This window comes from Cryptomeria japonica, chromosome 11 (genome assembly GCF_030272615.1).
Source record: "Cryptomeria japonica chromosome 11, Sugi_1.0, whole genome shotgun sequence".
Lineage (NCBI taxonomy): Eukaryota > Viridiplantae > Streptophyta > Pinopsida > Cupressales > Cupressaceae > Cryptomeria > Cryptomeria japonica.
This window is the reverse complement of record NC_081415.1, coordinates 630,595,757-630,739,935: the sequence shown is the minus strand read 5'-3', so window position 1 is coordinate 630,739,935 and position 144,179 is coordinate 630,595,757. Positions and strand designations below refer to the sequence as shown.

The 144,179-nt window shown below is 37.2% G+C and overlaps 1 protein-coding gene across 1 annotated transcript; it reads left to right on the top strand.

Annotated features, from left to right (window-relative positions):
* The first annotated feature begins 69,913 nt into the window (after window positions 1-69,913).
* On the top strand, window positions 69,914-130,177 carry LOC131063152 (uncharacterized). Its single transcript, XM_057996924.2, has 8 exons — window positions 69,914-70,090; window positions 70,684-70,786; window positions 126,596-126,679; window positions 126,799-126,838; window positions 129,170-129,238; window positions 129,407-129,481; window positions 129,658-129,692; window positions 129,773-130,177. Exons 1-8 carry the CDS (start codon window positions 70,072-70,074, stop codon window positions 129,906-129,908), a joined length of 561 nt encoding a protein of 186 aa, XP_057852907.2. The 5' UTR covers window positions 69,914-70,071; the 3' UTR covers window positions 129,909-130,177.
* The last annotated feature ends 14,002 nt before the right edge of the window (window positions 130,178-144,179 follow it).

Genomic DNA, 144,179 nt, shown 5'->3' with positions numbered 1-144,179 from the left:
GCTCAGGTCATCATGGTTTAATTATACCATTGATGTTTTCACTCACTTCCACATTTCAAAAGTTCAATGATGACAAAAATGCAATAATCCAGTGACTGGTCCGCTCGTAGCTTTGCATTTTAGCTTGCATTTCATTCTTCAATGGGATCCCATATGCTCCTTTTATCCAAGGTTAAATCTATCGTAGGAATCATCAAAGTATCATCAGAAGTGTATACGCAATCAAATGAATGACTCATATCTCTTCAGATATTGTTGACCCAGCAAAAATCTTATGATATCACTCTCACAGAATCAACATTAGCATATCCAAATATTTCTGCTACTTGATATCAACAAATTGTCAATTCTTTATCTATCAACCTTATCAAATCAAACCAATCATTCAAACCCAATCGCTCTATCATGTCTTATACGGAATGTATCCTTTCTGAAACTAGATGATCTGATTCATGTCTTATACAGGATGTATCCTTCCTGAAACCAGAAGTTCTGATCATATCTTATATAGGATGAATCCTTCCTGAAACCAGACGCTTTGATCATCTTTGTCTTATATAGGAGGTGTCATTCCTAAAACCAGAATGAATATCGATCTTATCAATCTAATCAATCAAGATTTATCAATCTTATAAATCTAATCAATCAAGCTAATAGAAGAACTCACTTTTTCATCAAACACAATTGCAGAAATCAAATCAAATCTATCAGGATATAAATTTCGCAAAACTCAAAAGATAAATTATCTCAATTGATCTCCCGAGGGGGCATCATCATACCAGAATTTAGCAATCAAGAGTTGGGGCATCCTATCAAACCGATATCATCATCAAAATGAGACTATTCTTTGAATCAACGCGTCATCACACCTCGCTTCAAAGAGGGGCAAGATGTATACACCTAAAAATGGTCTAAAGATAATTAATTGAATAAGCAATTATTTAATTAATCCCTCTCCCCAATTTAATTGAATTTGTTGTTCTCAAATTCTTATTCCCCTCTTATCCCTTGTAAAAAAAATAATAACTATGTCCGCAAATGAAGAGATTAAGGAAAAAAGAACCTTAGAGCATCATATGACAAGGTTTCAAGAACCTTCTACACTTTGAACTTATCCAAAGTTCAGGCGGGTATACCTTCTGTGAATAATTTCACACTTTTAAAATGAGATCCACAGTAAACCAGTGTCCAAAAACCAGTGGATCTTATCGCCTCAACAAAAACTGAAATAATAAAGGAAAGCTTATGCTCATTTTCAGTATTGATCCTCAAGAGATGTAGAAAGAAAACTACAACTGATACCAGTGGCTTATCCAGCCTACAGAGTCTTCTAAATCAAGCAAGGATTTCACAATTAAACATCCCCATACATCTCATCACTTCAGCTTCTATCAACCCCATACATGCCTGACATATATAAGAGTTCTTTTTGTTAAACTAAACAATGTTTATCAAATTCAAAGTTTCCAACAAAATAACCTACTGAAAGAGATATTTCATGCGTATTTAATTCCTCTCCTAAAGAGAAAAGCTAAGAAACATATCCATAAAGATTGCATTACAGTCCATGTTCAATTGAATAAACCTGGATTACTCAAATGAAACCAGTTGATTATTAAAAGCACACCAAAAGACAACACAAATTTTAGGCTCGAAAGTTCATGATCTGTATATTGATATTCATTTTGAAAAGTCTTACAAAACTCAAAATATTCTCTGTAATAACTAGAAAACCCAGATATATTTATGCAGAGTTTCTTTAAAAAATTCTTGTGATCCCTCTCTAACTAGTCCTGGTATCCATTTATAATAGTATGGATGCATACAAGCTTCAGACCTTTTCCAAAAAAAGTTTGTTACAACAATCTTCTTGTTTCAGCAAGAAGTTACAAGTCTTTTTCATTTTCTAAAGACCCCTTTTTGCACTTTGTCACTCTGTAGCTTCTTCTTGAACCTTTGCATCCAGCACCGCATACTTTCTTGTCCACTCTTCATACACGTCATTAGTAGGCCATGAGAAGTTATAACTTTCCCTCTTATCTTGGCCAATCTATTCCAGGAGTTTCTTATTTTATTAACTTCTGAGTTTAGGAAGCCATAGTGTGACTTTATTTTCTCTATCTCCTCAATTGTTCTAACAAATAGGGAAGTATCATCTATGTTAATGATTCCCTTTACCCTTAATGATAGGTTGGCTCCTAATTCATTAAGCCATACTTGTTTGTCCTTCAATTGAGTTAGACTGCCGAAACCCCTAGGAAATAATTCAAATTTATGTTTAGTGTATTCTTTTTTATACAAATTGATCTTCCTTTTTGCATTATCTCTCCCTTCTGCTAGTTTTGTCAGATCCTTTGTCAAGTCATAAGTGGATTTGATAATGGGGTCAGCCCCTGCTTCATCATAGGATACACATATGTCCTAGGTCCACCTCCCTAGGCATCCACTTGTCCAAAATGAGCATTAGAATAGCCCTGTCTTCACTTAGCTCATTCCAAATATCCAAAATTTTATTCATGTTGTTATACACTAATGAGGATCCTATAGTGTTAGCAAAACTCAAAATTGTGGCCCTCACTCTCTCTTCATACTTATTTGCAAATAGGGTTTAAGCCTGTTTTAGCTTTTCCAACTCTTGTTGAGTGATCTCAGCTGATTGGGAACTAGAAGGTGTAGGAAAAGGTGGGAATTCAATGATAGGGCTAGTAGGTGGAGGCTGTGCAGGAGAAGAAGTGATCATTAAGGTTGAGGACTCACCTTGATGGTATTGTCCTGCCAATTGGCCTTTCAATTTATCAATAATGCTATCTTGGCTAACTATCTCTCCTTTGGCATCATTGTAAGCTTTTAAGACTGTCTCTAACTTAGCTTGGAGATCTGCCCTTTCCTTTGCTTCTTTCTCTGCCACTGCAACATTGAATTTTGTAGTTTCCAAGACTGTGCTAGCAGCCTCTACCACTCTAGTATTTTGTACCCTCTTTACTATCATACCTCCAAGGTAACTGGACTCTGGGGTATCCTTTCTCCTTTTATTTTCATCTCTTTTCAGAGACCACATGACCAAGGCAGCATTATCCTTACTGAAGGTTACTCCTTCCATAGGCTTGGTCTCTTTTTTAACTGCCTCTAAAACCAAGGCATCTGCTATATCCCATTCAGGGAGGATGAGAACACCACCCTTTGCTACCATTTCCCTTCCTTGCTCAAGAGTGATGGTCCTAAATTCAGTGACCATTTCTTGTTTTATTTCTTCCTCTACCATAGTTGCATCCTTGTGGGGCTTCTCATTCTTCCTCTTCTCACATCTGGCATTAAACTTATCAATATTCTGCTTCCACACAAATTGCATGAAAGCTCCTGAGGTAATAAAGTTTCTATTAGCCAAGAATTCCTCACTGGCTTGTTTAATAGCAGGATCCAATTCCTGGCCTTTGAACTCATTGGTGGTTATGTTCATCTCAGCATCTTCTAACTCCTTTGGCATTCCATCCTCTATTTCATCATATGTATAGGCTATCTCCCTGAGACTCCCTAACTGCAACAATTGTTCAGCTACTGCCTGCTCATCTCCTATATGAATGAGGGAATGAGATGGGGAATACAGGGGCTCATTAATTTGCACTTCTTTTCCCACGCTTTTCTTCTTTGGGGAATCCTGAATGTCAACGACATCTTGTATTTTCCTCTTCCCTCTTGAAGTAGAAGGCTCCCCTGTTGTTGGCACCAACACACTGTACTTGGATTTTCTATGTAGTACATAATCACCAAGAGGGATTGCTTTAGTAGATGCAAACCTAGCTAGAATTAGTCTTTTCTTCTTGGGGTTGTTTTTAATCACTGCTTCCCTCTTCTCCTTTAATGTCTGTATTACATCCTCAAAGCAAAAGAATTAGGAATTTTGCCTTTTCCTAAAAGGGGTGAAAACTAGATAAAGGGTCATAGCTGCTATTGAATTGGTATACAAAATCAAGAGCCTTCTTGTAGGCAACCCATTTCTCTTTCCTCAGCTCCTGCTCATCCAAATCAAACTCATTTCTGATAAGGTCTTCAATTGGAATTGGTGAGGTCTGCCTTTGCATACTACCCTTTTCCTAAACATACCATTAAAGAAATCTTCAGGGTCAGAAAACCTTGACACTGCAGTGGACAACTGGTACGGTTGAAAGAACTCCTCAAAGCATTTCCACCCACCCTTAGTAATTACAAATTGATGTGCTATTGTTACTGTGGGGAAAATGGTCCCTTTTCCTCTATTAGATAGCTCCACCTCTTGTACACCCCCAATCTGCCTGAGGACCTCTCCAATTCCTATTTTCAATGGGACCTGATAAGGTAACAAAAATGGAGTGCCTCTGAAACCGTACACTCTGAAAACTGTGGAAACAAGGTACAAGTATATGTCACCCCAATTGTGGACAATTTTGATTTCTCCAGCGAATTCCTTAGGCCTAAGAAACTCCAAAAGAGCTTTAGGGATCCTTGGATTCTCTGAGCATAAGAGAATTCTAATTTTAGATGCAAAGCATTTATCAAACTTTAGGTAGCTAGCATCTTCCCTGTCCCATGACAACACTGTGCTCCATAGTTGAACTGGCATTTTCTCCCCATCCTTTTCCTTCACTAGATCCATTTCATTGGCAAAGTAGTCACCACCCTTGAATAGAAAAAGATGCATGAGAAGGGAGTACCATCCAAAAGGCCTATCCACCTTACCATTATTTATTCCTATCAAGCCTTCATGGATTGCATCAGTAATGAAGGGGGCATAATCAAATGTTACTACTAGAGAGGGATTTAAAATTTGTGCTATCATTAACATGTAATGGGTTGGCATGTTCACTTCAGCATCTTCTTCAAAAATATGGCAGAGTGACCAATATAATCCTTTGGCTCTAATAGTGAACCAATTTACGGAGAAAGGCTCCAAGGTATTAGGTCCTACAACAGTCTATCCTCCCATTTTGATAAAAAAATTATTTAAGAGGCCCATTTCTAAGATGATTCCTTTGTGCACTATAGACTTGAGCAAATGGTTCAAAATTAATGGGCTCCAAATAGTTGGACACCTCATTGAGCCCAAATGCATTTTTGAATTCATCATCGTTGACTCAAATGAGGGTTTTTCCATTTACATCCCTAACACTTTTGGTGATAGGGTCATAGTTGTGTGCAATCTGAGTTAGGAGATCCACATCCATGAAAACTCTAGGGACCACCAATTTACCTATATCCAACTCGCAAATACTGTTCATTAGGGCAGGGGAGTGTCTTATACCAAAACCAACCTTGAATAGACCTAAACCAGACAACCCTATCTGTGGATCTCTCAACCAATTTTCCTTGTCATATAATCCTTCTGCTATTTTCAAACAAGGAGCCTTGGGCACTAATTCCTTAACTTTAGCTGCTACATTTGTGGACATAGACAATTGTTCCAGGAAGTCATCACAAATTACCCTCTCCTCGTAATTAACCTTCCCTGTGAAATCCCTTCTAGGTGTTATCTCAATGATATACAAGTATTTCAATTACTAATCAAAGCAATTCTTTAATGGAATAAAACCACAGTTCATCAATTTTTCAAGTAATTAGTAAGCAAAACACAAGAAAACCTGTTTTGACCTGAAGAACTCTGCTCTGCACCAGCTTTTCTGCAACAACTCTTCAAAATGATACCTACATTCAATTGATGTGAGCGTATATATAGCAATTGAGCTCTTAACTTTGACATTAACACTGCATGCTTCGGCCATAACTTCAGAATTGAATTCATAAATGAATTTGAAATTTTGGCTCCAATGGATCATAAAATGTCTGAGTGTTTGTATCAGTTTGTTGTTTCGCCATTTCTTGAAGCCTAAAATCCGTGCACCTTCATCAAGCGAAAACACGCCAACCGTCTGATCAAGCGGAACTTGCACGGCCTTTACTTTGTTATTGCTCTTCATTTGGCGACGGGCTCGGATCTCTTTCACTATTTCGTGAAAGCTAAACATCGTGCATGTTCATCCAGCGAAACCGCATGAGCCGTTCGATAAAAAAGAACTTGATCGGTCTTTATCTTATGCAGTGACTGGTGGTTTACCCCACTAACCGTGCACCAAGCGTTTAAGGCTAGCGGTTTTCACTATTTCGCGAGCAGTAATTACCTTGCATCTTCGGCCTGCGAAATGGCGCCCACCATCGGATCCTCCTTGAGATATTCGCCTTTTAACAAACCTAACTTGGCGGAAGTGGGCCCTTTGACCAGCACTATCCAACCTGGAAATCAACTGGTAAAGGAAACCGATGTGTCAATCACTTATTTGTCAAAAAACTTCCACGGGATCCACTTCAAGACTGCCACGTGCATCTGACAAGTCGCCTTTTCATCAGTAGTCTGATCCATCCATTCTGCCACGACACCAACCAAGTGGCTACCATGTCACTTCGCTACTTCATGAAGGTTAACTCTCGGTCACCTTAGGGTCGTGAAATAGCACTGACCGTCCAATCAAAAAGAACTTGATTGGCCTTTACCTTCAATCCTTACTACCTCGTGGATCAAGTTTCCTCTTCACCATTTCACGAAACCTAAAACCCGTGCATCTTTATCTCATGAAATATCGCGAGCCTTCTGATCAAAAGGAACCTGAACGATCTTTACCTTAGTTAAAACCTGGATGTCGGACCCACTTTTGCCTTTCACCATTTCGTGAACGGTAACTCACGGGTGTCTTTGAACTGCGAATTCACGCATGCCGTTAGATTAAAAAGAACCTGCGCGATGGTTAGGAAGCCCGATTAAAATTTAAGAACTTTAGGAAAGGCTTAGAGAAAATAAAGCGCTGCTAGACCCACCTAGGGAGAAAAAAGAAGGGGGGGACACTTTTCACGACAGACCGACCCCTTTTTTCAAGTGATAAAAAGTAATGCGGATTTAGAACATGAGGGTTTTTCTCAAAAACTGGAAGGGTTAGAATTCAAACCTTAAACCCTCTTCTAACCTAAGACAATCAGAGGCAACAAGACCATGACATACTCAATTTTTAATAGACTTTTAGCCAATCATGGAACAAGAATATCCATTTTTTAAACAGTGATAACAACGGCTCTGACTAGGGATGGTTGATCACAAGATCAACACAAGAATTTAGAAACTCTTTGGAGAAACAGACCAAACACAAGCCCAAAAGACAACAACAAAAGAAAACCTAAATATGTACGGACAAGGACCTATTGTGCATGGACATTAAGAGAAGTAATGTTTCAAGAATTTTCCATGCACTGGAAATTCCTGTACTTCACCATTCATATTCTACAAAAAATATGAATCCTTTCCATTAAGATCATAAACAACAGAGGGGCCTATCCATAATGACTCAAATTTTTTATGTTTCCCTTTGTCTTGCCCTCTTGCATTCCATTGAAGGACCATATCACCCATCTGAAACTTCCTCAATGTGATCCTTTTATCAAACAAATATTTGGACTGCAATTGAATCTTCAAATTCCTCTTGTGAGACAAAGTTCTAATCTCTTCTACCTCCACCATTTGAATCATTCTATCTTCCATAGGCTCAGAAAACTGCATGTCTTCAACTTGCAAGAACTTGTATACAAGAAGCAAGTTATTAACTGGCACCCTGGACTGTGTGCCATAAACTAATTCAAAAGGTGAAACCCCAATTGCTTTCTTGACAGTAACTCTGTCAGCCCATAAAGCTAATTTTAACTTTTGGTCCCAAGACCTTTTATTCTCCTCAAGGATTTTCTTAATAATGTTTGAGAGGCTCGTTACTTGATTAAGCTTTCCCATTACCCTAAGGATGGTATTGCGAAGAATATGACATAATTATCCCATGACTGGTGCAAAATTTAATGAACTCTTCTGATCTAAAACTCATGGCATTATCCATCACTAATTTCACAGTAACACCAAACCTGGTTATGACATTATCCATCAAGAAGTCAATAACAACCTTACTTGAGGCTCTTCTAGTGGGTATAGCTTCAATCCACTTGGTAAAATAATCAGTGGCTACTATAATCCACCTATGGCCTCTTCCTGATTTCTCAACAATTTCTCCAATAAAATCAATGCCCCATTGGACAAAAGGGGCTTCCATTGTGACTGGGTTGAGGGGTAAAGCTCCCTCATACTTCAACTTTGATGAAAACTTCTGGCATGGGTCACACCTTCAGACATGTTCATGGGCATCTTTAAACAAAGTAGGCCAATAATACCCAGCCTGAACCATCTTACTAGCAGTTGTCTTAGCAGAGTAATGACCTCCACACACTCCATCATGCATTTCAGTTAGCACTCTCTTAGCCTGGGATTCATCCAAACACATTAGCAATGGCCCATCTCTATTTCTCCAAAACAGATCACCCTGAATGAGTACATATTTCTGTGACTTCAACTTCAGAGTTCTTCTCTAGTTATGGGTCATTCCTTTTGAAAATGTTGCATCTCTTAAGAAATGTACTATCTATGAATACTAGGGCTGAACCTCAATACTGGTGACCAGGATGTTTTCAACTTCAACATTATTTATTTCAACATCAAGAAGGTTTGACTCAACCATAAGCTTAGCAAGGCCCAAACCTCTCACCAATTTAGTGATCTTTATCTCCAAATCAAACTCCTGGATTCTGTTTATCCATCTGCATCTCTTACCTGTGACCTCAAACTGGGATAAAATATCTTTGACAGTAGCATGTGGGACATAGGCAACTACTTGTGCATTTACAAGATATGGCCTGAAAGCTTTAACAACCTTGACCAAAGCATATGCTTGCTTCTCCATGATTTCATATTTTAATTCTGCAACTTGCAAGGATTTGCTATAAAAAGCTATGGGATGTTCATATCCTTCATTATCCTTTTGTAAAAGAACTGCAGCCACTGTGTGGTATGAAGCAAAAGAAAACAAAGAGAAAGGCTTACTGTAGTCAGGGGACTTCAACATTGGTGCCTCTTGAATAGCCCTTTTTATCTCAACAAAAGCCTTTGAAGCTTCTTCATTCTAGCAGAACTTTGTATCCTTCTTAAGTAGTTTAACGATGGGCTTGACTATCTCTGCAAAATTTGCAATAAAGCTTCTAACAAAATTTACTTTGCCCAGAAAAGATTGGATACCTTTAACATTCTTCGGCTCAGGCACATTGTTTATAGCCTCAATTCTTTCAGGGTCTATTCTTACCCCTTCTTTGGAGATGATATGCCCTAGCATCTTCCCTTCAGTAACAACAAAATGACACTTCTTTGGATTTAAGGAAACACCATATTCAAGAGCTTTACTGAAAACCTATTCTAAGTGTCCACAGTGGTCATCCACCCTTTTGGAAAAGCATGTCAAATCATCTTGATATACTACCATGATAATATTGACGAATTCTTTGAAAGCTACATCCATTGCCCTTTGAAATGTAGCTCCAGCATTCTTCAAACCAAAAGGCATTTTGACATACACATATGTTCCCCAAGGGGTGGTGAAAGCAGTTTTGAATTGTTCAGATTCCTTTACTAACACCTGGTTATACCCTGAGAACCCATCCATCATAGACAATAGGTCACAACCTATTACTCTTTGCAACATCACCTCCATATTAGGAGAAGAGTAATTATCTTTCAAGGAAGCAACATTTAGGTTCCTAAAGTCCACACAGAGTCTAATGTCCCCATTCTTCTTTCTAACCGGGACCAAATTTGAGACCCATGATGAATGTCTTATAGGCTTAATAATTCCCCCTTCCCTTAACTTGGTCGGTTCTTGTTGCATTTTAGATTCTAACAGGGGGTTAATAGGTCTTTATTTTTGTCTGAAAGGCTTAGCATCTAGAAGTAGAGGGACTTCATGCTGAAAAAGATCCTGTCTATACGCCTTCAAATCCTCATAAGACCAAGCAAAGACATGCTTATACTTCTTTAATAAATTAATAAGATTTATTCTGACATGAAGAGGCAATTTTTTTCCAATATATACCAACTTAGGGGATGATTATGTCCCCAAGTTTACCTCCTCTAGTTCCTCTAACTTAGTGGTTGATTGTTGGTGCAGATGACTGTCACTATAACTAAACATACCTTCCAGTTCTACCAACCCTTTAGGTATTTCATTAGTGTCTAACTGAACTAAGTCGTTTCCAAATACAGTTTCTCTATTTTCAACCACTTTCACTAAGGCATTGCAATCAATTTTTTGCCCATCATAGTCATCAATGCACTGTATAAACCTGAGAATATCTTCATCATCAGTAAACACTTGCCAATTTTATACATTGTCAGGAATGGAAGGCCTAGCTTTTACTTCAACTGTGGATATACCAGTTAGTGTTGCATCATCATTCTTTAATGCAACATTTGCTAAGAAGTCTGCCATGGTATTTTTAGATCTTTCTATCCAATTTATAGAGAATGCACTAAAATGCTCAATGACATCCCATACTACATGCTTGTATCTTTTCAATCTATCATTCTTAGATGCATACTTAGCCCTAACTTGAGAAACAACCAATTCTGAGTCTCCTAACACTTTTAACAATTGAATCTCGTGCCTTTTTGCAACTTCAAGACCCAATAGCAAGGCTTCATATTCAGCAGTATTATTTGTACATTGAAAGGCTAACAAGAAGGAATACTTGAAAGTTATACCTGATGGGGATACAAAGAGAACTCCTACTCCAGATCCTTCTTTTGAACAAGCACCATCAAAATACATGTGCCACAAATCATGTTGTTGGGATTCCAATTCAGTCACAATAGAATCAATATTCTTCAATTGAGGCAAGATTGGTTGTATTCTAAAATTGTTTAGATCCACATCAATCATACAATTCAGCATACTAGGGTCTACTTTCTCAATCACCCTAGGGGCACATGGTTCTCTATACAATTTAACATGGCTTCCATTAATAGGGATAGTAGCATATGAAAGATCTAACTGAACATTTCCACCCACTGCTGCAGCCCACTGCCTAGACAACAACATGCCATAGTGAGGTTTAGTGTCAGTTACAATGACATCCATCTTGAATGTTGCTTCAGGGAAGGCTGCTATTTTTACTTCAACATCTTTCATTGTACCTATCACTGGCACTTCTCTATTATCCATAGCATAACATTTCCCGTACACTGTACTCACTGACAATCCTAATTCTTTCATGACACCGTAGGGCATTACATTTGCAACTGCACCAAAGTCTATCATACAATTTTTGATTAACCAATTATTTACTAATAAAGTAACATAGAAAGGATCTACTTGTGAGGGTTCTTGGGTAATATTTGTTCCAACATATACCTCTGGGGTCTGCAGCTCCTGATCCTTTTCATCCTTAATTGAACCAGAAGGTAAAGATGTGTTACTGTCAGGTATCTTAGAAAACAAAGATAGAGCAACCTCTCTATATTCCTTTATTTTCAATAACTCTATCAATGGGACAGTAACCTTCATCTGAGTGAGAGCTTGAGTCATATCAAATGTGGAATTATTAGTCAACTCAGTAGTAGCTTTAGCTTTCTCTATTTTAGGCTGACTTGCCTTTTTGTTTGCAGCAATTCCTTGTATATCACCAACAGCCTTATCATCCATAGTTTTAGCTGTATCCTTTAATTTGTCATTTCCCTTTTTACTGTCTTGGGGCAATGTATCTTTACTTGCTGATTTCTTTTGAGATATCTCCTTTATAAACATTGAACCGGGTTCACCTTGGTCGATGTCTCTCTTAGTACTCCTCAAATTGTAATTGTGCTTGGCTTTGGCTATGGCAACTTTAGTGATATTTTTTACTTCTTCATCACTAGGCCTCCTGAGATGAACTTCTTCATCTTCAATTGTTACCACATTCAAAGTGGGATGCCAATCAAGTGTTAGTTGTCCTTGGTAATAACTTTTACTATCCAGCACATCACATTCATTAAATTCACTTTGTACATACTCATCATCACTTTCTATGATAGTTTCAAACATATTTATATCAGGCTCAACCTCTTGTATCATGGATTCTTCAAGGGCTTGAGCTACATCACATTGATGAGGAGAATGTGGCCCATCACAAGCCATACACCAAGGAGTATTCTCTATGTTATGAACATTTTTTCCTTTTAAAGGATCAGGGGTATCTTGGCTCTGAGTATTTTTTGGCTTCCTATTTTGAGGCTTACCATCCTTCCAAGTGGTGTTGTAAGGCATGTCATGCAACCTAAGAAGTCTATCTTGCCAGTTGTAATGAGGTTTATCATTTTTACTTACCTTGGTAGTCAGATCCTTCATGGCAGTCACTAATTTTTCTATCATGTCTTCTTCTTTAGCAACTTTATTAGGTTGTTGTTTTGACTCTTGCCACAGCCTACCATCAGTTCTTCTCCCTAATTTCCCAGATGCTTTTCTATTTCTCTCTACATTGATGGCAATTCTAAATTCATCTCTCAGGCTATGCGGATTTTTATAAATCAGAATATAGGCCATTTTAGAGTCAAGGGCATTGTAATAAGTATTCAGGCACATATTGTCATCTAACCTCATTACTTGATATAGTCTATGCATTGCTTTCTGAAATATGGCATTAAAATATGTGACAATTTCATTGTCAGACTTTTTGATATTGTTGAACTCATTGAGCATGAAGCTCACATTTGTCTTGTCACCATACCGTTCCTGAAAACAATTTTTAAAATCTTCCCAAGACCCAATGCTATTCACAGGAAGACCTCTATACCAGTCCCTTGCATCATCTACTAAGGACTGTACATATAATTTCATGATGACATCTTCATTTACAATTTCATAATCATTTAACAGGTCACCAAAAGACTTCAAGTTCTCTTCTGCACTGATTGCATTATTCCCAGCAAATTTGTGAAGTCTATCTCTCAATTCAGTAGGAACATGGTTGGGGTATCCTGGGATTCCATAAAAAAAAAGCTGCCTATAAAGCTCTAGGTTAATAGGTCTTCTTTGGAATTGGTTGGTAGCATGGTTATTTCCCATGTTCATTCTGACATTGGGGCTTTGAGTCAGAGAGATCTGGTTAGCTTGGTTAGTAATAGGGGCTTGATTGGCTGTGGTAGTGCTAATAGGCAGAGTTGGCTGAATTTTAACACGAGGGGATGAAGCTTGCTGAGGAGCAGGTTTATTTTGATCTACTGAGGGAAATATGATAGGAGGTGCTTTCAGATAGCTAATCTTTCTTTTAACGTCTTGGTTAGCTGCTTCTAATTCAGCCTTTTCTAACTCCATTTACAAATCTTCCTTCTCTTTCCTGATTCTTTCCATCTCTCTTTCATGTGTTGATAGCTTGTGAGAGATCTCCACTATAGTCTTAGATCCAGACCCACCTTCCATGCATTTCTGCTTTCCTTTGTCAACATCATTTCTGACAGGTTGTGGGTCACTAAGAACCTCCCTACTTGGTTGCACTACTGACTTGTATGCTGGTTTGGTCTTGGGAACTAAAATTTCCCTAATCACAGGACCTTCATCCTCACTCTTGGCCTTTTCTTAGGCAAGTAACTCAAGGTCAACAATTTGTCTCAGGAGCCTATCTCTCTCCATCAATTTTGCCTTTACTTCTCTCTCTTTATCTGCTTCCTTTCATGCTCTTAAGGAAATTAAATGACGAACTCTTCTATTCAGGTCCTCTATTTCTTGGGATACTTTTTCTTCATCAGGGAAGATTTCTTCAGAGTCCGATATATTGACTTGGTCAATATCAATCAAACTGATGTTTCCATCAATTGTCCTAGGTACAAAATCTCTTACTATGTTTGAACTACTTCTATCTTTCCCAGAAAAACTAGCATGGGATATCCCTTGATTTGAAAAATGGACATCTTCTACATTCCCAAATAAACTAGAATGGAAACCTAAAACATCATGCTCAAATTCGCGAGAAGAAGAATTTGAATTTGCATAGACAGGTTTCTCAGATCTCTTACTCGTATTGGTTCTTTTCTGCACCCAAGCAACATTAGATGGCTCATGTACCATTGATCTTTTCTGACCTCTACATGACTGTTCAAGTAGTCCGTCCTGCAATGTCTCATGAGGATGCTTCTTCATGAAAGACCTGGTGTTCTTTCCTCCCCGCATTACACTTGTTTTCTTAAAGAATTTCACTTATTTCAAAAGGACTGGTTATGATTGTCAAAGTCGCCACCCAAAAATATTGTGGGAAATATGAAAAAAAGCTTTGAACAAAATATTTGCCGATTTTAAAACCAAAATCACGAAGATTTTTTTTTTAGAGAGAGAGAGGAACAATACAACTCAAAGGTCAAGCATATTTTTTCAACACAGATATCCAAACAACATTCCGAGCTACTTCAAGCGCCAATCTGCAACACGGATACACACTATGACTCGTTCCCCAAAAAAGTTGCCACTTTTTTTGTTCTCAAATTCTTATTCCCCTCTTATCCCTTGTAAGAAAAATAATAACTATGTCTGCAAATGAAGAGATTAAGGAAAAAATAACCTTAAAGCAACATATGACAAGGTTTCAAGAACCTTCTACACTTTGAACTTATCCAAAGTTCAGGTGGGTATACCTTCTGATAATAATTTCACACTTTTAAAATGAGATCCACAGTAAACCAGTGTCCAAAAACCAGTGGATCTTATCGCCTCAACATAAACTGAAATAATAAAGGAAAGCTTATGCTCATTTTCAATATTGATCCTCAAGAGATGTAGAAAGAAAACTACAACTGATACCAGTGCCTTATCCAGGCTACAGAGTCATCTAAATCAAGCAAGGATTTCATAGTTAAACATCCCCATACATCTCATCACTTCAGCTTATATCAACCCCATACATGCCTGACATATATAAGAGTTCTTTTTTGTTAAACTAAACAATGTTTATCAAATTCAAAGTTTCCAACAAAATAACCTACTGAAAGAGATATTTCATGCGTATTTAATTCCTCTCCTAAAGAGAAAAGCTAAGAAACATATCCATAAAGATTGCATTACAATCCATGTTCGATTGAATAACCCTAGATTACTCAAATGAAACCAGTAAATTATTGAAAGCACACCAGAAGACAACACAAATTTAAGGCTTGAAAGTTCATGATCTGTATATTGATATTCATTTTGAAAAGTCTTACAAAACTCAAAATATTCTCTGTAATACTAGAAAACCTAGATATATTTTTGCAGAGTTTCTTTACAAAATTCTTGTGATCCCTCTCTAACTAATCCTAGTATCCATTTATAATAGTATGGATGCATACAAGCTATAGACCTTTTCCAAAAAAAGTTTGTTACAACAATCTTCTTTTTTCAGCAAAGAAGTTACAAGTCTTTTTCATTTTCTAACGGCCCCTTTTTGCACTTTGTCACTCTGCAGCTTCTTCTTGAACCTTTGCATCCAGCACCACATACTTTCTTGTCCACTCTTCGTACACATCATCAGCAGACCATGAGAAGTTAATAACTTTCCCTCTTATCTTGGCCAATCTATTCCAAGAGTTTCTTATTTTATTAACTTCTGAGTTTAGTAAGTCATAGTGTGACTTTATTTTCTCTATCTCCTCAATTGTTCTAACAAATAGGGAAGTATCATCTGTGTTAATGATTCCATTTACCCTTAATGATAGGTTGGCTCCTAATTCATTAAGCAATACTTGTTTGTCCTTCAATTGAGTTAGACAGGCAAAACCCCTGGGAAATAATTCAAAATTATGTTCAGTGTATTCTTTTTTATACAAATTGATCTTCCTTTTTGCATTATCTCTCCCTTCTGCTAGTTTTGTCAGATCCTTTGTCAATTCACAAGTGGATTTGATAATGGGGTCAGCCCCTGCCTCATCATAGGATAGACATATAAGTCCTAAGTCCACCTCCCTAGGCATCCACTTGTCCAAAACAGGCATTAGAATAGCCTTGTCTTCATTTGGCTCATTCCACATATCCAAAATTTTATTCATGTTGTTATACACTAATGAGGATCCTATAGTGTCAGCAAAACTCAAAATTGTGGCCCTCACTCTCTCTTCATACTTATTTGCAAATAGGGTTTAAGCCTGTTTTAGCTTTTCCAACTCCTGTTGAGTGATCTCAGCTGATTGGGAACTAGAAGGTGTAGGAAAAGGTGGGAATTCAATGATAGGGCTAGTAGGTGGAGGTTGTGCAGGAGAAGAAGTGATCATTAAGGTTGAGGACTCACCTTGATGGTATTGTCCTGCCAATTGGCCTTTCAATTTATCAATAATGCTATCTTGGCTAACTATCTCTCCTTTGGCATCATTGTAAGCTTTTAAGACTGTCTCTAACTTAGCTTGGAGATCTGCCCTTTCCTTTGCTTCTTTCTCTGCCACTGCAACATTGAATTTTGTAGTTTCCAAGACTATGCTAGCAGCCTCTACCACTCTAGTATTTTGTACCCTCTTTACTGTCATACCTCCAAGGTAACTGGACTCTGGGGTATCCTTTCTCCTTTTATTTTAATCTCTTTTTAGAGACCACATGACCAGGGCATCATTATCCTTACTGAAGGTTACTCCTTCCATAGGCTTGGTCTCTTTTCTGACTGCCTCTAAAACCAAGGCATCTGCTATATCCCATTTAGGGAGGATGAGAACACCACCCTTTCCTACCATTTCCCTTCCTTGCTCAGGAGTGATGGTCTTAAATTCAGTGACCATTTCTTGTTTTATTTCTTCCTCTACCACAGCTGCATCCTTGTGGGTCTGCTCATTCTTCCTCTTCTCACATCTGGCATTGAACTTATCAATCTTCTGCTTCCACACAAATTGCATGAAAGCTCCTAAGGTAACAAAGTTGCTATTAGCCAAGAATTCCTCACTAGCTTGTTTAATAGCAGGATTCAGTTCCTGGCCTTTGAACTCATTGGTGGTTATGTTCATCTCAGCATCTTCTAACTCCTTTGGCATTCCATCCTCTATTTCATCATATGTATAGGCGATCTCCCCAAGACTCCCTAACTACAACAATTGTTCAGCTACTGCCTGCTCATCTCCTATATGAATGAGGGAATGAGATGGGGAATACAGGGGCTCATTAATTTGCACTTCTTTTCCCATGCTTTGCTTCTTTGGGGAATCCTGAATGTCAACGACATCTTGTATTTTCCTCTTCCCTCTTGAAGTAGAAGGCTCCCCTGTTGTTGGCACCAACACACTGTACTTGGATTTTCTATGTAGTACATAATCACCAGGAGGGATTGCTTTAGTAGATGCAGACCTAGCTAGAACTAGTCTTGCCTTCTCAAGGTTGTTTTTAATCACTGCTTCCCTCTTCTCCTTTAATGTTTGTATTACATCCTCAAAGCAAAGAATTAGGAATTTTGCCTTTTCCTAAAAGGGGTGAAAACTAGATAAAGGGTCATAGCTGCTATTGAATTGGTGTACAAAATCAAGAGCCTTCTTGTAGGCAACCCATTTATCTTTCCTCAGCTCCTGCTCATCCAAATCAAACTCATTTCTGATAAGGTCTTCAGGGAATTGGAATTGGTGAGGTCTGCCTTTGCATACTGCCCTTTTCCTAAACATACCATTAAAGAATTTTTCAGGGTCAGAAAACCTTGACACTACAGTGGACAACTGGTATGGTTGAAAGAACTCCTCAAAGCATTTCCACCCACCCTTAGTAATTACAAATTGATGTGCTATTGTTACTATTGGGAAAATGGTCCCTTTTCCTCTATTGGATAGCTCTGCCTCTTGTACACCCCCAATCTGCCTAAGAACCTCTCCAATTCCTATTTTCAATGGGACCTGATAAGGTAAGAAAAATGGAGTGCCTTTGAAACCGTACACTCTGAAAACTGTGGAAACAAGGTACAAGTATATGTCACCCCAATTGTGGACAATTTTGATTTCTTTAGCGAACTCCTTAGGCCTAGGAAACTCCAAAAGAGCTTTAGGGATCCTTGGATTCTTTGAGCATAAGAGAATTCTAATTTTAGATGCAAAGCATTTATCAAACTTTAGGTAGCTAGCATTTTCCCTACCCCCTGACAACACTGTGCTCCATAGTTGAACTGGCATTTTCTCCCCATCCTTTTCCTTCACTAGATCCATTTCATTGGCAAAGTAGTCACCACCCTTGAATAGAAAAAGATGCATGAGAAGGGAGTACCATCCAAAAGGTCTATCCACCTTACCATTCCTTATCCCTATCAAGCCTTCATGGATTGCATCAGTAATGTAGGGGGCATAATCAAATGTTACTGCTAGAGAGGGATTTAAAATTTGTGCTATCATTAACATGTAATGGGTTGGCATGTTCACTTCAGCATCTTCTCCAAAAATCTGGCAGAGTGACCAATATAATCCTTTGGCTCTAAGAGTGAACCAATTTAGGGAGAAAGGCTCCATGGTATTAGGTCCTACAACAGTTAATCCTCCTATTTTGACAAAAAATTCTTTAAGAGGCCCATTTCTAAGATGATTCCTCTGTGCACTGTAGACTTGAGCAAATGATTCAAAATTAATGGGCTCCAAATAATTGGACACCTCACTAAGCCCAGATGCATTTCTAAATTCATCATTGTTGAATTCAATGAGGGTTTTTCCATTTACATCCCTAACACTTTTGGTGATAGGGTCATAGTTGTGTGCAATCTGAGTTAGGAGATCCACATCCATGTAAACTCCAAGGACCACCAATTTACCTACATCCAAATCCCGAATAATGTTCGTTGGGGTAGGGGAGTGTCTCATACCAAAACCAACCTTGAATAGACCTAAACCAGACAACCCTATCTGTGGATCTCTCAGCCAATTGCCCTTGTCATATAATCCTTCTCCTATTTTCAAATGAGGAGCCTTGGGCACTAATTCCTTAACTTTAGCTGCTACATTTGTGGACATAGACTATTTTTTGAGGAAGTCATCACAAATTGCCCTCTCCTGGTAATTAACCTTCCCTGTGAAATCCCTTCTAGTTTCCATCTCAATGATATACAAGTATTTCAATTACTAATCAAAGCAATTCTTTAACAGAATAAAACCACAATTCATCAATTTTTCAAGTAATTGGTAAGCAAAACACAAGAAAACCTATTTTTGACTTGAAGAACTCTACTCTGCACCATCTTTTCTGCAACAACTCTTCGAAATGATACCTACATTCAATTGATGTGAGCGTATATACAGCAATCAGGCTGTTAACTTTGACATTAACACCGCATGCTTCAATCCTCACTTCAGAATTGAATTCACAAAGGAATTCAAAATTTTGGCTCCAACAGATCATAAAATGTCTGAGTGTTTCTATCACTTTGTTTTTTCACCATTTTGTGAAGCCTAAAATCCGTGCACCTTCATCAGGCGAAAACATCCCAACCATCAACTCAAGTGGAACTTGCAGGACCTTTACTTTGTTATCTGCTCTTCATTTGGTGACGGGCTCAAATCTCTTTCGCTATTTCGCAAAAGCTAAACATCGTGCATGTTCATCCAATGAAACTGCACTAGCCATCCGATCAAAAAGAACTTTATCGGTCTTTATCATGTCCAGTGACTGGCGGTTTACCCCACTAACCATGCACCAAGTGTTTAAGGCTAGCGGTTTTCGCTATTTCGCGAACGGTAATTACCTTGCATCTTTGGCCTGCGAAATGGCGCCCACCATCGGATCCTCCTTGAGATACTCACCTTTTAACAAACCTAACCTAATGGAAGTGGGCCCTTTGACCAGCACTATCCAACCTGGCAATCGACTGGTAAAGGAAACTGACATGTCAATCACTTATTTGTCAAAAAACTTCCACGAGATCCACTTCAAGATTGCCACGTGCATCTGACAAGTCACCTTTTTGTCAGCAGCCTAATCCATCTATTCTGTCACGACACCGACCAAGTAGTTGCCATGTCACTTCATTACTTTGCAAAGGTTAACTCTCGATCACCTTAGGGTCGCGAAATAGCACCGACCGTCCGATCAAAAAGAACTTGATCGACTTTTACCTTCAATCCTTACTACCTCGTGGATCAAGTTTCCTCTTCACCATTTCGCGAAACCTAAAACCCGTGCATCTTTATCTCGCGAAATATCGTGAGCCGTCCGATCAAAAGGAACCTGATCGATCTTTACCTTAGTTAAAACTTGGATGCCAGACCCACTTCCAACTTTTGCCATTTCGCGAACAATAACTCACGGGTGTCTTTGAACTGCGAATTCACGCATGCCGTTAGATTAAAAAGAACCTGCGCGATGGTTAGGAAGCCCGATTAAAATTTAAGAACTTTAGGAAAGGCTTAGAGAAAATAAAGCACTGCTAGACCCACCTAGGGAGAAAAAAGAAGGGGGGGACACTTTTCACGACAGACCGACCCCTTTTTTTTAAGTGATAAAAAGTAATGCGGATTTAGAACATGAGGGTTTTTCTCAAAAACTGGAAGGGTTAGAATTCAAACCTTAAACCCTCTTCTAACCTAAGATGATCAAAGGCAATGAGGCCATAGCATACTCAATTTTTAATAGACTTTTAGCCAATCATGGAGCAAGAATATCCATTTTTTAAACAGTGATAACAGAATTCGTCAACAATTTGATTAAATTCCCCCTTTCATCTACTTATTAATAAATATAAGGATTTATTTAATAGGTTCATTTCATAATCCCTTTTAATTAATTAATTCCCCCCATCAAATTCATCATCAAATTCATTTCTTCTAAATCTCTTAATTAATTAAAACAAATCAAATTCATGAGTTGTTGAAATTAATTACCTTTTTCCTATTATTTGAATTTTTAAATTCAAATTCTCCTAACTCCTAACCACCATGTACCCTTTCCTTGAACACTTTGCCCTCTCATGAGCAAAGCTTTGTGACACTTGTCACTAAGTGTTCCCTTTAATCTAACCTCTTCTAGAAGCTTCTTGACACTTGTCACCATGGAGATGACAATGTTCCCTTTCATCCAACCCCTTCTCCTACCTACCACCAATTGTCCTCTTTCATCCAACCTCTTCTCAACCCGCCTCCAATTTAACCATTGATATCTTCAGATCAAATCTCGATCATTGATTCATGTCACCTCACCCCTAGCCTTGGAAAATCCTATAAATAGACCTCATTTTGGAGCTCAAAGGATCATATTCAACCCATCTCATTTTGCATTCAAGCATTGTTACTATAGGCATATAGTTCTTAGCAAATCATTCTTAGCATTGTTATCATGTTCAATTTTAGCTTAATTGCATCTTCATTCTAGCTTATTTTCTAGAATAATCATGAAATCATGTAGCTTAATCATGCTATCATTGCTAGCTTATGCATCTTCATCATTTAAATCCTCCATTTAAGTGTAGTCAAGTCATTGGAATTTGCATAACCAGATCTGAGAGCAAAATTCATACTCACATTTACTAGGAGGCAATAGATCGATTAGCTATGGTTTTATCTTTCGTTGATTAATTTTTTAACCATTGCTTGTAATGATTTATTCAGTGTTTTGTGTTGCAACTACAGGTATAATAGGTACACTTCACATATACGACACCTAGTATTTTTGAGGGGGGAGAATGTAGTACCCCTTTCTCGATCAGACTTTTAGACTCGTGTTTGACTTTTGTTGACTTTTTTAGTGGATACATTATTGTGATATTTTACTTAGACATTATGTAGTATGGAGATATGCTTTAATTTGATTTACAGTATATGTTTTTCATGCAGTATTTCGTTATTGATGTTAAATGGGATTTTTATTGGATTACTGACATGGACTGACACATTTACTTTATATATGCAATGTGTTATATTCATGTTTCGTATTTGTAAGTGTATGAGGTGCGAGGGGATGATTTTTCGTCACTCACTCCGATGAGACAGATAACGTCATGATTCTCCTTCATCGATGTGTGTGTCATTTCTTTTATATATGTCTATATGCATGTGTGGTTCTTTGATGCAGGACATTATAGGTACAAGTACCAGGTAGGTTAAATTTTTCATATATTTACCTGAGAGTTCACGGGAAGAGAGGGGAGGAAATTTTTGAAGCCAAGTTTTGAAACAAAAATTGGAGGTTGGATTTTAGATTGAAGATTTTTGTGTGCAGGTTGAGGCTCATACCAAATTTTTTTCCAGGAGTGCATTTACAGGTTGGATAGATTTTATCTTTCTTTTTGTTTAAAAAAAATTTTAATGGTTTGTAAACTTCTTGTGTTTGTTTGGAATTCATGAAATTTTTATTGGAAGCTTTAAATTTAGTTTTAGTTGTGGGAATGGAGTGATTTATATTTGAGTTAATCTCTTCCCAAATTTGATTTGTTAATGTTGAAGAAATTGAATTTTAGAACCATAAATTTAGTTCTTTGTGTGTGTTTTTGAAGTTGAGTAATTTGTTGTAAATCTTTTCATTTCTAGTTTGGGAGTAAGAGATTTATTTTATTTTGTATGGAGATTTTCAGATTGTTTGAAAACAAGGGTTATGCTAGCCAATTTTTTACAATTTGACCTCCCTCTGTGTGTTCATGATTTTCCATTTGTGTAAGAACAAAGGAAATTTGAATTAAATCCCCTCTATTTTGTTTAAATTTCTCATGGTTTTTTCCCAAAATTATTTGATTTGGGTCTTTTATGTATCAGTTTGTATACATAAATTTTAATCAAGAATTTTCCTTCAAAAAAAAAAAACTATGTATACTCTGTTTTACAGAGTTATATTTTTGTGAAGAAAAAGTTTAAAAAATAAAAAAAATAAAAAAATTATATATATATATATAACCCACGTGGCAGGGGACCCACCTCCCCCCACCACGTGGGATGGTAGCTGCTCTACCATAGGGTAGCAGCGCGCTACCATATGGTAGGCGCTACTACCATATGGTAGTAGTGCTACCATTGGTAGTTGCTACTACCATATTGTAGCAATGCTACTACCATATGGTAGTAGTGCTACCATTGGTAGTCGCTACTATCATATGGTAGCAGCGCTACCATGTGGTAGCAGTGCTACCAAAAATAAATAGTAGTCCGCATTTTTATATGATCCCGCTTGTTAATTATTTCATTATTTCCTTTTCGCAACATTTAAAAAAAGATAATGATTTCGCCAGTAATTTTGATATGCGGATTTTTATAATATATTTATATGTGTACACACACACACACATATATTTGTGTGTGTGTGTGTTATTATAAATGTATATTATTTCTTTATGATTGTTGTTAGTAAATTAGCTTTATCCACGAATTAAGTTAATTTTTAGATATGGTATATATACATAATATGATATGTGTATATAAGTATATATTCTATGAATATGTAATTATATACATATATTTATATTATTATATATATTTAATGTGATTTTTATTATTTTTAGAAATTATATTATTTGGGATATTAAATAAAATGATGCTTATGTGAAAAATGTATTATTTCGTTAAGTATCATGATTTTTTTTACTTGTTAAAAAAAAAAGGGTAAATTGGTTATTTGAGGTTAGTTTAAATTCTAGCCTTATTAGATTAATGACGGCTTCGAATTTCCTTAAAAAAGAGTGGTTGTGTTTTCTCAATTCTTCAATATTGAATTGAAAGTATATAATGATTTTATTATTTTCAAAAGATTGTTTGAATTATGATCTTTAGTGAATTTGGTATTTCTTAGCAAAGAGCTTGATTTCGTTGCAATTCTTGTAAATATTTAGTCGTCATGTTGTAGTGGTTGTTGTACCCTCTTGATTAGGTGTTGTCTTTATAACCTTGTTGATGTAAACCATGTTGTGTTATGATCCATATGGTTAACCAAGGGTTAGTAAGATTGTGTTTTCATCACCTGTGTTTTGTAGTGGTTATATGGTTGTCAGTATCGCCATAGGATTCTCATAGAGAGACCGTGATTTTATAGTGTCCTATGGGAGAGTGGCCTTCGAGTGGGGCCCACACCCTAAGTGGATGGCTGGATAACCCCTCGAAAGTGAGTTAATAAGTGATAACCTAATAATTTATTAGGGGGTGGGTAGTTCTAAACATTAAGCAAGATGTTGTACCCCGTGCATGGTTGAGTGCTCATATAGACTCAAGATGTAGTGGGAAGACCTGGAATGGAAAACTGACCACCTTGTCTTCACAAAGGGTTGGTAGGGTCCGCATGAGTCTTGGATGGAATCGGGGGTTCAGGAAAGGTTACCAGGATAACCCAAGTTGGGGATCGGGACCTATGGAGGCCTACCTAGGGTAACCATCACAAGTAATGCGATGACACTCTCTCTTTAGGGTCACTAGTCTATTGTGATGTTGAGTTCACCTGGAGTATTGTGGAGTCACACTTGTATTGTCAACCATGTTTTTCTTGTGCTTGCTTGAGGGTCTTCTGCTATCTCCTAGCATAGTGGGGTGGTTCCATTTGGGGATCACATAGTTGGGTGGTAGTGCCACTTCCCATCGAATTTTTATGTTTGTGCCTTCATGCAAGGATTGGCTTCGCAGATATTCTCGTGGTTCGTGATTCTTGGTTCATCTCATGTTGGAGAGTTTTGTACCTTTGAGACCTATGTGGTCATTTGTATCAGTGGATTATGTTACCTTAGCATTTGGTAAAAATATAATTTCATATGTATTATTGGAAGCCATGTAATAGTTGATTAATGTAATCTTTGTTCATTTAGATGTTTATTATATCAGTTATCTTGATTTGGTGTGCAAATGCTTTCTTGAAAATAAATAAATTGTATTACTTTCAATTTTCCAATTATGAAATCTGTTGTATGAATATGATTTATTTGTGTTCAATAGGTAATGATGGATAATTGGATTAACCTTTCGAATTATTCTTCATTGGTAACTCTTTAAGAATTCTTTGTGTTAGACTTTCGCTTATGTAATAAACATGCAATGTAGTAATTAAATCACTTTATGTGGATTAAAATTTAAAAAATAAAATTATTTCACCCCTAATTGGTTAGTTTGTGTGGTTTTTCTTTTAGGGTTCCTGGCGGGGCATTACGGGATAAACATCATTCTTCAAAGATTCATCTTTAGGAGGGAGATCTTTGAAAGAAATGCTCATAACCTTTTCTTGCACCAATGTGCCCTCATTGGAAGGACAAAATTTGGGAGAGGGTAAATCAATGTCCATCAACACTTTTTCTTTAGGAGATATACGATATATGGAAGGTAAAGTGACATTAAGAAAGGTGTTTATGATATCATCCTCTTGCTCTAAGGTATTCTTATAGAAAAGGCACTTTTTAGGAGAAAGATCAACATCAATTTTCAAAACTTCATCCTTAAGAGGAAGAGTTGTAAAAGGAGTATTAATAATCTTTTCTTTCACCAAAGCATCCTCATGAACAAGAGAAGATTTAGGAGAGGAATTATCATGGTTAATTAGGGTATCATCTCTAAAAGGTAAAGCTTGATAAAGAGGATTGTTCAACACATCAACTTCTTTTATCACAAAAGCTTCTTCATAAATAGGATTGATAGAAGGTAAAGGTTCATAAAGTGGATTGTCATGCATGACAATATCCTTGCGAATTGTTGAAGATTTAAATGATGATTGAGAGGGAAGGATGAAGTCATCAAGAGTTTCATCCATCACATCACTACTAAGTGGATTACGCATTATGTTGATTAACCTTTGGCAAAAGGATGGTTTAGAAGGCTTAGGATAAAGGAAACCCTCAAGAGCCTCCTCAAGTTCCTCTCTACTATATACTTCTTCAAAAGGATAATTATTATAAGCAAATGGATTGTCAAAGGCACGATAATCTTGCAAAGAGTAATTTGACATTTTGAAAAGAAATGCTAACTATTGCATTGAAATAAACTAAAGCATGCAAACATACAAAATGCATAATAAAAGATTTTTTTTTTTGTATTTTTCTCATTTTTAAAAAAATAAATATTTTTTATTTTTTTAATTTTTTTAATTTTGAAAAATATGAAATGAAATTTGAAATTTGAAAGTGGAAAGTTGAAAGTTGAAATTTGGAACTTGCAAAATAATTGAATAATGTAAAATTTTAGAAAAATGATTATTCAATTTAGTGGGCCAATTGATGAGAGAACAATTGTGAAAAACTATGCAACCTCTTAGGAAATTGAAATCTGAAATTAGGATTATGTAAGAATGACCTCTTAATTTTAAAGTAAATTTATCCAAAAGAGGTTGAATTTTAAAATTAGGGTCTTGTGAAAATAACTTCTTAATTTTAAAATTGAAAATTGAAATGTTGGAATTTGAGAATTAATTTAAATTTAAAAATTTGGGCTCTCTTAATTAACCACTTAATTTTAAAATTTAAATTTGAAATTGTCCACAAGATATTTAAATTTAAAATTAGGGCCTTTCTAAAAAGAACCACTTAAATTTAAAATAGAAAATTGAAATGTTGGAAATTGAGAAATTAATTTAAATTTAAAAATTTGGGCTCTCTTAATTAACTACTTAATTTTAAAATTTAAATTTGAAATTGTCCACAAGAGATTTAAATTTAAAATTAGGGCCTTTGTAAAAAGAACCGCTTAATTTTAAAATTAAAATTAGATCTAAGATTAAGATTTGGAAACTAGAAAATTGGAAAATGTACAAAATTAATCTAAATTTTCAATTTAGGGTTTGTTTAACTAACCACTTAATTTTAAAATTAAAATTAGATCAAAGATTAAGATTTGGAAATTGGGAAATGCACAAAATTAGTTTAAATTTAAAAATTAGGGTTAGTTTAATTAACCACTTAATTTTAAAATTTAAATTTGAAATCAAAATTTGGTCTAAGATTGCAGTTTTGAATTTGAATTGAAATTAGCAACCAAATTTAAAGGGGGAAATTCAAAATTTAAACAATTCACTAGCCCAACTTTTTAAAATTTTAAAAATTAGGGGATTTTAAATTAACCACTTAATTTTAAAAATTAATTGTGAAATTTGTCTTGTGGGTGAAATTTTAAATTTTGAGATTGAAGAACACTCAGATCTGAAATAATTAACCCAAATTAAGCAATTCACGGGCTCAATTTTGAAATTAAAAAATAGAGTTTTAATGAAAATAACCTTTGAATTTTTAAAATTTGCAAGGAAATCAAACTTGTAAATGAAAATTGGAATTTTAAATTGCATACACTCAGATCTGAAGACAAAAATTAGAATTAAAGGTGTTAGGAGTCGGGTTCACCAAAATCCAAAGTGGAAAATTTGAACTTAAAGCAAATTCACCACATGGAAGGGAGAAATTACTAAGGCAATTTTCACTTGGAGGTTTTTACATTCAAAAGAGGAGATGAATCCACTAGATCGAATCCTAAATGAGACAAGGAATGGATACTGAACAAATTGGATTGATTTGGGTTTTCCTCTTTTGTAAGTTGAATTGTTAAAATCAGTAGAATGTTGAAATTGGAGACAAAATATGCAGAAATAGCGAGCTATAAGTTCGAGATTTCGTCATGCACATGGATCTAAGTAATATGAGCTGATTCAGAGCTTCCCCACGAAAACTGCCAAAAATAGTCGGGATCGTGTGCAAAGACCAAGACACCCCCTCTTGGTCCTCTGAAATTTCCAATCGTCGAAAAGGGTTTTTTTGTCTCTGTATCTAAAGCTTATTTCCAGGAGTACAGTTGTGCACCTATTTCCTACACACAAAAAAAAAAGGGAAATGTGTTGGGAATAGGGGCTTGCCTTTGGTCAAACCCCAGTTTGGAATCGATCTTGAATGAAATATTGCAAATACTGAAGTAAATAATGGAAAGGTATACGTTAGGTCTACAATGACTGATAATGATGCTTTTCTTCTTGAATGTAATCACATATGTTGTATGAAATGGCACGAACATGACAAAACCCTAATCACACACACATGCTTGCAAATGAATGATGTAATGTTGCTCCAATGGATAAATGAAGAATATACAACCTTAAAGAATGCTTGAATGCTTGAATGCTTGAATGCTTGAATGCTTGAATGCTTGAATGTAGTCTCCTTGCCTTATGACCATCTCCACCTCATTGCTTTTTTCCCAAATGAGAGGGGAATACCTCCTTATATACTTGCCTGTTGTCAAACATATTAATTTTCCAACATAGGCTAACATGGGCAAAATTTTCCAGCTCAAATTTGAGATAGGGCCAAGGGTTCAAATTAGGGCTCAATTGAGGAGGACTAGGGCGCCACGCCCTGGTCCTACCCCAATTTAGGGCAGGGACAAGGGGTCCCAACAAGGTAAAGTCTGAAAATATGATTTTTATTGCATGGGGGAGGCATAAATAGGTCCCGATCAAGCATGAAGATGAAAACACTTAGGTGAGGGGCCCAAAATGCGGTCAAAACTGCAAGGGGTGCAATTTTAGGTTGCTACAGTTAGGTATGTCCTCTATAGGGATTGAGGATTCACCCAAGTTCCCATGGAATAGGTTATTCAACACAAAGTCACACCCCTTGGTATTTAAACTTTGAGAAGCCATAAGTCTATCACTTCTTCTCATCAAGATGTTGCATGTAGGTGAAAGGGTAGTTAAACTTGTCCACAAAGAAGGAAACATTGGATGGATAGATTAAATAATGCTTAAATAATGTAATTTATGTATAAAATGATTGATTAACCAATGAATTATACAAATATATGCTTCTAAATCTAAAAATAACATGCGATGCAAATAAGATTTGAGCAAGCAAACCATAAATTATGCAACCCACAAGTAAATTTTTGATAAAATATCTAGGGTTTTTGTGAATTGAACCTCTAAATTTTAGTGCATGAATGATGTATATTTGTAAATGTGAATTGATTAAATGCATACAAATCAGATCTGGAAATGAAAATTACAAGTAAAGAAAAAACTATGTTAGGTTCACCAAAATGTAATGGTGGAAAATAGAGAGTTTCACAAGTTAAGTTATGTAAACTAGGAAATCCACTTATTTTCACATCTAACATTAAAAGGTGAAATTCATTTGATTGATCCAATCTACACTTCAAGTATGAAATGGATTGAATGCAGATCACATTCACCTCCCCTTTTGGAATTGAGGTTAAATGTGTATTATTAAATGTAAATGCTAGATCTACGAAAAATGATATAATATTGGCATAAAATAACATGAACTAGATCTAAGAAGAATGAACAAAGAGGCACCTATGTCAAAAAAATTGGCACAAAAGTACAAGACCAAGATGCTTGGGGTGATTCGGTCCTCCAACCATCAGATGTGGACAAACAGGAAATTTTCAAAATCAAAATGTCACTCAAGAGTCTTTTCCCAAAAGTTCGTCAAAAAATTGTCATACTGATATGCTTGGGGCGATGTGATCCTACACTTTTTGCCCCCTACAAAAGTTGAATATAATCGTCATTGTATTTTCTATCAAAATATTCATTTGTAACTTTTGGATCTATCACCTACACACAAAAATAAGGGAAATGATGTTGCCCATTGGGGTTTGTCTAGATAAAACCCTGGGTTTAGAATTAACCCTTGAATTGAGATTGAACTTGTAATGGAATTGACTGAATTAGAAATCTTGCCTTTTGAGGACAAGGTTAGATCTGAATTAAAATGCTCGAATTGGAACTTGATAACTTGATACCTTGATGAATATTGCCTTGAATTCTTCATGCAAAGGTTAATGATATCATGTCTTCATAGTGTCTTGATCAAGGATGCCATCGTGAATGCTTGAACTTTAAATTTGACCTCTCCTTCACTGCCTTGATGATGCTTGATTGCTTTCTCACTTGTATTTGCTTGATAAGGATTGAATTTTAAAATGAGAGATATATCAAAGATCCTAAAATGAGAGGGTTAGGATTTCTTTTATAATCTGCACAAAGGATAGTGCAAAAACATGCAAATTGGGCTTTTAAAACCGATTTGCACTTAAGACTAGATAATACATGCAAGTCAGGTTTTGAAACCCGATTTGCATATAGGATGGACTCATGGTGCAAAACATGTTCATCGGGTTTCAAAACTCAATGAACACTTCACATGCAATGTTTTGGAAGGTTTCACATCAGGTATTAAAACCCGATGTGTATGTGTAATGCAAAGGTGCACATCAAATTTTTAAACCACATGTACATGTGACAAGTGCAAAGTGATGTAAATCAAGTTTTAAAACTTGATTTACATGTGTGAGGAAATGTAGGGAAAGTGCACATCAGGTTTTAAAACCCAATGTGCATGTGGGATAAGAGAGAAATATGCAAATTGGGTTTTAAAACCCGATTCACACTTTGTGCAACATGGATGACCTATAGTTTGAGTTTTAAAACCTGAACTACATATGAAGACATTTCTCTAACTCCCAGAAAATAATGACTTGCTAAAAATGACAAGACAAGAAGGGGATTCAATCGAAAGGACTTTTTGAGGGATCGAACTACGTGCGAGGATAGTTGAAAAGGGCCTCGATATGTGTACTCAAAGGACATGGGCTACAAAATAAATAAATTTTGTAGAGGTTATCCCACAATTGAGCAAGCTAAAATTGGGGATAACAATCCCCAAACTAGACCTAATTGAATCCTAATCATAATCGAATCTTACCATAATTGAAACCTAACCATAATCTAATCCTTTAGTTATCTATAACCCTACAATTAAGCCCTAATTACAACTTAAACCCTAACCCTAATGTAATTGAATATTAACCCTATTTGAACTTTAATCCTAACCCTAACTATAATTAAATTGTTACCATAATTAAAGCCTAATCATAATTGAACCCTAAATCTAATTATTTAAAACCTTGACCCTTAACCCTAATCCCTCTAATTTAACTCCAACCCTAACCTAACCATAAAATTAACTCTAACCATACAATTGAACCCTACCTACAACACGAACCTTAATCTAACCCTAATTGAATCCTAAGCCTAATATGAACCCTAACCCTAATTAAACCTTAATCCTAACTAAATCTAGCCCAAACCCTAACCCTAATTAAACTTCAATCATAATTTAACACTAACCCTAATATAATTGAATTTTAACCCTAATTGAATTCTAATACTAAACTTAATTATAATTAAAACCTTACCATAATCAAAACCCTAATCTTGACAATATCCCTAATCTATACCTAATTGAAGCTAGCCTTAATTAAACCTCAATATAACCATAATTAAACCCTAACCATAATCAAACCCTAACCCTAACCATAATCATAATCAAACCCTATTCTAACCATAATTATTACCTATAATTTAACCCTACCACCAACTTGAACCCTAATCCAACCCTAATTAAACCTTAAACCCAACCCTAACCTAATATTAACCCCAACCTTGATTGTTCTTGAACCATGATGCTAATTAATCTATAACATGAACCTGATATGAATCCTAACTATAATTTAACCCTATATATAAATTAAATAATTAAGGTCAAAATAGAGTTAGGGTTATAATAATAATAATAATTTTTTATTATTATTATTATACTATTCTTTATTCTAAAATAATATTGTTACCATAATCTAACACAATTAATACAATTATAATATTATTAAATATAAATTATAATGTACCTGAATATTATACAAATAATTAATATCATTTTGATATTATATTATATTAATATGATTATAAATATTGAAAATAATTATAATATAGTAATCTTTCTTGTTTTTTGATTGGTAAGTACCAAGCTTGCAAGCATAGCGGCCCAACAGAGTTTTGAACCTTGGTGGCTATTTCACCAAGCAAGTGTTTTAATTGTTGAATTACATGGGTCACCCCAATTATAATATAATAATATTATTATATATTATAGTATATAATAAGAGCTCTTAAATTAAATATTTAATTTTTCATTATATTACTCTCTCTATATATAAATAGAAATCAATAAAACGTTTAGTAGATTTTATTTCAAATTAAAGTATATAAAATAAAATAAATAAAAAATTAAATTAAATAACTTAAATTAAAATAAATTGTATTTGTAATATGGTAACAAGTTAGAATTAGTTTAATATTTAGTTTTATTCAACTATATATATCTAATATGTAATTCATGGAACTACCAGCTATAATACGACCTCTCCATGCACTCAAATACATAAATTCATTCTATATTTAGAACAGTTTGTTTATACTTTGTTTAAAACAACAAAGTTTGTTTATTTACCTTCCATTGCAAAAAAAAAGAAGTTGCATGGGTTTGCTAGTCTTTCACAATAATTTTTCAAGTTCAAGCTTCTTCACTACAACAATGCTCCAAGATTAACATAATTACTTTATGACCAATATATTTTTCTTATAGCTATGGTACGACCATGTTTGAATTTGGAATCAAAGGAGCAAATAATACAATATCAAAGAGAATATCAAAGAGAGTATCAAAAAGAATATCAAAGACAACATGAACAAATGTAAAAAATTCAAAGGGAAGAACAAAGAATATGAGATAACTAAGCTCAACAAATAAGAGATGTTAGAATAAGGGCAAAAGTAACAGTACAAGAACTAGAAAATAAAAATAGAAAAGATAAAAATATGATTAGAATAATCATTAACAAACATTTGAAGAGATCTCTCATTATGAAAGAGAAGAAGGACATCAACTTGATCTGCAATCAAGTGGCATGTACAATCAACAATGTAATGCAAATATTGAATTGAATCCTCTAAATGAAAATTCAAGTTCAATAGAAAATGTACTAGAAACACCTAAGCATGCAACTCCAATGGGAATCAATTTAATTGTACAACAAAATTTCAAATATATACAAAACCCAAATGGAAATTTTGAAGTTGATTTCAAAAGATTCTAATTATAACTTCAACATCAATCGGATAACCTTAGATTTCCAAACATGTGTCTTATTAGTCAAAAATTCTATCAAGGAATCAAAAAATATCACACTACTCAAGGTATTGTATGTACTAGATGTCAACAAGAGAGAGGTATTCACATATTTTCAGCTTCAAATAATATGGATCTCGGGCCACAACTAGAGGAGCTTGCGAAATTGACTCAAGTAGAAGAAATGTTGATTGCACATGTCAACCCAATACCTCAAGTTACACATGCAATAGGTGGTCAATATAGATACAAAGGACACATGATAAGTTTTCCGCAAAATGTTGAACATGTTTCACAAATTTTGCTACATACAATAGATCATTTGCCAATCATTATTGTTCGAAGAAGGGATCAACATGGCACCAATTATAACTTCACAATCAATAGGGATCGTGTGTATAAAGCGCTTAAGTACAAAGTAGAGCATGACAAGTTTTACTCTGATGGTAGAATTGATGAAAACGTTCTCAACAATCTATCAAGAAATTATGACAAAAATATTTTCAACAAATTGAAGACAATTCACATGGAATTTGATTTTGATGCAAATGAAATCATATTTGTGGGTCCATTGATTGAGACAAATGAAGGTAATATAATTGAGTACACAACATCAATGGCTTCAAAACCTCTTACTATTCATAGAGAGATGGGATTGATCCATGCATGGGCTAATAACCTCGATGCAAATCCAACAATATTAATTGATTGACCAAGAATTGGTACATCTCCTATCAATGAGTATGTCATGTTAGGATCACTTGATATGACATTCCCAACATTGTTCCTTGATGGAAGATGTGATTGGTTAGAACTTTGAATGAAGTGAGTGTATTTGCATGAATTTTTGAAACATCTATTGAGGTATAAGGATCATCATTTTGGTCAACATCCAAGATTCAGATATTTTATGATGAATATGATAATGAGACACTATGCACAAAATCAATCTACAATATTTGTGAAAAGAAGTTTTCAAGAAATGCCAATCACCATTAATGAGTTGCATCAACATATGGAAAATATACCACACTCTCATCTAGCTGATAGACTAATGTGTTTTGGAACCAAATTAAGGGGTACAAGGGCATATTGGGCTCAATGTCGTGCAAAATTGATAGATATGCTTCATCAAATTGGCACTCCTACAATATTATTTACATTGAGTATTGCAGACATGTATTGACCTGATTTGCATGCATTAATGTCAGGATCACCACCATCTACTCCACGTGAAACTCAAAATTGGTAAAAAAAAATAATTTATAGATTATTCCCATATTGTCATGCACTACATGCACTTAAGACATTCAATATTCAGAAAATAAATTATACAAAAAGGAATGAATGTTAAAGATTACTAGACCAGATATGAGTGGAAACATAGGGGGTCACCACATGTGCATGAGTTCATCTGGATGCATGGAGCACCAAATATGGACAACATTGATTGGTCAAATGACGAGAAAAAGAAAAATGTTGAGAGTTATTTTCATTCTATTGTCCATGTGCATGCAATCCTAGACAAGATCCACATCAACAAAATATATAGGCATGTACATAAATATTTTGACATATATATCTAATACATCACATGAACTACTTATAGCCAATCATATAACTAATATATTCATTTTTGTTTACAATTATAGGCATTCCAGAATTTTCACCAACATCTATAATTAAAAAATACAACATAGCTTGCAAAGATAGATGTTGAATGTGACTATGAAGAGATACTAATCTTTGTAGAACAACACATAGTGTGTAGGGAAGGTGCATGCCTACGAAAAAAAGGAGGAAGGATGGTTTGTACGTGACTATTTAATTAGTCAAAACATTTTTAGCATGTTTACATATATAAAATTTATGCCAATTAATAAAATATATGAGTTCATATGCTTCTAAGTATAAAGCCCCTTGGCCATTGAATTTGGGAGGATCCAAATTATATGAAGACATAGAGATAGGAGACAAAAAAATTGAACCAAGGAATGATGAAAGAGTGAATTCGCGTAATCACCACATATTACAATTGTGGAGAGCAAATATAGATTGACAGCCTATTCTTTCCAAGCATGTTGTAATCAAATATATTGAAAAGTATGCATCAAAAGTATAAAAAAAGCTTAGAAACAATATAACCAGATGTTGATACATCTTTCGAACATTGAAAACCCTGATGATTTAGCTGCACGAGCATATAGAAGGCTTATAATTGAGATAGTTATAGAAAGAGACATTGGAGCTCAAGAAACATGTCACATGCTATTATAGCTTCCATCAGTAGAGAGAAGTAGAAGATTTGTTAATGTAAATGTTTCACGTGAGGTTTTTCAAACCTGTAGTTGTACATACTGAAGAGAACAATGAAGATCAAACAATATCTCTCATTGATGGATATAAAACAAGGCCTCCTTCTATGGAAGGTGTCTCATTGCTTGATGCAGTCAGATCATGGATATATAATCCTAAATGAAGAAGAGACAACAAATGGGAGCCAAGGAAAAGCGCATCTATCGTCAAAGTTATTCCTAGGTTTGTATATATTCCTCCATGTGACTTAGATGAATGGATCAACTTTTTTTTCTCAGAGTCATTATTGTAAAAACCATTTCATGACATAGAAAGAGATATTTGTCATGATAATGACTACATAATAGCAAAAAGGGAGTCACTCAACTAGAATCCTAGGCATGTGGAATGAACAACAACAATAAAAAATGTTGAAAATGTTGGATATTGTTGCTGCTAGGATATGTTGTTGTCATTGTTGTCAACATATTCCTGTGTTTTAGTGTTGCAGTAAATTGTTGTGGTGATCCGGTGTTTGCAATGAGTTGATCTAGCTGGTTTATTTGCTTGGGATGTTGAATCAACTAGAGATACTTCATTCTTTATTGATTCCATGATGCTATATGATGAGTTGACTGAGATGAGGATTCTAGTATGGAGATTGGTTTTTATTGTTGCAGTGTTCTGGTGTTTGATCCGTTGTGCTCCGGTATGATCATATCTTGTGTTGCGGATTTGGAAGAGTGTTTTGGATGTTAGTGTGTATCTTCATTTCAGATGGTCCATGATTTGATGCTCCGCAAGCTATCTTTCTTATCCAAGTTGCTGCTGATAACTGTTCTTGAGTGTTAGCATGTTGATCGATGAAGATTTGAATAAGTGGTGTTGGTGCAGCTATTGTGGATGGTTCTAACGTGCTTGTTGGTGTTTACTAATCATTTTCTATTTGTTTTGGTGGTTCACATTGATCCTTGTGCGAGTTATTGAAGATCTTTTGGGTCTAGTGATATTCTTCATGTTATACGATATTTTCAGTGGTGTAACGTGTTGTGGTTGATCTTGGCAAGATTTTTTGTGGTGTTGTGTGTTTGGAGAGTTGATTTAGGTACATTCTATGTTGTCTATGGCATTGTATTGGTCTAGTAGATTATTTATGTATCGTGTGATGTATTTGGTAATTAGGTGTTGAGGGTTTGGCCGACCTCGTTGTTGTCAGGTAATTAAGCATTAAGGTAAATTGTGTTAGCATTGGCAGTTAACCTATCAGTTGTCGGTAGTTGGCACCGGGTAACTGACCAGACTCCTTTATATTGTATCTATTTCTAGTCTTTGGACATACTATTGTAGTCGAACATATTGCTATCATTGTTTGTACTGGCTTAATATGAATCAATAAAACACTTGTGAGTTCCATATATTCTGTGTACTTCTATCATTTATGCAATGTCTTAACCTGAGACCCTATGGGGAAAACATTTGGCATCGCTGCCTAAGTAAAAACCTGGGAGCAACGGGGAAAAGCATGTATTACATGGCACACGAATAATGGGACAACCATTACCAGAAGGAACGAGTGACCTTGACAGAGAACCTGAAGAATTGTTCGAGGGGGAAAAGACACTCACGAAGGATTTCTCCTGCATCCTATAGTTGGCAATCAAAACACACATACAGAGGGAAGCCACCACCAAAGATGTCCTAGAAGATGCTGTGTGGAGTTCGCTCAAAGTAAGCCCCGGTGTGAATCGGTTGATGAGCGAACTGCCTAACCTTTTGGCACAAGGATTTTTGTCTCTCCAGAACCGAAGGGAAGACATCTACCGAGAGAACCAATGGCAACAAATTCTACGGGAATTTAGGGAGCGCCAAGAAGATGAGTGCAATACATGAACTCTGACGGTCAGAGAGAATAAATAAGAACACCCCCATTGTAATGAGTATGTCAGTGACATACATTATGTACGAGGGATGAAGTAATAAAAGTTTTTTTTGGTTGTGTACATGGTATGTGCTTGTTGTGTACAGAAGTGATTTATGCCCAATATACTAAATAAAGACAAAAATAAAAAGATACAAAGTGACGAATGGGAAGTGGCACAAAGAGCGTTGAATCTTAGACAACAGAACGGAGGCGTAGGCTAAGGCAGCTTGCCAACGAACGACCGACCGAGGGGTTGCTTGAAGGGAACCCAGGAGGTGTCACAGAGGTTGTAGAGGTAGAGATAGATGGAGAGAATTACACTCTCTACACTGTTGTAGGGTTGCCCAAAGGGAACCTAGAAGAAGTCACAGAGGGTGCCGAAGGAGAACTCTACAGTTCGCCAGAATACCACTATAGGATAAGAAGTCGCGAAGAGTTGGTGGAAAAAACAAGGCAAAATCTAAACTTGATCAACGCTACCAGAGACCTACTAAAGAACTTGTCCATTTTAGAGGACAACTAGAGGGAGATGACTGAAGGTGACGGTATGGTCAAAGGTACCGAGGGAACACAAGGGTATCGTACGGGAGGCAATTTGTTTGGTTTGGGGTCAGCAACCTTCTCCAGAGGACCCATGAGTGGAGGGTCAGGTGCAGGAGGCAGAGGCAGAGGATCACCAGGCACAAGCACACAAGGCATCAGAGGAGTGAGACCCAGCGATGGGATGGCAAGTAAACAGAAATTGCCAAAGTTCATAGGGGACAACAAGAAAGACCTCGTATGGCACTATCGTACATATGAAACTATTTGGTCCGCCAACGGAGCGACGAACCAGGATGAGTGGGTACAGCAGTTCCCAGCCACATTACGTGGAGTTGCCATAGATTGGTACTCTGATGTTGACAAGCAAAAAGTGGCCACATGGGCCAATCTACAGAAGGAATTCAAGGAGGAGTTTTGGTTGCTCCGTGATGACAATGAAATCATAGCCGAGATATAAAGTACCAAACAAGGTCCCAAGGAGACAGTATGGGCATATAGCCAGAGGTTGAAGGAATTACTGGGTAAAATGGAAAGCCAACCCACAGATGGGTTGAAGAAATGATGGTTCGTTGAAGGCTTGAAATCCTCCCTACGGAAGAAGATGAAAATTGTACCCCCGACATCATATGACAATGCCTATAATAGGGCAATGGACCTCAAGAGCGAACACAAAATGTCAAAGAAGAAGAAAAGTAATAAATCCTCATCCGACAATGATGAAGACTCTAACGAGGAAAGCAACAGCGGTGGTGAATCAAGTAAAAAGGTGCACACGCTCCAAAAGGATATGGAACGAATGCTGAAAGAATTCAAAGCCATGAAGGGGAGTACAAGTAAGACAGAAGAAAACAACATGTGGTGTACGGACTGTAGGAGTGACAGACACACCAAGGGGTCCTGCCCCAAGAAGGATTTCTATGACATTTGTCAGATTGTCGGACATTTGACAAAGGAATGTCCCTACAATATGAAAACTAGGAGCTAACAAGTTCTCTTCACATGAGCAGTTGGCCACCGGAACTTCGCAAACCGCCAACCATAATGCATCATCTGGAGGATACCGAAACAACCCGCAAGGGGGGAAGACCAATAATAACAATAATAATAGGAGCCGGATCCAATATGATGCAAAAGGATGACCAATGATCCAGTGTCGAGCCTACAATCAATGGGGCCACTTTGCCAGGGAATGCACCGCAGAAGAAACTCCACAAAAACTATGCAAATGGTGTGGGCTTGGAGACCGCGATGATGGAACTTGCCCAAAGTCTGGAGTGAACCTTCTCAACATTGACAAGATGGAGGAACGGGTATTGGCAATCACACAGTCACAGGCAAAGAAGGCCACATACCCAGACCCTCGCATGGAGAAGCAGCGGGCACTAGAGGGGAAGGCTGAAGTGGCGAAGGAAATGTTGGCACAAGGGAACACTCAGAAAGTGGCAAGTACTTCCCGCTCTGAGGCTGAGGAAAATATCCTGAATCAAATGTTGCAGATTGAAGTACCTGTGAAGATGAAGGACCTCTTGGAAATGATGCCACAATTATGTATGACACTCCTACATATGGTGCAAGTAACTCCACAGAGTTAGGTGACCCGGAATACAGATGTTCTTGGCGGAACACCAACATACCCATTGGTCCTGACACTATACAGTGGTCGGCACCCGACGGTGGTAGAAATGAGAATACTTGGCACCATTTTGACTGACACCATTGTCGACGACGGGTCAGGAGTGAATGTGCTTCCAAAAGAAACCTAGAAGAAGCTTGGCAAGCCGACACTGTGGCCATCAACCTTCAACTTACTGAGAGCGGATCAACATGGTATCAAACCTCTTGGAATTCTTATGGCGCAACAAGTGACCATTGGGACACAACCATTTATCCTCAACTTCGTGGTGATTCCGCTCGCGAAGAAAGGATACAACGCCATTCTTGGAAGAGGGTGGTTGGTGACAGCTAGAGCGAATCACAACTGGAAGCGTAACATGTTGTCCATGGAGAAAGTCAGGTGAAAATTTATTATCGACCTAAAAACACAACTCGTGAGTGAAGAACTTGCGTTAGAATCAGAATCAGACGACGAGGATGGAGTTGATGAAGGAAAGTATGGAAGGGAACCGGATGAGGAAGGCGTCCTGGGAATCCAAGGATATTTGGAAGATGAGACCGATTTCCTTAATGGGCTCTTCCACTCACAAATGGAAGACTATGAGCTGCTGTATGGGTGCAACATGTTGCAGGTTAACGAGGAGCCAGATGAAAAATGAATTTCCGCCAGCGTACAAGGAATACATGGAAGGGGATGCTCCTATCAATGAGACACCATCTCATAGGTTTGATATGATGAAACCAATCCGGTACGAAGAGTTCGTAAAACCTACAAACCTTAGCACAAAAGTAGAGTCAAGGAACATCCTGGTTGGTGACGACTGGAATCTAGTCCTGAAAGTCATCGCGTTTAAAATTCATGGAATACAAGGATGTATTCGCATGGATGTACAAGGACCTCAAAGGGGTATTGCTAGAATTGTGCGTACACCAAATTTCACTCATACCTAGGGTCATACCTATACAGAAGAGGCCATACAGAATGAATAAAAACTATGTTGTGAGAGTGAATGATGAAATCGAACATATGCTCGAAGCCAGGATTATTTTTAAAGTGCAGACCAGCGAGTGGGTGTCGCCCATAGTGATATCCCTTAAAAAGGAGGCAAACCATATCCGAATCTGCGTGGATTTCAGATGCCTTAATGCGGTCACCATAAAGGACCTATTTCCAACACCATTTACGGATAGCATCTTGGAGGAAGTGGCTGGTCATGAAATTTATTCATTTATGGATGGATTTTCTGGGTATAACTAGATATCCATTGCCAAAGAGGACAAATTAAAAATGACCTTCGTAGTGGAAGATGGCGTGTACGTGTATAACCAAATGTCATTCGGGTTATGCAATGCGCCAACGATATTCGAGCGGATAATCCTGCACATATTTGACAAGATGTCAGTAGGGAACTTCAGGGTGTTCCTTGACGACTAGTCCATCTACAGTAACCAAGATGCACATCTGGCCACACTTGGTGAATGCATGGAGAGATGCAGGCGAGCTCTCCTAGCACTCAATCCCAAAAAATGCAAATTCATGGTGCCTCAAGGGAAGCTGTTAGGACACATAGTGTGTAAGGTTGGACTCAAGACTGACCCAGACAAGATTCGGGTGATAGTGGAAATGGAGGCACCGACAGATGTCACGGGAGTCAAATCCTTCCTAGGACACATAGGGTATTATAGGTGGTTTATCAAAAAAATTGCTCAAGTATCCTGCCCTCTGTACAAGCTGACGAGGAGAGGTGAATGGTACGCATGGGGGATGACTCAAGAAGAAGCCTTCCAAGAAGTAAAGTCACAGTTGGTAGGTGCGCCAATCCTGACATATCCAAATTGGGACAAAGAGTTCCATGTACACGTCGACACATCAAATTTTGCCATAGGGGCCACACTGGCGCGGGTTGGCGATCACGGGCTAGATCACCCGGTGTACTTTGCGAGTAGACTCCTATCAAAGGCAGAAAAAAACTATAGCATGATAGAGAGGGAAGCCCTGGGGATGATGTACTCCATCCAAAAGTTTAGACATTACTTACTGGCCATGCCGTTCACATTCTATGTGGACCACCAGGCGTTAATGTACCTGGTGAATAAGCTAATCATTTAGGGGTGAATCAGCCAATGGCTACTGCTACTGCAAGAGTTTACATTCAACATTATTGTACGACCTGGAAAAAGCCATGTGATAGCCAACCAGCTATCTAGAATCAAGTCAGGGGAACCGATGGAAGGAGTAAATGAAGACTTCCCGGATGCCCACTTATTCTGCATTGCCGTTCTTCCTGCCTGGTACACAAGCATCGGGGAATATCTGTCAACATCACAATTCCCTAAAGAGATGCCACCAGGGGAGTGAAGGAAGCTCATACTAAGGAGTAAGACGTTTCAACTCATTAATGGCCTTTTGTATAAAATGGGACCTCACCGGGTCCTACAGCGATGTGTCCTGGAGGAAGAAATTCAAGGTGTTTTACAAGAAGCACATGAAGGTTCGGTAGGAGGGCACATGGGGCTTGACACCACGACCAGGAAATTTCTATTGGTAGGGCTATGGTGGCCGACACTACACAATGATGCCCAGGAGTGGGTGACAAGTTGTGACATGTGCCAACGGGCGGAGAGGCCGCTGAAGAGGGATTTTATGCCCGTCAACCCATCCAATGCCCAATAACTGTTTGAATGATGGGGGATGGATTTCATTGGACCTTTGAAGGAAAGTCAAGCCTGATGGTGCAAATACATCATGGTGGCCACGTAATACTTGACCAAGTGGGTCGAGGCATGAGCTCTGCCAGACAATTCGGTCGTCGGTACGGCAAGGTTTATCTACGAGCAAATCATTACACGGTACAGGATTCCAATCCAATTGACGAGTGACCGAGGAGGACATTTTGTCAATCATATAATCTAGTTGGTCATGACAGAGTTCAAGATATTCCACTCCTTATCAAGCCCCTACTATCCTTGGGCGAACAGGCAAGCCGAGGTGACAAACAAAATAATTGTCTGTGATTTACAAGTCTTGCAGAGTGGAGAAGGAAGACTGGGAGGAATGCTTACTGTCGGTACTGTGGGCATACCGGATGACGTATAAGGTCACCACAGGATAGACCCCCTTCCAGCTAATGTTCGAGTAGGAAGCACTAGTTCCAATGGAATCCATGGTGTCGAGTCTTCGGATCACCATTGACAACATACTAGGTGACATGGAGAGTCTCCGAGAGCGGTTGTATGCCTTGAGCAAGCTGGACAAAAAAAGAATGATGGCACAATGGGCCACAGAGGCAGCCCAGCAAAGATGGAAGGTCTGGCACGACAAGCATCTTAGGCGAATGAAGTTTACTCCAGGGCAATTAGTGTTGAAATTCAATGGGAGGAACAAAATCAAACCCGAAAAATTTAAAGTACGATGACTAGGCCCCTTCAAGGTATGCGAGGTCAATGCCAATGGGGAGATTAAGTTGTGGATGCTCGATGGGAAGGAGATTCCAGACGCCATCAATGGGTCGAAATTAAAACATTACCACGAACAGAGACGGGCGACCGATCCCGAATCCTCCTCCTGAAGAAATAGTCATTAAAAATAAAATAAAAAATGTACGGTCATACGAGTCCATGCGACAGGTGACCATATAGCCCGAAAAAGGGAAAAAGTGCATCGTACGGTGGGGCCATGCATCCACCATGCGATGGAGCTCACGTGCCCACCGTGCGGTGGCACCACGTGGCCACCATGCGCTGAGGCAGGTGCCCCCGCACAAACCATATATACCCCACGATGCAAGTAAAAAAATAAATATAAATCGCAAACAGAAAGGAATCAGGGAAGGAGGACAGTACACCACACACCACCATACACCACACGCCATAGTACACCGCATGCCACATTCGTACACCATACATTGACATTTGGAAGGAAGGGCGTAACACATGCATGAAAGTTAAAGCTATAAAAGCAGATTAAGAGAATTAATCTGGAATCAATAGACGCAAACAAGAATAAGGCAGATTGGAGAAAATGGTTGCAGCTGTTAGAAGACAAGTTACAAGGAGGGTGAAGAACTTCAGAATCAAGTGCAGACATAGGCAAGCAAGTTTTGCCATTTGGTGTGCATATTACAGGCAGCCACGGGATGAGCAGTAGTCAAAAAAGCAGGAAGCATCGTCCAAAAACCCAGTCGACAAAGGACAAGTTATAGGGAGGGTGTAGAACTTCAGAATCAAGTGCAGACACAAGCAAGCGAGTTTTGCCATCTGGTGTGCGTATTGCAGGCAACCTCAGGATGAGCAACAGTCAGAAAAGAAGGAAGCATCGTCCAAAAACCCAGTCGACAAAGGACAAGGAAGAGGTAACAACGAACAATATTGTGTTCGAGGGTCTTAATGGAATAGACTACAGGAATTGGTGGGCGAAGACACCTCACGATGATCTGATAAAGAAAAATCTTTGTCAGGCACAAGTACATTGGGCTGTCCAAATGCCAGTTTTCTGCATAAAATATTTTGAGGTGGTTTTGCATGCCATGATTGGAAGCTATGATAGACACCGCCACCAGTCTGTATTTGACTATCAACACCAACATATAACTATTTCTTTCATGGCAAGCGAGTTCAGCAAGGTGTTTGGCATACCAGGGTTGAAAGGGAAAAAAATTGATACTTCACAGAAAATCACTCCAGAAAACTGTGCCACCTTGCTACAGTTGATGTTGCGGGATAACCTCACGTAGGGAGAAAAAGATAGCCTGAAAAGTGCATGTAAGAGTAGGGGGGTCAATAAAACATTTTTGGCTAAGGGAGTATGGTGATGCCTGTTGTCCATAGTAAAGAGTCACCTTACAAGTGCCAGTCGCGCATCTGACATAGCTATTGCTCAAATAGTGTTGATGAATGGGCTACACAATGGGGTGGTGTATGATTGGGCATCATTGCTGGCGGATAGGATGGACGAGTTCATGACTCTATGGTAAAAGAAATTTTACATGCCACATCATGCCATTGGGTTATTTCTCGATGCAGTCTGTACGTAGATCACCCCAGGTTCACAGCTATTGGAGCCACAAGGTGATGTTGCACCAGACCAACTACCTATATTCTACTGGTCGCACTTGGATGTCTTGGCACATGGCACAGAGGCACATCTGGGCACAAAAAGGAAGAAGCCTGCCATGTTAGAAACATAGCGACACAGAAGAGTCTGACGCAGAGGAGGATGCTAATAGCGGCAGGGAGGAATCCACAAACACCTCCGAGGTGAGTGGAGGGAGCTTTCGGTTGGCAGGTAGAGGGGGTAACCAGTTGCCTGAAGAGGAGGTAGTGGAATTGACAGGTACAGAAGGGTCAGTTCTAGCATCACACTAGGCTTGGGTCCACTTTACACCAGCACGCTTATCAGAGACTTGTCAATTGGCAGTGCCACGGTCATTCGAGAGAGTCAGCGTAGTCACCACGGTGCCAGTACCTAGCTTTGGGCAGCCTCGGGTGACGATAGCTATGACACCACCGAGGGTCAAGACCACATCAGGAATCGACTCTGGGGTGGCCTCAGTTCAACAAGATGGGCCAGGTATCTTGGCGAGTACAGGGGCTTCCATGGAGCAGGATGTGTTGGGTGTACCAGGTTATATGAAGGAGGTAATGATGGAAGCAGGCACTCTCCATTATGACCTCAGCCCCTGGTTGAGTTGTTACCAGCTCACACCCGTGGCACCTATAGGGGAGGCCACTCTTTCTCTAGGCAGGGAGATGCATTCCTTAGATATCATTGATCTCGAGGAAGGGAGTTCTCTGAGAAATAGGGTGCTTCAGAGGGCTGCATCACCCCCGGTGGATGTAGTAACCAGTCCTTACAGAGAGGAGGGGGTGCCTGTGGGAGTACAACAAGGTGCCGGAGAGTTTGAGCAGTTCATTGTCGAGATGAATTTAGGAGCATAGTGGCTTGTGACATCTGCGGGACTCCAAGAGGATGTCGCCATGGTCAAGGGGATGGAGAGGTTGTTGACCTTTGCCTGCACCAGATGCAGAGAAGAGTTTGGGAGGTGTTTTGAGTCTGTTGGGTGGCCTGAGACAAAGAACCTGGGGATGCTAGAGGCTTGGCTCCTCACTGAGGGGGTTGGCGAGACCCGGATGCAGTCCTTATTGAGAGAAGTGGAGTAGGACTTCCGCGAAGGCTATCTTGAGCTCTAGAGGAAACAACACATGGCATCCATAGCTGAGGCTTTGCGCGTAGCAGCAGTGATGGCTCGGGAGGAGCTAACTGCCAGGTTTCGGGAGGTTGAGGCTACCATGGCACAAACTCGGACAACGATGGACATTCTGGTAGCAAATAAGTTTGCCTTGGTTATGCAGCTGGAAGAGGAAAGGGCATCCAGAGTGCATTTGGAGACTCGATTGGTCAATGCACCGGAGAGCCTGGACAAGAAGGATAAGGAGGTGTTGGAGGCAACCTATATGGTAAAGACTGCAATGGAGTGACAGATGGTGGTAGAACAAGATCTGAAGAGGAGGACGGAGCAAGTGTACAAGTTGCGTGGGTGATTGGCGTCCACTGCTACACCACCACCGGTGCCTTCTTCATCAAGGATGGCCTCTGCACCCCCCTTAGTTTTTTATTTTGGGTTCTGTAGTAAGCAATGTATTCCCCATTTTGTTGTAAGTCGTCTGGAGACGACCTTCCCCAGTGATTTGTTGTTTTGGGTTTCAGTTTTGATTGTACATCATTCCCATTTTGGTTGTTTGTCGTCCGAAGATGACATTTCTTTTTGGGGGGGATGATGTTGTCGGGTAATTAAGCATTAAGGTAAATTGTGTTAGCATCGACAGTTAACTCGTCGGTTGTCGGCAGTTGGCACCGGGTAATTGACCAGACTCCTTTATATTGTATCTGTTTCTAGTCTTTGGACATGCTATTGTAGTCGAACATATTGCTATCATTGTATGTACTAGCTTATTATGAATCAATAAAACACTTGTGAGTTCCATATATTCTGTGGACTTTTGCCATTTATGCAATGTCTTAACTTGACACCCTACGGGGAAAACACTCGTAGTCAAGGTTGATGATTTGTATAAATAGGTGTAATATTCATGTAATTTGGGTGTTGTGGTTGTGTCTACATTATTAGAGAGTGGTGTATGTGTGAATAAGTGAATTCATCTTTCAGTGTGGTGTATTGAGCTGAGATTGTTGCAGGACAGAGAAATGTGCTTAATCGGAACTACCATCAGGCATTAGCAAATGCTATCTTTTCAGTTCATCTTAACCAGATTGTAGTCCGAATATCTTTGTAAGGTAGTTGTTGGTGTAATTAATTATTCATGATGGATATTATTACACCTTACTTAAGTTTACTTAAGATAATGCATTTCATAGTAGTTTGGGTATGAGACACTTGGGTGTTTGTGCCACTTTGGGATAGTGTGTGTAGGAGAATTTTCACCTTTTATGGTGTGATCTTGTTACTACTCTATCATATCCACTTATTGTGGAGTGATGATTCCACCTTTAGTGGGTGATCCACCTCATGTGGAATATTTTATTGTTTCTCCTACCTACCACACCTATTTCCTACCTACCCTTGTTTCTTATTGAGCCAAATGTCATGTTTGTGTGCTCACATATCCATATAGCCTTGCCTATATAAGCAGGCTCATCTACATTGTATAAAACAATACTTGATGATCCAGTTGATCAGTATTTTCATCTTGATAGAATACAGTTTATTCCTATCATCTATTTTGTTCTCTCTTATTTGTGCTTTCCATTGCCTCTAGATCTTGGCAAATTATCACATGGTATCAGAGCCATTGGAGTGCCTTTGATTTGCCAATTGAGAGAAATTTGGGGTTTTGCATTTTGGAGCTTTCTATTGTAGGTTATTATTGGAGCTTGTTGGGTCAAATCTGAGGTCACCATTGGATTGAGGAGGTTGATAAAGTCAAACTCGCCTTTTATTTCATCCAAATCCAACATCTGAGGCCAAATCTAGAGCCATTTGAAGGTGGAGGGTGGTGACTTGTCCCGGCAGCGATCTGCAATTTTGAAGCATTTTTGGCCAAATCCATCATTGCCATTGTGCTTAGAACGCCCAAAAACCTAAAGATCGACTGTCAATTTGTCGAAACCGGTTTCCGTCCCTCCGAGTTGAAAAAATTCCCCCTCCTGGCTTATCGTACGAACTTGTAGGTAAAGGTCTGAAAAAAAAATTTAAAGAAAAAAAATTATTTTCTATTTTTTTTTTTTTTTAGAATTTAAAAAAATTAATTAATTAAAAATCCAAAATTGTGGGGAGGGGGGTACATTTAAAAAAAAAAAAAAATCGAAATTTTTATTGGCAAATTTGTACAACCCTGCGGCCTCGCAGTGTACCTACGGGTAACTGCAGGGGCCTGCGACCACAGGTAACTCTGCGGGCCCGCACGACCTGCAGGTGTCCCTGCGGGAGGCCCTCACATTTTTTAAAAAGTTTTTTAATGTTTTTTTTAATTTGTTTTTTAAAAAAAAATTTTAAACAATTTTTTGTAATAATAAAAAATAGTTTTTTTCTTTCATAATTTTTTATTAAAGTTTTTTTAATATCAATTTTTTTTTTTTTTTAAATGACTTACACCTTTTTAAAAAAATTTCTTTATTATTTTAATAAAGTTTTTTTTAATGGGCATTTTAATAAATGTTTTTAAGGGATTTTTTAAAATCTTTTAAAAACAAAAATATCATGGAATAAGTCAAAATTGGGAACTAGTTTTTTCTTGTCTACCATACTATCTTGCAGCGCTTCCAACCGGCAGCCAAGGGGGGGCTATTGCTCCTATTTTTTTGCTTGGCAACATCCTAATCAGAGGCGTCTTCATCTGCAATATTCTACAGGGCTTCTTTGGTGGCATCATCTTCATGTTTCTAGATTTGCACTATATCATGTTCTATGCTCTTGCTTGAGAAATGTTGTACTCCCACTCTCATAAAGTGCCACACCTCTTTGTATCTTGTCATTAATGACATATTTGATGTAATCCTCTTGTACACGTAGATTAGGAATATCTTGTGAGACTTGGTGCATGGCTCCAGTTGAGACTTAGATTGTACACATTTGTGCATGGCTCTCATGAGACTTTGATTGTACCAGTATTTCTGCTATTTACGAGTATCCAGTTGATGCTCAAAGCAGGTTGTCTCCATGCTTGATCTTTATTTTGTTGCAACGAGTGATTCATCGTCATCGACTTGGTACCTGGTTTTGTCACACTTTGACATTATTGGTGCAACATTGTCTCTCTTTCTTCCTTATGGGGAGGTATTTTGGTCAACATCATTGGACCATATTTGTAAGAGATTTTACATTGAGGGGGGCTTCATGGTCTCCTCTTCTCTCTTATGGGGGGGGCACATATTTTGTTCTTCTCATACATCATTGAGAGCATTGTGTGCTTTCATCATCTCTCTTTTGGGGGGAAGTTTTTTCCCATGTGGTTTTTCTCTTTTTCTCCGTTTATGAGAGATTGCATTGGTTTGCATGCATTTGCATTTGTACATGGGTACCTAACATGGCCTTGCAGCCGGGACCCATCTTTCATTGCTTAGTTACATTGTAGACTTAAGTGCATTCCCCTAACTTGGACTTAAGGGGGGGTGTTGGTGTAATTAATTATTCATGTTTGATATTATTACACCTTACTTAAATTTACTTAGGATAATGCATTTCATAGTAGTTTGGGTACGAGACACTTGGGTGTTTGTGCCACTTTGGGATTGTGTGTGTAGGAGAATTTCCACCTTTTATGGTGTGATCTTGTTACTACTCTATCATATCCACTTATTGTGGAGTGATAATTCCACCTTTAGTGGGTGATCCATCTCATGTGGAATATTTTATTGTTTCTCCTACCTACCACACCTGTTTCCTACCTACCCTTGTTTCTTATTGATCCACATGTCATGTTTGTGTGCTCACGTATCCATATAGACTTGCCTATATAAGCAAGCTCATATTCATTATATGTAACAACAATCTTGATGATCCAGTTGATCACATTTTTCATCATTGATAGGAATACAGTTTATTCTTGTCACATTTTGTTCTCTCTTATTTGTGCTTTCATTGCCTCTAGATCTTGGCAAATTCTCACAGTAGTGAACCTTCCCTTAGGGTTGTAGCCTTCCGGTTCATTGTAATTTGAGCAGTGAGCTCTAGGTAGTGTGTCTGGATGCATGTGCATTCCCCATTGTAATATTTACACATACTACTGCAGAGTATCATCTTATTGTGGGTAGGTTCCCACCGTGGTTTTTCCCTTAACTGAATTTCCACATCAAAATATTGGTGTTATTGTGTTTATCTTTGTTCTTGTTGTAGTTGATTAGATCTGAGATTGTGTTTAATTTGTATAATTCGATGAAAACTGATTCAACCCCCCCCCCCCCCCCGCCCCCCCCCCCTCTCAGTTTTCCTTCCTTGTTATTGCCAACAGGAAAATACCAATGATTCTGAAATTGAAGACAATGAACCTATTCAAAGAAATACCATAGAGCATGAATTGAAAATTTTATTTATATTGCATCAAGGTCAAATATACATGTTTTTGAAATAGATATGTTGGACAGAAGAGATATTGATAGACATATAGATTGGTCTCATGAATATCAAGGTGAAGAGTACACAGTTCAAGCAATCAATTTCATAAGCAGTAGGAGCGATCATGGATGTCTCATACATGATTCATATACTACAATGCATCAACTACACAATCCTCAGTGGTAAACAAAGAAAGGCAATTGACATAATTATGGTACAATACTATACACATAAAAATGGAGAGCTTTTATTCATCATGTAGACACCTAAAAATGTCTCGTTCATCATGTACTAATTATTCCTCTAATTGATTAAATAATTATTTAATTTTTTAATTAATTTAATTAATCTTATTCTTCTCAATTCATATTTCTCCATCACCATATTTCTAATTATTTCAATTTCTATCTTCTAATCATCTAATCATTTAACCCTTTTCTTAATATTAATTAAATATTAATTATTTAATTAATCATGATTTAATTATTTTAATTTGAATAATCTTTATTATTTAATTAAATTCAATTTCTAAATAATTAAATAGTTTCTTAAAATTATTTAACTAACTAATTTATTCTTCAAATTCAAATTCCAAATCCCCGAATTCTAATTTCATTTAATTAATTCTTCTAATTTCATTAAGTCTTCAAATTCAAATTCAAATTCATATTCTTCCAATTTCTTCTAATTTCAAATACATGTGCATGATTTCAAAAATCAAATTGAAAATCAAAGTCAAGTTCTAAATATATTCAAATAACAAATTGAATTTAAAATAAATTCAATATTTGAATTAAATCTCATGCAAAGATTAAATTGAAAATCAAAGTCAAAGTGCAAGCACATGCTAAATTAATTAATTCAATTAATTAATTAATTAAATCACTATCTTTTCAATTCCTATTTTTATCTTCCACTTTGCTTTTTTCCAAAAAGCTTTCAATCAGTTAACTATTCAATCTATTTTAATTGACCATTTCAATTAATTGATCAATTACATCATTTCTTTAATTCTCTCCAATCATTCTATTTCTATCTTCCACTTAGCTTTTTCTAAATAGAGTTTTCTTTGTCATCAATCAATTATCCTCCAATCATTCTTTTTCATCTTTCAATCAGTTAACTCTTTTATCTATTTAGTTAACTCATTTAACAATTCAATCTATTCTATTCCACCTCCAAATCAACAGTTCAACTATCAATCACATTGTGAACTCACTTTTGTTCCACCTCTCAATCAATCTCACCCAAAAATCTATAAATTCAACATTCAATCTCCATTTTCAACAATCACAAACTTTGAATCTTTGTATCAATTGCAGGTTGCCAGCATAATATCTGAGAGCCATCATACCACGAAGAAGAGAAGATCAATGGAAGCCATGATGCACAATAGGGAGTTTTATATTGTTTAATTTGATTCTATTATGCATCTATTTCACTGGTTTATGTTTGAATTGCTAGGGATTCATGTTTTTCTTTATTATTTTCTAGTTAAGCAATGATGACTTTAAGCATACACACATCATAATATAAGGAGCAACAAGAACATGAAAGTCATATCTAATTGGTGCCATTAGTCAAGCTCTTGAAAATACCGCAATGCCATGTTGTTCTCCCCTTCTACTACTTGCACCAACAAGAGTTCCAACATTCAATATAGATGCCTCTACAATCCATTCAAAATTGAGAATCCCAATTTGAGATTTTGCTCAACTAGATTGTGAAAAGGTTGAGAAAATACAACTTCAGAGATCCCAAGAGCTAATGCAAGAAAAATACCTGTCACAAGAGAATATTGGAGACAAAAACACAATAATGGCTCTGAAGAAAAAAATTATCATTTAGAGAGGGAATAGAAAAGAAAAATATAATACAATCCTTATAAAAGGAGAATATGCAACCCTAAAGGGATAAAGTGTATTTAATAATTAGAATAATTATTAAATACTTACCATATTATTAAATGCCTAAGTTTAGCTTAAGCGTAGAGTATAATAGACTAATAATTAAATAAATAATTATTAGCTAATACAAGATAACTCTAACAGATTGAACATAACTTATAAGTTCAAAAATATATAGCACATATCAAATACATTTTGATTGATGAAATGAGCTTTATTGGTCAAAACATGTTAGAAAACATAGATTCTTAAATTTGATTGACATTCCCACAAAATGCACACATAAGTTTTGTAGGTAGACCTTTTATTATTACTAATGAAGATAACTATTTCATATTATATTTAATATAATTTATATCTCTATGACATTTATATAATATTACTCCACAATTTTAAAATACATTTTATCAATCATTGTTCAACTATATCTATGATTTTGGTGGGAGGTTTGTGCCAATTTCCTTCATTCAATTATAGACTGACATATGACAACAACCGATGAGCAAAGTTATTGTGGGATGAATTCAAAACTATGGTTACATTAGATAAAATATTCAAACAAAATGAAGAAAATAGCCAACAACAAGGATTTCATCAACTTGTGACAAATCTAGTAGATGCAAACCCAAAAATCAATGATTGTAGGTTGCTTATGACAAGAACCCCATGTAGCATAGATGTTGCAAGTAATGTTGAGTTTGAAACTACTGTCCATTTGTTCTCCACAAATGAAAATGTTCACAATCATAACAAAAAAATGTTATAATCATTGAAACATCTTATTGCATATAGTCTTGCAATAAAAGTAGGAAGCATGCATCAACTAGAAGATTTTTCTAATGATGAGCTTGATTTAGAGATTTTGATCAGTACAAATTCAAGAGTGATGTTGACTTCAAAGTTTTGGATACAAGTAGGACTTGTACATGGAGCTCTAGGATATATTCAAAAGATTATATATAAACTAGGAAGCTCTCCACCTAAACCACCAACATATGCCATGGTTGAAGTTGACAATTATTCAGGAACACCATTTGAAAATCATCATCCAAATACAATTTCAATAAAAATAATACAAACGGGCAACACACTTCAATTACCATTAAGATTGGCATGAGCATTAACAATACATAAATCTCAGGGGTTGACTCTATCAAAAGTCACAATTAATATAGGATCAAGAGAAATAATAGGATTAATGTTTGTGCCAGTGTCTCGTGTAAAGTCTCTGGAAGGCCTCAAAATAATGCTAACATTTACATTTGATTGTTATGAAAAAATGAAAAAATGTAGTGTTGTGATGTATTCACACATCACCCCATTGCAAATGGGGACCCCTGCTTTTTGCTTTCTAGGTTAGTTTTCTTTGCTTGGTTGTCTAGTCTTGGCTATTAATCTTTGCATTGGAGAATTGCCAGAGAGATCATTAGGATAGAAGGCCCTGCTTGAATTGAAGTGGGTCAATAGATGGTCCAGGTCAGGGTCTCTTTGAAAGCCTCCCCTTGGTTAGGTCTAGGTCTTGTTTCTAGGGTTGAGTCTTGATTGAGTTTAAGGAAGTCTTTGTGTCATGCTATGAGTCTTGCCTTTTGAGACCTATGTCATTGAGTTAAGTGAATGGAGATCTATGAGTATGTGTTCTCAAGGATTCTTCCCTTTGAGGGTTTGAGATTGGTCCAGTTAATGAATGATGAAGTTCTTATACTTCTAGGAATTGATTGATGTGAAACTGACCTATTTATCCTTAGAAAATGCCTAACGACCAAGCCTAGACTTATAAACTTGAGAGTTGAATGAGGAATTTGAGTGATAGTGTCAAATTCGCTCCTAGCCCTTCCAAAGGGATAGGAGAGAATTCTTCCTTAGCTCTCTTTGCCCTCCTATTTTGGACAAAACATTGCTTTCTAGTCATGATTGAGGAGAGGATGATCTATCTAGGCCTTGAGAATGAATTGAAACCTAGCCGAATGCACTTAGCCTTGGAAATATAAGAATTTGAGCTCAAGAAGAAAAATTCGCTCTAGACCCTCATAAAGGGTCCAAAGCGAATTTCCTTAGATCTCCTAACTTAGATAAAAAATGCTTGCTCCTACGCCTTGACTGAATGAGGAGTGACCTATCTATGCCTTATGAGAAATTTGGAATGAGATGGGACGAGGAAATTGAGCCTAAAACATCAATTTCACTCCAGACCCTTCCTCCAGAGCGAATTTCTCTAAGAGAACCTTCTTGCCCCTTATTTGGAACAAATTCACGATTCTATGCCTTGAGTGAGGGGGATTTGATTTGTACATTCCCTTGAAGTGAATTCAAACAAAGTAAAGTGATGAAATATGGAGAATTTATGCAAAATCATCAATTTCGCTCCTAACCCTTCCAAAGGGTCCAGAGTGAAATTCTTTGAGGTCATGTACCTTCCAAGGGTACACAAGCGAACTTGTCAATAGTTGCTCTTTGACTCCAAATTTGAGCAAGGAAAACTCTTAGGATGTCTTCCTAGCATGGACAAAGGTCAAAACAAAAGTAAAATGAAGGATGAATTGAGTGAAAATATGAATTTCGCTCCTGACCCTTCCAAAGGGTCCAAAGCGAAATCCTTAGAAAGGCCTAATTTGTTACCAAAAGCATTGAGTGGACATCACTTTCAAGGTAAATGGACTTTATTGAGATGAAGGAAGGACCCAAAAGACAAGTCTAAGAGCAAAGTTGAAGGAAATGATGAGAGTTTGAGTGCAAATAGCAATTTCGCTCCTGACCCTTCCAAAGGGTCCAGAGCGAATTCTTTTGAAACCTCCTTTTGCTCTCAATTTACATCAAGCATAACATTGGTTGAGGTTGATTGAACTTAGAGGCATCCTTAGACATGCATTTGAGTGAGTTATGGTCATAAAGTGTAAAGAATTTGTGCAAAAATGCAAAACTCGCTCCTAACCCTTCCAAAGGGTCCAGAGTGAATTTCACTTAAGCTCCTGACCCTTCCAAAGGGTCCAAAGCGAAATTCTTAAAAAGACTTCATTCCTCACCTAAGCCATTGAAATAATCTCATTTTGAATAATAATGGAAGAAAATTGACATGATTGAGGTGAAAGAAGGATTTGAAAGCCAAGTTTAAGGTGATTTGAAAGGAAAAGAAGTGTGAATTGAGCCTAAGGGAGCAAATTCGCTATGACCCTTCCAAAGGATCCAGAGCGAATTTCTTCAAGATACCTTGTACCTTGCTCAAACCCCTGAACCAACCTATTCCTAAGCATTTTTTAAAGCAAATGACTTGTCTATGCCTAGAGGGAACACAATTATGAAGTCTAATGCCTTCAAGAATGAGTTATGATAAGGGAATTAACTGAAATTGCTTAATTTGCTCATGTACCTTCCAAAGGGTCCAGAGCGAATTTTCCTAAACACCTATTTACTCCTTGTTTGGGGTCAAGATATTTGTTCCTATGGCATGGTTGAGAGAGGATTGATGTATACTTGCCTTGAGAAGTGAATTGAATCAAAGGAAATAATGAATTTGAGACTAAATGCAAAATTCACTCCTGACCCTTCCAAAGGGTCTAGAGAGAATTTCATTATAGGTCCTATCCTTGGAAAGGGTCCAAAGCGAATTTCATTATAGGTCCTGAACTTGCCTAGGGTTTGAAGCAAAACCCTTCTTTTAGGCCTTTTTGGGGGTCAAATAAATCTTGCCTTCGGGAGAGAGGGATTGAAAGGTCAAGTCTAAGATAAGGCTAAGTGAAAAGGAGTATGAATTGAGCCTAGAGGATCAAATTCGCTCCTGACCCTCTCCAAGGTACATGAGTGAATTCTTTCAAAATCTACATCTCACCTCCAGTTTGAGTAGAATCCTTGGTTCAATAATTTTGCATAAGGAAGAATGACCTCATCCAAGCCTTAAGGATCTATAATCATGGTTTGAGCTAGTAGAAATGAGTAAACCTGATGAATTTGAACACAAATGTAAAATTCGCTCCTGACCCTTTCTAAGGTACAGAAGTGAATTTCTTCTAAAAGTGTGTCTTTTCCTCCTAGCTTCAAGGTAAATCGACTCAAATATCTTCTTATTGGAGATTTAAGGTAAGAAATGCCATGTTAGAATGAATATATATCGTGTATTCTTATTCATCTTTTGTTTGTTTTGCAAATCAATAAAATCAAGTTGGAGGAAGATCAAGCCATAGCAAGGGCGACCTCTTGAAGTTTCATCATCATCAAGGACACTTCAAATGCATGAGAGAGGACTCAAAGTGCTTCCAAGTTGAAGGACTTCAAGTGTTCAAGGAGTTGCAAGCAATAGAGCAAGATATTCTCAAGGACCTCATTCTATCACATAGAGAAATCACAAAATGTCAAAGTAAGGATCTTACAAACATTTCAAGGTGATATGAGCTACTAGAGGAGGAGTGACTTGACCATGAGGAGGCTTCATCAAACACAAGAGAGTCAAGGAGGGGTACATCATTCATCAAGTATATCAAAAACAAAGGAGGATCAACTAAGGTTAGTGCAAGGGTACATTGAAGAAGCAGATAGTTTCAGAAGAGTTAATCAAAGTTAGCTTCTCATCATCATCACATTGAGTTTCATGAAATATTGCTCAATGTTCATTGACCAAGCAAACGCAAGACAAGGTGGCATCCTAGTCACTATTCCCCCAATCAGAATGCTCCACATTAGCATGTTCAGATTCGATGAACCATGCTTACACATGGAGACACAAACTCTGATGTACCTACCCCTGTTTCCTATTGGTTCTAAAACATTGAATGCAATTTTATCATTGGCTAGAGGAGTTTGTTATAATAAACCCTAATTAGGGTTTTCATTTTGAAATCCTAGTCATTGATTGTAAATCAATCATAGCCATTGAAATGTAAAGAGAATTCTATATAAGGCTCTGGCTCTTCATTTGTAAAGGTTAATAGTGGGTTAATAGTGAATAGTTTGTGAATATGATAGAACAATAGAAGCTTAGATAATAATTAGAGTAGATTATGAAGAGAAGGCAAGAAATTGTTGCCTTGATTGTAAATGAACTCCATTTTCATCGAAGTTATGATTAAGTGTGTTGTTTCTTTGCAATATGCATGGTTTCTTGTTGAATCTTCATTTTAGATGGTAAATTATTAGATTGAATGAAGGAAGTTACTGAATGCACTCGCGTGGAATTCGCCTAGTCCAAACCACTAGCCTCTTACTGATTGTAAGTGCGCCCTACGTGGTCAACTGGCATTGAATGAGCTTAATCTCAAATTGTTATGCATCTATTGTTCATGCATTAACTTGAATGGTGATTAGTGTCTGATGGTGTAACGATTTGAACATATTTGAAACATCCCTTAGAAGATTGCACTGAGCTAGTGTAGAATTGTTCAGTTTGATGGTAAGACCTAGCCCAGTAGGACTCCACCTAGTCACTCATCTATCTTCTTGCATTCTAGATCCTAGAATACTCTCTAAACCCTACACCTTTTGTTATTTCTTTGTTATGCTGGTTAGTAGGTAGGACTTAAGTTCCAACATATCAAAGCGTTTAGGCATTCGAATGTAAGTCCCCTTGTGAATCCAGCAAAATCACATCACACCAACATAGCTTATCCACACGTAGAGACCCTACATATAACAACCTTGGAGTTATTTCGATTGATCCTTAGGCAAATCTTCAACATTCAAATAACTTTGTTCAAGAGAGGATAAGATACTTATGGTATTTTATTCTGTGTTCGCATGTGCGTAAGAAACACGTCAACAAATTTGGCGCTAGAAGGAGGGCATGATCATGATGAACACCTAAGCAACTAAAATCCAGATTTTATCAAGTCATATTTAGAGGAGTTATCTAGGGCTTTTTTTTACCCTTCTCCCGCTCTCAATAGAATTGGCGCTAGAAGGAGGGCATGATCGTGATGAACACCTAAGCAACTAAAATCCAGATTTTATCAAGTCATAGTTAGAGGAGTTATCCAGGGCTTTTTTTAACCCTTCTCCCGCTCTCAACATAATCGATGCTAGAAGGAGGGCATGATCATGATGAACACCTAAGCAACTAAAATCCAGATCTTATCAAGTCATATTTAGAGGAGTTATCTAGGGCTTTTTTTTACCCTTCTCCTGCTCTCAACAGAATTGGTGCTAGAGGGAGGGCATGATCATGATGAACACCTAAGAAAATAAAATCCATTATCAAGTTATATTTAGAGGAGTTATCCATGGATTTTTTTACCCTACTCCCGCTCTCAACAAAATTGGCGCTAGAAGGAGGGAATGATCATGATGAACACCTAAGCAACTAAAATCCAAATTTTATCAAGTCATATTTAGAGGAGTTATCCAAGGCTTTTTTTACCCTTTTCCCGCTTTCAACAGAATTAGGAGGCCATGACAACGAATGCAAACTCTTGAACAGGTGAATCAAAGGAAGATCAGTAGAGAGTCATCTTCACACTCGACATAAATTAAACAGAAGGAATGCATGATTATGGATACATGAATAAAGCAGCTGATGTTGGAAGTCACCCTTTGGTGGACTTGCAAAGAAAGGAAGCAATTTTCACAGTTGGAACCAGTTGAGCTTTCAAGTTGAATCTGAGATATTCAAGATCTCTCTTATTCCAGAAAATCCAAAAAAATTAAAAAACAGAAAAACCAAAAAAAATCAAATAAAAAAAATCAAGATTTCTCAATGGAGCAACAACAATCTCATGATGAGCAACAAGTTGATTTTCTTCAACTATGGTGGAGATTGAATGCACAACTTTACCCATGTAGATTGTCCAAGTTTGCAAGGCCAGGGCAATGTCGAACCCATGAGACAAATGAACATGGTGAAATGCATTGCTTGAAATACTTATCAAGGATAGAATCGGCAGCGCAGGGAAAGATCTTCTTTTGGGATGTTCCTAGACCAAAAGCAAAAGAAGGCAATTTAAGTGTCCCAGAGAGAAAGGATCCTCTTACAAGATTTTGGTGGATGATCGAGAGTCAGCCTATTTTGAATGGTGAAATGCGTTTAGAAGGTATATTGCTACCATTATGTTGTAGGATTCACAATGTACCTCACTCCGGTTTACTTGCTCATTGTTTGAAATGGCCATCAACCAAGTCAGATATCAGTTTGGAATGCCAGTCTTATCTGAAGAATAGTGCATCGTGAACAAATCCTAGGGTGCACATCTCACAATGAATTCAGAAGAACATATGAACAAGATATCACTACACCACCTGATTGTGAAGGAATGCAGTTTCAAGTTGATGATACAAGTTCACCTGATGATCAATGTATTACAATGGACAACTCACTATGCCTTGCACCTGAAGAAGAATGTTGTGAAATGCAAGATGAAGAAGCAATTAAGAATGCTCAATTAGTAATAAGGGAAGATCAAAATGTCAATCAAACAATCAAAGGAGAAGATGAACCATTCCTTGAGGAATTTTCATTCATGCTACAAAAAGAGATTATTGAGAATGAATTGCAGGAAGTTTCAAGTAGCATCCTTGTAGAGGACAATCAAGTTGAGATATTGAACAAAGAGCTACAAATCATCATAAGTGAGCCCAGGTATGAAGAACAAATCGAGGGGGTGCTTAAAGATTTCATCACCATCATATTATTTGAGGGGGCACTGAAAGATCTCATGGAAGAAGTAAAAATAGAATCATCACCAAAAAAAATTCAAGACAAACAAGTTATGGTGAGTGATGTGATTCATCATTAGCTCTGGCCTCCCGAGACTATGCTTGAAGATAAAAGGCCACCAAAGATTGAATTTGATCAACTAGAGATGTTTGAAACTCAATCTATGAAGGAGTCCTTATTTTTTGAAGATATGCTCACAAAATTTCATGAGGATGCATGGTTTATGCAAGATGTCACTATGAAAGTAAAAAATGTTGAGCTATTCCAAGGGGCACTAAGCTTGTTTCAAGAGGAGCTTCCAAATCAAAATCAACATATTGTGAATGCTCGTGGAATGGTACATCACCAATGGCGACCTCCTAAAGCAGTTAGTGATCTTTATTCTTATGATGCGAAGGTGGAGGACACACAAGCATCTCCGTTCGAACCTGAAACATGTCAAGTTGTCTCTTTCCTTAATCCTAGTTTTGAAAGTTATTATGATTTTGATTATGGGGATTATGGGAAAATGACTTGTATTTGGATAAATCATGGACCCAACAAATTACCTCAATTGCTTATTTTGTGTGAGGAATTGCTTGAATATGAAAGATGCATGGTGAGAGATTTCTTTTTTGTATTCAAAGATGAATTAGCTCGACTGAGAACCACGACCTTTGCCACGCTCCTATTGCAAAAACTGAGAAATCATGTAAATTCATGTACATATGTTGTTTCTTTGAGTCATGTCGAGTCTAAGAGTCTTGTATATAGCTTTACAATAAGTTTTCCTTTTGTGTGCTTTAGTTTAGGGGTCTTTTGAGCCTTGTTCTTAATTTTCCTTGAGTCATTTGACTCATGATTCTTGAGTGGTTCAGGTAGTTAGTTGTTTGATTTTGGTTTTCTTTTAGTGTGCGCTTTAGCTTAGTTTGCTTTTGAGTCGGTCATTTGCTTAGTTTAGGTGTCCTGAGTGGGAGCCTCCATTTGTGAGAAAGGCGTCTATGTTGTTTCTCACACATTGGCGACATTTTGGATCTTATGTTATACTCATTTCTTAGATATCTACTCATGAAGTGCTTTGAAAATGAGGTTATTCCTCTTCAACTTTATCGTCTGGTTAGGACTTGTACTTGACTTGGAAGAGAATCACTTTTTGCGTCTTGTTACCGACATCTTTTGGTTACTATATCTTTACACATTAATAAACTCTGAGTCATTATGGTTTTCAGGCAAAGTTGTGATTAGTGAAAAATCTAAAATCTGGCTTCAACGCCACCACAATCCTCAAGCCTTAGTAAGCTTCACTACTTACAAGCCAAAGGAATGACAAAACGAAAAAGGAATATCAAAAGAGAAAAATGAGAAAATGAAAGAGAAAAATCAAAAGAAAATAAAATGAAACGAAATATCAAAACTGGCTAATGGGAACATGCGAATAACTCCATCAAGGCTATGGACGCCCGATTGGCAATGGAGCAATATTCGTGAGATTGCGGCGATAATCTCGTCGGGACTATAGATGTCTGACTGGTAGTGAGTCTCTATCCAAAATTCTTATGGAGTTTAAATATACTACGTAGCTAATCACAGGGGAACCTAAAGATCATAGTCGTCTTGTTGAGGGGAATAAACTCAATTGCACACACATGGGTAAACAACGACTAAGTATCTTGATTCGGGTTGAGATTCTCCTTCCACTTTGAGTGCATTTTCTAGTCTCTTGATAAGTTGGGTTGAATTGTCCGGAGGTTCTAAGTGTCGATTGAGTCTTTATCTTTCAAATGTTCAGGAACATTTATTCTAGGTGGTGCTAGATGTTGTGATGTATTCACACATCGCCCCATTGCAAATGGAGACCCCTGCTTTTTGCTTTCTAGGTTAGTTTTCTTTGCTTGGTTGTATAGTCTTGGCTATTAGTCTTTGCATTGGATAGTTGCCAGAGAGATCATTAGGATAGCAAGGTCTTCTTGAACTGAAGTGGGTTAGTAGATGGTCCAGGTCAGGGTCTCTTTGAAAGTCTCCCCTTGGTTAGGCCTGAGTCTTGTTCCTAGGCTCGAGTCCTGATTGAGTTTAAGGAAGTCTTTGTGTCATGCTAGGATTCTTGCCTTTTGAGACCTATGTCATTGAGTTAAGGAAGTGAATGGAGGTATGTGAGTATGTGTTCTCAAGGATTCTTCCTTTGAGGGTTTGAGATTGGTCCAGTTAATGAATGATGAAGTTCTTTTACTTCTAGGCATTGATTGATGTGAAATTGACCTATTTATCCTTACAAAATTCCTAACAACCAAGCCTAGACTTGAAAACTTGAGAGTTGAATGAGGAATTTGAGTGATAGTGTCAAATTCGCTCGTGACACTTCCAAAGGGACAAGAGCGAATACTTCCTTAGCTCTCTTTGCCCTCTTATTTTTGACAAAACCTTGCTTTCTAGTCATTATTGAGGAGAGGGTGATCTATCTAGGCCTTGAGAATGAATTGAAACCTAGCCGAATGCACTTAGCCTTGGAAAGATAAGAATTTGAGCTCAAGAAGAAAAATTCACTCCTGACCCTTCCAAAGGGTCCAGAGCGAATTTCCTTAGATCTCCTAACTTAGATTAAAAAAAGCGTGCTCCTACACCTTGACTGAATGAGGAATGACCTATCTATGCCTTGTGAGAAAGTTGGAACGAGATGGGATGAGGAAACTGAGCCTAAAACATCAATTTCACTCCTAACCCTTCGAAAGGATCTAGAGCGAATTTCTCTAAGAGCACCTTCTTGTCCCTTATTTGGAACAAATTCATGATTCTATGCCTTGAGTGAGGGGGATTTGATTTGTACATGCCCTTGAAGTGAATTCAAACAAAGTAAAGTGATGAAATATGGATAATTTATGCAAAAACATCAATTTCGCTCCTGACCCTTCCAAAGGGTCCAGAGTGAAATTCTTTGAGGTCATGTACCTTCCAAGGGTACACAAGTGAACTTGTCAATAGTTGCTCTTTGACTCCAAATTTGAGCAAGAAAAAATCTTGGGATGCCTTCCTAGCATGGACCAAGGTCAAAATGAAAGTAAAATGAAGGATGAATTGAGTGAAAATATGAATTTCTCTCTTGACCCTTCCAAAGGGTCCAAAGCGAATTTCATCTAAGCTCCTGAACCTTCCAAAGGGTCCATAGCGAAATCCTTAGAAAGGCCTAATTTGTTACCAAAAGCATTGAGTGGATATCACTTTGAAGGCAAATGGACTTGATTGAGATGAACGAAGGACCCAAAAGCAAAGAAAAGTTGAAGGAAAAGATGATAGTTTGAGTACAAATAACAATTTCGCTTCTAACCCTTCCAAAGGGTCCAGAGCGAATTCTTTTGAAACCTCCTTTTGCTCCCAATTTACATCAAGCATAACATTGGTTGAGGTTTATTGAACTTAAAGGCATCCTTAGACATGCATTTGAGTGAGTTGTGGTCATAAAGTGTGAATAATTTGTGCAAAAATACAAAATTCGCTCCTGACCCTTCCAAAGGGTCCAGAGTGAATTTCACCTAAGCTCCTGGCCCTTCCAAAGGGTCCAAAGCAAAATTCTTAAAAGGACTTCATTCCTCACCTAAGCCATTGAACTAATCTTATTTTGAACAATAATGGAAGCAAACTGACTTGATTGAGGTGAAAGAAGGATTTGAAAGTCAAGTTTAAGGTGATTTGAAAGGAAAAGAAGTGTGAATTGAGCCTAAGGGAGAAAATTTTCTCCTGACCCTTCCAAAGGGTCCATAGTGAATTTCTTCAAGATACCTTGTACCTTGCTCAAACCCTTGAACCAAACTATTCCTAAGCATTTTTGAAAGCAAATGACTTGTCTATGCCTAGAGGGAACACAATTATGAAGTCTAATGCCTTCAAGAATGAGTCATGATAAGGGAATTAAGTGAAATTGCTTAATTCGCTCATGTACCTTCCAAAGGGTCTGGAGTGAATTTTCCTAAACACCTATTTACTCCTTGTTTGGGGTCAAGATATTTGTTCCCATGGCGTGGTTGAGAGAGGATTGATGTATACTTGCCTTGAGAAGTGAATTGAAGCAAAGGAAATAATGAATTTGAGACTAAATGCAAAATTCGCTCCTGACCCTTCCAAAGGGTCTAGAGCAAATTTCATTATAGGTCCTGTCCTTGGAAAGGGTCCAGAGCGAATTTTATTATAGGTCCTGTCCTTGCCCAGGGTCTAAAGTGAAATCCTTCTTTTAGGCCTTTTTGGGGAGGGTCTAGAGTGAATTTCATTATAGGTCCTGTCCTTGCCAAGGGTCTAAAGCGAAATCCTTCTTTTAGGCCTTTTTGGGGGTCAAATAAATGATGTCTTTAGGAGAGAGGGATTGAAAGGTCAAGTCTAAGACAAGGCTAAGTTAAAATGAGTATGAATTGAGCCTAGAGGATCAAATTCACTCCTGACCCTCTTTAAGGTATAGGAGCAAATTCTTTCAAAATCTACATCTCACCTCTAGTTTGAGTAGAATCCTTGGTTCAAGAATTTTTCATAAGGAAGAATGACCTCATCCAAGCCTTAAGGATCTATAATTATGGTTTGAGCTAGTAGAAATGAGCAAACCTGATGAATTTGAACACAAATGTCAAATTCGCTCCTAACCCTCTCTAAGGTACATAAGCGAATTTCTTCTAAAAGTGTGTCTTTTCCTCCTAGCTTCAAGGAAAATCGACTCAAATATCTTCTTATTGGTGATTTAAGGTAAGAAATTCCATGTTAGAATGACTATATATCGTGTATTCCTAATCATCTTTTGTTTGTTTTGTAGATCAATAAAATCAAGTTGGAGGAAGATCATACCAAGACAAGGGCGACCTCTTCAAGTTTCATCATCATCAAGGACACTTCAAATGCGTGAGAGAGGACTCAAAGTGCTTCCAAGTTGAAGGAATTCAAGTGTTCAAGGAGTTGCAAACAATATAGCAAGATATTCTCAAGGATCTCATTCTATCACATAGAGAAATCACAAAATGTCAGAGGAAGGATCTTACAAACATTTCAAGGCGATATGAGCTACTAGAGGAGGAGTGATTTGACCTTGAGGAGGCATCATCAAACACAAGAGAGTCAAGGAGGGGTACATCATTCATCAAGTATATCAAAAACGAAGGAGGATCAACCAAGGTCAGTGCAAAGGTGTGTTGAAGAAGCAGATAGCTTCGGAAGAGTTAATCAAAGTTAGATTCTCATCATCATCACATTGAGTATCATGAAATATTTCTCAACGTTCATTGACCAAGCAAACACAAGACAAGGTGGCATCCTTGTCACTATTCCTCCAATCATAAGGCTCCACATCAGCATGTCTAGATTCAATGAACCACGCTTACACATGGAGACACAAACTCCGATGTACCTACCCCTGTTTCCTATTGGTTCTAAAACATTGAATGTAATTTTATCATTGGCTAGAAGAGTTTGTTATAACAAACCCTAATTAGGGTTTTCATCTTGAAATCCTAGCCATTGATTGTAAATCAATCAGAGCCATTGAAATGTAAAGAGCACTCTATATAAGGCTCTGGCTCTTCATTTGTAAAGGTTAATAGTGGGTTAATAGTGAATAGTTTATGAATATGAGAGAACAATAGAAGCTTAGATAGTAATTAGAGTAGATTAAGAAGAGAAGACAAGAAATTGTTGCCCTGATTGTAAATGAACTCCATTTTCATTGAAGTTATGGTGAAGTGTGTTGTTTCTTTGCAATATGCATGATTTCTTGTTGAATATTCATTTTAGATGGTAAATGATTAGATTGAATGAAGGAAGTTACTGAATGCACTCGCGTGGAATTCGCCTAGTCCAAACCACTAGCCTCTTATTGATTGTAAGTGAGCCTTGCGTGGTCAATTGGCATTGAATGAGCTTAATCTTGAATCATTATGCATCTAATGTTCATGCATTGACTTGAATGGTGATCAGTGTCTGATGGTGCAACGATTTGAACATATTTGAAACATCCCTTAGAAGATTGCACTGAGCTGGTGTAGAATTGTTCAATTTGATGGTGAGATCTAGCCCATTAGGACTCCACCTAGTTGTTCATCTATCTTCTTGCATTCTAGGTCCTAGAATAGACTCTCTAAACCTTGCACCTTTTGTTATTTCTTTATTATCCCGGTTAGTAGGTAAGACTTAAGTTCCAGCATATCAAAGCGTTCAGGCATTCAAATGTAAGTTCCCTTGTGAATCCAACAAAATCACATCACACCAACATAGCTTATCCACATGTAGAGACCCTACATATAAGAACCTTGGAGTTATTTCGATTGATCCTTAGGCAAATCTTCAACATTCAAATAACTTTGTTCAAGAGAGGATAAGATACTTATGGTATTTTATTCTGTGTTCGCATGTGCGTAAGAAACACATCAACAGGTAGACAACTTGCAAAGTGAAAGGCCGAAGAAAATAGATTAAAATAGCTATAAGATAATTGATGTAATATATCTTTGTTCGAATAATATGAAATAAATTATCTTTAAATGTGTGATTTTCCACCATGATAATAATTGCTAACATCCTTGCATCGCTTCTCTATTTATAATAAAAAATATTTACATATTGTAACTATGAGTAAATTCTATTTCAACATTATTTTATATCCAACTACCTAATTAGGGATGAAGGTAGTAATTCATTTTAAAGAATCACTTCCATGATTTAAATTTTTTAAAATTTTGATAATATTTTATAAATGTCATTGTAATTAATCTAATAAGTGTGATATTGACTTCTAATTTTTCTTCATAAGCAATTTTCACATCAATATAAATCTATATTGTTAGAATTACACATTTTCTCATTATGATTATTATAATTATTGAAATGTAGTACCACTAATTTATAAATTCTGTTCATCTACGTAGTCAATACATTTAAGATTTTTCTTTCAAAGACTTCGAACAATCTATTTAAACAATTCATTTCAAACTAATTACTAACTCTTTATTATTATTTATCAATATTAAATATTTTCATTATTTGATGTCTCAACGTATCTTTACTTTGATTTTTTTAAATATAGGTATGCTAGTACAAATAATATAATATTATTTTGATATTATATTATATTATATTAATAGGATTATAGATATTGAAAATAATTATAATATAGTAATATTTTTTGTTTTTTGATCGGTAAGTACCAAGCCTGCAAGTATAGCGGCCCAACGGGGTTTTGAACCTTGGTCACTATTTCACCAAGCAAGTGTTTTAATTGCTCAACTACATGGGTCACCCTAATTATAATATAATAATATTATTATATATTGGTATAATTCTATTTAATAATAAAATAATATATAAATATATATTGACTTCTTTAATGTCTTTCATGTTGTGTTGCAATTGCTACTAGCTTATATATATTTTATTTCATAATATATAATACATCATGCAATATACGTCTCGAGGCACCTATTTTTATAAATTTTCCACCATAAACTTTAATAGACATCTCAAAAAGAACATCTCTCGACGTATGTTATATATTATAAAATAAAAAATATATAAGCTAGTTTATTACCCTTGAAGATGTATTATACTTACATATGGACACAAGGATATGTGTTAATAAAAACTAGAAGCATTTAATTTGACGTGTTTGTGACACTTAAAATGCATGAAAAATCAATTTTTATTTTTATTTTATTATGCCGAGAGCCATCTACAATGACATCAAAATGTTCGTAAACAAAAATCCATTTTTGAAACAATTTTGAAATGCAAATGACGGGTAAATGCATGAAATATGCCATGTTTCAGCTTTTGTGGAGGTGTTATTTTATTACTCCAAATAAAATAGAACCCTCACCACTTGTCTCCAGCTAGATTCACAACTTTTTGCATGCAGGACTTTAATGGATTTGTATTCTTGGTGTTTAATATTTTATAAGAACATTTATTTTACATGATTCTCTTCTATTATAAGATATTCTCTCGGCATATTTTACATATATTTTTTAAATTTAGGTATACTAGTTATGCCGAGAGGCATCTACAATGACATCAAAATATCCGTAAAAAAAAATCCATTTTTGAAACAATTTGACATGCAAATGATGGGTAAATGCATGAAATATGCCATGTTTCAGCTTTTGCGAAGGTGTTATTTTATTACTCCAAATAAAATAGAACCCTCGCCACTTGTCCCCAGCTAGATTAAGCTTTTTGCATGCAGGACTTTAATGGATTTGTATTCTTTTATTTTACTGATGATTCTCTTCTATTATAAGATATCTCTTAGCATATTTTACATATATTTTTTAAATATAGGTATACTAGTTTAATTCTAATTATATCTTCACTTCCACCTCCTACCACTCTCTATGGGCATGTCCCTATGCTGTTGCTTAGCTTATTTTGGCTAGCAACAACTGCTCAACTTTTTTAGGAGTAATTTGTGGAGCAGGTGGCTCCTTGAAAATAAAATAGCCACATGTCTGTTTTTTCAATATGCAACCACTGCTTATTTCTAGGCCCCCTTTTTTTCAAAGCTCATTTTCAACTTTTAAGCAGCTGCTGCTCCACTAAAATAGGCGAAGATTCCAATTCATCCTTTTTGCCTAATTAAAATGTTGATAAGCAACCGCATGGGGACATGGGGTATGAGTTTATCCATCATGTAATCAATTAAGTTCATAATTACCTCAATTAGTTCATCTCATCGAATCTTCTCATTAAATTTTATCCATCATGCAATCAATTAACTTTGTAATTGTAACGTCATAAATTGTACGCACTTGCTAAAGCAGTACAATTTAACACCTAGTTTAGCACTCGCCTTGGCGTAGTTGCATTTTGCATTTCATTTCCCCTTTAGCACTTAATTAATTAAATTAATTAGGTCTAAAGGTTCTATTTCATCATCTTCCACATCATAAAGTCGAGCCCTTTCATTAAAGCGTGCCCCTTTCATTAAAGCGTGCCCCTTTCATTTTATTCTTCCAATACACTACTTAATCAAAAACCCTAATTAGGCCCTATTCTGAGCTTGGGGCTTGATTTCGGGGGTCAAAACATCTCAAAATCACTTGTAACTTCGGGATTCTCTCTAAAATCATCATATCTGATGGCCCTGAAAATTTGGTGAAAAGTTGTCAGGACCGTGGCGCCCGGAGTGCACACGGTCCCAGACATTTTTCCCAAAATTTTAGGAGCGCGATCCAATCATAAAATAAAGCTTAACCCCAAGAAATTGGCAGGATATTCAATCTCTAGGTCAGCCAAAAGTCGGAATTAAGACCTAGGGTTTCATACATAAGAGCTCTCTTTCTTCATTTGAAGGGATCCGAATTTTGTTTTCAGGAACCTCATATGTAGCGAAAGAGCAGATCCGTGAAGACTTCAACAACATTCAACATCCCTCTATCAAACATTTATCAATTCCATTCATCCATTTAGGGCTTGGAAGACATTGAAGAACAATAGGAGATTACCGACTGAAGATTGGCTTGTACTCCTCCCTTGAGGGTTGGGTATGATTTCATGTTGTTTTCATGTCTTGCATAAGCTTCAATATCTCATTTATTCATGCTTTAGATCACTTTGCATCTTGATTTAGAGCATTCACATTATCATTAAAAAGCAATTAGGGTTTACTTTCTAGGTTGCTCTAGTTTGCTTACTTGCATTTTAGATCTTGCACACACACAAGGTCTGCACACACATTACTTTTACAATACAACTTGGCTATTCGTGGAGGTGGAAATCACCGAAGCGGGGGTTTGACTAAGGCAAAACCCTATATAGCCGCCCAAACACCTTTTTCAGATATAAGTGCAGGTTTCGAGACTCAGACAACGCCGCAGGTTGCAGATCCGGAAAAAGCAGGTCGAGACAGCACCCCACATCAAATTGCAGAGCAGAATATTAGGACAGGGGCGTGGGGCGCCCTGGTCCTGCCAGGACAGGGGCGCTGGGCGCCCTGGTCCCTGGGACAGAGGCGCTGGGCACCCTGGTCCTCCTGACAGACAGCATTTCAGACAGTTTTCCAGAGTGCAAAACAGCAGTTTCAGGTGCAGTTCCGGGACAGAATCAGGACAGTGGCGCCCGCGCCCCTGTCCCGAACATTTTCAGTCAAACTTTGACTCCGGGTACACATCTCCATTCTTGTTTTATCCTTGTGTCTACAGCTTTCCATTGTTTAAGTTCAATTCTGCAATCTTGTTGTTAGCTCATACTTGCATTTTAGGGTTAGGAATTGAACTTGCATAATCTTACCTTTCAATTACAACAAAGGAATAGAAACCCTAATAGGTAGCCCGTGGCTCTCTCTTTCACAAAAAGAAGTAGCCAATTGTGTGATACCTCTAGGCTCTTTCATATTCCGTAATGTGTGTCAAAAGGTAAGATTAGGGTATGATAACCTAGTCTCGCTTTTTCCCTCACACAGTAATTATCTCAATCAATTTATCTCATAAATAACATATAAAATAGTAGTATAATAATAGATTAGAAATAATGTAGTCTTAATAGGATTTTTTGCATTTAATAAAAATATAATATAACAATTTTTTAATGAAATAATAAACAAATATAATATCTTCAACATACTTATATTCGTCCAAAGATAGATATGCTATTTTCATTCCACTCATAAACCAAATAGAATACAATTCTCTTTGCGAGGAGGGACATTTTATCAATTGGAAAATCTCTTAGTCAAAAAGAACAAAAACGAAGAAGATGCCACTAGTTGAAATGCGCGATGTTTCAAACCTTATATGCCATTATTTTGTCATTCTTAAAACGCATTCGAATAAAGACAGACGCAAGATAGATGCCGCTCATTCCACTGAGGAACTTTAAAACTCTCTGTTTCCGTTTCAGGTCACACGGCCCCGGAAGAGAATCATTATGGACCAAACAATTAAAGGTAACCCTTTTGAATCTTATTATGTTTCGAACAGGCGACCTTTGATTCAAAATTATACTACTGTTATAACTGTTGAAAACTTGATGCATTTGGATTGTGAATTTTATTGATACTTTTCCTAGTGATCAAGTAGGGCAACGTCTGTCTAGCACTCATATTGTACTTTTGATCATATTTAATTATTAATTGAAAAATAAACATCTGTTCTATTTTAATTATTAATTAATTAAAAAATATGGTCAATGATACAATATGGGTGCTTTGTAGACAGAGGTATCAAATTGAGCTAAGATTTTAGAGTGTAAAATGCCTGAAAATTTAATGTTTTGGAGGAATTATTGTTTTAATTGATTATTTATTCAGAGTCATATGAAATTAATACCGGCGCTCCAGACAAACAAATATGAACTGATTATTTCATGCTTGCAAATATTTGAGTTTTATTTTTGGAAGTAATGTTTTGCCTTATGGATGACAAAAAAACTGTAAACTATTTTGAATTTGCTCATGTCACATTTCCTTCTGGATGACAAAAAACTGTAAACTATTTTGAATTTATTCAAGTACTTAACATTTTGTCTTCTGAATGACAGACGATGTTGGTGCTGGGGAAAAGAAAAATGGACAAACCGGAGTTGACCAGATCAAAAAATTAGGACCACTTTCGCGCAATATTATTCCTCACATCCTCAATTTGTCAGTATCTCTAACCGAGTGTACAGAGATCTTATGCTGCGTCCTTAGGGTATGCGTCCCCGGTATTTTTTCCAGGCGTCCCCATCCAGGGGACGTCCCGGGGACACGGGACTCTTAGGGATGTCCCCATACATACTGCATATTGACAGTGAATTTTGACAATGAATTCTATAAGCAATTTGACTTTGACTCTCAATTTAACACAAATTTGGATAATAATAACTCTGTTAGTTCTTATATGTTAAGGTTCTATAATGTATATGTGCATGCTTTATCCGTTTTTTCATATAAATATTTTAAATTTCTCTATATATTTTAATTTTTCCTATTTTAATATAGCCATCCCCTTTGCCTTCCCCTAGCCGTCCCCAAAATTGACAAAAAAAATCACTGTCCTGGAAACGCATACCCCCATCCCCTGCCGTCCCCGTCCTGGAAACTCGGAGTTGGGGTAACATAGAGATAACATAGATTATTACATTTATGACTAATATTATGTATAAATGGATTAGTAAAATTAAGTTAATCTTGTAGTTCAAGAGCAGGGTATGAAACAAAGCAGTTTTTATGACAGCTTCACCTAAATTCTTTACATTGTTGCTTGTGAAATTCCATAAGAATTAAACTTCAATAAATTGTTTTGACAACACAATTGAAATGAACCATGCAATCGTTGCATGTTATAACAACTGGAGTTTAAGGTGCCAAACAGGAATTTGTTGCACTATATGATGAACTTATTAAAGCTGAGGGGATTGTTTGAGGAATAAGTTAATGGCCCATTAGCTATATGAGACGTAAAAATACAAAGGGCAGTGAGAGCAAGTTTATTGTGTAAACATAGGTCTCCTGTAGGTAGAAGCAATCCTTGTTTATAGGAATGGAAATATTTTTCTCTACCATGGACTCTTATATATTGCCTTACCTGTGATAAGCACGTCACTTTTTTGTAAAAGTAACATCCATTAGGACTCTGAATATTTTTCTCTATTCTTAAAAAATATTCCTAGGTATTATTGCTATACAGAAAATGATTAGCCATTGATTTGACTATTCCAACATACAGTTTGTCAACAAAAGTTTAGAATTCACCTATGTGTTCAAGCAATACAAATTACTTCTGCTACCAACATATATAAGACTGAAAACTAATGTGTGTTACAGCTATGAGCTGCCATAAACGACTTTTATTCAATTTATAGTACATAGTTAATGTCAAGCACATGCCTGTAATACAATAAATCAGATTTTACATCCTTTTGCGCTATTTATGATTTTTCTCGTCCATAAACTCAATGATGTAACCAAAGAAGTATGTTGATCCCTTAGCTTGTGTGTGAACTGTGACTTATTTTTACTTTCTGTCGTAAACCATACTTGATATCTAAGTTGCCGGTTCTGGTATGGGTATGGGTTCCAGGTATGGCAGTAAAAAAAATTAAAATATAAAATGAAAAACAATGCTACTCATAATTCCCAATAAACAAAATATTTAAATATCTGATAATCTGCAAAAATGAAAATACTCATAAATCAGATTTTGCATCCATTTGCACTATTATCAAAGCATGATTTTTCTTGTTCATAAACTCAAAGATGTAACAAAAAATGTATGTTGATGCCATAGCTTGTGTGTTAATTGTGACATATTTCCTTGCTGTTGTAAACTAGAAATCTAAGTCGCCATCCTGGTACAGGTTTGGGTCCCAAGTACAATAGTACGACATTTTCCTCCCTTGGGTATAGGTGCATGCTTGGCTATATGTATTAAAAAGTATAAAATATAAAATATAAAAACAATGATGTTCATAATTCCCAATAAACAAAATATTTTATTAACTCATAATTTGCAAAGATGAAAATACTCGTAAATTCAAATTCAAATTTTTCAAATGACAATACACAATGAAAATTATTTAATGCCCCTTCTTGGGATCTTCCTGATTTTTGCTCTAGAATAACAATTTCTACTTAGTTCTAAGAAGGCAATTCATTTATAAGCACAACTTCAATAAAAAAATGTTTTCAAATTAATACATCATTTAAGATAACCTTGGTTTAGGTCCTTCAACAATATTAATAATCATTAAGGAGTAAGAACATATGATATCATCTAAAGAATTAACAAAAATATCAAGATTTCATGATAGCTTATGCATGCATATAAACATCATTCATATTTAATTCAAAATACATTAATAGCATTATTAATTATTCCAAGGCATATTCCTATACTAACCGTATTAGGAATTTGTTAGAAATGATTGCGAACTGCAATCTCAAGGATGGTTGTCCTTGTATTGCAAGAGCACGGGTGGATCATCGTCCACCCATCTCGGGGTGGCGTACTTGGGAAGATGTTCAAGGCCAGGAGCACTCATATGCCTCTTGACCCATTAGTGTTGCGTCTTGGCATGACGTACTTGAAAGTCCCTCAAGCCCAAGAGCTCTCATTTGCTTCCCAACCCATGAATATGGCAAGATCTTAGTCCATTCCATTCCTCGGTCCACCTTGGAGGTGCACCATCCTCGATCAAGCCCAAGAGCACTCATTTGCCTCCCAGCCCACGAGCATGGCAGGATCTTCAATCCATCCATCTCGGGGTGGTGTGCTTGATAAGAAGCATGAAGATTGCCTTCCTCACCAAGCTCGAGAGCACTTATATGCCACCCGGCCCACAAGTGCTGCATCTTGGGTTCAGATACTTGATGAAGGAATGGTTGGTTCTTCACCTCTCGTGAACTCAAAAGGCCAGTTATCCTTCCTATTTGCAAGCCATTTCTATTAAATTCAAACCCAATTAGCTATATGAATTTGCTGTTCATTATTCTTTAAAGGAAATGCAATTAAGTTACTTATTATGAGAAACTACTTAATTTCTGGAAGGTATATCTGTGCATCTATATATTTATAATCTATTTCTATTCTTAAATTATCTCACAATATTTTATTGTTGATAATAATATTTATTTCTGCCTTTGTATCGTAATTTTCCTTTTTACTTTTCTGATTTCATTTGATGATCCCTGCAAATGAAATGTCTTCCCTTTTATATTCACATATCTAAGTGAAGTGACACATCTATTTGAATAGAGACCACTTTCCCAAGAGTCATGACTTTCTATTCAACCTTAAGTGCTTCTTTATGAATTGTAATTGTTGCCTTTAATTAGTTTTCCTAGCTCTCAGTCGGCCCTCTTGCTAAATATATTATTTTAATTTTGGGTCATTCCTTTTGAATGAAGTATGCTTATTATCCTTGTTCGGTTGTTGTTTTGCTAATAATTGTATTAGTTAACTGTTGTGACCTTTTCACACACTGCCCCATTGCTAACGGGACTCCCTCTTTTTCTGCTTTCTGCGTTGTTAGGCTAGGGTTTCGGCTGCTTAGTGGGCAATTTTGCATTTCCCGTGCCCGAGTCTCAGAGTTTTGATCATGCCTAGTGCCGTCTAGGGTTTCGAAGTTATAGGATCAAATTGCAAACGTTGATATTTTAATGATCCTAAGTTTTGTCTAAGTGTTTGACCTTTTGAGCGTTAACGTGTTTTTAAACACGCGTATCAGTGATTTTAAAGTGCCAAGGTAAGACCTTTTGGAGTTGTTTTCTCGCTCCTAAGGTATTATTTAAATTGATTTCACACTTTATCCCGATATTTTCCTAGTGTTTTGCTCATATTTTTGGAAAATTTGCCTAAGTCCAGTTCAATTTTGAAGTTTCTAAGTGATTTTGAGTGGTTAAAATGATAAATTCCTAAGGGAAATCCATATTCCAAGGGTTAGAGGGTCAAATTCCATGCTAGAGGTTCTTTTCCCCTCACATTCCAAACTACCCACCCCTTTCCCCCACTCAAAATCCACACTACACATGGGTTTCCCTTGAAATCCATACTGGCTATGATTTTCCACCACTGTTTATCCATACCTGGATCAATTTTCCCTTGGAAGTGCTAAAATTTGGCTAAGTGTTAGGATTTTTCCAGACTGCCATCGATTTTTCACTAGGAGTGCGGACTGGAGTGCGGATTATAGTGCAGACAATGTTGAGGATGATTCCATGCCTGGGTCGATTTTCCACTAGGATGTTCTGTGACAAGTTAGTGTGGATTTTTGTCCGGATTTTCATCCAGACAAAGGTCGATTTTCCACTGAGAGCATTTTAATGAGTTTTGAGTCTGGATTTCAATCCAGACATAGGCCGATTTTCCACCAGGGACTGATTTTTGCAAGTAAAGTGAGTTTGGAGTGTGGATTTTCAATCCAGACTGCCATCGATTTTCCCCTAGGGAGTTTTGTGTGCATTTTGATGAAATTGAGCATGGATTTTTATCCAAGCTAGGATCGATTTTCCCTTGCGGGGAAATTTTTGACACTTCAATGTTTTTTTTAAAAGGGATTTTTCAATCCCAACCCAAGTCGATTTTCCCCTGGAGGCTTAATTTGGACTTAAATTGCAATATTTAATAAATGAGCCCCATTTTTAATTGTTTTTAAATAATGATTAATGATTATTTAAAATTTTAAAAGCAAAATTAAATAACTTGCAATAAACATTTAATATTTTAAACCTTCTAGAAGCAACTTAGTTTTTCTACCAAACAAGTATTTAAGTAAGTGTTTTATCCCACATTGCTTGTGTGGTGAAAGTAAGAGGTAAAAGCAAGTATAAGAGAGGAGCCTTAGCATTATTTTATTATTAAATTTGCCAGGTGTCTCCATGAAAGGCGATTTTTCTCCAAGTTGGGCGAATTTTAGTAAGGCGTTGAAGTGAAGTGTTGAATTGAGGATTCTTTCCTCTTCTATTTTTTCCAGCTTGCTGATCTATTCCCCTTGCTGCCATTAAAGACCATTTCCAGATTTTCGATTTTCCAAGTTTGGCGATTTTGGTGAAAAGTGGCAATGTTGTGTTTGGAGACTTGGGAGATATTTTCCTCCATTTTTTGCTTGCTGTTCCAGACCTCCATTGTTGCAGATCCAAGCTGCCATTGATGATATTTTCAGAAATTTAGTATGGCGCCATAGTTGGGTAAATTTCGATTTTGTTTGAGGAGAGGTTTGGTGCCACATTTTGGTGATTTTCATGCATGCTTGGTGGCTGCCATCATTTCCAGCTTGCTGATTCGCTTCAGATCTGAGGTCTTCAGATTTGACCTCCATTAATGGCTGCCTATTAATTTTCAGACTTCAATTTTAGTTGCCCAGCCAATTCCAACTTAGGCGATTTGTATTTGGAGGTATTTTATGGAGTTTTCTGTGCATTTTCAGACTATCTTATCGCTGTTGTGTTGACGTGTATTTTATACACAATCATACACAGAATAAAATACCAATAGGTATCTTATCCTCTCTTGAGAAAATAGTCTCTAACTGCTGAAGATCTGCAAAAAGGATCAGTTAGATGGACTCCAAGGTTCTTTTAGTGGGGTCTCCACGTGTGGACAAGCTTTTTAGTGGTATGATGTGATTTGCTGTTTCCTCCAAGGGGTCTTACGTATTCAAAGCTCGAAGATTTTACTAAACTAAAGGGACTTTCAAAAAAAAAAAAAAAAAAGATAGGGTTTAAGAGGTCTAATCTAGCCTAACCCTATGAACGACTTAGCATGAATGAGATTTGGCAAGACTCAACCAACTTCAATTTTGCCATAAGATAACAACTCAATTGAAATTAGTGCGATCTTCTAAGGTAATAATGATGTTCAATGCATCAAAGACCAAGGACACTACTACAAAGGTACATATCCTAGATACGAAAATGCTTGAAGGTTAGGGACTCAAAATGTTCTCCAGTCGACCACGCAAGGCGTTCCTACAATCAGCAAGAAGCTAGTGGTTTGGATTGTGAATCCTACCAAATATCAAATCTCACACTTAGTCTTTCAAATTAACAAACTACTTTGATTGAGCGTGATTCAAGTACATCCAACAACCATGAAGATAACTTAAGAAATTTGCAACGAAACACCATAACTTCAATATTTTATTGATTTCCAAGTCATCATATACAGCAATTGCTTGAATTCTCTCTTCAAGACTCAATCTTGCTACAAAATAAGAATTGCTTCTAACTCTAATCTCTCTATTTCACTCTTATCTGACTATTCGACTCTTAACTATTTTTAAATGAAATGAAAAATGGGGGTATAAATAGCATCCCCAGTTACAATGAAAGGTCCAGATTGAAAGTAAATCAACGGACAAGATCATGACACCTAAACCCTAATTAGGGTTTGTTACAAATGACCTCCTTTTTACTGAACAATATTAAATACATAGCCAAATATTAAATTTGGCACAAAAATCTAGGAGGTATCAACCAATGAGAAATAAGATGTCATGTCATCTGTAACAACCTTTCATCTAGAATCTTATTCCCTTTCCAATTCTCTTTCTTAGCATATGCAATGAATTTTGTCACGATTCCTTCGATTTTTGTGATTGGAATCTCGGGAAGATTCTTGATACTCTCTTCTAAGTGGATGACCTGATCGAATGCATCTAGAAGAGCTACGTCCCAAGTAGGTTCAAGTTCCTTAGTTCTATCAATCAGGAGCATGGTGGCATACATCTGATCATACTGCTCATCTGTAACGTCTGCGTCCTTGCGAAAGATGATCTTGATTCTATCCTCAAATTCCTGGATATCCACATCTGTCTCGACCTCGATCCTTCTGCCAAGAATGGTACGAAGTACCTCAAATACTCTGTCCTGGATCGGATTGATCACCTCCTCAACTTGACCACATCTAACACTGATGTCTTCGAAGAGAACACCCTTTATATGGAGTAAGGTTGACCACTGAAACAAACTGTGAGAATCACCTTCTAAGATCCTCTCCTGCGCTAAAATTCTTCTGGATGTGTGTCTTATTACTTTCAAGACAGGGATGACAACGTCCTTGGTATGGGCAAATGCAGATACTGTTGCCATCAATCTATGGATAATCTCAAGAACTTGGATAGCCTAATGAATGATCTTCGACATCCTTGTAACAAACTCTATGGCCACTGTATGAGATCTATCCATCCAACTACATGTACGCTGGACCAGGTTCCTGAATCTTTCTGCTTCATTGATCGATTGAAGGGGCAATGCCTGCACTGGTGATCTAACTGGATCCTGACGTCCCAAAGGTTCATTGATGTGACTGAAATATGTCCTCCATGCACCGACCTCTCTCTCAAGCTTTCTATTCTTTTCTACTTCTTCTCTAAACTTGTCCTTCAATGCCTCAAATGTGTCGGTGGCATCATCTAAAGTCTGCTCTGCTGTGGATGGTCCTAACTCAAAAGTCTGTATATTATAATCCTCTGCTAGGATCTCACCCTCATATTTATCTGCTGCCGGTGTAGCTATCTGCAGTTTTCTAGACCCAGTCTCATCTCGAATCATCTTGGACATCTTTGTAGCCTTCTTCTTCTCTGTTGTCATATGTGAACGTCCAACAAGGCTCTCTAAGTCAATTGCATTGTCCTCGTCCTCAATTACGATCACCTTGGTCAATCTTTCCTTCAACCAATCTGGGATATTCGATCTCGTCTCTTGAACTTGAATTTCTTTATGTACTATTTCTTCTTGTCTGGGAGGAGATGTTACTTCATTATCATTATCTAAATCATAGTCTTGGAGAGATCCATCTGATGAAACATGTTGTGCCTGTCCTTCCTCCTGTCTGTCATTCTGTACCATCGACTCCATGGACTCTTCCACTCGAATTGTTCTATTTTCCGGTCTGGAAGAAGTACCTGGTGTTTGATCTTTGTTGGCACCTTGCTTTTTCTTGGAAGACTCTTTCTTCTCTGATCTTTCTTTTCTCTTCGAACCTCTCGAATGGAGATTGCCCTCACTAGCACATCGAAGGTTACCTTCACCTGAATTCCTAGGATTAGGATTGCCTTCACTCACGCTTGCTCCACCTTCGGCTGGTTTTTCTTCCAAAGTAAAAGACATAGCTACGCCTTGTTCTCTCAACTTCTGATGCTGAACGTCTACCCATCTGCGAGTACAAGACAAGACTGGTGCCATCAAATCATCTAAATCCACGGCCTCGGGCTCATTCCAATTCAAACTTATTGTTTTGCTTTCTCTATCATATGAAGATTGGATGTGCCTGCCATTGTCCTGAGCTTGGTCGGCCACTCTGTAAATCCTGCATTTCCTGATGAAATCCAAAGGCAATCTAGAATGTATCTTACGTTTCACTTCAAGGTCATCTAGGAGGTTCATCATAAAATCTTCAATTTGGTGCTCATGTCTAAATCTTCTACCGACCGTCTCCTCTAAATGTCCATATGGATCAAAACTCTCTCTCCAAGCAAAAGATGAAAAAGAATGCAAGGCTAACTCCTTCTCTGCGTCATCCATGGCTAAGACATTAGGACATACCTCAACTGAATTACCCAAAATAATAGGTACCTGGACTCCATTCTGATGTCTGTGTCTGAATGCCTTCACATATGCTGCCAACTGCCTTGTTACTTCAAGTAACACAATTCTGTCTGTCGGGTACCTCGGCAACATGTATGGAGGTAAAGGACATCCATGCACTCTAATGTAAGTGAACTTGGGAAACTGAATGAACCAAGCACCGTACCTCTTGATGAACTCCTGGGCATCTTGAGATAATCTGTTGTGAATCCCTCCTTGCAACGTCCTTGTGATGTTCATCGTGAAAGTATCATTGACTAACTTGTAGTTCTTCCCTGGCGGATGATGCAAGTAGGTATAGGATTCACAAGCTCTGACCTCACCGGGTCCTCTTCCAATCACTCCTCTGTGAGGTAGTCCTGCGTACTCAACGCTCCTGATTAAGGCATAGATGACGTATGAACTCATGTGGAAGGACTTAGTAGCCCTGAGTCTCCTCAACTGTACGTCTAAGCAATGGCTAATTATTCTAGCCCAATGTATTGTACCCTTTCCTTGAACAATCACCTGGATGAAGTAAAACATCCACTTTTCAAAATAGAAGGCATGAGGTGCTCCTGTGACTCTGTTGAGCATGGTAATCAAATCTCTGTACTCCTCCTGGAAATCAATCCGATGCGGTGTGTTCGGTACCTTGCTCAGACGGGGACGACTCTTGAGTAGCCAGTTCTTGTTGATTATGCTTAGGCAAGCATCTGGATCATCCTCGTACACTGATCTGGCTCCTTCAATGCTCTTGTATATCATGTCCCTGTGCTCTGGAAGATGGAAGGCTTCACTTATGGCTTCCTCTGAAAGGTACGCCAAAGTGTTTCCCTCATTGGACACAATTGTCCTGGACTGTGGATTGTAGTGACGGGCACACTTGATCATCAACTCGTGGCACTGAATAGCTGGAGGAAAACCGGCCCCCTTGATGATGCCACTCTCTATTATTCTCCGGGCGACAGGTGATGGCTTGCCAATGTAAGGGACCTCTCGAAACTTCTTCGTGCTAAAGTTTCCCAGGTTTGTATCTCCAATGTTGCTCCACTTTGACACGATCTTGGTCTCCACTTCTTCGGTCTTCTGATCTTCTTTCATGAGAGCTGAGCGGCTGGTGGATGCTCCCGCCTTCGGGGTCGCCATACCTACACAACATTTCATTATAAGAAATAGATTTTGCAATAAATAACGTGAATAAGAGAGATAAATTTTTAGGAAACATCATGATAAGTCCCTAGAGTTATCATTTCCTAAAAAAAACAACGATTGAGCTAAGAGATTCAAAATTCAAAACTTCAAAATTTGAAATATGACGATGAATGAATAAAGCAATAATAATAAATCGCCATACCTCAATAGAGAGCTAACTCTAGAATGCAAAAACAAAATTCGCCTAGGCAAAATTGAGGTATAAAATAATCTTCAATATGATCTCCTCAAAATTGACTTTGCCACCTTTGGAGTGAACGTGATCTTCAAGTATTGCCTTAGACGTGATCTTAAATGGATCTCCAAGTTCGCCTTTGACAAGAGTCTTCAACCCTTGGTAAATTCGCCCAAACGAAGGTCTTCAAGTTCGCACCACCCTTGATGCATAAAGCGCCACCTTTGGTTTGAATTCGCACCACACCACAATCACACTTCGCACCACCCTTGGAGTGTCTACGCCACCTTCGATAATATTCGCACTATCTTCACTTCTCCTTAATTCGCATGAAGAAAGGTAAAAATGATTATGTAAAAATGAAATCTCTCACCCTTCATATATAGCGCGCTCATCCTTTCACCCCTTAGGCCGACTTAGATATAAAAAACATTTTTTTTAAATGCTTTTCAATAAAATAACAAGGCCGACTTGCTTAATTGAGCGCTCCAAATCGATTTTTATTAATTAATTAATTAATTATTAATGCCTTGCGTTTTTTAAATGTGAATTTCGATTTTTAAATAAAGGCAAAAAATAATTAATAAAAGATAACGCCATATTAAATGCTAAATAAAAATGGATTTTCAATTTTTTAATCGATTTAGCATTTAAGGAAATTTAAATTTGTTTACTTGGCGCCAAAATTGGAAGACAAAGGGACGTACCTCATCGCTCTGGTCCCTTGGAGAGGGACAGGAGCGATCCATTATTTTGTCTTGGTTTTGCATTCTTTCACGATCAACTTCTTCATCTCCACGTTAAAATCGATCATCTTGATAGGTTCTTCGCATTTGATCATCTTGCATGTGTGTTTAAGGGCCTTTTGAGTGTACATCGCCCTGGTCCTTGTCCAAAGGACAGGAGCGATCTTCTTGTTTCCATGTCCATCTTGCATCTTTTAACTTCGATCTTCTATTGTTGGCGAATAGCATCCTTTGTTCGTGTCTTTTGCGCTTATTCCATTTGCTCGCATGAAGTTTTGAGCGTATTAAAGGGATCATCGCCCTTGTCCCTTGGAGAGGGACAGGAGCGATCCATGTTCTTTTCCTTGACCTTGGCAACTTTACACTTTGATCTCCTTTGCAATGTCTTCTAGACGCCGTCCTTCACCTTACCTAACTTCGCTTTGCTTTGATCTTGAAGGAACGTAAGTGTTTTGATAATATCGCCTTGGTCCTTGTCCAAAGGACAGGAGCGATGTGAGTCTTTAGCATTGTTTGGCGATGTTTGGACGTTCAACACTCTTGCGAATTATCTTCAAACGATGCCTTGGATCATATGCTATCTTATGACGTCTTGACTTAGCTTGAACTTGAAGCAAAACGAGGAATCCAAAGCAAATCGCCCTGGTCCCTTGGAGAGGGACAGGAGCGATATAGTCTCCATGCTCAAAATGATGATCATTTTACGTTCAAAACCCTTGTATATCATCTTTTATCATACCATGGACCTTCTAAAACATTGCAACATCTTGTCCTTACGTAAATCTTGCATAAAATGGCCAATATATCCAACATCGCCCTGGTCCCTTCCTGAGGGACAGGAGCGATCTAGGTCTTAGAATGCGAATTTCATCATTGTGACGACCTTTTAATGTTTGTGCTTGCTAAAGACGTCTTGAAGTGTCCCTCGCCACCTTGTCTTGACTTGTATCGACCTTGAACTTGTATTGGAAGTAACATCACCACTGTATCGCCCTGGTCCCTTGGAGAGGGACAGGAGCGATCTTCCTTTTGTAGCCTTTATCTCACCTTGCCAGGTTCCAAGTTTATATTCAACGGACTCGTCCTTCTTCACTCCATTCGTCCATGCCTTGACATCATCTGTAACTTTGCAAGAAAATCATTTATATCAAAAATCGCTCTGGTCCCTTCCTGAGGGACAGGAGCGAACTAGGCATTTAGCACTGTTATGGACGTCCCAAAAATCTTCAATTTATATTCAATGCATTTATCTCATGTTTTTCCTTGTTTTTGAACGTAAACTTGCCTTGACCTTTGTCTGGATTTTGCATAATGAAGGAAATCGCTCTGGTCCCTGGGAGAGGGACAGGAGCTACAAGGTACCTCGCCCTGGTCCCTTGGAGAGGGACAGGAGCGATTTGGTCAATATAGGTCATTCTCCTTCGTTTTTGCATCTCAAATTATATTCATTTGGCAAAGCATCTTCCTTTGGACCCTTTTAAATTGTTAAGTCATCGAAATCTTGCAAGGACAAGGCGAAATTTGAATTGTAGCTCTGGTCCTTCACTGAGGGATAGGAGCGATTTTCCTCCTGGAGGCATTTCTGTGTTCATAAAAATCTTCAATTTATATTCAATGGAAAGATATCGCCGTTCTCCATCACTTCCAACTTGAAATTTGTCTGGACTCTGCAGGGATGATGAGATATTTGAAAATGAGCTCCCGTCCTTCACTGAGGGACAGGAGTGATTTTGCTCCTACAGGCCAAAATAACATGATTCTTCACATTTTAACACTTCACGAGGCGAAAACAAATCAATTCCAATGCCCAGGATCAAAATCAAAAAAAGTCAAAATTTGGTCAAAATATTCAATCGGACAAAAATTCACATTTCACTTTCAATACTTAGCCAAATTTAAGCTCTGCATCAACATTCCAATTGAAAATTAGACCATTTTGGCGAATTCATTGCATTCAAAATTTGCATCCTAGAAAAGGAAGCTCAAAAGCTCTCAAAAACGACTGGATTTTGGCCTGAAAAGACAAAATTTAAAACCCTAAGGCTTGACCCTAAATCCAGACGACTAACTAACTAACAAAATCCTAAAAACGAAAGCAAAAGCGAGCGAAAGACAAGCAAAAAGAGGGGGTCCCCATTTGCGATGGGGCGATGTGTGAAATTGTTGCAGATCCGGGCTGCCATTGATGATATTTTCAGAAATTTAGTATGGCGCCATAGTTGGGTAAATTTCGATTTTGTTTGAGGAGAGGTTTGGTGCCACATTTTGGTGATTTTCATGCATGCTTGGTGGCTGCCATCATTTCCAGCTTGCTGATTCGCTTCAGATCTGAGGTCTTCAGATTTGACCTCCATTAATGGCTGCCTATTAATTTTCAGACTTCAATTTTAGTTGCCCAGCCAATTCCAACTTAGGCGATTTGTATTTGGAGGTATTTTATGGAGTTTTCTGTGCATTTTCAGACTATCTTATCGCTGTTGCAGGTCTGAAAACTCCATTGTTAGGCGGTTGTCTTTATAAATTTTCATTTCCAGCCACCTAACCATTTTGGCGATTTTGCTTGGAGGTGATTCCTTAGCCATTTTCCATCATTTTCAGGGATTTTTAACTACTTTGCAAGGTCCTAGTTGTCTTCAGAATTGTTGACCTCCATTGTTGATTGCGGAAGGTGTCTTCAGACATACCTTTGTGTGAAAACACAACCTTTCACACCTTTCCTTAGTCATCATTAATCTGGTGCGATGTCAAAGTCTAGATATAAGGAAATGAAAGAACTATTGAAGATGCTGGAGACTGGATTCTATCCAGAGCTCAAGATTTCATCGAGATGGAAGGAGATCACTGATACAAACATGCATTTCCTAGACTTCAACCAGATGCAACAGCGGATGTTCGGAGTCGGAGATCAAATTCCTTCCCCAGCATATGCGAACATTATGAAGAGTGATATTTTCCATGCCCCTGGATTTCCACAGTCCATACAGTGCAGTTTGCTTATCCTGGAGTGTGCACGATGTTATGATCCGCTCACGAGAATGATCAAGACTCCCAAGGGCGTTGTCATTGCCTACCTTGCTGAGGATGCTATTGTAGAGGTGTTCGGGATTCCACGCGGAACAGACATGAAGGATGTGACCAAGGATGAATATACAAAAAGATACACAAAGAAGATGGGTGTATGCAAGAATTTGATTAACAAAAAGTGGATGATTGAGCCTAGTTCTCATCATCCCAAGGCTCCCATACACTCATGTGTATAGATTTCAAGGAGGAGTATAGCGATTTGATATTCCTACTCAACAGAGTGATGGGGATGCCGCAGGGAGCAATATTCGATGGATGGATGTTCTACTTCATCTAGGATTGCCTTAGAGGAACATTAGTAAATTGGTCCAAGATTATAAGTGACAACCTGGATTTTCAGCTGAGGAATGTAGAGCGGTCCAAGTCATTCGCCATGACTTCTTACCTAGTATACCTGCTTGCACGGTTTGTTTCATACAGAGGATTGATATGCAAAGGTGAAATCGGGAATGGGCAAGGACAATTCCAGAGTCATGAATGCTACGTCCAGCTGAGTATGTATAGAATTGAAGACTATAAGAGAGTGAATGGTGCATTCACTATGTACATCACACGGATGCTGCAAGGGAGAATCCACATAAGATTGTCCAAGGAGGCAACAGACGTAATAGAGAAATATGGATTGTGGTATATACAGTTTCCCACTTTCACTTACCTTAGGATTCATGGGTTTCAATTTGAACCCTACAGACTTCCTAGGTATCCGATCGACAAAATGATCTTGTTGGAAGTGGTGAGACAACTTCTAGAGTTCGATGTTATTCAAAGAGAGAAGAATAGGACATGCATGACATTCCCTATTTCAGTTGGGAAGATATCAGAGGTTTGCCAGTCCGCCATAGCCGCCAGCACTGCGAGTGAGGAGCTTGCATTCTATCGATTTGCTACATACAAGAAAAGAGAAAGATTTGATCCAGACAAGGTGGTCGGAAGGATCATGGGAGAGAAGTTCATTCACAAGGTTGACATAGAGGATTATTGGGCCAACCTAATGGATGAGCAAACAATGAAGAGAAGAATGTGGTCCAGAATGTCAGTGGATTTCATGAGGAAGTGTGGACTTTTCCTCATTCTTGATCAAGTATTAGATGATAGAGATCATACACATCCACAGTATGAGAACAAAATGAAGAAGGCAATCCTATTGCCTAATTGGTCAGAGTCAGAAGAGATTGACCTGAATATATTGATGAGAGAGGTCTTGAATTTCTCTTGTGCATGGGTGGATATACAGATGAATAAGTCAGTTGATATGGGTGTTCCCTTCACTTATGAAAGGATGAAGCCGAAAGAGTCTGCTTCCGAGGATGATCAGAGGACTATCAGTGATGTCAGGATTCATGCAGACAAAGAGAGTCAAGCTCCCAAGAGAAGGAAGAACACGCCAGGAGAAGTCAAGGCCATAGGGAAGAAGATTGAGGAGGTGAAGAAGAAACATAAGACTATCACCCCGCCTATCATTCCTTCACCCCCTCTCAGTGTCTCATCAATCAAAGTGATTGAAGTTACAGAGCAGAACAAGGAGACTCAACAGTGTTCCAACACAGTGATACTACCAGAGAATATTTAGGAGTTCCATGCCACAACGACATCTGCACCTCCGAATGATAATGATGATCAACCGGCGTCCCCTATTGTCCTTTTGGAAGTTAGTTTGGGAAATGAGATATATGATTTGACCAGGAATAATCTTGATGATAATGATGATGTTATCTTGGCATTGAAAGGACTTGATCGAGAAATGTGTCTCGATGATGGTATGGAGATGGCTGCTATTCCTGAATGGCTGATGAGAAGTATGGAGAAAAGTAAACAAATGATAGAGGTACAACCTATTGATGATGTTGATGACTACCTAGCTAGGAGTGCTAAGGAGGAGCCCAAAAGAGTAGAGATTTTGTTGCACATAGGTAGAGATGAGACAGGAATGCGGATTGCGCAGATTGTTGTTCCTATTGCAGGCGTGACAACGGACATTGCTACTTCTATGGATTTCCAGATCACTTCAGTTGCCCTTGGTCGTACATCCAGAAAGCAAGAATTTCAGGAGGTTGGTGAAAACATCAAGGCAATCGATGCAAGGTTGGACAGAGAGATTGCGGAGAAAGAAAGGTACAGAGAAGAGAATATCAGACTTAGAGAGTATATTGCAGGGATAAGGCGTGAAAATCCCACCCTTATTTCCCCTATTGTAGTTGACCATGGAATGCATTCACACTATGAGGCAGCGAGAGGTACACTCTCGGAGGTGGAGAAGTGGATTGAGAATACAAAAAAGCAGGCAGATGATTTCCTTACTCAGTTTGTCCATGCATATGATAGGACAACAGGGCTCGCATTCAGAATCCAGTATTTGGAGGGAGTTTGGGAAGAATTCCGACCTATTCAAGACAAGACTATTCCACGCCTCCAGGCTTTGAAGAAGATTCCTAATTCCACCTTGGTTAGTGAGAACATTGTGCACAGTGGAGACAGATACGATTTCCATGGCTGGTATTGTTCATTAGTCGTGAAGAAATCAACTTATGAGAACGCCCAGTCGAGTTGCATGGAGATGGAAGGATTAATTCAGGACATTTAGATGAAGATCCTTGCCTCGATTGAGGAATTATTGGGTGTTGATGTTAGTGATGCTAGTGGTTTACACAGCCGAATTAAGAGACAAGATGAAATTTATGTATTTTTGCCAGTTGGACTCTTTAAAGAAGAGTCAGATAGACGACTTGGTCTCTTTGTTGATTCATGTTCATAGTTCGTAGAAGCTCATGCCAGATTGGGAGAACACTTTGGACGCTTGCTCGGATTCATCGGACGTGATTGATTTACAATAGGATACCTTGCCTAGCATTTCCATGGAGGAGTTAGATTCAGTATTGGCTAGATTCTTGGAGTATGCTAGGAGAGAGAGAAATGCAGGGAGGAATCTTCCTAGAAGATTCCCTATTTGATGACTAGGTATCTTTTCATTGGGCCATATGTTGGTGGCACCATTTTTTATGTAACCCTAATTAGGGCAATTCTAGGGTTTTGTTGGCATGATCTCGGTCGTTGATCTTGGATCAATCTGGGCCATCCATTTTGTAAGAGACTATATATGCCTCCTTGTCTCTCATTTGTAAGAGAGATTTTTTGTAGAATTGTTGGTATGTGTTGCAGCTATTTGAATCATAATCATTGTTCAATTGTTGGTGATTTTGCTCTTCAAGTGTTGTATTTGTATTCATGGTTATCAATTCCTCCAAGTTAGATTAGATTTTAGATTAGAATTTATTTTCATGTATGTTAGATTGAGTGGAAGATTTGTTGAATTCATTTGTGTGGAATCCTCAGTCCATACCACTAGCCTCTTGCCGCTGGTAAGTGCGCCTTGCGTGGTCAACTTGAATTTAAGTAAGCTTAACTTCAACTATTACGCGTCCCTTGACAAGCATCAACTTGGATGGTGTCAACGTTTGATGGTGATAACCTGGAAATCTTTAAGTATACCTTAGATGATTGCACTAAGCTTGTGTTAATACCTGATTGTGAGACCTTGCCTGGTTTGATTCCACTAGACCCATTCATCATTTCCTACATTCCTAGGCTTAGAATAGATTTCCTGAACCCTATTCCTTTTGCCCATTTTTTTAGTAAGAAGTAAATCCAGAGCCATATTGATAAATCTTAAGTTGTCAGCACACCTATTCCGCATCATTCATGATAATCCAAACATTTGCGTAAGTCCCCAAGTGAACTCAACAATTCACATCGACCATTGAGTTACCCACTCGTCAAGACCTGACATGTAGAAACCTTGGAATCATTTTAGTTGATCTCATTCTTAGCATCTGAGGTGATTTTGTTCAAGAGAGGGTAAATTACCTTGGTATTTTATTCTGAAATGTTTTGTGCATAAAAAACACATCAACATTAACCTAGGTCAACCCCTATAATAATTCGCTGCCCTTTTTGTCTCTATCAGCCTCTAATAAATCAATTCTATTTTAATTCCCTTAAATGTAGTTGGCCTCTTATAGATTGTATTTCATCAACTGGTGATTATTTATTAAGACTGCAATTTTCTTGTGAGTGGTATTGTCTTCATGGCGGTTCATATTGTTATTAATCAAAAGCATCAAAGTCTTGGTTCATCATTTGAACCACAATTAGCTATAGTGCGACTCCCACTAGTCACATCACATGCAAGAGTTACCTCATTTATAGAAACTTCGGTAAACTGTGCAACTATAGTGTCTAAGTTAGCACACCCAAGAGTTTGATCCCAATTCTTTGTCACCTTTTCATTGTAATTAGGCGTCTTATGTGACAAGAGATGCAAGTTAGTGCACAAAGACCAAATCCTCTACTTTTTTTACACCCAATCAGTTGTGCTTAACGAAGTGGATGGAATATGTAGTCCAATTCCACTCAATTGAAGAAGAACTTGTAGCTTGTTGAATTTGTATATAACATTTGTTTTTAGGCAAAAATTTAACATATTAATCGTAGAAATTCAAATACATGAAATCCCTATAGACTTCTAGATAGCCATTTCTAGAATGGAAAGTACCAGAAGGAGAATCCACCAAGGGTATTCACAGAACCAAACACCACAATACACCATAAGTAAAATGCTTGAACCCAATCCAGCCACAATCAATTTCTTTGGTCAGCATGAATCAACTTGAGAATCTGTTGAGCTTTCTCTTGAGTCAAATCAGCCCACTCTCCCACATTCCAACCACCAGGACCCATTGAGGTCCATTTAGCTAAACGATCTTCCACCTTATTCGATTCTTTGTGGATGTGAACAAAAGAAATAGAATCAAAGTTATTGACAAGATTGATAATCTGTTTAGCTACCAAAGCCAAATGCTAGAACTCTTGAAAATTCCTCTTGTTGAGAAGAAAGACTAAAATCAAAGAGTGAGTTTCTTAAACAACTCTTTTTCAACCCATAGAACAAGATTGAACTAAAGCCTAAAAAATCACCCATGCCTCCATCATATTATTAGAACAAAACAAATGAGTAGAGAACAAGAATTGGATCACTCCTCTACTATCTTAGGCAACTCCACCAATCCATGCAGCACCAAGATCACCCTAAGAAGACCCATTTGTATCTATTTTTAGGAAGCCAAAAGGAGGAGGAAGCCACCTTCTAGATCTGGTCACCCTCAAGGACCCTTGAACTCCACTCCCAAGCCTAACCTGAGAGGAAGATGGGAGAGAGAGCTCCAAAACCTCATCAAGTCGAAGATCAGAAGAGGTAAGCAAAACATTTCAAGCACCCAGTTCCAATGACAAACACAAGGTAGGAAAACTCCAGCAATTTTAGGTTGTCTCCTAGCCTCAACTAAATCAACAAGATTAGAAGCCATTTCTTTTCTTTGAAGGCATCGAGAACACTTAAGTGATTTCTACGATGCTTCTTAATGTTTGCTTTGGTTCGTGAATCGTAACTTACTCAAACTACTTAATAACGTCTCCTATGCTCAGATGGAATATAGAGAACGCCCTTTGATGCCAATAATCAATTGATATATATCAAATAATTTTATCCTATATAAGAAACCAATTGATATATGTATACATAATCTGGGTTACAAATAGTCATGGATTGACCCAATTATCGGATTTACCTCAGTAATCAGAAGGAGAACTACTTCATCTGCTGATCTTGGTAGTTGTTCTTCACTATTGTCATATTTGACAAATTTGGAAGTGAAATATTTTCCTGACAAATTCTGCTGCAACTTCCAGCTTGTTTATAGATCATGCTCAGCATGAGCTTTCTGTCACTTTTCCCGTTTCTTTAGAATGGGAATTCTTGAATGGATCTCTGAGGGTCAGAGGCCTTTTTTTTCTTTGTGCTACTCTATACAAATCATATAACTAAATTAATACTGGATTCAATTATTTTAGGCTTCAGCTGATCTATTTCAGATTATACCTCCTCAAAGAAGAGGCTTTTGGTCCTCAAACGCTTATATGCAGAGAAAAAGATGACATAATACTTCCAATGAGATTTCATCCTTCCTTACCACTCCATGGGGCTGGATCTGACTTTAACCATCTGTGTTCATCTAGTCTTCAAAGGTTCATAATACAGAAGTGCTTACCTTGGCATGTTGCTCTCTAGAACAAATTGAATACTGTATTAGTGTAATGTGATATGTCTCTTTGGGAATCAGTGCTTATAATCAACTTGATTTTTGTCCTTCCTGTCTCTACAACTTAGGATTTTCCTATGCACTTGTTTCATGTCTTTAGTCTTTTTCACATATTGTTTGTGGTGCCCTAAACTGGAATTGTCTTTATAAACATCTTGCGTTAATTTGTTAAAGCATCTCATGCTACATGAGAATGCCTATTGATTGAAAATTCAGTCTTCATCCTTTCCCAAATGGATTTCTTCCCTGTTCTTTCCCACTACATTTCTTGAGAGTGTGCCATTTGGAAAGTTATTCTTGATGAGATCTCCTCATAGCTTGCAAGAAAATGGGATTAGAAAGTATCCCAAACTCCTTTAATTTGAAAACACGAAGATGCTTTGTTTCCAATAGTTTGCAACCACATCCATAAACAAAATAAGTAACTTCGTTTGCAACTTGAATGCTACTCTTAAGTGCGTTCTCATCTTGCTCTTTTCTCCAATCATCAATTCACATCATGTCAAGCTTCCATTCCAGATTCCCAACTATTCTCTTACTCGATCTCCAACAGTTTTTAACCACACCCATAAATGAAGTAAGAAACATTATTTGGAACTTGAGTGCAACTCAATTTAAGTGATTTCTTGTCTTGCTCTTTTTGCCAATCATCAATTCACATCATACCTCTTTCTCTCCCAACATGGAAGCAACTCTTAGGTTTATAAAGCAAGCTTGTAGATGCTAATTTAATATACATAATATGGCTACTATCATTTCCCAAATCATTTTTTGAAAATACATGTTTATTATCATTGTCATGGCTTTCTTCAGCTCTCTATGTCTATGCCATAAAAGGTAAAAGATACCATAATAGAGAATGATGGTCCCAAAAAGTAATAGATACATACAATGACTGCCATGTCTATTTGCAGCTCTAAATGTTGAAGTTTACCTTTTCTATTACATCTTCTTCCTTGATTTCCACTGAAAGTCTCTCCATTGAATGGAGTTCTGAAAGAAGAGACAACTTCATTTGGCCATATCCAAAGGGCCTTTAGAAGGGAGAGATCTTGCATCACATACGGAACTTAAAAAATAAAAAATATTGCTATGATGGCCTAAACAACCAGCTATTATTTTGATTGGCATATGAAATGAATAATCTTTTTAAGCACTTATGTTTTGGCTTTTAGGGAAAAGTAGTAGACTATAATTTATATTCAAGTGATAAGGCATTACAACTGCTTAAGTGGACCTTATATTAGGGTACATTTGTAGCTGTGACAGTCTTTTTGAATCTCCTTGGTAGGGGATAGATATTTGAGGATGATGATAAAATGGAATTCTTATGGTCACGACCTCTGTTGACAAAACAGTTTTGCTTGAAATTTTAGAAGAAAACAAACTTGACTTGGACACACACAAGTACTGTACTTGGTCATTTCTATAGAGCAGGGAGAATTGCTTTGGTAATCTTGCAGACTAGTCTGGCATCATGTATATCACTTAATGAAAGAAATGAAATAATTGGTCCACATCTACAAGCATTTGATGCAAGTTGTTTTGATATCACACGGGCAATGAAATAGTACTTGTAGCGTTTGGAATAACACCAACTGCTGCATTTGATCAAGATGCCAACTGTTTTAGTCTTTTAGATGTTTTATGGTGCTCAACTTAATTGTTTTCCATGAAGCAAAGATGTTCTCTCTACATAGACCAGCTACTTGGATACTTGAAATGTTTATGCAGGATTGCTATCCTTAAAGGCTAAAACTAATAAAATATTATAAAATGTCCAATATCAATATAAAAATTGACTCTCTTTGGTACTGATGATTTTAAAAAATAATACAATTTGTGGTGGTGAAGTGCATAAATGAATGTTTTTAAGCTTGACCGATAGCATCATCCGATATACTGATGAAGGAAATGGTCCCAAATTTCGGGAAACAATAGAAGATCATGCCCTGTTGTGGCATATGAAATCATTACTTGTTATATGCAAAGGATTTGATGCATGTTATTGAGGCATCAGATAGGCATGAAATAGTACTTTTGTTTTTGTATAACACCATCCACCACACTTGAAAATAATGTCACCTGATAGAGATGTTTTATGGCAATCAACTGCATTGCTTGTTAAAAAGGTTTGTCTTTCCACACAAACTAGCATCTTGGATCATTGAGATGGCTATAGGGTACTGCAAGTTTAAATTTTTTAAAATAATCATAAAATGTCCATGACTAATATAAACCTTGTTTCTCCCTTTGGTACCGAAGGGAAAAAACAAAAACACAGTTGATGTTTGTAAAGTACAAGAAGAAAAGGATTTTCCGTTCAACCAGCAGTGCCATTAAATATATAGATGAAGTGGACCAAAATTAACGAAAACCATAGAAGCATCTTTCTCAAGAATATTTTGCCAAACCAAAAGATAAAGGTATTTTAAATTTCTTGGCATATTATTAGGAATATACCAGGAAATATTGGTTGGGAACCCCCAAAAAACACAGAATTTTTTTTTAAGAAAAAAAGATTAACTGATATTTTTAACATTTAAACCCACCCTAATTGTACAGTTTATTCCATGAATATTGAAATATGGATTTTCCTTATTAATTTTTAGATCACTGTCACCGATTAAAGTGCATTATCAGTTTGACTGCATAGTTCAAACCCTCAAAATCAATTACATACTAAATTACAAATGTCAAGCTACAAAATAACACAGAGCTGATGGAGCCAATGAGGCTAGCTGCTATGAAGTATGATCAACAATGGGGCTGCAGTTCCTGCTGTTTTTGCCAAGGGTTGAATATAATGAAGTGATGCTAGATTGTCAAGGTTTCTTACGTGAACAAGGTAAAAGATAGGATTATTTCATACTAGCTGGGTTTGATCATATGCAATATAAATCAGATTGCTTACAATCACTTAGTTCAGTCATGTACTGAGTGATACCACCATTTACTGCTAAGTATTACAATACAAGAGCCTTCGTCCTCCCAGTCCGATTTAAGTCAGTGCAAAGGGCGCTGTTGATGTTTATTCAATCCTTGTGCTATGGTTTGATGTTGTAAATCGTAGATAGGATAAATAAGAAGGCACCATGTTTCTCTCGAAGACCAAACATACTGGATCTCAATATCCTAAAAAATTGGTTACAATAGACATCTGGTTTCTATATTGCTCAGTGTAATGTCCTTTTTATGATTTTGTTATTTTTTCTGATTTCTCTAAAACACACACCACTGGAACAACAACTAAAACTTGTAATACAAATTCTTATTGCAACTATCAAGTCGGAAACTTCACAAAAACCTTAAATAGCAACAATTTTCAATTTGTTTAATTGTCGGATGAGGAAAAGTGATGACAAGACTGATATGCAAGCTGGAAATGAATTTTCAGAATTACCACTTTCCCAAATCAACTCACAAGTGAACAATCGGGGATGTTGTGCAATATGACTACTGATAAAGCACTCCAAATGATTTACTAATGCTCTCAAAGACAGGTATAACACTATGAATGTCTGATACAACCTTTTGTTAACTGGGACAGTAACTTATATGACCGATGTAACCTTCTAGAATGCTGGAACAGCACCTTATACGAATGATGTAATGCTGAGGATGATTGTTGGTGGTTGGAAATGATGTAAACGAGTAGCTGTATAACATCTTTTAGGGCTGGGAGTGACTAATTGTACTCCAAAGGTAGTGCTCAGTGAGGGTTGATTGGAAATGTCATAAACAATCTAGATCCAACACTTTATGATGCGCAATAACTCTCCAAAGTCTTGGAAGCCAACATAGAAACCCTCAAATATGATGGGCAACACTGTAGCAGCAACATATAACCCTCCAAATGGTGAAATCTTCAACAAATCATTGTAGCAACACTTTAGTAGCAACATATAACCCTCCAAATGATGAAATCTTTAGCAAATCACTTTAGTGACATTGTAGCAAGAAAATGCAAATTTGAGAAATGTTATCAAATCCTCAATGAATTTGCACATTTGTGATTCCTGGATGGAATCACCCAAAATGGGAGCAAGGGTTTTCACCTTGATCCAATATGATAAATTCCAAGAGGGTTTGGTTCTCTAGAATTTGAACACGCCAAGGGTTTTCATCCTTGGATGCCCTAAATTGAACAATTGCTCAAATCTGAAAGTAGTATGCAAATGATAGCTTGAATGATCCTCAAATGCAGATTGGCACCTCCTTGATATACCTTTTCAAATTGGGCCCTTAGGTTCTAAATCTACCTCCAAGTATTTAAAAATACATTTAATATATTCCTTTATCTATTTATTTATTTTAAGTATTTAAAAATATTTTTATTTTAATAGTAGTGTTTAAAAACACCTTTTATTTTAAATATAATAATATTATTAAGTTGCCCTTAAAATTAAAGATGATTGGGCCCAACTTAAATAATATTAATAATTATCTATACACTCAGAAACATCTTTCCAAGAGGTGTGCAGGGGTACTAACATAGCTCACACATTCTTATTTCCACTCGGTACATTAATATCTGCACTCAAACGTTTTAAGGGAATCAAAGGACTTATGAAAGTATGTCCTCCCAAACAGAGATATCTTCCTGCTTTCAACAATGAACTTTGACAAAGCAATGTATGAACAGAGGTGCCCAAGTAATATCACCATAACAAAAAATGTAAAGTTTACAAAGAGCACAAAACAATCTTATAAAGGAATACACTATAGTTCCTGATATTGAAGCTCCAACATTCTGCTTATGCCTAATTTGATTCAACTACTATTCATCAAATACCTAGGTGATCCCAAAGATATCAAAAAACATCCAGTGCTTGGGAAACCCTAAAAACCAGCCTGTTTTGTTGCTGAAAGTATCATATAATATTTGCCAATATATCACATAATCTCAATCAAAATAGCAGTCAACAAGAATTTCCAAAATTTGCAAGTTTTTAATAAAAATTTGGTTTTGCATTTGAGATCCAAAATATTGCATTATACCACAATATCTGCTTCAATGCCAAAAACAATAAAAGTTCATTAATTATTTTGGCAATTATGATCTCTTTGTGGCACTAACTCTTAAAAACACTACAAATACTGAATTTTGATGATGGAATGATCTTATGAACCTACACTGCACCTAGCAACCAATCATTTCAAAACGGTGACATAATTATGTATTCAATGTAAGGCACTAATGTTTGTCCTCACATATGAGGACTGAAGTAGTAAAACGTTAACATGGAAGTGTAAATCAGCTCAAATTGCTCATTTTTTCCTGACAGTAGCATTTGTTCCTTCATCGCTGTTGAATTTGACTAGTGCGATGATGCCCATGGCTTGGAATTTACCAGATCTCTTAGTTGTGCATCATTCATAACTGATTTGTGTATTAGTGATAATTATAGATCAGTTATAACACAATTTTCAAGCCATCTTTACTTTTTTCGTTTTGTAATTCTTCCTATACGGTTTAAAATGTAGGCCTCTCGGGTGGCCAGTATTTACTTTAGTGTACCAAATCAACTTCTGGTCTATAATGGACCAGTTCCAATCGATAAAACAATTCCTGTATGTTCTAACACTCTTAGAAAGCAAGACTTGATTTCTTGTATGCCAAAATCAAAGTCATAGTGTTGAGGCTCAGACTTGGCAAAAACTTGAGAAGCGGTTTTTTGTCTTGGACTTAGACTTGGACTAGGTGGAAAATTTCAGCAAAAACTCAGCAATTAAAAAATATATATAATATATTAAAGAAATGTTTTTAATGTTTTTTTTGATCGGTAACATGGGAATTTTAATTTTTAGCTTGGCCTGAGCCAGGTGAGGTCACAAATGGGAGACCTCATCTCCGGCATGATTGCACAAAGTCCAAACCTGCAAGCCTGTTGCCCAGCAGGGGCATAAAGCCCATGAGCACACCATCCCAACGAGGATTTGGAGCACGAAGCCACTGGCATGAACGTCAATAGCTTCAAAGTGAAGGTTGAAACCCATGAACAATAGGGTCAGCAAGGGCACAATGCCTGCGGTCACAATGGCCCAGTGGGTGTTTGAACCTTGGTGGCAACAACAACAATGCCACAATTTAACCATCACACTGTGCCATTAATGACTCTAATCATTAATTTTTTTTGTCTTAATTTTAGGTTCATTTTCTATTTTCTTCATAGACTCAGACGAGTTTGACATCCATTGGTCTTGTGGGTTTAGTTTAGAATCAAATAGGGACACAAATTATTGTCTTTCATTTTCTCTAGCATTAGTGCCCTCTCCAAGTCTAAGCTGCAGACTAGCCAAGATTGATTTTGACTTGGATTCATGAATCTTGCTGAGTCTCAAAACTATGACAAAAATTGAGTAAAAAAATCTTGAAAATAATAGAAAAGCAGCGCTGATATTGGATAATAAAGGCACAAAAACCAATGCAGAGTGATTGTAATAAGGTAAAAGGATCCTGCAGGATGTGTTGGTGGGTCTATGCAGGTCGGCTGTTATATATCTGTCATCGAAACTTCTCCCATGGCTGAACCTGTCACTAATGCTCAACAATATGTTGCATGTTCACTTATGGCGAACCAACATATTATGCATTCCCCCATTGCCAAATCAGTCACCGTGACTAATAAAACAAATCAATCCAACACAAAGAAGACAAAACTCTTCAGCTTCCCATTGACTGGATTTTACCTAGAACTGTGTCAAAATAATAACATGCTTGCAAGTTAAATACATATAAATGGCATGATTTTTTATCATCTAGAGTTAAGATTATTGCAGCAAGTTGAAGAAAGTGTTAACCCCACTCGATAAAGTTTTCACCAGCACTGGACTTCTCCAAGATAAATTTTGTGTGCTTGTATACATCTCTTTCCCATGTTACACATTTAATTTTTCATTTCCATCACTAATTTTGTATTTGGACAACTCTATGAGAAGTATATGTAGAAGTTAAGTACTTAATATTTGCACATATATAATTGATTTCAGTGACAAACCATAAAAGAATCTTTTGCTGAATCAAACATCCAGTATAACCAAGCTGGTTTTGTTGATGTGTTTTTTACGCATATGCGAACACAGAATAAAATACCCAAAAGTATCTTATCCTCTCTTGAACAAAATCTCTCAAATGCTGAAGATTAGCTTAAGGATCACTTGAGAAGACTCCAAGGTTCATGAATGTAGGGTCACTACGTGTGGATAAGCTCAGTTGGTTGATGTGATTATGCTGGAATCACAAGGGGACTTACATTTGAATGCGTGAATGCTTGATTTGCTGGTACTTGATCATCTAACATTACAATATGGTGATGCTTTTGCTCCTAAACTAGCTTGAGTTTTAAAAAAATGGCAAAAGATGAGGGGTTGAGAGAATCTATTCTAAAGCCTAAAATGTAAGAAGATAGTTGAGTGATCAGATGGAATCCTACTGGGCAAGGTCTCACCATCAACTTGAACAATTTGACACAAGCTTAGTGCAATCTTCTAAGGATGTTTCAAAGATGTTCGAATCAATACCATCAAACATTGATCACCATTCAAGTTAATGCATAAGCAATGAATGTAGAACGATTCGAAGTTAAGCTCATATCATCCCAGTTGACCACGCAAGGCACACTTACAGTCAGCAAGAGGCTAGTGGTATGGCCTAATAGATTCCATACAAATGCATTCAACAAATTCCTCCATTCAATCTAATTATTTACCGTCTAACATGAAGATTCAACAAGAAACCATGCACGTTGTAAAGAAACAACACACTTCACCATAACTTCAATGAAAATGGAGTTCATTTACAACTTAGGCAACAATTTCTGCCTTCTCTTCCTACTCTACTCTAATTGCTACTCTATTCTTCTCTATTCACTATTCTAGCACTATTAACTATTAGCTATTAACCTTTACAAATGAGAGACTTGAGCCTTATATAGAGAGCTCGTTTACAATGAACGACCAAGATTGATTCTCCATCAATGGCCAAGATTTTACAATGAAACCCTAATTAGGGTTTGTTACAATAAACTCTCCTTAGCCAATGAGAAAATTACATTCAATGAGCGTGGACCAATAGATATCAAGGGTAGGTACATTGGAGTTTGTGCATCCATGGTTGAGCTTGGTTCATTGAATCAAGACGCGCTAATGTGGACCTCTCTGATTGGTGGAGTAGCGACTGGGATGCCACCTCAATCTTGCACTTAGTAGACTTGATTTGATTCATCGCCATGAAGGGATGTTGAGAGATATCTCTTCATACTCAACATTAGCCAGTTTGTTTAAAGTGATGATGATGATGAGAAGCAAACTTTGATTAACTCTTCTAAAACTATCTGCTTCTTTAATCATGTTCGATATATGCTTGGTGACGACCTTGATTGTTCCTCCCTCGTTCTTGATACATTTGATGAATGGTGAGCTTGGTTGAATGTAACTATTCAATGCACCAACTTCGATTCTTGGATTCCCGAAGGGAATTCAAGATTGTAAACATTCCTCCATCATGTAGGTTATCCTTCCTTTATGCTCTAGTGCCTTGTGTTGAAGATGTAGCTTCCGTTGTGTTGACGTGTTTTTTATGACAGCGTCTAACACAGAATAAAGTTGCCTAACGGTCACTTCACTCCCTCTTGATCAATGTATGATTGCATGCTAAGATTGCAAGAAGTTCAAACAATCGACTCCAAGGTTCCTTCAATGCGTGGATGTGACTCAGTTGGCTGATGTGATTGCTAGTAATCCAAGGGGCCTTACGTGTGCATTGTTCTTTCACTTCTTTGCTGTGGCTGGAACTCCATCATCGGATATAGCAATTCTGCGATGCTGCTGCTTCGAACAGACTAAAATGAACTGAAAGTAAAGGGGAAAAGGGTTTAGAAGGATCTAAATCTACTCCTAAGGGCAGCGATAGCAATGAATAGTGCTTTGGTGGACAAATTCCAAATAAACTAAGCTCTGCTTCACCAAGATCGAACCGGTGCAATCTTCTGAGGATATTGAAGGATTTTCAAATCGGGAAAGTGCATTTGAATACCCAAAACGGCGCAATCCAAACGACTGTCCACAATCGAACTTAGCACAAGTTTAGTGGCTCAGGCTAACTTTACACTGCAACTTACAATCAGCAAGATGCAAAAAGTATGAACCATGGAAATTCATCAAACACCATTACATTCTCCATTGGAATCAAAGCACTAAACTAATTCTAATCTAAGTGAGGAAGGTGAAACCATGCAAGCTTTAAAAAAAATAACTTAAGTGGACACCATCAAAGAACAATGTTTCACTGTTATTATCTCAAAGCCAGGGCGGAAATTCCTCCTGAGGAAGGAATTCATTGTTCTGTGAATTGTCCATGTCTCCTTTTCAACATCCCTATTTTTTAGGGATCCTCCTAAAATTTAGGAGCCAGGTTCATTGGATGAAGAATTTCACCCCGATTCTGAATCTATGAAAATTTCCATATTTGGCTGAGATTTGATGTCTAAAAATAGCATAACTGAAAATTCGCCCGAGGGGAATTCTTCTTTTTATTCCTCCTTGACTCCTTGGATTCCGTGCTTTAGGCAAAATTTTAAATTCTTTGCTTGGATGAAATTTTTTTTTTACCACGCCAAGGATTCATGAATTTTCTCTCTGTGAATGACTTCTTGGATTCAACGCTCCAGCCCAGACCTGGGCGCATTTTGGCTTTGTCCATGGAGAGGCAGAAAATTGCACTTGTGAATTACTTCTTGGTTTTAGTGCCCTAGCCCATACCTGGGCGCATTTTGGAGATGCCCATGTGTTGACGTGTATTTTGTACACCATCATACACAGAATAAAATACCTAAAGGCATCTTATCCTCTCTTGAGAAAATAGTCTCTAACTACTGAAGATTCGCGTAAAGGATCAGTTAGGTAGACTCCAAGGTTCTTTTAGTAGGGTCTCTACGTGTGGACAAGCTCCAGTGGTATGATGTGATTCGCTGGGATCACAAGGGGACTTACATGTGATGGTTGAACTTCCGATCCGCTTTGCTGGACACAGGCTCTTACTGACTTAGATTTAAAAAAAACGAAAAAAGGATAAGGGCGAAGAGAGGATCTAATCCTAATACTAAGAATGTAGGAGCAATGACTTGATTTTTGATGAAACTCTAACTAGATCTTGTTTTGACATCAATGGAACATCTACACAAGACTAGTGCGATCTTCTAAGGGAATCTTTATGATGTTCAAATCATCACCGCAGGCATAGATACCATCCAAGTTGATGCATATCAATGAAGAGGCAACAAATTGAAATTGAGCTTAGGCTGAATGATCCAGTTGACTACACAAGGCAAGTCTGCAATCAACAAACTGCTAGTAGTATGGATATACGAATTTCCACCATTAATCAATCACATTTCCTCCATTCATCTAATCATCTACCATCTAAGATTGAAGACTCAACAAGAAACCATGCAAATTGCAAGAAACGACACACTTCACCATTACTTCAATGAAAATGGAGTTTGTTTACAATCAATGGCAACAATTTCTTGCCTTGTCCTCCTATTCTACTCTAATTGCTTCCAACTATTCTCTAACTATTCTAACTATTTACAACTCTCTCTAATTGCTAATTAGCCTTTACAAATGAAATGCCTGGGCTTATATAGTGCCCACAATACAATTTGATGGCTTAGATCAATTCAAGATCAATGGCCAAGATTTTACAATGAAAACCCTAATTAGGGTTTGTTACAACCATTACATAACATTTAATGCTTGACCAATGACAAAATTGTATTGCTTGGACACATGTCCCTTCTAGAAAAATCGACCAATGGATAGCCGGGGTAGGTACATCGGAGTTTGTGCCACCTTCCATGAGTTAGGTACATTGAATCTGGACATGCTGAGGTGGACCACACTGATTGGAGACGTGATGACTAGGATGCCACCTCATTTGACACTTGTAGCTTGCTAGATATTCAATTTGATGTCGTTGAGAGGCTATCTTTAATTAACTCTTGTTCTAACTCCTTTTGTCCTTGATGTGCAGGATGATGATGTACCTCGCCTTGGAACGTTGGATTGAAAGAGGTCGCCCATGTCCTGGCGAAGACCGTCCTTGATCCGGCCTGATTTTCCTTGAAGAGATCTCCATTTGATGCCTACACAACATTTCAGAATTAGTAACATGATTTTGCAATACATAACATAAATTAGAGAGCAAATTATAGGAAACTTAATGATAAGTCCTTTATTAATCATTTCCTAAAAAAGATTGAGCTATGAATTCAAAATTTAAGCTATTAAAATTTAAAATATGACGATGAATGAATAAAAGCAATAAAATCAAATCGCCATACCTCAAAAGAGAGCTAACTCTAGAATGCAAAAAGACAAAATTCGCCTAGGCAAAATTGAGGTATAAATGATCTTCAATGTTATCTCCTCAAAAGATCAACTTCACCACCTTTGTCTTCAACGTGATCTTCAAGTTCGCCTTTGATGTGGTCTTCAACTCTTGGCAAATTCACTCAAATGAAGTATCGCACCACCTTTGATGTATTAGCGCCACCTTTGGTTTGAATGGAATTCGCACCCCTTCAAGCACACTTCGCATTATCTTCTTTCTCCTTAATTCGCATGTAGAGGGATAAAAATAATGATGTGAAAATAATAGTTTTCACCCCCCTATATATAGCGCTTGCACCTCAATTCATCCCTTAGGCCGACTTGATAAAATATAGCAATTTTGAACGATTTTTTAAATGATTTTTAATTAAATAACAAGGCCGACCTACATGCCAAAGCGCTCCAATTCGATTTTTTATAGATTAATTAATAATTAATTAAATGCCTTTTGTTTTTAATTTATAAATTTCGATTTTTTAATAAAGGCAAAATAATTAATAAATGATCAACGCCATATTAAATGCTAATTTAAATAGGATTTTCAATTTTATCGAACTTAGCATTTAAGGAAAATTTGAAATGTTTATTTGGTGCCAAAATTATGAAAATGAAAGGGACGTACCTCATCGCCCTGGTCCCTTGGAGAGGGACAGGAGCGATTCATGATTTTTGTCTTGATTCTTGCAACTTCAACGTTCATCTCCTTCCTTTCCATGTTCAATATCGATCATTTTGATGGGTCCTTTGAGTTAGATCGTCTTGCATGTGTGCTTAAGTGCCTTTGGATGTTCATCGCCCTGGTCCTTGTCCAAAGGACAGGAGCGATCTCCATGTTTTCACGTTCAATATGCATCTTTGATCCTCGAACTTTCATTTTAGGGCGAATAACTTCATTGCTTGTTCCTTCTACGCTTGTTCAACTTGTTAGTATGAGGTGTTTGGACGTTTAGAGGGATCATCGCCCTTGTCCCTTGGAGAGGGACAGGAGCGATCCATGTCTTTCTCTCTAATCTTGGCAACTTTTAACTTCAATCTTCGTTGTGATGTCTTCCAAACGCCGTCCCTCACCTTGTCCATCCTCGCCTTGCCTTGACTTTGAAGGAATATGAGTGTTTTTGATGGGATCGCCTTGGTCCTTGTCCAAAGGACAGGAGCGATATGAGCTCTTTAACTTGATTAGCAACGTTTGGACGTTCAAAACTCTTACATGTGATCTTCAAAAAACACCTTGAACCTTGCATAACCTTGCGAAGCTTTGACTTGGCATGAACTTGGAGCAAAACGAAGAATCCAAAGCAAATCGCCCTGGTCCCTTGGAGAGGGACAGGAGCGATATGGTCTCTATGTTTAATTTGATGATCATTTTACGTTCAAAATCCTTTTGTATCACCCTCTAATCATGCCATGGACCTTCTACAATCTCGCAAAACTTTGACCTTACGTAAATCTTGCATGAAGTGGCCAATATATCCAACATCGCTTTGGTCCCTTCCTGAGGGACAGGAGCGAAGTTCATCATTATGTGCTTGTTCTTGTTTTTACCAACTTGCAATCATTTTCATTACGTGAAATGATGTCCTTTCGACCCTCTTGGTTGCTCGAAACTTGTTTGCCTTTTGAAATTTACGCCATTATAGAGATATCGCTCTGGTCCCTTCCTGAGGGACAGGAGCGATCTGGGTCTTAGAGTGTAAATCTCTTCATTGTGATGACCTTTAAGTGCTTGTGCTCGATGAAGATGTCTTGAAATGTCCTTGCCACCCTCGTTCCTTGTCTTAGAAGGTCTTGAACTTGGAGGAACGGCCTTGAACCACTGTATCGCCCTGGTCCCTTGGAGAGGGACAGGAGCGATCCATCCCTTGTGGCCTTCATTCCACTTTGTCAGGTCCCAAATTTATATTCAACGGACTCGTCATGCTCTACCCCATTCATCCATGCCTTGATATCGTCTGCAACTTGGCAAGAAAATCAATTATAACAAAAAATCGCTCTGGTCCCTTCCTGAGGGACAGGAGCGAACTAGGCATTTTGGGTCCTTGCTGACGTTTCAAAATCTTCAATTTGTCTTCAATGAGTTCATCTCACACTCTTCCTTGCCTTTGAACGTAAACTTGTCTTGATTTTTGCCTGGATTTTGCCCAATGAAGGACATCGCTCTGGTCCCTGGGAGAGGGACAGGAGCTATAAGGTACTTCGCTCTGGTCCCTTCCTGAGGGACAGGAGCGATTTTCCTCCTGGAGGCATTTCTGTGTTCATGAAAATCTTCAATTTATATTCAATGGAAAGATCTCGCCTTTCTCCATCACTTACAATTCGTAATTCATCTGAACTCTGCAGGAATAGTGAGATATTTGAAAACGAGCTCCCGTCCTTCACTGAGGGACAGGAGCGAATTTGCTCCTACAGGGCAAAATAACATGATTTTTCACATTTAAACACTTCACAAGGCGAAAACAAATCATTTCAAATGCCTAGGATCAAAAATCATAAAGGTCAAAATTTGGTCAAAAATATTCAATCAGACAAAAATACACATTTCACTTTCAACACTTAGACAAATTTAAGCTCTGCATCAACATTCCAATTGAACATTAAACCATTCTGGCGAATTTATTGCATTCAGAATTAGCATCCTAGAAAAGGAAGCTCGAAAGCTCTCAAAAACGACTGGATTTTGGCCTGAAAAGACAAAAATGAAAACCCTAAGGCTTGACCCTAAATCCAGACAACTAACTGACTAACAAAATCCTAAAAAACGAAGCAAAAGGCGCGAAAAACAAGCAAAAAAGAGGGGGTCCCCATTTCAAATGGGGCGATGTGTGAAAACGTCACAACACCATGGAGAGGCGGAAAATTGCACTTGTGAATTACTTCTTGGTTTTAGCGCCCCAGGCCTGACCTAGGCGCATTTTTGCCATGTCCAAGGAATGATGGAAAATTGCAGTTGTGAAAGCATTCTTGGTTTTAGCGCCCTAGCCCATACTTGGGCGCATTTTGGAGATGTCCATGGAGAGGCGGAAAATTGCACTTGTGAATTACTTCTTGGTTTTAGCGCCCTAGCCCATACCTGGGCGCATTTTGGAGATGTCCATGGAGAGGTGGATTTTTCCACTATTTCAGGCTCTTCGTCAGGATATATATATGAAATATAACATTTAAGTATAAGTGTACTTTAAGTTATATTTCATATATACTTTCAGGATGTTTGAGAGTGGTTTCAGGTCCATAGGAATCACAATGCAAATTCTGGATTTTGGAAGATCTTCCAAATTTCCAGACTTAGTCAAATTTCAGGCCATTTTCAGATCAGGATGACATTGGTGGATTGATGTGAATTTCTGGACTTGGATGATCATGCTTGCTTTCCTCTTCTGGAATAGGAGATCCAAACTTAGCCAAATTTTGACCACTGTCTGTGCTGAGATGCCACTTTGGGCTTTTGAAGGTGGATTTTCCAGACTTAGAACAATTTTGTGCCTTCCACTTTAGGGATGATTCTCATACTTAGCCATTTTAGACCCTTGCCTGTCTGCTTTCAACTTTCTAGATTTAGAAGTGATTGTGCATGTTGATTCTTCGCTGTCTGCTAGCCTGATCCTGCCACAAATAGACTTTCCCAAAATAGAAACTTTTCCAAAATGTCAGAGTTAGAGCCTAAAACAGGACGCATGAATGACTTACTAAAAATAGAAACTTACTAAAAATAGTAAGTTTGATTTTTGGCAAAATGGCGATATTCCGGGACTCGGAAAAATCCCTAAAAAATAGGGACTTTCTAAAAATAGAAAGTTGCTCCGTTCGGGCTCAAATTTTATTGGGAGGTCCCTTGAAGGGTCCTGATTCCAGTCGTATGCTTTGGTTTCCCGAAACCCTAACAGGAACCCCTAAAATCTAGGACAGAAGGCAAAAACCCTAAAATTCACAAAACGAGTCCTTGACTTAGCCGAATTCGCTCAAACAAAAAGCAGATTTTAATCAATATGACCCCCAAACACTTGCAAAGCAGAGAGACTGCTGCGAAAAGACCCCAAAAACGCAAGCCAAAAGACCGGGAGGGCCAAAAAAGTAGGGGGTCCCCATTTGCAATGGGGCGATGTGTGAAAACGTCACAAGAAGTCGGAATCCTAAATACCGATACAGTAGATCAAATGTGTAAGTGGCCTATCGGCCTTACACATTTGATCAAGCAATTAATCTTATTAAAAGATTTCTTTCATAAATATACTTAATCATAATTCATTTATTTGACAAGTAGGATGATCGGGTTAATCATCAATACATGTTACAAAGTTGATTACTATAACCTAAACCGATTCTATTAACAGTTATTATTAACTGTTGACTACTCGTATTAACCTTATGATCATTCCGATTACTGTTGACCATTGTTTATTCCAATCTTTGATTCGGATTAGTTCCTATACTATCATTGTGGATAAACCGCTGATTACTAATATCGGCTTTGTTATGTCTTACGAATGGGTTCATTAAAGACATCGACTCTTAGTGAAGAGTCATGACTCCTTCGTGAGTCTCACTTTCATATATATATATTCATTGATCGATAGGGATAGGAACAATAATAACAATATAGACGACAACAATAATATACTCCTTGCAGACCGTAAGATATACAGTCGATATACATAGTCAAGATATAATAACAATAAGAAGAATATATTGCAGATCGAATTTCATACGGATATCGTGCAGATTATATTACATCAGATTAAAACAATTTGCAGGCAAAGGCCATTGCATACACGGTGAATAAATCTGGTCAATTCATATCATACGTATATATTGTACAAACCGAAATCTGTGTGGGATCGAATCAACAAGCTCAGAAAGACAAATTGTTGATCGTGAATATTAGAGATGAACCTTATATAATACACAGTCGATATCTCCAGCACTATAAGCAGGATCAGTTTGAATATCGACTGCAGCCAATCATATGATAGCAGATTGAATGGTTATTAGATTGATAACAAGGAACATACGAATCAGAATATTATTGTTATTGATTACAGATCGAACACATAGACTTGAACAGAAAATTGTGGAAAACAATCACAGCTTATCTAACCCTTCTGCAAGCAGATTGTATATGGAAATATCTAGATTGACATTCATATATATATATATATGTATGTAACTGTTCGATTCACTCTACAGTCGACATTGATCGAACTTACATAGTTCATCAAGCAAAAGGATACTACAGCAGATTGGATATAATATATTGATAAGATTGAATTTATTCATCCATACGTAGCAGTCCAAACTTGTTCAGTGGCAGATTGTATTTGGATTACATTCTTACACATCAGTAGATCGAATATAAGACTGACTGAAGAACATATATCACTCATAGATATCAGACGTTGATCAAGGTATAAATAAAATTTAAAATTTACCTGCCTGTTATAATCTGATCAAAATTAACACCTTGAGGTAGTTGGATGATTTCTTCCTTGCACCCTTTGATATCCTCATGCTATCATGATGTGGTGAGAGCCTTTTGAGATCTTCCCTCCCTTGATGTTCTTGTGTTTGCTGATGAAGTTTCCTCTTGATCTTGCACAGTGGTGATAGGAAGTACTTGTCATGATCAAGACATTCCTTCATCTTTTGATTGCTCATCTTGCCTCGAAGTAGTATCATCTTCCTTACATATCTGCAAAACAAAGCAAGTACAGTATCAAACACACATGATTTATAATATTTATACTCCTATTTTGACTTGATCTCTTACTCTGATTTTATGGGATTTTCATTAAATCTGATCAAAGTACTGACAATAATCAATGAATTCACTGTGTGGAAGGTAAACTTAATGTCTTAGGGCAAATCTGGGCTGTCTAATTATGAAATCTACTGGTTGATAGGTCTCTTAGCTGGGCAAATTCGCTCTAACCTGATGCTCCAATGATAAATTCATCTTTTCAAAACATCAGACCTGTTCCTTTAATGATTGAAACTCACCTTTATGTTGACTGAAAATCGCTGATGCTTGATGAAGTTCGCTGCTGGAGAGGAAATTCGCTGCTAGAGAGGGATTATGTTCTGAATTGATGCTAAAATGATTAATTTAACCTCTCTTTTATATGCGCTTTAGGGTAAAGGATGTGTCTCTTGGATATAAGGCCGACTTGGTCTAATAATAAATAGCTTCCTTAATGCTGGCCGACCTCTCCAAGGTACATGACTTGAAGCAAAATTCGCTCTAGGACCTCTCCAAGGATATAACTTAAAATTCGCTCTAGGACCTTTGGAAGGTACATGGCAGAGTTTTCTCTCAATCTTGAGTAAGGTACATGGGCTAGTGAAAAAGTTCGCTCTAGATCCTCGACAAGGTACATGACCTTAGGAAGAAATCCGCTCTGGATCCTTGACAAGGTACGTGACTTTAGGAAGAAATTCGCTCTATGTCCTTTGCAAGGTACAAGATTTAAATAAGGAATTCGCTCAATGTCCTTGACAAGGTACACATGATAAAACTCGCTCTATGACTTCAGCAAGGTACATGATTTCAAAATTCGTTCTAGGACCTCACTTGGAGAAATTCACTCTTGATCCCTTGCAAGGTACACATCTTGGCAAAAATTCGCTTTGGACTCTTAGGAAGGTACATGTCCTTGTGAAGAAATTCGCTCTGTCCTTTGCAAGGTAAATCAAAATTTCGCTCTGGATCCTTTGGAAGGTACATGCCCTTGGTGTAATTTTCACTCTAGGACCTGTTGATGTGTTTTTTATGCACATAACAATACAAAATAAATTACCAAAGTAATTTACCCTCTCTTGAACAAAATCACCTCAGATGCTAAGGATGAGATCAACTAATGTGATTCCAAGGTTTCTACATGTCAGGTCTTGACGAGTGGGTAAGTTCAGTGGTTGATGTGAATTGCTGTGTTTCACTTTGGGGACTTACGCAAATGTTTGGATTATCATGAATGATGTGGAATAGGTATGCTGACAACTTAAGATTTATCAATAAGGCTCTGGATTTACTTCTTACTAAAAAAAGGGGGAAAAAGAATAGGGTTCAGGAAATCTATTCTAATCCTAGGAATGTAGGAAATGGTGAATGGATTTAGTGGAATCAAACCAGGCAAGGTCTCACAATCAGGTATTGACACAAGCTTAGTGCAATCATCTAAGGTATACTTAATGATTTTCAAACTATTACCATCAAACGAAGACACCATCCAAGTTGATGCTTGTCAACGGACGCGTAATAGTTGAAGTTATGCTTACTCAAACTCCAGTTGACCACACAAGGCACACTTACCAGCGGAAAGAGGCTAGTGGTATGGATTAAGGATTGCACACAAATATACTCAACAAATCTTCCACTCAATCTAACATACATGAAAATAAATTCTAATCTAAATTCTAATCTAACTTGGAGGAATTGAGAACCATGAATGCAAATACAACACTTGAAGAGCAAAATCACCAACAATTGAACAATGATTAGGATTCAAATAGCTGTAGCATATACCAACAATTCTACAAAAACTCTCTCTTACAAATGAGAGACAAAGGGGCATATATAGAGTCTCTTACAAAATGGATGGCCCAGATTGATCTAAGATCAACGGCCGAGATCATGCCAACAAAACCTTAGAATTGCCCTAATTAGGGTTACATCAAAAATGGTGCCACCAACATATGGCCCAATAGAAAGATACCTAGTCATCATATAGAGAATCTTCTAGAAGATTCCTCCCTGCATTTCTCTCTCTCCTAGCATACTCCAAGAATCTAGCCAAAACTGAATCTAACTCCTCCATGGAAACGCTAGGCAAGGTATCCTGCTATAAATCAATCACATCCAATGAATCCGAGCAAGCATTCAAAGTGTTCTCCCATTCAGGTATGAGCTTCTGCGAATTATGAACATGAATCAACAAAGAGACCAAGTCATCTATCTGACTCTTCTGCAAAGGGTCCAACTGGCAAAAATACATAAATTTTATCTTGTCTCTTAATTCGGCTAAGTGTAAACCACTAGCATCACTCACATCAACACCCAATAATTCCTCAATCGAGGCAAGGATTTTCATCTAAATGTCCTGAATTAATCCTTCCATCTCCATACAACTCGATTGGGCGTTCTCATAAGCTGATTTCTTCAAAGCCAGTGCACAATACCAGCCATGGAAATTATATATGTCTCCACTGTGCACAATGTTCTCGCTGACCAAAATGGAATTAGGAACCTTCTTCAATGCCAAGAGGCGTGGAATAGTCATCTCTTGGATAGGCCGGAATTCTTCCCAAACTCCCTCCAAATACTAGATTCTGAATACAAGCGTTGTTGTCTTATCATATGCTTGGACAAACTGAGTAAGGAAATCATCTGCCTGCCTTCTTGTGCTTTCAATCCACTTTTCCACCTCGGAGTGTGTACCTCTCGCTACCTCGCAGTGTGAATGTATTCCATGGTCAACTGCAATAGGGGAAATAAGGGTGGGATCCCCACGCCTTGTCCCTGCAATATACTCTCCGAGTCTAATATTTTCTTCTTTGTACCTTTCATTCTCCACAATCGCTGTGTCTAACTTGGCATTGATTGCTTGGAGGTTGTCACCAATCTCCTGAAATTCCTGCCCTACGGATGGACGACCGAGGGCAACTGAAATGATCTGGAAATCCAAGGGAGTAGCAGTGTCCACTGTCACGCCTGCTCTAGGAACAGCAATCTGCGCAATCCGCATTCCTGTCTCATCTCTAGCTATGTGCGACAAAATCTCCGCTCTCTTGGGCTCTTTCTTCTTAGCACTCCTAGCTAGGTAGTCATCAATATCCTCAATAGGCTGTACTTCTATCATTTGTTTACGTTTTTTCCATACTCTTCCTCAACCATTGAGGAATAGCGGTCATCTCCATACCATCATCAAGACATATTTCTTGATCAAGGTCCTTCAGTGCCGAGATAACTTCATCATTATCATCAGGATTATTCCTGGTCCAATCATATACATCATTTCCCAAACTAACTTCCAAAAGGACAGTAGGGGATCCCGGCTGGTCATCATTCTCATTAGGTGTAGATGTTGCTGTGGCATGAAATTCCTAAGTATTCTCTGGTAGTATCACTGTGTTGGAACACTGCTGAGTCTCCTTATTCTGTTCTGTTACTTCAATCACTTCGATTGATGAGACACTGGGAGGGGGTGAAGGAATGATAGTCTTCTGTTTCTTCTTCACATCCTCAATCTTCTTCTCTCTAGCCTTGACTTCTCCATGCATGTTCTTCCTTCTTTTGGGAGCTTGACTCTCTTCGTCTGCATGAATCCTGACATCACTGATAGTCCTCTGATTATCCTCGGAAGTAGACTCTTCCGTCTTCATCCTCTCATAAGTGAAGGGAACACCCATGTCAACTAATCTGTTCATCTGCATATCTACCCATGTGCGGGAGAAATTCAAGACTTCTCTCATCAATATATTCAAATCAGTCTCTTCTGACTCTGACCAATTTGGCAATAGGATTGCCTTCTTCATTTCATTCTCATAATGTGGGTGTGTATGATCTCTATCATCTAATACCTAATCAGGGATGAGGAAAAGTCCACACTTCCTCATGAAATCCACTGACATTCTGGACCACATTCTTCTCTTTACTGCTTGTTCATCCATTAAGTTAGCCCAATAATCTTCTATGTCAACCTTGTGAGTGAACTTCTCTTCTCGGATCCTTCCGACCTTCTTGTCTGGATCAAATCTTTCTCTTTTCTTGTAGGTAGCGAATCTATAGAATGCAATCTCCTCACCTACAGTGCTGGCAGCTATGGCGGATTGGCAGACCTCTGACGTCTTCCCAACTGAAATAGGGAATGTCATTCCTGCCCTGTGCTTCTCTCTGTGGATAACATTGAACTCTAGAAGCTGTCTTACCACTTCCAACAATATCATTCTGTCAGTAGGATACCTAGGAAGTCTGTAGGGTTCAGATTGAAACCCATGAATCCTGAGGTATGTGAAAGTGGGAAACTGTATATACCACGATCCATATTTCTCTATTAACTCTGTTGCCTCCTTGGACAATCTTCTTTGGATTCCGCCCTGCAGCATCCGTGTGATGTACATAGTGAATGCATCATTCACTCTTTTATAGTCTTCAATTCTGTGCATACTCAACTGGGGGTAGCATTCATAACTCTTAAACTGTCCTTGCCCATTCCCGACTTCACCTTTGCATATTAATCCTCTGTATGAAACAAACCGTGCAAGCAGGTACACCAGGTAAGAAGTCATGGCGAATGACTTGGACCTCTCTACATTCCTCAACTGAAAATCCAGATTGTTGCTTATGATCTTAGACCAATTCACTAGTGTCCCTTTAAGACAATCCTGGATGAAGTAGAACATCCATCCATGAAATATTGCTCCTTGCGGCATTCCCATCACTCTGTTGAGTAGGAATATCAAATCACTATAATTCCTCCTTAAAATCTACGCACATAAGTGTCTTGGGAGCCTTGGAATGATGATTTCTAGGTTCAATCATCCATTCTTTATTAATTAAACTCTTGCATACACCCATCTTCTTTGTGTATCTGTCTGCATAATCTTCCTTGGTCACATCCTTCATGTCTGTACTACGTGGAATTCCGAATACCTCAGCAATGGCATCCTCAACAAGGTAGGCGATGACAACACCCTTCGGACTCTTGATCATTCTTGTGAGCGGATCGTAACATTGTGCACACTCCAGGATCAACTCACTGCACTGTATGGATTGTGGAAACCCAACGGCATGGAAAATGCCACTCTTCATAATATTCGCATATGCTGGAGAAGGAACCTGATCTCTGGATCCGAACATCCGACGCTGCATCTGGTCGAAGTCCAGGAAATGCATGTTGGTATCAGTGATCTCCCTCCATCTGGATGAAATCTTGAACTCTGGATAAAATCCAATCTCCAACGTCTTCAGCAGCTCTTTCCTTTCGTTGTATCCTGACTTCGACATCGCACCTGTACGAAACTGGAAGTTAGTCCTAGGATAAAAATAAATACTTGTAATAAAATTCCTGACTTTCTAGAGATTTAGCTAGTTTAGAGCATGAAGTCAGGAAAATAATCCATACACTTGGTAAATTTTAGCAATTACGTTCAATGTGTGACAACACTAAGGCATGGAAGCCTTCCATAAAAATTCATTTATACCTCCTTACGCTTAGAAAATATGCAAGCAAAGAATGCAAAGGAGTATACCGGATTGATGATGACTTAGGAAAGGTGTGAAAGGTTGTGTTTTCACACAATGAATGTCTGAAGACACCTTTCGCAGTCAACAATGGAGGTCAAAATTCTGAAGACAACCTGAAAATTCAGACTTTTAAAATATGTTGTAATCTTCAAAATGTGCATAAAATCAATAGAAATCAGTTTTATTGATGAAAACAATCATTTGCTGGAATGTAAGTATGGCTAGTAAAAATTAGTTTTCTGAGGACAAGTCTGAAAATCGAACACTTCAGACTTACCAGCACCTTGCAAAGTGGTTTAAATCCTTGAAAATGATGAAAAAAGGCTTAGGAAACAGCCCCAAGCAAATTCGCCAAAATTGGTTAGGTAGTTGGAAATGAAATTTCTGAGGACAACCGCCTAACAATGGAGTTTCAGACCTGCAACAGCGATAAAATGGTCTAAAAAGTGCACAGAAAACTCCACAAAATGTCTCCAAATGCTAAATATTTAAGTTAGAATTGGCTGGGCAATAAAAACTTAAGTCTGAAAATTAATGGCAGCCATTAATGGAGGTCAAAATCTGAAGCAAACCTCAGATCTGAAGCGAATCAGCAGGCTGGAAATGATGACAGCCAACAAACATGCATGAAAAATCCACCAAAATGTGGCCTCCAAGCAAAATCGAAATTTTCCCAAGTTTAGCGCTAAAATGGAAATCTGAAAATTGATGCCAATGGTAGCTCGGATCTGCAATAATGGAGGATGGCAATAATCTGGAAAAATCGCCCAAGTTGGGATTGAAAACCCCAAACACAAAAATTTGCCTGCCTTAGCAAAAATATCGAAATTTTCAAAATTCTGAAAATTGTTGTTAATGGCAGCAATCTGCAGAAATGAAGGTTTGAACAGCAAGCAACAATGGTGGAGGAAAAATCGCCCAAGGTCTCCAAACACAAATTCGCCAACTTTCACCAAAAAATGCTAAATTTGGAAAAATCGCCAAACTTAGCAAAATCGAAAATCTGAAACTGGTCTTTAATGGCAGCCAAGAGGAATAAATTAGCAAGCTGGAAAAAAATGGAGGAAAATAAATCCTCAATCCCACACTTCACAAAATGCCTTGCAAAAAAAATTCGCCCAACTTGAAAAAAAATCGCTCTCATGGAGACACCTGGCAGAAATAATAATAAAATAATGCTGAAGTTCCTCTCATATACTTGCTTTCAGCTCCAACTTTTACCCCACAAGCAATGTGGGATAAAAAACACTTGTATAAATACTTGCTTGGTGAAACCTTAACTTGCTTCTAGAAGATTCAAACATTTAATAATTATTGCAAGTTATTAAATTTGCTTTTAAATTTTAAATAATCATTTAATAATTATTTAAAAGCAATCAAATGGGGCTTTTATTTAAAATATTCCAATTTAAATCCAAAATAAAGCCTCCAGGGGAAAATCGCTATAGGTTGGGATTAAAAAATCCCTTCAAAAATCGCTTAAGTGTCAAAATTTGCCCCATAGGGGAAATTCGACCCATGCTTGGATAAAAATCCATGCTCAAAATCATCAAAATGCACATAAATCACCCTCCAGGGGAAAATTGATAGGAGTTTGGACAAAAATCCACACTCAAAATTCTTCATAATGTTCCCAGTGGAAAATCGATCCCTATCTGGACAAAAATCCGAACAAAAATCTTTACAAAAAAGCTCAGGGGAAAATCGATCCCTGTTTGGATAAAAATCCGGACAAAAATCCTAACTTAGTTGTCACAAAAATCCTGGTGGAAAAACGACCCAGGCATGGAATTATCCTTGCACTCCAATCCGCACTCCCAGGGGAAATTCGATGGGTGTCTGGATAAATCCTAACACTTAGCCAAATTTTAGCATTCCCAGGGGAAAATCGCTCTAAGTGTGGATAAACAGTGGGGGAAATTAGTGGCCAGTATGGATTCCAGGGGAAACCCATGTGTAGTATGGATTTTGAGTGGGGGAATGGGTTGGGTAGTCTGGAATGTGAGGGGAAAATCACCTCTAGCATGGATTTTGACCCTTTAACCCTTGGAATATGGATTTCCCTTAGGATTTTAACATTTTAACCACTCAAAATTACTCAGCGACTTTAAATTTAACTGGACTTAGACTAATTTTCCAAAAAATATGAGCGAAACGCCAGGAAAATGTTGGAATAAAGTGCGAAACCAACTTAAATATTACCTTAGGAGCGAGAAAACAACTTCAAAAGGTTTGTGAATATCTTAGCACTTTAAAATTATTGATGCGCGTGTTTAAAAACACGTTAACGTTCAAATGCTCAAACACTTAGCAAAACTTAGGATCATTAAAAAATATCATCTTTTGCAACTTGAGATCCTAACACTTCAAAAACCCTAGACGGCACTAGGCATGATCAAAACTCTGAGACTCGGGCACGGAAAATGCAAAATTGCCCACTAAGCAGCCAAAACCCTAACCTAACGATGCAGGAAGCTAGCAAAGAGGGGGTCCCCGTTAGCAATGGGGCGATGTGTGAAAAGGTCACAACATCTGGCGACTCCACTGAGCAAATGTTCCAGAACATTTCAGGAACAAAGCTCAATCCGACACTTGGAATCTTCAATTAATCCTTGCATAACATAGCAAAAGGTCAGAAAACTCATTTGAAAAGATGGAATCCAAGCATTCGTATCAAGTTACTTAGTCATTGATTATCTAGGTGTGTGCAATTGTGTTCATTACCTTCACGAGAATATTGTAAAGTCAAAGGATCCAGTGAGACTAGCTATGTAAGATGTCCATACTTCGCAGGCGGCCGATTATAACCTCACGAATATTGCTCCACTGCCAGCCAGGCGTCTATAGCCCCGGTGGAGTTACTCGCATATTCTAACTAGCCAATTTAGATATTTCAGTTCTTTGCACTTCTTTTGCATTTCTTTCTTTTTCTTTTGATATTTCGCTTTTGCGTTCTTTCAAATTCCATCAATTCATTTGGCTCGTAAGTAATAAACTTACTTGGGTTCGAGAATTATAATGGCACTGAAGCAGGATATATAGATTTTTCACTAGTCGCAGCCTCACCTGAGAATTTATAATAACTCGGATAAAATTAATATGTGAAATATAATAATCAAATGATGTCAGCGTCAAAATACAATAAAAGTTTTCCAATCCAATCAAATACGGATTCAACCTATGATACACTATACAAAAACAATCTCTAATTCCAAGAACTTCATGGGGTATCGCTCAAGAAATGGACTAAACAAAACCAAGTGAAACGCAGAGTGTGTCTTGACAACAACTCCCACGTCACAAGTGGATATCCCTCGGAACCAGCACCTAAGCAAAGCCGAACCAAAACCCTACAGCAGAACCGGAAGCAAACTCTAAACTAAGGCAAACCAAAGCAGACCTATTCTAACTATGATACAAGGGGTAGGCTTCGAAAGAAACCTAAGGTTGGAAGTAATGCTTGAGGAATTGTCCATTGACGGGCAACGGAACATCCTCACCAGTTAAGGTTCTCAGCTTGAATGCATTTTCTCCCAGTATCTCAGCAATTTGATAGGGGCCTTTCCATAGTTTGTCAAATTTGTCGTGATCTCCCCTTCTTTCATGGGCTTTATCCCAATATAGCACTAGGTCAGAAATCCTAAAGGCTTTTACCTGTGCTTGTCTGTCAAACCATCTCTTAACTACGCCCTGATGTTTGGCGAAATTCTCTAATGCTTTATCTCTTTTTTCTTCTAAATTCATCAACTGTGTCAGTCTCATTTGCACTCTGTCTTCGCCCTCCATATAATCTTGTATGAATCTCAATGTAGGAATCCTCAGTTGTATGGGGAAGACAGGCTCTTGGCCATATACCAGAAAATATGGGGATGTCCCCAATGAATTCTTAACTCTTGTTCTATCTGCCCAAAGGGCGAATCTCAATTGTGTGTGCCAATCCTTCGGATTTTTCTCTAACAATTTCCTAATCACACTCAGCAAATTCTTGTTCGTAGATTCGGCTAACCCATTACCTTGAGGATGATAATTCGATGAAAACTTAAGGGTTATACCATATTCAAAAGCCCAATTTGAAAATTTTAATGATGTAAAGGAAGAACCATTATCACAAACAATAGCATGTGGACAACCAAACCTGGTAATGATGCTCTCCTCTAAAAATTTAATCACGGCATCAGTTGTACATAACTTCAAAGCTTGAGCTTCTGACCACCGAGTACAGTAATCAGTCGCGGTTAGAATGTACCTGTGTTGCGCAGAGGAAGGTGGATTGATCATACCAATGAAGTCGATACCCCACATAGCGAAAGGTCTGGACTCGATCACGGGCTGCAACGGCATGGCTGGATTCTTCTCTCGAACGGCAGCAACCTGGCATGTGTGACACGTCTTCACATGTTCATGAGTATCTCGGAACAAGGTAGGCCAGTAATAGCCTGCTCTCAGAATTTGGTGCGCAGTAGCCAAGCTTGCACCATGACCTGTCCCAAATCTATTGTGAAATTGTTCCACAATCTGTTTAGCTTCATTCTTTCCAACACATCTCAAATATATTCCTTCATGGTTTCTTCGGTATAAAACCGAGCCTTGTAACATAAAATGCTGACACTTCAATCTTAATGCTCTCTTCTGAGCTGGGGCCATATGCGCGGGGCATCTATGGTTCAATAAATAGCAAACAATATCTTTATACCATTCATCTGGAGTGACATCTTCAATTGCATAGACTTGTTGGACCAATCCGGGTCCATCAACTGCTAGAGTCTGCGCTAAGGCTTGACCTCAAACAAGTCTCATTGGTTGTATCTCAATGTCGTACTCTTGGATAGTGGCGATCCACTTTCCTCCTCTTTCTCCTAATTCATTCTGCATAAGGAGCGTCTTAACTGCTGCATCTGGGACAATGGCATGAACTTTTGCCCTCAAGATGTAATGTCTGAATTTCTTTATTGCTTTCACCAAAGCATAAGCTTGTTTCTCTACGTTCGGATATCTCAGCTCCGCATCTTTCAACGGTGCACTCATAAATGCTATGGGATGTTCATCTTTATCTTCGTTTTTCTGTGTAAGGACTGCAGCACAAGTATGTTCTAAGGAGAATGAATACACATAAAAAGGCCTCGCATAATTAGGACTAACCAAAACAGGAGCCACAACGATGGTGGACTTGATTTCTTCAAATGCTTTCCTTGCTTCTGTCGTCCAATCTATCTTAGCATCTTTCTTCAACATTTCATTCAGTGGTCGTATTATCTCAGCAAATCTGGAGATAAATTTCCTCACAAAATTAATCTTACCAAAGAAGGACTTCAGTTCTTTCTTACGGCTCGGGAGGTTTATCTTAGATATAGCCTCAACTCTTTTTGGATTAGTGGAGATTCCTTTCTCCGAGATAATGTGTCCTAACAATTTTCCTTTTGTAACCCCGAATATGCATTTCTTGGGATTAAGGGATATCCCGTATTTTCTGCATCTTTGAAATACTTTTCTCAAATCTTCAATGTGGTCTTCTCTTTTCCTTGAGAAAATTGTAATGTCATCCATGTAAATAATGATGCATTTTCCAATCAAATCTTGAAATGCAATGTCCATAGCTCTCTGGAATGTGGCTCCAGCATTGATTAAGCCAAATGGCATCCTTCTGTATGCAAACGTACCCCACTTTGTGGTGAAGGCTGTCTTTAATCTATCTTCATATTCTACCATCACCTGATTGTATCCTGAATATCCGTCCAAAAAGGACATCATCTGCGATCCTTTCACAATCTGTAAAACCTCATCCAATGATGGAAGTGGGTAGTTATCTTTTTCTGATGCTCTATTCAAATTTTTGAAATCAACACAAAGCCTTATCTCTCCACTCTTCTTTCTAACTGGGACCAGATTGGCGACCCACGTTGAGTGTCGCACAGGAAAGATAATCCTTGCTGATAGCAATTTCTTCACTTCTTGATATATAAGAGGCTCCAGCAAAGGGTTCACTGGCCTCTGTCTCTGCCTAAATGGCTTACTATCTGGCTTCAAGGGAATAGTATGTGTAATGATTGATGTGTCATATGTTTTCAAATCATCATATCCCCATGCAATCACATCAGGAAAATCTCTCATGTTCTTTAATATGCCTTCCCTTTCGCTGGGTGTGCATGTTTTCCCTATGAATACATTCTTAACTTCGTTGTCATTTCCCAAATTCACCGTTTCACAGGCACTTCCACTTGAGTCATGCAATCTTTCTATCTTCATTTTATCTCTATCAAACATCCTTTCTAACTCTATCATTCCCTTAGGAATGAAGTTTGTCTTCAACTCTAGGATACCATCTGAATCATATTCTGCTTCTTCGGCTTCCTCTTCATCAATAACCTGACTCAGGAAAACATCTGTATTTGTCAGAAAATCCAATATATGTTTATCATCTTCAAAAACTTGGAAATTGGTGACATTATCTGGTACGGATGGAACTGATGCGAGTTCCACTGTAAACTTCTTTAATCCTTCCATGGCGATGGGTGCCAAGGAACTAGCAGAGTGTGCAAGTGCATTTGCCACTTGATTCTGTGATCTGTATATTGACTTGATATTGAAAGCATCAAAGCTCTCGATGAGATCCCATATCCTGTTGCGGTACTTTGTCAATCTTTTGTCGTGGCAGACATATTGCTTCCGCACTTGTCTTACTACAATCTCTGAATCTCCAAACACATGTAAAATCTTCACTTTCTTCTGAATGGCTAACAGCAATCCATGAACTAAGGATTCATACTCAGCAACATTGTTCGTACATGGAAACTGCAACCTATGGGAGGCCAAATAAGTTTCCCCAGAGGGATTTATTAATTCAAATCCGGCTCCTGATCCTTTCTTTGACTTTGAACCATCAAATCTCAATGTCCAAACTTGATCTTCGTCATGTATTTCTTCTTTGGTTTCATCTGTAATTTCTTCATTTGGCCTAGGAGAGGCCTCTCTAATTTCTTCATGTGTCAGAATTTCAGGAATTCTCTTGTGTATCTGATTCAAAGCTACCTTGCACATTGCGCAAGAGAATTCAGAATGAGCAGTATCATGAATTCAGCACCAATTAGGCAACAAAAATTTTTGAATGCGGGCACGGTTGCCTAACTCAACTCCCTGCTGGATATTCTTGAACACAAATCCTCTGAAACTTTCAAACATATCAATTTCCTCATCTGTATCATGATCACTTTCTATTACTACTTCTGTGGAATTCTCAATGTCATGATTTTCTTCTATCTTTTCAACTGGGTTTTGAAGCATCAAAACCTCTGCAACTTTTGGTCTGTAGTTTCCTAGATCCGTTTCTAGGAAAAGAATTTCATTGTTTTCCCCATATTCTGTTATCATCAATCTTAATCTTGGGGTACTATCTATCTTGATCTGGTTTGGTACACCTCTCCATGGCAGCCACATGTGAGAGAAATCGGTCGAAAAATAACCATTCAGTCTTCATGACCAATCTCGACTCAGGAGCATGCCATATCCGTCTGGAATGTCTACAACTGATATATCTATGAAGTGCTGGACTCTTGGATCCGCAGCCAACTGCATATGAATATTGTTCAACTCTCCAATCACAGGTACCTCTGTCTTATCTAATTGGGTAACTCTTTTACTAGTCTGTATGGGAATAAGACCCAATTTCTCGCATATAGCTTTTGGCATTACATTACTTGAAGCTCCAGAGTCAACCAGATAGTTACGTAAAAGCTTGCCGAAAATCCTTACTGAAAGCAAGAATGGGGCTGGCTCGTCTTGATAATTCACTGCCGGCTTATCCCTATGGACTTGCAAGCTCTCTTCTTTTTTCACACTTTCTTTGGAAACTTCTTTTTTTTTTACTGTGCTCTCGACAGAAGCAATCTCACTCTTAGGAGGGATTTCACCCTTGGTAGGATTTTCAGTCACAATTGGTGAATCCTTAACTCTCTTTACATTATCTCTTGTGAGAAAAGCTTTGCCTTCTAGCATATCTTCTTTCTTTGGCACATTTGCCGTCTTTACTAATTCTTCTTTCTTGGGCATATTAGATGAATCTTGAACTCTACATGCCTCTTCTGATGACTGTTGAATATTTAGTTCATCTTGAACCACATTTATGCTTGCTTGAGGAACACTTGAACCTCTTTGAATGTTGGAACTGGTTTGAGTTGTTACTCTCCCTACAGTATTCTCACTTAATCCATTCATTAATGTATCTCTGATATCAGGCACCTTCATTAGTTCAAACAATGGTAGGCTCACCTTGATTTTCTTGAATTCTTCTAACACACACAGACTTAGCCGCTTCAACTCTTCTCCTTGGGAGGGAATGTTCTTCTGTCTATACTCTGGTGAATCTTGTGGATAGCTTGGTGTATTGCTAGCACTTGGATTTGGTGGCGTAGCGAAATTGTTCGGAGGAACGGAAGTAGTTAAAGGCTCTTGATTCCTCTGATTCCTCTGATAAACTCTTGGTCCAGTGTTTCCTGACGACTGATGAAACACTTCTTTAATCCCTTCAACTAAAACACTTTTATTCAATGGTGGGAAATTGTAGTCTGGATCTTCAATAGGTCCATTGGCTGAAGCAGGTGGGAACTGAGAAGTAGGCGGAACCATAGGTCCATTCGCCGATTCTGGAGGGAATCTTCCACCTTGCTCGCACATTAAACTTTCTTCATAAATTGAAGGAAACTTGAAATCCTCAATGATTAGTGCTTGGTCATATCTTGTAGTTGGGACAATTTCATATCCCGTTGTTGGAATGCTTTCTGGAGCTTCACTATTCCGCACTTCCTGCTGGAAAATGTCAGCAGCAACCTTGAATTCGGGACAATGCAACTCTGAATGTTGACTAGTGTTGTGTAATCTGCACCAATTTGATAAGGCGGCCTCCGCGAGGAAGACTCTGTCAGCCGGTCGACTTTCCGAAGCAGGCGGATTGTCAAGAGGAGACGGCACATTTCCATTGTTGGGCGCAGTATTCCATGTTCTCTTATGATAATTCTGATTATTGCCACGATATCCTTGGTTATTCTGATTGTTGTTCAAATAGTTCTGATTGTTACTTTGGTAACCTTGATTGTTGTTTTGATTACCACCTTGATAATTTCTATGCATACTGTAGAGTTGATTGTTCTGGTTCCTCAGGTGAGTAACCTCTGTAGATAGTTTCTTTACTTGATCTATTAACTCTTTCATTTCTTCTTTCTCCTCCTGTGTCCTTGTGGATGTCACAGCATTTTGCAGGTACACTGGATGCGTTTGCGGAGTTTGAGAAATGGGTGCTCCAGGATGGAGTACCAACTGATTTGATGGTTGAGCAACTGGATACATCGGCTGTGGAACTTGACTCATTATTGGCGTATGATGCACCAAAGCTTGGCTTAAATTCTGAATTTGATTGGCGGCCGCGGGCGACCCCAAATTGAGCAAAGGTCCACTAAGATTCTGACGTAATATTTTACTAACTTCTATTGCCTTCGCATATGCTTCGTTCAAATTTGCTGGAGAGGGATAAGTTCGCACAAACATAGCTGTAAGTGGATCTAAAGCATGATAATATATCTCTCGAGCATCTGGAATGAGATAAGGAGTCTGCAACCTTGTGTAAGCTTTCTGGAATCGGTTGTTGAATGAATTGATAGGTTCATTCTCTTGTCTTTTGCACTCAACAAACTGTCTATGCAACTCCGATGGGGAAATTTGGCTTCCAAACTTTCCAATGAATGTATCTTTTAATTCCTCCCATGAGGCGATGGATCCTGCAGGTAAATGGATGAACCAATAATAAGCCTCTTCTCCCAAGGAATAGGAAAAAAGTTTGCAAGCAACATCTCCATACTCAATTGGTCTATTTCTCAAATGGTCTTCAAACATCTTGATGTGATCTTCCGCCGTCCGACTTGAGTCGCTAGCGTTGTACTTTGAACAGAAATTCTCCGGATTCTTCGGCATCTCATGAATGTCATCGAACACGAGTGGTGACGGGTTGGTAACCAACCAGGTAGCACCGTTCGGAGGTGGTCCTTGATTCTGGGCCATCTCATGGTCTTCTTGTTGAAATTGCTGAGCTTCCTCTTGATTTGGATTTGGAGGATCTGGAAAAGTATTGTCTTCTCTCAGCACGTCCCTTGGATTGAATACTCTATCTCTATCTGCTATATCTGAATTCGGTGAAGCCTCCCGCCTTCCAAGTCTGGATCTGCGAGGAGTCCTCAACTCACAATGTCTTCGATCTCCAGGAGTAGATCTTAGAATTCTTTGAAGTCTCTCAGGTGAAAAGGAATTGATGCGATCCAAGGTGATCTATCTAGGATCAATCCGGACTTGTTGTAATCTTTGAGCAAGTAAATCTCTTTCAATCTGCTCCTGAATTTGTTCGTCAATTCGTTCAGCTATCTCTTCTTCTTCTTCCAAGATAAGAGAAACTCCAATGTATTGTGGTGCACTTGTTTTCACTTCCCAGGCAAAGTTGTTCAAACTGGATATAATCTTTCTTTCATCTCCCAGGTTCGGTTGCTTGAACTCAAGTTCGTCCAATTCAAGCTCGTTTGTTCTATCAGGATCAGGCAGCACCATGGTATTTCATACTAACTTGAAATCTTCAACAGGTTCAATTTCTTCCAAGCTGATTGGTAGACTGGTTCTCACGATCAACTACTCCAGGAACAATGATAATCGGAGGTAAGCTTCCCAACTGCTCTTCTTTGTCTATCACTTTTCTCACTTGTCTGAATTCAGCGTGACTACTTTGGTTTCTCCAAGCAAGAGTGTTGAATTGTGAAATGATATCTCTTTGTTCACCTTGAATAAGTTCTTCTTCAGGCAACACCATTCCGAAACATAATCTTCGAAAGTCCTGGATAACTCCTTGCGAATTGAATTGATAGGATCTGCAGTCTAACTGCTCACAGCATGATAATGCTCAGACCTCCCTCTAGCGCCAATTCTTTGTTGAGCGCGGGAGGAGGGTGAAAAAAGTCTTAAAGATTACTCCCGAAAACATAAATTGATAGAATTTGAAGTCTGGCTATTAAACATTGATCGCGATCATGCCCTCCTTCTAGCGCCAATTCTTTGTTGAGCACGAAGGAGGGACAAAAGTCCTGGATAACTCCTTGTGAACATAAACTGATAAAATTCGAGGTCCAACTGTTTACGCATTCACTGCGTTCAAGCCCTCCTTCTAGCGCCAATTCTTTGTTGATGTGTTTTTTATGCACCTAACAATACAGAATAAATTACCAAAGTAATTTACCCTCTCTTGAACAAAATCACCTCAGATGCTAAGGATGAGATCAACTAATGTGATTCCAAGGTTTCTACATGTCAGGTCTTGACGAGTGGGTAAGTTCAGTGGTTGATGTGAATTGCTGTGTTTCACTTTGGGGACTTATGCAAATGTTTGGATTATCATGAATGATGTGGAATAGGTATGCTGACAACTTAAGATTTATCAATAAGGCTCTGGATTTACTTCTTACTAAAAAAAGGGGGAAAAAGAATAGGGTTCAGGAAATCTATTCTAATCCTAGGAATGTAGGAAATGGTGAATGGATTTAGTGGAATCAAACCAGGCAAGGTCTCACAATCAGGTATTGACACAAGCTTAGTTTGAAAATCATTAAGTATACCTTAGATGATTGCACTAAGCTTGTGTCAATACCTGATTGTGAGACCTTGCCTGGTTTGATTCCACTAAATCCATTCACCATTTCCTACATTCCTAGGATTAGAATAGATTTCCTGAACCCTATTCTTTTTCCCCCTTTTTTTAGTAAGAAGTAAATCCAGAGCCTTATTGATAAATCTTAAGTTGTCAGCATACCTATTCCACATCATTCATGATAATCCAAACATTTGCGTAAGTCCCCAAAGTGAAACACAGCAATTCACATCAACCACTGAACTTACCCACTCGTCAAGACCTGACATGTAGAAACCTTGGAATCACATTAGTTGATCTCATCCTTAGCATCTGAGGTGATTTTGTTCAAGAGAGGGTAAATTACTTTGGTAATTTATTCTGTATTGTTATGTGCATAAAAAACACATCAACAGGACCTCAGCAAGGTACATAACTTGGAGTTGATCTTTGATTCGATTCCTTCAATTCTTTTTCACTTAGTTTATTTTATCTTTAAATTTTCCAATCTTTCCACATGAAAGCATCACCAATCTGACCTTTTGAGAGCATCTATGGAGGAAATTCGCTTGGACTCTTGGGCAAGGTACATGATCTTATAAAATTCGCTCTCAACACTTGCAAAGTACATGATCGCTCCAAATTCGCTCTTGACCCTTGGCAAGGTACGGGAGCTAAATGCAAAAAATTCACTTTGGAACCTCTCCAAGGTACATCACTTCAAAATTCGCTCTAAGACCTTTGCAAGGTATGGGGGTCACGTGAAATTCAAGGACACAATTCATTCAACCAAGGTTTATTCTTGCAACTAGAAATATGATCAGATAACACAAGAAACCTCGGCATGATCCAAGGGGTTCTAGATCTACTTTCATGCTCACAACCAATTGTATTCACTCCACCCTAAGGAGACCACCCTGACTTGATGAACCCTCTAGCTACTTGAGAAACTCTATTCCTTCAATGCAAAGATTAATAGCAAAGACTCTAAGACAACCTAGAAAGCAAAAAGTGGGGGTCCCCATTTGCAATGGGGCGATGTGTGAATACCTCACAATAGGTTGCAGATCAACTTCTTGTTCTTATATGAGACAAGAAGTTCATTTCACAACTCTCCTTAAGTAGCACCAATAAATTACCATAAAATATAGGATTCCATCCTGCATATGAGGTTCACAGGTACAAGACAAGGTGCCTAAAAAAGAGTTCCTGTAAAAACATTGCATTCGATGCTAAAATGTGTTCCTCCAACTGTCGTAAATGATAAATTGCTTAACTGCTTTGCTGGCTTCTGATAAATCGATTTGGAAGCAACTCTGGTGTAGAATATTGCACGTGGATGTGGCAAATGTTGATCTTTGCACATCATTGCCAAAAAGATTAATTTGCTAGATTTCCAGCATATCACAATATCTATTTATGATACAGTCATGACTATCTTACTTGTAGCAGCTATGGACTTGTCAACATTATTATTAAGCTATATACAGAAGCTTTTGTATTAGACAATCATAAGAACTCAGGTTGACTTAATCAGTACTTAAAATAAACTATCTCCATGCTGAGTTTATTTTGCACTTTTAATTTCCCACCATGCAGGAAAAAATGCTGAAATTCTCTTATAGCATGACGTAATTGATATCTGAATCCTGAAAGATAGTTGATTGTATCATGCAATTTATCATCAGGGCTTTCTAATAAAATGCCAAAAAATAGATAATCACTTGAGTGAACTTTTTGCATTGCCTTTTCCTGGATGACAGGTATTGTTGTGCAGCAACAGGAAGTGACTTTGAAATATATCATCCTAATGCAACCTTTGAAGACTTCTATATGCGTGCCTATGGGTAAATCTCTTTTCCAGTTGAATGAATTGTTGAGCATAAGCTCTGAATTTTAATTTTGAGATCAGGTATGAATCCTCTATATTGTATTCTGATATTTCAAGTATATGCTGGTTTTGCAGAGTAAAGGAGATCAAGTCAGTCTTCTATTCTGTTCCAAAGGTTCCATCTGCTCATCTCCATAGCTACAATTTTCATCCTTTTTACACTACAATCCTTGCTTTGTTAAGTTCTGTAAATTAGATTTTTTGAACAAAAAATTTATTTGAACTTCATCTATTTCTTTCTTGATGAAAAATCAACTTATACTTGATAAATTGCATGTTTCATATTCAGAAATAACTCAACCGCACCAAGTTGAAGTGGCCAGGGCATTTTTCTTTCTCAGTAAACGTTATGTACCCTTCATTGCAGCTTAAATTTTTTTATGTATGGGGATACTTTTAGTTTAAGGTTGATTATCTAGCAAGGATCGGTAACTTTGCGCTAAATGGTTAATCTTATTCCCTGAGTCATGATTTCTGCAATTGTTTGTTGAGATATAATTTATAAATGGCTCTGCCAGAACCCTGGCCAATGGACTAGGTATGGATCCCTGTTCAGCTCCAGCCCTGGGCAAGCCCAAGGAGAATACACCTGACAAAATAAAAGTAATTTTTTAATGAAAAAAGTGAAAAAAAAGCCTAACCCACCCCAAAAAAAATACATAGTACAACTAGTGGGAGCAGCATTGGTGCTACTTGTGATTCTAATGAACCAGCTGAAGATGTTGATGCTCTCTGAAAACTATTATTATAATTTTTAAGGAATTCCCATGTGCAGTTGTATGGATTTATCTTTAACATTTGACAATTGACGTTGAATTGTCAATTATCAGGTGTGTTCTGTATTTACTTTTGTACATTTTGTGCAAATTATGGCTGTGTGTTTTTGCACTTCCCAAAAGCCCTGTTACTTGGTTTTGGAAAATGGCATCTCCATTCTGGTCCATGTGAGAGTTATGTGTGAAGTCCCATGATTGATAGAGAAGCCAACCCACACATTCAATAGGCCATTCACAAACAAACACCAATTTATAGAATCTACAAAGAATGATACGGCTGGTGGGAAGCCCTATATCTAATGCCTATTGCTAATAGCATCTAGGGACACTCATCACACTTGGACGTTCTATGCCAACACAATAAATCAAGTTTATTAACTATAAATTATAACATCCCCCTAAGCACCACTTAGAGGACTAACGAGATGGTGGCATTTACTCTCCATGCTGTGAACTTACCTCCACCATCCCCTGAAACTTGAACCAAGGTGGCCGATCCCAAAGATGGTTATGAACAAAAATTTTAAAGCCAACCATGATTCTAACACATGCTTATCACCAAATTTTCATAGTTGTAGAATGTGCGTTAGCCACTCCACTGATGAATCTGAAGCCTTACAACCCTTGAACTGACCATGTAAACAAGCCTCCAAGAGAATGATGCCAAAATTTTTAAAGCCAACTGTTACCTAGCCACCACACCAAATGCCAGCATTCATGTGCATGAGATTCGAAATTTGGACAATCCAAAGGTGTGCCGAGTACCAAATGCAATGCACCATGAACATGGCATCCATGGAAGTGATGGTGATGGCCAAACTGCTACATCCAATTGTCCACCAACCACCAAGTTAATTTCCAAATTCCTACAACAGCGTGCATTACCTCCTAAACCAAAACCATCTATTAATCCGTGCCTGCAAACCATAGCTAAGAAACACTTACCATCCACAAGAACTACTGTGAATAACTTAAAAAGTTTTGACCATTGGCGATCTGTCATTGATGGTTCAGGGGTATCTCGGCGAGTTGTCTCTGTACTCTGATATGCCTTTGATATATCTTATAGTTTTTGTATGGCCTAATGCTATTTCCTGCTATAGTTTTTGGCTGTTTCCTATGTTAGCATATAGGATTGGACTGTTTTAGGGTCTTGTTCAGTGGTCTGGTTCAGTAGTGAAATCTTTTCTGGTTATCTGGATATATATTTTCCTTTCTCTGTGCTTGTAACGCTTGCATAGGTTTTTGACAGGTCTTTAGCTCTCTATATAGTAGATATGTGCAGGGATGGAGCACCTCAATAGAACACCGATGTTATAATAAAATAATTATAAAAAAAATGTAGAGGAATGTTGACTGATATCTTGAGAAAGAATAGACCTTGGATCACGATTAAAATAAAGGGATGCATTAAACACAATCATATCATATTAATCCTCCTCTTGGCATTCATTACCCTTGTTCAAGCAATTCCAATGAGATAAATTGAAGTTTAGTTCGCCTAGTAAATGCTATACTTTATTCTTATAATGCTATGATTTATCCAAAATATTTAGGAAATCAGTTCCTTGTTTTAAGCAGTAATCTCTGGCACCATAAAGCCATGACAATAAAATGCAATGAGAACTTTTAAAGGGTGGATTTGTAATGCAATGAATGTAATACCGCAGATTGTAAGCGAGGGAAAAATTGTTGAATATAGTGTGAAAGAAAATGAAACTTCCCCTGGCTGTGGAGAGGTAATTTTCTTAGAAAATGCATTGAGCACTGTTAGAAATTCTTCTGCAACGGGAAATATAAAAAATACTAAAACAGAACAAGTATTTCCTTATTTACATCTCCTTTTAGTTCTGTTAAGAAGCCCATGATATCTACTATGTACAAGTTATGAAACTGTGTGTTTGCAGATACTCATTGACAACAAGCAAATCTACAAGTTCCTGGGGAAAACCATTAATATGACAACTTTAATTGTGCTTCAGGTTTGAATATTATACTATAAAATTTAAATGGTTGCTGATTGAGGAAACTGAGTTGTAACTTCCAGAATTCATCCATTTACAATTGAAAAATAAAGGAAAAGTAACCAGATAAAGTGCCATTCTTATGGCAATATTGCACCCATTAAAAGATGATGATGACGGATATCTTCATGCAGGTTGAAAATGGGAAGATTATTCGACATGAAGACCGGTAGTCATCTTGTTCCCTTCAATCCTTCAGCTTGAATGATATTTGAGGGTGCTAAAATAGTGGGAATTCTATGCTTGCAGGTGGGATGTGAAGCCATTTATGAATAGGCATACTGTAAGTGTGCCATTGCTCGGACGGGTAGCAGAAGGAATACGGAGGTGTTCTGTGCTGATGGTACATGTGATGATGGGCTTTGGAAAGGACCCAACCCCCTAAAGCTTATCATTTTTTGGGATTGATCTCTCTGTCTTTCGTTTCTGAGAACTTTATTTTTTCTGCTTAGGATAGAAGATTTATCAGTGCCTTTTGGTTGTACCATTGAATATTTAAGCTGTTGCGTTTATATATATCGAGGAAGCAATAATTGTTTGGGGAATTAATCGGCAAAACAAAAGTATAAGATTTTTCCAAAAAATGGGGAAAAAATCGGATTTACAAAAAACGTAAAAAATTGCAGAAAAACAATCAAAGACTACTTTTTTTTATACATTTTTTGGCATTTCCATAGCATAGAGATATTGTAGGCAAATAAAATAGACACTTGAACACATGAATTGCAGGAAATAGATTTCCGTCGTTTATATTCATATCACTGATTACATTGCACAAAATATTCTACACCATAAATAATATCTAGATGGTGATAGATGTCAAAATGTCAATTACAATATAGTTTGTGACTTTGAACAAAGTCAACTTGTAAACTAAGTACAAAATTCCAAAATATCAAATGTAGGCAATGACATGCTAGAGGGCAGGAGGCCTTGATGATGAAGATCCCGGGTGATACCCTGTCCTAATTCGTTCAACCCATTGAGGACCAAAGTTGGCTTGCCTCATGATATCAAAATCTTTAGTCTCAAGTGGACGATCAACAACAACATAATCATCATCAACAACATCATCATCATTATCAACATCATTAGCAACAATCAACTCACTCTAGATATATCTCATCGACGTCAATTGGCAAGCCATCCTCAATAGTTCCTGATTTTGCCCATGTAGAAATTAGTGTTTCCCGTACAAGTGAAAAACACAATGAATAGTGAATACACTTTCAAAAATTGCAACTATATATTAATATTCTCACCTTGAGCTTTCCTTATCTTCAAGCGGAGGTTGTGATGAACAAATACCAAGTCATTCATCTGTTGTTGTGATAGGTGGTTGCGTTTCTTGGAATGTACGTGTTCAGAAACACTCCAATTACGCTCACAAGCTGATGAGCTGCATGGTTGGCTCAAAATGCGCAATGCCATCCACCTTAAACTTGGTATTTCATCTCCAAAAGAAGCCCACCATGCAGTTAAAAAACACATTATATGGAGATGATATTGTAAGACTAAGAATATCTTATAATCTTAACAAACTTAATGAGCATGTTGGCAAAATAAAGAGATTGTCAAAAGTTTACAGAGTCTACCTGGTTGAATGGTCTTTCTGCTTTGTATAGTAGCCCTAGAAGAGATAAAACCCTTTGAATGCTTGTATACTTCCAACTCTATCGTAGCTGCATCAATTTTTTTCAAGTCAGGAAACATTTTTTCCATGCACTTGAAGAAGCTGTGTTTGATCTCAGCATCAATTTCCATGAAGTCAGTCTTATAAAATAACAAAGGATTGAGCAAGTGTCCCGTAGCATGGAGAGGAGTGTGCATCTGTCCATCCCATCTCCTATCAATTATGTCCCACAATGGCATATACCTATCCTTGTTATTTTCCAGCTTACTCCTTGGCCCTATCCATGGCTTCATACACATATCCCATGGGGGTTTTTCCCCATCCACTAGTCTCAAGACTTTTACTAAAAGCTCTGAAAATTTTACAATCTGCTCAATTGATTCCCAAAAGGTGGTAGAATACATATACTCTGCCACTGCTATGCCATTTGCTTGAGTTGTGAAGCCAGATTCCATCCACTCAGTTGAAACAAACATTCACCTCAAATTACCTTTTTGTTCACATAATGCTTGTAATGCAAGGAAATATGTTGCAAATCTTGTCACCCTTGGTCGAACTAGCTCCTTGCCTCCTGTGAAAAAACACATTATAGCCAAAACCCCCGTGTGATTATAAACAAATTGGGTAACCTTGTGAGCCTTCTGAAATGTTGCTTTAACACATTCAATTTTTCCAATGTCCTCTAGAGTTAGATCAAGGCAATGTGCTGCACATGGTGTAAAAAACATGGAAGGGTATTTATCTGTCAAAAGTCTCCCTGCAACAACACAGGCAACAGTATTACCTGTCATAAATTGAACCACATTTTGTGGCCCTACATCTGCAACTACCACGTCATACATTTCAAACAATGCATTTGTGGATTTCATCATATTAGATGCATCCACATATTTCAGAAAAAACAGTCCCAATCTCACAAGAGACAAGGAAGTTAATGAGAGTTCGGTTTCTTCTATTTGTCCAACCATTTGACATGATGCTGCAGCCAGTTCTAACCCACTGTAACCGATGTTGTTTAACAACATCTCTTGAACATCTTCCACTGCATCTTTCAGCATACCAACCCTCAATGACTCATAAGACGAGGCTTGAAACCCAGGTCCTACAGCTACAATAGCATCTACCATGGGTTGCCAATATGGATTTCTGGAAGCATGGAATGCCATGTGAGAGGAATACCAAAAATTACCAATGACCTTTGCTTGTTCAGTGACAATTCTCCTCCATCCTGTACTCTCCAGAGTGGTTTGTGATCCTGGTGTAGTACACGGTTCGAAGAAAGTATTAATGTTTCCTCCACCTGTGTTTGGTCCACGTGCTATAGAATTAGGTGTTGACCCACATTCCCTGAAGCTCCCATATTCGCCATCCTCCTCACCCAAATGGTTCGTCTTGGGATCTACAAAACTATAACTTAGTTCAACCCCAATTCTTGCCTTTTTGGCCTTACTCTCAGCAATCCCGTCAAGAGATTGTTTTGCTTGATATGAGACATATGTAGGGCATGCTTTGCATATCACTGTGTTATTTCCTCGTTCTTTGGACAAATGTCATTTGAAACGATAAATTCCACCACTGATCTCTTCTAGACACCAATTGCACTTGACCTTTGTGCTACCAGGAATTGTTGTGCAATGTGTTTACGCAAAGTCTTTTTGACGTGACATTCTGATCAAGAATAAGATCTACAAAAACATTACACCCAGTCTTTATTTCTGAGGGATCTAGGGTTGGGTTTGTGTATAATAATTGCATTTGAGTTTCATTGACATGGGAAATTGCAAATGTAAATGTGGGAAGTTGCTCAATACATAATCTAGTACAAAAGACCACAAACAACAGTGACATTAATTCATAAATTTATGACATCAAGACAAAGAAATGATAGTAAGAAGTCACATAGTTATATGGGCACCTATATCAGACCTTTGACAGTCAAATAATCAATGATAGTCATGTTTATAAATAATCTTAAAGGTAGGTGTAAGAGCAGTGTTTGTGTCAATGTGAAGGCATGCATGTTGGCATGACAAGTATGGATCAAAATACACTTTAGTACCATTTCAAATCAAAGGACATTGACTATGTTTATGATATGAAATATAAGGATAAAGCAAAGGTAAATTTTGATGCAAGATTGTTGGCAAGTGTTAAGAAGAGTAAAATGACTATTGGGGGAGGACAACATTACAATGGCATTTGTTATAAGTAAAGCTCATATTAAAGGTTATATCATGATTAATTTGAACAGAAAGATGATACATCAGTCTAAAATAATCTGATGCAAGATTCTTAGTATGACTATGACCAACAGTTAAAGCACAAAGATCCTATAATTTAATAGCAGTAAGAGTAGATTGTTCTTCTAAAGTTGTTTGTCAATTTTAAAAATCAGAAATATATACTAGATGCACAGTTAAAAAATAATTCTTGAAAAAAAGTATATATTTCTGATAAAAGTTTAATTATTTTTTATCAGAAAAATTGACTTATATTGTTAAGTTTTAACTAGAACAATGTACTCTAGCAGCACAGTTAAACTTGACAAACAACTTTAGAAGAAAGCTTGGCTTAATATATTAGATGCACAATTAAACTTGACTATATATATTTTTTATATATTAAGTCAAGTTTAACTATGCATCTAATATATCAAAAATTCTAATATATTTTTTTTTATGAGAATACATATTTTTCAAGAAAACGTATTTATGAGAAAACATATATTTTTATCATAATTTTTGATAAAAAATATATGTATTCTGATAAATATGTATTCTTGAAAAATATGTATTCTGATTAAAAAAAATAATGTATTAATGTTAGAATACATTATTTTTTTTATCAGAATACTTAATTTTTAGAATAAATAAGATTGAAAACCAAAAAAATGGGAATATGGCATGACAGAATACGTATTTAAAAAAAAAACTAATTCTGATAATTATGTTTTGTGATTTAAAAAAAAATCTTGAAAGCCCAACAAAATCATCAACATACCTCTGTCTGTTGCAGCACCTGAATGATTAATCAACCTCGCTCGATTCTGTCGCCTATGACAAACCACAGTCCAGGCGATACAATCATTAGGACCAAGAGAGAGATCTGGTGGAAGTGATTCTACAGAGTTGTGATCAGAAGTGGTTGCAGAGTGTTGTAGAACCACAACAAGAAGTTGAGAAACAATGGCAGATTGTTGCAAAGGAGCAGAAATAGGTTGTCAAAGCAATGCAGCACCAGAAGCAGGCTCAACAGTAGTAGAACAAGGCTGTTGAACAACAGTGAGAGGATCTAGTAGAAGGTTCAACAACGGTGAGAGGCTCTTCATCACAGGAGGAAACATCATCCTCATGAGAGGAGCAAGTAGAATCTAACGCATTGACAGTCAAATGTTCAAATGTTTATAAAGTATGTCTAATTAATTATTTAGATTATTTATTACATTTAACATGAAGTAATTTTCCAACATTCTCTTTTAAGGTTTATATTACAAATAAACATAAAAAATGAAAGAATTAAAACACTACAACATCGAAATGAAAGAATAAAAACACTACAACATAGATCACGAAGCGCCCTGCCTAGAAATCTGTAGAAGCATCTCTATTGAATCTCCTTGCTCATCCTAAACACCTCAAATTGCTCATGTTCAAGAAATGTCCTAATTTTCCACCAATCTCCTTAGAACACCTTAAACTACTTGTGGTCCAGCATATGTCCAGATTGACCACCAAGTCTCTTCATCCCAAACTATTCATATCTAGGCAAATTTTTTGATTGTCAGACGATAAATGTGAATTGAGACATACTCAACTATTTTGAGTACATCACCTTTCTCATGAATGGAGACATTCAATTATCCACAAGAATAACACATAAAGTAACTATAAATTGAGAATTTACTTAACTATCCATAATAACACTCCTTGTGTGGATAACTCAGTTATTCACAAATACACATGCAAGTCTATAAATCGAGAATTACTCAACTATCAACATATACAAATCACCAAGTCTATGGATTAAGACATACTCAACTATCCACAAACAATAAAATTATCAAGCCTCCCTTTGCTCCATGAAGAGACAAGAAAAATTAACGATTCTCATACAAAATACCATCTCTAAACAAAAAGATGCTCAAAATGATAATGTTCCTCCAAACTCTAGTACCTCCAACATCCAATATATCTTTGTTTTCACTCAAACCCCATTAAATGTAATATGAATGGTTGCACATGATTTTTTTTTAAGATGTTAGACATAATCAATAATAACCCATTATAAAATATCCTCATAAACTATGAACAATATATAAAAAACAATTCCTTATTTCCCCCATTTTAATAGGTAAAAAAATTAAACTCATTAATTATTTTAAATTTCTATAACCTTACGTAAATAAAGTAATTATATCTCCATTGTTTATCTCACCCTTGACCCCCACTTACCCCCCAACAAAATTCGATACACCTATGCACTTTGTTTTTTATATTGAACAATGCTTTTGAGATTTGAACGCTTGCAGCTAACTGTTGCAGAATACGCTTATGCACTTATAAAAAGTCTTTTCATAATTGAAATGAAAATGTATCATTAAAAAAAAAGTATTCATAATTGAAAATAAAATTTACCATATTTTTTTTATGATTGAAGTTTGAATGATAGCAATTATCAAACAAGAAATCAATGCACATTCAACAAAAATTGTCATTGTAAGTTAGAAATAACTCTTAAAAAAATACAATAAACTTTTAAAAATCAACTAAAGTCTCCGACATAATGTTGATTTTTTTAATTGAAAATTCTAGTGTATCTTATTCACATTTGATTGTATTATCATATTTGATTGTATAATGCTTCTGGATTTGATTGTGCGAGTTTTTTTGCATCAACGTTTCGGATCACACTCTGTGTTCTTCTAGTGTTCCTTATCATCCTGATGATGGATCACAGAGTGTGATCTAAACGTTGATGCAAAAAAACTCACACAATCAAATCCAGAAGCATTATATAGATGTATTATCATTGTCAAAATAAATACAATCATGGCAAATGAATAATTAGTATCAAAGATTATTAAATTTGGGGTGAATTTGGTAATGGAATTTAGTTCTTATGTGATAACTATTTCTTCTTGTTTCAAGATTATTTATGAAATTTGATAGCATGTTAAAAAATAATTGTAATTATAAAAAATGTAAAATTAAATCATTGTTAAACAATAAACACTAAACTATACATATATTATTAATACTTTGATATTTTACGATGTATAGTGCAAATGCTTATAAGGCATTACATTCCCACACAACTTCCCCAAACCCCCCTAAATTACTTTGTGTAACTAATTGTTTATTAAATCGAACACTAAATAGCTTCATTCAAATATATTAACCTTAATTTTCTAACAAAATGTCCTATATATTTATGTTCCAAACTAATGTTCAATGTATTAATTGAATTTACTACTACATACCTTGTAATGTTTTAGTTTGTTTTGGTAAAGATTTGTTTGATGAGAGTGCATATAGCTTCATCTTATAAGAATTTTGATGTGATTATATATATATGGGGTAAGGGTAATGGGTTGGTGTTGGTTGATTGCTTATGTAACAAACTTCCAAGATTCAACAATAACTACAAAATTTTGTTTACATTTTTTGCAATTCATTTTTGGCCATCTTTTTTTTGGGAATGATTATTATCTTTTGTTTATATTTTATATATTATATGTTTTAAATTATATTAGTACTATATTGCAAGGACGTGTCCTTGGGAGTTTGAGTAATGTCATGAGCATGCCACAAGGGCTAGGAATAGGGAAAGAATGTTCTCACATTGCACCCCCTCCCCAACCAAAAAATCATAAATTTAGGGGTATCCTCAAACAAATACCCTATTTTAAGAAATACTTAAGGATGTTGCCTAGTCCCCAATACAACCTAATAGACAATAGTAGGTCCCTTGACTCTTCTAAGGACAATAGCACATCTCTATAAGTCTCACTTGAAAATATAAAATAAAAATATAAACACCTATATTTAACCACCTTAACTTTATTTTAATCTCATGTTGTCAACTAATTTCATCATTCCAACAAATTGATTTTATCATCACTATTTTTCAAAATCAACTAATTATGTTATCTTCATCATCTCTAAATGTCATTGATTTATCAAATTTGTTTTGTCGATTAATTGATTAATCTTTTTTACCCTTATATCATCCCATGACTAATTATTTTTTCATATAAAAAATAGTGAGTAAAACATATTATATCAATCTTGTACTAGTTGATGACAAACCATATAAAGTTTCAACAATTGTCAATTCATAATAACATTGTTTTGACCATGCAAGGTCCCACTAAAAAGATTATAAATCGTACAAGGCTACAATAGATGCCAATTTATTATCACAATGTTATGACCATGCAAGGTCATTATCTATGTGCTAACAATATCACACTATACTAAAATCTATCTATTACCTCATAATCCTATCTATCTACTACAAGTATTACAAAACAACAACATCTCTTGAGTGGTAAACCTATCCATGAAGCTTGACTCACCATCCATTTGAAAGTAATTTCATTCATTACATCCAAATACAAAATTTAGACCTTTCTTCAATACCTCTACTAAATATTTCATATTATATTTCCTCTAGAATTGTAGATATCCTCTCATGAAGGGGATATTATTTGACTTATTGGACAACCATTGTTGTCCATATTTGATTTCTTCTCTATTGGCCTCCATTGTACCCTCTTTCAACAATTTAATGAACTTGTGTTTGGATACCTCCATTGTCAAGGTGACATGCATCGAAACATCAAAGAAAATGAGTCTTTTAAAAGGCTCAGTAAATGACCTCTTATTGCCTTGGAATTTTTGTCATTTCTAGATTTCTAGATGAACCATAAAATCTTAGTAGAAAAAATAACCCAAAACAAATTACATTATCTATTTAAACCATTTACATAACCAACAAGGATTTCATTCCAATTAATCCTACCTTTATCACCCCAAACTTCAATTTTAGCATAGAAACAATTCCAAATTTCTTTAGCAAGAAAGCATTTAAAAAAATGTGTTTAATAGTTTCAGGTTTCCTACAAAGATCACATACATTTACACTTGAAGATGCCACATTATAGGGTATTTTCTAAAGAATAAATAACCATTTGAAACAAGCCTTTTTAGGCTCAAGCTTATTAGCCCATAAAGTAGTAAACATATTAGATCATTGTTAATCAAATAAATTAATATTCCAGTTATTGTAAAGTATGAATTTAGGCACTTGGTGCCATTCAATATATTGTATACATTTTTAGCTTTCACATTCTAAAAATTAGAGACATCATCCCATTGAAGAGCGTAAACGATATCTATATTAGGAGCACACAAGACATGAAAATGGATACTTTTGCATGTCTCCGCAAGAATAGAGTAAACCCTCCAATTAGATGGAGGTAAATCAAAGTTTGTACTAAGTGAAGCCCAAATTCTCAAGTGGTCATTACATAATACATCCTCGAATCATTTATTACCCTTCATAGACCAATATTTGCTAAACATCCTTGTAATAGAGAAAGGGGTTTCCCACTATGGTCTAGATTCCACCAAACTAATCTTGAGGAGTAGATTTAGTTGTTTCCACAATTTACAAATCACAATTATTTATTTTTCTTCTAATTCCCAAGCTTTCCACAAGCTTTTGAAGACATTAGACCTCATAGGAGTAACAAATAATTTGTTAGTCAAAAGGTTCCATAAGGAGAGTTGTTTTCAAGGCTTAGCTTGCTTGGGGAAAACAAACTAAAAATTGTTTCTAATTTAAATGTTTCATGGTTCATTGCCTTTAATGCTTTAATAATCCATTTGACAACTAGTTCTATGGCATGCTTCCTAAGGTCTTTCAAACCTAAACCACCTTGAGTCTTCTCAAGACAACACCAATCTTAACTATGCGTTTTTTTCTTTTTGCCCCTCCCGTTAGACCATAACAATTGTTTAATTCTCTTCTAAATCACATTAACTTGATATCTATTAAATAGCCAAACAAAGGAGTAATAAACATTGTAGGAAAATAGGATCTTTTGACAAATTTGGATTCTTCCTACCAAGGATAGGTATTTGCTTATTCCAATTATCTAATTTCTTGTTAATTTTCTTCTTAACCCAAATCCACATGTCCTTTAAGCATGGGTTTACAACAAAAGGAATTCTTAAGTACTTGACTTGCTTGTTAGGTTCACTATTAGGAAGGGATATACCTCTAATTTTTGGATTCAATGTTGAGTCTCCCAGAATATAGGTGGTGGCATCTAATGCTATTACAAATAGAGCAAAGGAAAGTGGTATTGATCTCTCTAATGAGAATTACTCAATAAGAGTACTATTAACATCAACTTGGGAACATCTTTCAAAAGAGTATTCATCATCTGATAAAATCAATTAGGCAATCCAAAGGCTTCCAGGGTCGCCCTAAGAAAGGACCATTTTACCCTTTCCTACACTTTCTCAAAGTCTTAAAGGAGAATAGCAACATTTTGATTTGTATACCTTGTCCATTTCATAGCCTTCCAACTAGTTAGGAAGTTTTCTAAAATATATCTACCTTTTATAAAACTAGTTTGTGTGCTACTAATAAAGGAAGGCAATATATTTATTAATCTCTGGGCCATAATTTCATGAAGGATTTTGTAGGAAACATAAAGTAAGGTAATAGGTCTCCAATTCTTAATTAGAGACTTATCATCTTCTTTAGGTAACAACTTTATAATACCTTTTTTAATGTTGTTGCCTAGAAAGCCTCTATCAATTGCCTCTTTGTAAACCTATAGCAAGTTATCACTCACCCAATTTATATTCTTCTTATAAAGTTCTACATGAAATCCATCTTCCCTAAGAGATTTATTGTTGTTTAGAAGCTTAATAGTTCTTATAATTTCCTCTTTGGAAATTTCCTTATCCAATCTATTTGCATCTTCCTCAGATATCATATTTCCAATGTTTAGATATCATATTTCCAATGTTTCTTGTAGATATCATAAGCACTATGACCATCCAAGGAGTTCCCCACAAAAGGTAAACATGCTTTTATAGAAACTAAGGAATTGACCTTTTACCTCTTCTAGGTCACTTAGGAGACTATTATTTGAGCAAATATTACTTACATTTTCCTTGAATCCTTTCTCTTAAATAAATCTAAAGAAATTTTTTGAACCTTTATCTTTATTTTTTAACCATTTCATTTTTTTCACCCGAAGGCCCCATTTCTTAGCAACTTGCAACCTTCTCAAGGAGTTTTCACAAGGATTAATTCTGCATTCAGACCTAAGCTCTTTAGGTCATTCTAAAGATTACATTCAAGATTTAGAAGTTGTTCTTGAAAGCTATTTTCAGTCCTCCTATTATCGTGGCTCTTTTATTGCCTACAATTTGGTATGTAATTTTCATAATGTATATAGTGAAAATGGGAAGATTAAACTATTTAAAACCAACAAAGATTCAACCACATAAACCCTAGTTCTACAATCAAGAATCCACCATACACCAATTAAGAACCTAAAACATGCAAATCACAACAAAATAGAAAGATTATACCATTCACATGCTTAGTAACATTTGATCTCCATTGTTTCCTATCTCCATTGATCTTGTTTGATATGATCGCTCTCAAATTTTATGTGTGCACAAGAGCTCAACAAAGAACAAATTGTGGTTGTGAAGTCGCTTGATCACATGAAAATTGATCGCTGATTAGTTAGATTCCTAGATTAGGGTTGATAAGGATGAATTAATCCTCTTCTAAAGAAAACACCTTAGAAAATGAAGGGATAGGATTAAGAGGTGAAAGGATAAATGGTCGGCTAGGATTAAAGGGTAGGTAGGGAAAATGATAAAATATTAGAAAGATGATTTGGATAAAATCAAGAGATAAATGGCAAGTGTCATAGAGGGAAAAAGTTAATGAATAAATTAAATAATAATAAAAAAAATTAATTAATAGAGTAAGTGGGACCAATTAAATAAATAAAACATTTATTTAATTTGGAGAAAATATAATTTAAATAAATAAAAATATTTATTTGAATGGGGAAAGGCTAGAAGAGGATAAGTGAATTGATTAAATAAAAAAAATGTATTTAATTAATATAAGGCTTAGAATAAAGTAATTAAATTAGGACAAGACAATTTTAGGTGTCGACACATAATATTGACATCAATTTCCCATTTCTCAATAGTAGATTTTTCTTTTAGCATCCACCTATTAATCTCCCTAATGGTGAAGATGGATTCATAACAATCTTGATCCCTTAGTAGGCTAGTATTAGGATGAATATGCCTTCTTTTTTACACTCTTTAGAAGTCTCATTAGCAATCATGATTTTAACTTTGATAGGGTGATGATTAGATAGGGAAAGGGTATACATTTACTTACCATCCTCAATTTGACCAAAATTGAAGAGATCCCTATTAGCATAAAACCTATCCAATCTCCAATACATTGTTCTATTCCCTTTTTGGGAATTGCTCCAAGTATACCATATTTTTTAATTTTCTTTTTTCAATCCTTCCAAAGGATCAAATATGTTAAAAATTTTTTTCCTGTTTTGTACCCCAAGAATTTATCATTACCTTTTCGCCCCATATCTATTACTCCATACTCGTCTTCATTTTTTCAATTATATTAAAATCACTCCCCAATATCCAGGGGAGATCTTGAAGGTTACACATCCATTTCCATAAATTGAACCAGTCCTTATATTCATCTGAAGCATAAATGGAGCATACACCAGATTTCCTATTATCCTTTTCAATGACAATCCAAATAGCCATATTGCATGGAAAAAAACCATGATTAGTCACATATTTAGACCATTTGTTAGAAAGCAAAATGGCAACACCTCTCTTACCTCTTGCATGATTAGTATAGAAGCGGGAGGATTACTTCTAAATAAATTTGAGATTAGTTTCTAAAGTAAATTTTATTGCCTTTACCTCTTGAAGAAGGATATCATCCTTGCGTTTGTCAAGGTTACGTATCTCTTTACAATATACTCCCTATCTAGGGATTCAAGCCCCCTAACATCCCAAGAAAAGCAATTAAAGGTAATTGGAAATAATCAAGGAGAGGTGTCCATTGGATTCCTAAACATGTCAAAGCATTTAGAAATTTGATCCTCTAATTCCTTCCTCTTGGAGTAAAGTTTAGACTCCTCTTTTTTCTCTTATTTGTAACAATTTTAATCCAACCACTTCTTGTAGCAATGTCTTTAACATGAGCCTTGCCTACAAATTACTACTAGGAAGAGGGGGAATGACAACATTTTGATCTAGGGTCCTGTTGACGTGTATTTTGTACACCATCATACACAGAATAAAATACCTAAAGGCATCTTATCCTCTCTTGAATAAAGTCTCTAACTGCTGAAGATTCGCATGAAGGATCAGTTAGGATGACTCCAATATTCTGGTTAGTAGGGTCTCTACGTGTGGATAAACTCCAATGGTATAATGTGATTTGCTGGAATCACAAGGGGACTTACATCTGATGATTGAACTTCCGATCTGCTTTGCTGGAACACAGGCTCTTACTGGCTTAGATTTGAAAAAATGGAAAAAGGATGAGGGCGAAGAGAAGATCTAATCCTAATACTAAGAATGTAGGAGCAATGATTTGATTTTTGATGAAACTCTAACTAGGTCTTGTTTTGACATCAATGGACCATCTCCACAAGGCTAGTGCGATCTTCTAAGGGAAGCTTTATGATGTTCAAATCATCACCGCAGGCATAGACACCATCAAGTTGATGCATATCAATGAAGAAGCGACAAATTGAAATTGAGCTTAAGCTGAATGATTCCAGTTGACTACACAAGGCAAGTCTGCAATCAACAAACTGCTAGTAGTATGGATATACGAATTCCACCATCAATCAATCACATTTCCTCCATTCATCTAATCATCTACCATCTAGGATTGAAGAATCAACAAGAAACCATGCAAATTGCAAGAAACGACACACTTCACCATTACTTCAATGAAAATGGAGTTTGTTTACAATCAATGGCAACAATTTCTTGCCTTGTCCTCCTATTTTACTCTAATTACTATTCTATCAACTTCTAACTACTCTCTATCTACTAACTGTTTTCTATTATTTACCACCCTCTCTAATTACCTTTACAAAATGAAATGTCAGGGCTTATATAGTGCCCACAATACAATTTGATGGCTTAGATCAATTCAAGATCAATGGCCAAGATTCAACAATGAAAACCCTAATTAGGGTTTGTTACAACCAAAACATAACATTTAATGCTTGACCAATGATAAAATTGTATTGCTTGGACACATGTCCCCTCTAGAAAAATCGACCAATGAATAGCCGGGGTAGGTACATCGAAGTTTGTGCCACCTTCCATGAGTTAGGTACATTGAATCTTGGACATGCTGAGGTGGACCACACTGACTGGAGGAGTGATGACTGGGATGCCACCTCATCTGACACTTGTAGCTTGCTAGATATTCAATTTGATGTCGTTGAGAGGCTATCTTTAATTAACTCTTGTTCTAACTCCTTTTGTCCTTGATGTGCAGGATGATGATGTACCTCGCCTTGGAACGCTGGATTGGAAGAGGTCGCCCTTGTTGATGTTTGATCGAAGAAAATCGTCCTTGTCGATGCTAGGCTGGATCGAAGAAGGTCGTCTTTGTCCTTGCTTGATCGTCCTTGATCTGGCTTGATTTTCCTTGATGAGATCTCCATTTGATGCCTACACAACATTTCAAAATTAGTAACATGATTTTGCAATGAATAGCATAGATTAAATTAATTTTAGGAAACCTCATGATAAGTCCTTGAATTATCATTTCCTAAAAAACGATTGGGCTACTGGAATTCAAAATTTCAAAATTCAAAATTTAAGCTATGACGATCAACGTTCAAAATCAAAACAATAAATCCATATCGCCATACCTCTCTTGAGAGCTAACACTAGAATG

Excerpts from the sequence above, each read along its gene's own strand:
- LOC131063152 (XM_057996924.2), top strand. Across the intron at positions 70,787-126,595 it reads ATTCCTCACATCCTCAATTT|GTATTGTTGTGCAGCAACAG; the intron begins GTCAGTATCTCT and ends CCTGGATGACAG. Across the intron at positions 129,693-129,772 it reads ATTATTCGACATGAAGACCG|GTGGGATGTGAAGCCATTTA; the intron begins GTAGTCATCTTG and ends CTATGCTTGCAG.